The sequence below is a fragment of the Hyperolius riggenbachi genome, chromosome 2 (assembly GCF_040937935.1).
Source record: "Hyperolius riggenbachi isolate aHypRig1 chromosome 2, aHypRig1.pri, whole genome shotgun sequence".
In the NCBI taxonomy this organism is placed as follows: domain Eukaryota; kingdom Metazoa; phylum Chordata; class Amphibia; order Anura; family Hyperoliidae; genus Hyperolius; species Hyperolius riggenbachi.
Genome location: NC_090647.1, coordinates 133,282,578 through 133,426,756, shown reverse-complemented (window position 1 = coordinate 133,426,756; position 144,179 = coordinate 133,282,578). Strand labels below are relative to the sequence as shown.

The window sequence follows — 144,179 nt, the reverse complement described above, 5'->3', positions numbered from 1 at the left end:
CTTTGGTTTTTTTTCCCCTCCTTGTGCTTCTCGCTAAGCGGAAGCACAAGGGGGATGCGGAAATTTTTACGTGTAGAAAGACTGAAGCCTCTTGTAAAAGCGCTTCGGTTTTTCTGCTGGGGACACGGATCAGTGATTGGGAACCATGTTCCCGTTCACTGATCCCAGGGCTACCGAGGGACACCACGGGGGCGCGCCCGCGATCACGCGCGGGAGCGCGCCGAAGCACGGCACCGCAGCAGAGCAGCCACCCGGACGTGAGCTTCACGTCCGGGCGGCAGAAATGGTTAACTTAGCAGTCCTTGTGAGATATTGAATGAAATAAAGTCCAGTTCAAACGCAGGTATTGATATCAAAAAGTCCTTTAAACAAAGCATGCGTTCGGTCCTCCTGGAGTTTCATGGAGTTTCTGGTCGGTGGAATTTGGAGAACTGGGAGGGGTCGGTTCTGCCCGAACTTTTATACCATCTGAGTTTTGGGTCTGGCTTTAATAAAACCTGTGCGGTTTTTACCTCCTGCTTAGCAGGAAAGGCAGGAGTTTGTACAGGCACAGAATGACACGATTTACCAATAACCTGCGCCATTTCTGTCTTGATTGGCGCACAGCTAATCCGAGGGCAGATTTGTAACCTGCGGCCGATGCTTGATCAAATGACACCAAATAGCAGTAACGTAACATGTGGGCTCAGCAAGTGATAAATAGCTCTGTTTCCCTAGCAGCAGGACTGCTATAACTTGGATGAGCTATTAGGCTGATTTTTAGGAACCAGAAAATATATTTGTCATTTGTTTGCAATAACCACATCTTGAATTATTAATACATGAAGTTTGTCTATTGTCTGATCCAGCATTTTGCAGGGAATCAAAAGGACTGATCTTTATCTGCTGATCCTGCTACAAGGCCAGCATTTGGTCGTAGCACCTATGCGTGAATAGCTAGGAGGAAGTAAAAGGGTGAGGGGCCTGCTTTAATTCAGAGTGAGTGATGGGGAAGCCAAAGAACAAGAGAGGGGAAAAAATGAACTTCTTGTACATTTAAAACAGAAAGTGACATTCTGCTCTGCTTTGTGGAACGATACAGAATCGCTAATCGTCTCGACTTCCGTATCTTTCATGACAACTTGTACTAGTAAGTGTCACATTTTCTGACATGACACCAGCCAGGGTGCATAGCTCAGCTCTGACAGGAAGGTGAAGGAATTGTAATGTAAATACAGACATGTTCTGAGTAGAGATGTCGCGAACATAGAATTTTCCATCCGTGAGCACGCTTCCGCATATGTTCGCAAACAGGCGAATCGCCATAGACTTCAATGGGTAGGTGAATTTTAAAACCTACAAACCTACCTTTTGGCCACAAAAGTGATGAAAAAGTTGTTTCAAGGGGTCTAACACCTGGACAGGGGCATGCAGGAGGGGATCCATGCCAAATGTCCCACCAAAAATTACGGAGTTGATGCAAAGTCGGGTTTTAATCCTTAAAGGGCAGGAATCACATTATGTACAGCTCTGGGTTTCAGTGGGCTGTGGAGTGTCTCACACAGAGAAATGCAATAGTACTATCAGAATACAGTGAAATAATAATGCACTGGAGTGGTTCTGTGCCTGCAACTTAATGAGGCAACAGCAGTAGTGTGCACATAGCTCTGGGTGTCAGTGGGCTGTGGAGTGTCACACACAAAAAAACACAGGAGACCAATGTGCTAGCCCTCAAAAGGGCTGTTTGGGATGCTTTCACAGCAAGTGAGGAACAAGAACACAGGCCTAGCTAATATTTTCCCTACCTATCTGCAGCAAGTCTGATCCTGCTCTCGCTAACAGTCAGCAGAGAATTAATCCAATATGGCCACCGCAACTGCTTTTTAATAGGGTGAAGGGGAGTCCAGGAGTAGGTGCTATCTGATTGGCTGCCATGTGTCTGCTGACTGTGAGGTAAGGGGTAAAAGTTTAGCTCAATAATAAAGTTTAAGGGGTGAATCGAACATGCCAAATGTTCGCTGTTCACTGTGAATGTGACTTACGTTTTGATTGTATGGGAAACTATGCATGATACAGAAATTAACAAATCGCGTTTAGGGGTGGTTTCCACTAGCTGCATTGCAATTGCCGCACCGCATACACCCGCAAGCACTTCCGGTCGCGCCACGATGCTTACCAGTGCAGCTTAATACAATCCCTATAGGACCCGCATGCGAACTGCGAAAAGCAGCAGCATGCTATCCATAAATTTAGCTGCACCTCTACACATTGCATCACGGCCGAAAATTTGCGTCAATGGAAATGGTTCCATTGACTTACTTGCGTTGCGGAGCGACGATCACACCGCGTGTAGTGGAAACGGGCCCTTAGTGGAAACAGGCCCATTGGCATCAATTGGAGAAATTGTAACCCGAGAATTTAACTTCATCCCAATCAGTAGCGGATACCCCCTTTCCCATGTGAAATCGTTTCCTTTTCTCAAAAGGATCGGGGGGGAGTCTGTATGGCTAATATTGTGGTGAAAGCCCTCCCACAGTGTGATGTCAGGGCCATGGTCCTGACAGTTTCCTGTCTGTGAACCTCATTGCATTGTGGGAAATAGCTGTTTCCAACTGCCAAAAAAGCAAGCAGCATCTCCATCCAGCAGTAAAAATGTCACCATGTGATAAATGTCAGAATGTAAATCAGGGAGAGGAAAGATTTTACAATTGGAAAGCTCTGACTAAATCATTTATACATAATTATTGTAAAAATTAAACACTTTTTTATTACATTATTTTCACTGGAGTTCCTCTTTAACGGCCTACTTTTTCGCAATAGTGGTCCTTTAAGGACCTTAGACTGCAGGTACCCAAAAAAATGGGGCCTACCAATGTCTCGCCCCTCACCCGTCACTGCAGGCTACTCGCTCTGTTGTCACTATGTCAGGGGCTGATTTCATTCGCTCCTGACCCTGTAATCCAATGATTGGCTCACAGTGATCATGGGGTCAAGAGGCAATAAAATCGGCTCCTGGCAGGAATAAGCAGCCATATACAGGGCGTAGATTTAAATTACCGCTAGTCTGGAAGCAGTTACATTAATTTTGTAAATGTAAAAAGATTCTATAAACCTTTTTTATAGATATGAAAGAAAAGATAAATATATTTATTTAAAAATCTCTCTTTTCTCATCTCTCTATATACTTTGCGTAGTGTGCGTGCCCAAAATAAATATGGCCGCAGCAGCCCCTGAGGTAAGGAAAGTTATTCCATATAATCATCCTTCTTGATCTGTCGTTAGCGTTTGATACTGTTGTCTACATGTTACTCCTACAGACAGTGGAGTAGCTATGGAGCTATGGGCCCCCGGTGCGAGTTTTGCATGGGGCCCCCCAAGCACTCTATATGTAACACTTGATACGGCGCAACAAAACCTGCCAAGGTCATCCACAGTGTCAGAGGTGCAAGAAGGGGATGGGGAACAGTTTGCTAATGATTACTTCTATTCAAAGCATCTATAGAAGTGTGAGAGATCGCGGTAAGGCAGCCGCCTCCACTCAGCGTGAGGCGGCTGGTTCCGTGGAGCACATGGCGCAGCACGGAAAAGCAGCCGCCTCTACTCTGCGTGAGGCGGCTGTGAAGGGCATGGCGGAGCGCGGAGAAACCGCCGCGTCTGACGCGGCGGTTAGCACGCATGGCCCCGTTGCACCGCAGAGCGGTGCTGGTGTAGCTGGGACTCATAGTCCCTCCAAGTTCAGAATGACGCGCGTGCGCGCGGAGAGGCAGGGCTTATGTGGTGGCCAGAAAGGGGTCAGCTGACCAGGCTGGTCAGCTGACAACTCTGCCTTTCCTCCTTTGTCCAGCACTTAGGGAGGTGTGGAGAGATCTCTGTGTATATATACTGCCGGCTGTTCAGTTGCTGGTTGTCTGGCGTTGCGAACACAAAGTGGGAGCACTCAGACCCTTAGTCAGATCCTTAAGTGTGCCGGGACCAGCTGGAGCTGTAATCCTACACTTAGCTAGATTCTGTTGATAGCTTAAAGTACTAGTTTGATTGTGATTATCTGTTATGACCCCTTGCCTGCCTGACTATCCTCCTGTACTCTGATCTTGTACCTTGCCATTCTGATACTCTGTTGCCGAATCCCGGCTCGTCCTTAGACTCTGCTTCTGCCTCCTGATCTTGTACCTTGATATTTCTGATACCCTGTTGCCGAACCCTGCCTGTACCTAGACTCCGCCTCTGCCTTCTGAATCTGTACTTTAACTGTCCATGTGTTTACGACCTGGCTTGTCCGACTTCGAGAACCGACCTTACTATTGGAGGCGGTTCCCCGTCCTGTTAGTGACACTTCCTCCTGAGTGTCACTTTCAGACAATCCTTCCTACTCTCGACCTGACTCCTCCCGCCTTGGAGAGTTCAGGTCTTCGGAAGGAATCCGTGCAGTACTCCTTACTGCGCTGAGGCCTAGTCCTCTAAGTGTTACTGTTGCACCTAACACTACACTCTACTCAGGTGAACAGAGGTTAGCTGGTATATCGGATTATCGGTGATACTGCAGATCACGTATAATCTGGTATATATCTGTATTCCCAGTGATACTGCAGATCACCGGTAATCAGATCCTCTCTGTGCTTCACCAATCGTTACAGAACGCCAGACCAAAAGACCGATGGACGCACGTGCTGACCCTCTGGGTGTGCTTGCCACTTCGGTGGATAACATCCATCAAGCACTGGGCCATCACAAAGCTTTAATTGATGCCCTATCAGGGTCTGTACAAACCCTCCAGATGTCAGTTGATGAGGTGCGATAGCCTCTCAGTGGTGATATCCGTATGCCCGTACCTGAAAAATTTTCTGGCCACAAATCTGACTTCCGGAATCTTAAGAGTAGAGTGTTATCTTATTTCGAGTTGAGACCCCGATCCTCGGGGACTGAGACCCAACGGGTCATCTTCATTAAAACTTTGTTAACTGGTGACTCCCAGACCTGGGCGTACAATTTGCCCGCCCGTGACTTAGCCCTTACCTCGGTAGAGGAATTCTTTAAAGCCATGGCAGTAATCTACGACGACCCAGACCTTGCTGCGACCTCTGAGCGGAAGCTTAAGCTCTTATGGCAAAGCAAGGGTCCAGTCGAAGATTATGCGGCCGAATTTCGTAGGTGGTCAGTTACGGCCAGATATGACACCTATGCCCTGTTGGATTACTTCTTGTCTGGGTTGTCGGATGAGGTCTCCGACTTAATGTTAAGTCAACCCGAGCTCAAAACAGTCGATGAGGCCATCTCATCGGCCATTCGAATCGACCGTAGGCTACGTCATCAGAGACAGACTAGGGGCAGTCATCGTGTCAGGTTGACTTCTTACGCAGCGCCTCCCGCTGAACCGCTAATAACTCCATCTCCTTCTGTCTCATCGTCTCCGGTCTTGCCTCCACCTGAGCCGATGCAGATCGGTCGGTCTAAACTGACACAAGTGGAGAGAAGACGGAGAATGTCGGAACAGTTATGTTTGTACTGTGGTGGAGGGGGGCATAGGCTACGAGACTGTCCCATTAAGCCGAATAAGAATAAGTCGGGAAACGCTACCGCCTAGGAGTTGTAAGGGGTGACACCCTAGGCGCCCAACTCACACCCCTAGAAGAACAACGTTTGCTCCTTCCTTGTACGATTACGTGGGGGGACAAATCTGAAGCCACAGAGGCCTTTGTTGATTCAGGCTCCGCGGCTAATTTTATGAGTTCAGAGTTTGCAGAGAAGTTGGGCATTCCACTCACCCCAGTAAAACCACCTATCCAGGTTACTGCCGTGGACGACTCCCCGCTACAAAGGGACCGTCCGCTGTCTCAGACACCAGAGGTGGAAGTCATTATTGGGGTACTGCATAAAGAAGGTTTAAGTTTCTTTGTTTTACACATGACTACCTCCACAATTGTCCTAGGCATGCCTTGGTTGCAGCTCCATTCGCCACTGATTAATTGGGCTGCAGGATAATTAACCAGTTGGTCAGACTTCTGTTCCCAACAGTGTCTAGGGAGAGTGACATTAGGTCAGACCAAGATTCATGTGGAGGGTGTTCCCGAGCAATATTCTGAATTCTCGGATGTATTCTGTCCCAAGGCTGCTGATAAGTTACCTCCTCATCGCCCTTTCGATTGCCCCATTGATCTCCGTGCCGGTTGTATGCCCCCGAGGGGTCACCTGTATAATTTGTCTGGTCCAGAAAAAGTGGCTATGCAGGAGTACATCCGTGACAACCTAGCCAAAGGGTTCATTCGCCCCTCCCGGTCGCCTGCGGGGGCCGATTTCTTTTTTGTTAAGAAAAAAGACGGAGGTCTCCGACCATGCATCAATTACCGTGGCCTGAATAAAATCACAGTGAAGAATCGTTATCCGTTACCAGTGATAGACGATTTATTCACGCAGGTCACAGACGCTAAGATCTTCTCAAAATTAGATCTAAGGGGTGCATACAACCTGATCCGCATTAGAAGGGGCGATGAATGGAAGACGGCCTTCAACACACCCGACGGGCATTACGAGTACTTAGTGATGCCCTTCGGGTTGTATAATGCACCAGCCGTCTTCCAGGAGTTAATCAACGAGGTATTCAGGGAGGTGTTGGGTAGATTTGTGCTGGTATACCTTAATGATATACTAATCTACTCCAACAACCTCTCCGAGCACAGGGTCCACGTTAAATTTGTATTGGAAAAATTGAGACGAAATATGCTTTATGCCAAGGTGGAGAAGTGTATTTTTGAGGTGACCACTGTCACGTTCCTAGGGTATGTGATTTCCACCTCGGGCCTGTCAATGGATCCTGCCAAGGTCACAGCTGTCTTAGAATGGCCACAGCCAGTGGGGTTGAAAGCCCTGGAGAGATTTTTGGGTTTTGCGAACTACTATAGGAGGTTCATAAAGGGGTACTCCACGATAATTGCTCCCCTTACCAGCCTCACAAAAAAGGAGGTACCAACCACTGGTCCCCTGAGGCTGTGGCAGCCTTTTCTCACCTGAAAAAATTGTTTTGCTCAGCGCCTATTTTGAGGCATGTAGACACGTCCTTTCCCTTTAATGTGGAGGTCGATGCTTCGGAGGTTGGGGTGGGGGCGGTGCTGTCTCAACGGTCAGGGTTGCAGGGCAGATTACATCCATGCGCCTATTTTTCCCGTAGGTTTTCACCAGCAGAAAGAAACTACGATATAGGCAACTGGGAACTTCTGGCCATTAAATTGGCATTTGAAGAATGGCGCCATTGGTTAGAGGGGGCAGAACATACGATCACGGTTTACACTGATCATAAGAATTTGGAATACATCGAGGGGGCTAAAAGACTAACCCCCCTGTCAGGCCCGTTGGTCTTTATTTTTTACGAGGTTCAGATTTATAATCACGTACACTCCAGGCAGCAAAAACATCAAGGCAGATGCCCTGTCCAGATGTCCATCATTCCGCAGAGGTTGGTGTTAGCAGCCACAGAGACCTGGGAAGATTGGGCAAAGGTTCTGGGTCCCTTTCAGCAGGATGTCCCTGAGGGAAAACCTGAGGGGGGTTTGTTTATCCCACTGCCATTTCGCCTACAGGTTCTACAAATGTTCCACGCCCATAAGAATGCTGGTCACCCTGGAGCTTCCAGAACGCAGGATCTGATTGCCAGGTGTGCTTGGTGGCCTTCTATGGCAACAGACTGCAAGGAATATGTCAGGGAATGTGCGGTATGTGCTAAGAGTAAGCCCTCCCGGCTGGCACCTGTGGGAAGGTTACAGCCTTTGCCCACCCCGAGTGAGCCATGGACCCACCTGTCCATGGATTTTGTGGGGGAATTGCCCAGGTCTGAAGACATGTCGGTCATTTAAGTGGTAGTCGACCGCTTTAGCAAAATGGCCCATTTTGTGCCCCTGAAAGGACTCCCCTCGGCTCAGGAATTGGCCGAATTGTTCATCATTCATGTCTTCCGGCTGCATGGCATTCCGGAAAACATCGTGTCAGATAGGGGAGTCCAATTTGTGTCTGGATTTTGGAGGGCATTTTGTCACCAAATGGGCATGGAGCTGTCATTCTCGTCAGGCTACCACCCACAGACCAATGGGCAAACGAAGAGGGTCAACCAGTCTTTGGAGCAATTTTTGAGGTGTTATGTTGCGGAGGCGCAGAACGATTGGGTCAAGTTTTTGCCTTTCGCGGAGTTCGCACACAATAACTTGAAAAGTTCCTCCGCGGGGTACTCTCCGTTTCAGATAGTAACCGGGAGGTTGCCTAAATTCTCCCCATTACCAGTGGCCTCCACTCCGTTTCCAGCACTGGAGGATTGGCAGAGGTCACTCAGGGACAATTGGGGAATTGTTAAAGAGAATTTGCAGAAAGCGTTTCAAAGTCAGAAGGGTCAAGCGGACAAGAAACGTTCCTTGGAATGGAAGTTTCAGCCAGGAGATTTAGTCTGGGTGTCCACACGTCACTTGACCCTGAAGCAGCCATCTGCCAAACTGGGCCCCAGGTTTGTGGGTCCATTTTCTGTGACTAAGAAAATCAACAACGTAACTTATGCCATTGATCTTCCTGCCAGCATGCGGGGTGTAAGAACTTTTCACGTATCCCTGCTGAAACCTGCAGTCCATGTGGGTTCCACTCCCCCTCCTCCGGTGTTGGTGGATGACCAACTCGAGTATGAAGTGGAGAAAATATTAGACTCACGCATTGTACAGAATTCAGTGCAATATCCGGTACATTGGAGAGGGTACGGCATTGAGGAGAGACAATGGGTTCCGGGGAGTCGCATGCATGCGGACAAGTTAAGGAAGGAGTTTCATGCTTTACATGGGGGGGGGGGGGGGGTACTGTGAGAGATCGCGGTAAGGCAGCCGCCTCCACTCAGCGTGGGGCGGCTGGTTCCGTGGAGCACATGGCGCAGCACGGAAAAGCAGCCGCCTCTACTCTGCGTGAGGCGGCTGTGAAGGGCATGGCGGAGCGCGGAGAAATAGCGCGCATGGCCCCGTTGCACCGCAGAGCGGTGCTGGTGTAGCTGGGACTCATAGTCCCTCCAAGTTCAGAATGACGCGCGTGCGCGCGGAGAGGCAGGGCTTATGTGGTGGCCAGAAAGGGGTCAGCTGACCAGGCTGGTCAGCTGACAACTCTGCCTTCCCTCATTGGTCCAGCACTTAGGGAGGTGTGGAGAGATCTCTGTGTATATATACTGCCGGCTGTTCAGTTGCTGGTTGTCTGGCGTTGCGAACACAACGTGGGAGCACTCAGACCCTTAGTCAGATCCTTAAGTGTGTGATTATCTGTTATGACCCCTTGCCTGCCTGACTATCCTCCTGTTCTCTGATCTTGTACCTTGCCATTCTGATACTCTGTTGCCGAACCCCGGCTCGTCCTTAGACTGCTTCTGCCTCCTGATCTTGTACCTTGATATTTCTGATACCCTGTTGCCGAACCCTGCCTGTACCTAGACTCCGCCTCTGCCTTCTGAATCTGTACTTTATCTGTCCGTGTGTTTACGACCTGGCTTGTCCGACTTCGAGAACCGACCTTACTATTGGAGGCGGTTCCCCGTCCTGTTAGTGACACTTCCTCCTGAGTGTCACTTTCAGACAATCCTTCCTACTCTCGATCTGACTCCTCCCGCCTTGGAGAGTTCAGGTCTTCGGAAGGAATCCGTGCAGTACTCCTTACTGCGCTGAGGCCTAGTCCTCTAAGTGTTACTGTTGCACCTAACACTACACTCTACTCAGGTGAACAGAGGTTAGCTGGTATATCGGATTATCGGTGATACTGCAGATCACTTATAATCTGGTATATATCTGTATTCCCAGTGATACTGCAGATCACCGGTAATCAGATCCTCTCTGTGCTTCACCGATCGTTACAAGAAGTGATTATTACCAGCACAGGACAAATAAACAGCTAATACTTTGGTTGAGCAAGGGGCCCTGATGCGGTCGCTACCTCTGCAACCCCTATTGCTCCGCCACTGCATACAGATATTTTTATCTATAAAATAAAGGGCCTTGCTTTTTCCTAGATATCTTCATATCTTTCTGGAAGGTCTTTCACAGTCTCTTTCTTAGATCAGACCTCTTCTTCACATCTTTTGTATGTGGGGGTATCTCAAGGCTCCATCCTTAGTCTCCTCCTCTGTTCCATTTACATGCATAGCCTTGGCAACTTAACCACTTGAGGACTGTGGGCTTACACCCCCCTAGTGACCAGACTATTTTTTACTATTTAGGCCACTGCAGATTTAAGGCCTCGCTGCAGGGCCGTACAAGTCAGCACACAAGTGATCCCCCCCTTCCTTTTCTGCCCAGCAACAGAGCTTTCTGTTTCTGTTGGTTGGCTGTTATCGCTCCAAGGATGTTTTTTTATTTTTATAAATATTTTTTTTAAATAAATATTGCTATTTATTTTATATTTTTGTATAGTTCCCTCCCAGCGCCAGCAAATCAACGCGATCAGTTCTCATAGACCTCAGCCTACGAGAGCTGATCACTCTCCTGTCTCCCAGGGGGACAGCCGTGTCACACGGCTGTCCACAGTACACCGCTGCTGTAGATCGCAGCGCTGTACAATGTAAATAGACGGCGGTTTCGCTGCTTAACAGTCTCCTAGCGGCGATCGCTGCTGGGAGACTGATGATGGAGCGGAGCGTGCGATCTCCTTCAAATCCCCGCCCCAGGACTTGAGGCCAAATGCTGTTAGACGGTCCTGGGGCTGCCGCCACGATCACGCCCATCGGTGTGATGTGGCTGTAAGGCAGTTAATCAATTCATTGGGGTTTCAATACCACCTGTATGCAGACAATACGCAACTGTACCCCTTGGCCCCAGACCTTAACTACCTCCTCACACATGTTCCTGACTGCTTGTCTGCTATATCCTCTTTATGAACTCTCGCTTCTTAAAACGTAATATTAGTAAAATAGAACTAATCATCTTTCTACCCTCTCTGTCCATCTCTCTGCCTGAAATAACAATAAATGTTAATAACACCCCTATAACTTCAGTTCCCAAAGCATGTTGCTCAGGGATAATATCTGATTCCTCTCTCTCTCATTTATTCCTCACCTTCACTTCCTTACCAGCTTCTGTCATCTCCAACTAAGAAACATATCTTGCATCTGACATTTTCTCACTCAGGACTTGTGGACTCCCAACTAACCGACTGGCTCCGCTCCTATCTTTACTGAACTCGGCTGCTCGTCTTACTCTCTCTCAAAGCATAAACCACACAGGATTGTGCTGGATCTAGCTAAAAACAGAAGAATTGTGGTGGGAAGGTTAGAGTTTAGAGGAAGGGTGAGCTTCTCCCATGCTAGCGTGCCACCGCCATTTAGGTCACTGGGTAAATATAGAGGAAATTGATGTGAGGAAGTGATTTTAGAGGAGGATAATAGAAGGTCATGTGCAGATCTGAGATTGCAGTTGGGTTGGTATCTGGAAACTAGTGAGATGTATACAGGAGAGAGATTGTGGAGAGCTTTATAAGTTAGAATTAAGAGTTTGAACTGGATCCTCTGATTAATTGGCAGCCAATGAAAAGCTTGACAGAGAGGAGCAACAGAGGAAGAGCGAGAAGAAAGATGAATGAGACGAGCAGCTGAGTTCATTACAGATTGAAGCCGTGCCAGTCTGTTAGTTGGTACTCCTCAAAGTAGTATGTTAATAGTCCAGACGAGATATTATAAGAACATTTATTAACATTTTAGTAGTGTCCTGAGTGTTATGTATAATTGTTATGTATATGTATAATTATGTTATACAAAATGTTACTGTAAAATTAATCAAAAATTTGATTGTAATTCTTTATTTGTATGGTGTGTGGCCACCTTTACTACTGTGACTATATACACTATGTAAAGCAGTGCAGAAGGTGTCAGTGCTATATTAGAAGCAGTAGAGTTTTGTACCGTGTTAGCCATCAGTAAAAGCAAGATGTTTTGAATCAGGATGATACAATTTATTGGCTAACTTAAAAAAATAAATAAAATAAATAAAAAGTAAGCTTTTGGCTAAAAATAAGCCATCAGACATGGTTCCTGCATATACTGACAAGATGTAAAAAACACAGCTTATATACACTCTTTAGCTTAGAACTAAGGGTGTATGTAGTCTGCCCAGTCACGTTTGAACTTGGATTTACAATGTCTCCCCATCACCCAGAGTCTGTTGTATGTCATGTTTTAGGAAACTGGTGATCATATCTATTTAGTTAGCATTTACATTTATTTATGTTTGCAAAAGAATGTTTCTCCTCCTATGTCCAGTGTATATAAGCTGTGTTTTTTTTTTTTACATCTTATTAGTATATGCAGGAACCAAGTCCAATGAAGGCTTATTATTAGCCGAAAGCTTACTTTTTATTTAACTCTACGTTAGCCAATAAACGGTATCATCCTGATTCAAAACTCAGTGCTATATTAATACACAATAATAATAAAAATGTACCTCCACTGAATATCTAAAAGGAACTTGTACCTTACCTGTGGAAGATTAGCCAAAACAGGTTTGTACCATGTCAAAGGAACTGAGTCTACATCAGTCAACAAAAAAAGGTTGCATTTCCACAAGTCATCTAAGCGGAACCTATGGAAAAGATACAGGGGCCAAAAGTAAAATTCTAACTTAGAGAACAGTACATTAGTGCTGTTCAACAGAGACACATGTGAATGGAACTAGCTGATGGTTTCTGGGCTACATGGAGACAATTCTTGTCAGATTCTGTTATGATCGCTTCTGCAGCGTTTACTGCTGACTGCAGTGGTATTGCAAACCAAGCAGTTCTAATGTCATTACATGCATTTGCTTGCATAGTTTGGTTTGCACTTAAACTAGTTGCTGATTCCATCTGCAGTCGCTCTGAAGTTAATGACAGTTTAATATGCTTTTGTGTAAACAAACATTGTCTGCTGCAGTGGAGGGGCGGTCCCTTTCCTGCAGGCTGCATATCATTGTCTGCCTTTTCCTGCTATCAGCCTGTGATTAATTACCATTCACTTGTGTGGGAATCTGCAGGTCTGCTCCCATTGGATGACCTCAGTATAAAGAACTGCTTCCTGCAATGCCTCATGGGCTATCATAGTCTCAGACTCTATCTGTTACTCTGCTCGTGCCCCACCTCGTTCCTGGTCCGTGTGGACTGCGCTGACTCCTGCGAAGGGGTCAGCGAGTCCTCCTAGTTCTGCTCTTGTTCTAGAAGTTGTTACTTGCTTGTCTTGTGTCATATATTGGTTCATCGCCAATATATACGCATACTTGCGCATTTTGTTATTTTCCTTGTATCCGTGTTACGTTGATATATCAGTGTTGCTGATATATACGTACACGAACTGTTTATTTCCTGTGTTCAGTTAGTCAGTTTTCCAGCACGTTTTGGTAGTTTGCGCGTATCGTGAACACCCGTGCTGAGCTAGTTATCCTGTTCCTGGTCCTGTTTGTGGATTGCGTTCATCTCTGCGAAGAGATAACGAATCCTTCTGAATCCTGTTCTGTTACTGTTTGTGGATTGCGTTCATCTCTGCGAAGAGATAGCGAATCCTTCTGAGTCCTGTTCCCTGTATTACTCCAGTCCTAGTCAGCGTTCCTGCTTATGTCATATATCGGTTCATTGCCGATATATACATATGTTAGTCAGACCTTACAAATAGTTTCATTGATAGCTGTAATTGTAATACGCTAGGAAAACATACTTATTGTATATTTATCTGTGTTACGTTCATCTATCTCGATCCTGCTATTTCCTGTCTCTCCTGTCCTGTCTTTGTGAGGCACGCCATCGCCGCAACGCATTGGCTGCCTCATTCCAGTCTGTCTGGTTTTGGACGCTTGCTGTCGCTAAGTAATCGCTAGCTAGCAAGCGTTCATTCTGTCTACCTGTCCTGATCTCCTCAGTCCTGGTTTATGCGCTCAGCGCTACTTTGCGCTGAGACGTTATTACGAAAGTGTTTGTGGCTGTTCAGATCTGCACCGGCTCTGTGCACCACAATCTCCTATTGGAGTCAGTCCTCTCCTCCACTAAACTGGGGATATCCTGATCCCTTGTGCTGGTGTGTGTACCTCCTTCACGTCAGCTTATGTGTTGTATGCTGACTGTGGAGATTACACCTCCAAGCGTGACATTATGATAGCCCCATTACCAATCCCTATTGTGGGGGGAATTTCCAGAAATTATGACACTGTTTGTCAGGGGTCCTGCTCCTTTAAAAAATTTGAAAAGCTTGGTCCTGAAGTTACAGACAAATTTATATCAGAATTGGTTAAAGTTCTGGCCAATCCCGACTTTCGGGCTTCTGCAATTTCTACCTGGTCTGATTGGATCGTTTGTGCTCTTTTTAAGGGCAAACTTTTTGATTGGGCAATCGATGTCTTAGATCACACTCAGTTTAGACAAAGTCCTTTGCAATTTATAGCTTTTGTAATTCACAATTGGTTGCGCATAGATCCATTGCCTTTTCCTCTTAATGAACTCCTGGCAGCAGGCCAATCAGCTGCTCCTTCAATTGCTTGCAAGAATGAGCAGCAAGCAGAAAGTGTTACTGATAACTTTTCTTCTGCTAAGGCAGCAGGGTCTAAAGCCAAACGTAAACGCTCCAAAAGAAAAGCGTTACAATCAGCGGAGTCGTTGCCCTTAGCGACTGCGCATCAGATCTGTAACGAGACTCCACCATTAGCAGATAATGAAATTCAGTCACCATTCAGGGGAGTCAAATGGACCTATGAAACTACTAATGAACTTTCATTGCTAGCCAGGGAAAATAAAGGTTCTTGTTTAAATGAATTATCTGAATATGATTATGAAGATATATTACAGAGTATTGAACAGATCAATTTATTCGTGCAGCAAGGGAAATTTGCATACACTACAGTTCAACACTTGCTACAGGTACTGGAGATCCTTAGGAATAAGAAATCGGCCAATCACCTGCTAAATAACCCAATGTATGTTTCTGCCACTAACACATTTGCAAACTATGATCAGCCGGAATGCTCAGCTGTTAAATATGCATGGGATCCTCCATTTGAGAAAGGAGAGATGGAAGCCCTGGTCTATGAATGGAAGAAAGATGCAAGTTCATTTTGTCAGTTTTACAGTGCAAAAAGTGAATTAGTATTGAATGCATGCATTAAGTCTGCCTATAACCTAATAAAAACTGGTGTGTGTGGGTATGACTTTGTGGCTCCATTGATCGATGTGTGGAGAATGATTCTGGACGATTTTTATGCGATTCAATCAGTTGATACCAGGGAAGACACACTGTCAAGTGGAGATTGTTCCACTTCCTCAGTTCCTGAGGACTCGCCTGCTTCAGCACCTTTGGCTGATTCAGCGAGTGATTCAGAGCTCCTTTTGTGTGAAATTGAAGTTCCTGTAATTCCACCCTGTACCATGGATAACTCAGTGTTACTTCCCAGTAAGACAGAAATTACTGATACTTCCTTAATCTTGCCCTGCACAAATTTCTTAGCAGAGGACCCAGAGGTCCTGCTGACTTCTGAGTCCAGCCTAGCCAGTACTCATGAGTCTTTGTTCAGTGAAACAGACACCAGAAAAATCTTGCCTGTCTCTGCAAACACTTCTGCAGAAATTACCTGTGTTAATAAAGTTCAACTCCTGTCTGATCCAGCAGATGCCAATAAATGCACTACATCAGTTTCTGAGTCCCAGCAATCCTGTCCAGAAATCTCAGAACCCCAGCATCTGAATTTTCCAATTTCACAATTGAATGGTGATTTAGATGCGCAAACATTGTGTTTTGATCTTCCTGTTTCTACACCTCACTCTAGTTTCAGGAATAACCCAGAGCGTCTGCTATGTGAGTCCGAAGTCGCAGAATTATTACCGTGTTCAGAAAAAGTTCCAGTGAACTTGCCCTGTACCATGAATTGTGCAGTAGATCTCTCCAATGAAACTCAGGTCACAGAATCATTATGCTGTCCAGCAGGTGCTTCCATGGTTTTGCCCTGCAGTGTGGACTGTTCGGTGATCCTGTCCAGTGAAGCTGTGGTCACAGAGTCTTATGCTTCACCCAGTACTTTGGATACTTCAAACCCTCTAGCAGAACAGTCTGAGGCACTGCTTACCTCAGTTGGTGTTGCAGTAATATTCACTTGTCTAGCAGCTGTTTTGGAATTACAGTCTGCTCTAATAAAACTTGATGAATTTCTGCCCAGCGAAGCAGAAGCCATTGAAATATTGTCCTCGTCAGCAAGTGTGTTGGATACCTTGCCCTGTACACAGTCTGATTTAACCAATGTTGTTGAGTCCCTCTCCGGTGTTGTAACAGCCGAGGAACTCCAGCCCTGTCCTCTGAATGTTTCAAAAGGCTTGCCCTGTAACATGGATAATTCTGACTCGCTGGAAAAAATAATAGAAATCTCAGAATTTCAGTCCAGGTTAATGAGTGTTTCTGAAACCCAGCCCTGTATCCTGGAAAATTCTGGTTCTCTGGCCGGTGTGGCAGAAGTTCCAGAGCCCCCTTCCTGTCCAGTGAGTTACTCAGTCTTGCCTAGTTCAGTGGGGATTGCTGCAATATTGACTTGTTTTGCAGCCCTTCATGAGCTCCAGTCCAGTGTATTTGATGAGTCTCTGTCTAGTCCAGAAGAAGCTATGGGAACCCTGTCTAGTTCAGTGCATACATCAGAAGATTTGCCCTGTCTTGTAAATGCCCCTGAACATGATTTGTTAATAACCCTGCTGGAATCAGCGACATCTAAGTCTGATCCTGCAGTTTTTAGTGAGAATCCAGTAACTATGAAGTCTAGTCATGATGAATTTTTTTTGCCCAGTTCTGGTTTCGGTCCTGTCTTGACTGACTTTGAGGTTCGCAGTTCCTTGACATGCCCAGAGGTTTCTCTTGTGCCGGTGTGCCCAGATGTGCTTCGTATGCCAGACTGCCCAGATGTGTCTGTGTTAGCGTGCTCACGTGCTTCCCTAGTGGAGACATGTTCTGATGTTGCCGGTTGGCCTGCATGCCCGGAGATGGTTCTGGTCCCTAAAAGCCCTGATCTTGATGTTTGTCCTTGTGACCCTGACTCTGGAGTTGCCCTGGGTTCCATAGGGGTTCTTGATAGTTCTCCATGTGAGCCTAAGGGGCGTTCTGACCTGTGGGGATCTCTTTGGAGCTTCCAAGTGTTCTGGGAGATCTCTGAGGAAACTTGTCCTGGTACCTTGGACTGGTTCAACAGTGGGTTTTGTGTTGGTAAGGACAGTTCCGGTGGGCATTGCAAAGGCTTTGGCGTTTTTGGACGGTCCTTGGAAGGCGGTGGGTATCGCGCAGAGAGTTTCTTGGGGTTGTTTTCTGGAAGTCGTGGTTCTGATGGGTGTCACACTGAGGCTTGTAGTGCTGACGGGCATGGTTCGGTAGGTTCTGGTTCCAATTGGTCTAGTTTTGGTGAGACTGATTCGGGAATTTGGTTTTGTCGGACGGATCCGACCTTCATGAATTTTCAGTCAGATCAGTTTGCTGGATTTCCCACTTCTGATTTTTTGGTTTGGGTGGTTCAGGAGAAATATGTCAGTTTTCATAGGCGTCCAGAGGCCGCGTTTAAGGGAGGGGGTACTGTTATGATCGCTTCTGCAGCGTTTACTGCTGACTGCAGTGGTATTGCAAACCAAGCAGTTCTAATGTCATTACATGCATTTGCTTGCATAGTTTGGTTTGCACTTAAACTAGTTGCTGATTCCATCTGCAGTCGCTCTGAAGTTAATGACAGTTTAATATGCTTTTGTGTAAACAAACATTGTCTGCTGCAGTGGAGGGGCGGTCCCTTTCCTGCAGGCTGCATATCATTGTCTGCCTTTTCCTGCTATCAGCCTGTGATTAATTACCATTCACTTGTGTGGGAATCTGCAGGTCTGCTCCCATTGGATGACCTCAGTATAAAGAACTGCTTCCTGCAATGCCTCATGGGCTATCATAGTCTCAGACTCTATCTGTTACTCTGCTCGTGCCCCACCTCGTTCCTGGTCCGTGTGGACTGCGCTGACTCCTGCGAAGGGGTCAGCGAGTCCTCCTAGTTCTGCTCTTGTTCTAGAAGTTGTTACTTGCTTGTCTTGTGTCATATATTGGTTCATCGCCAATATATACACATACTTGCGCATTTTGTTATTTTCCTTGTATCCGTGTTACGTTGATATATCAGTGTTGCTGATATATACGTACACGAACTGTTTATTTCCTGTGTTCAGTTAGTCAGTTTTCCAGCACGTTTTGGTAGTTTGCGCGTATCGTGAACACCCGTGCTGAGCTAGTTATCCTGTTCCTGGTCCTGTTTGTGGATTGCGTTCATCTCTGCGAAGAGATAACGAATCCTTCTGAATCCTGTTCTGTTACTGTTTGTGGATTGCGTTCATCTCTGCGAAGAGATAGCGAATCCTTCTGAGTCCTGTTCCCTGTATTACTCCAGTCCTAGTCAGCGTTCCTGCTTATGTCATATATCGGTTCATTGCCGATATATACATATGTTAGTCAGACCTTACAAATAGTTTCATTGATAGCTGTAATTGTAATACGCTAGGAAAACATACTTATTGTATATTTATCTGTGTTACGTTCATCTATCTCGATCCTGCTATTTCCTGTCTCTCCTGTCCTGTCTTTGTGAGGCACGCCATCGCCGCAACGCATTGGCTGCCTCATTCCAGTCTGTCTGGTTTTGGACGCTTGCTGTCGCTAAGTAATCGCTAGCTAGCAAGCGTTCATTCTGTCTACCTGTCCTGATCTCCTCAGTCCTGGTTTATGCGCTCAGCGCTACTTTGCGCTGAGACGTTATTACGAAAGTGTTTGTGGCTGTTCAGATCTGCACCGGCTCTGTGCACCACAATCTCCTATTGGAGTCAGTCCTCTCCTCCACTAAACTGGGGATATCCTGATCCCTTGTGCTGGTGTGTGTACCTCCTTCACGTCAGCTTATGTGTTGTATGCTGACTGTGGAGATTACACCTCCAAGCGTGACAGATTCCAGTATGTTACAGCAATACATTTGGTACATCAAATACACCTTGGGTTAATTTAGGAGTAGGGATGCAATAGTGTTAGTTTTCATTACCAGCTAATTTGTCATGCTGTGGAGAATTCATGTGAAGGTGAGCTTCAGGATGCTTAAATTCAGAAAGAGCACCTCGGTAATCTGGGCACAGGGTAAGGACCCTAGTGGAATATTGGTAAAAAATTCTACTACTCAATTATCATAGCAATATTTCAGTAATTTTACTAACACCTAACCCAACCCTGTTGTCACAGAAACCCTCCTTCTACCAATGCCTAACCAATCCCCCCCGCCACCAAAGTTGCCAATATTCACACCTAGCCCCAACCTACTTTTACACAAGTCTTCCTCTCTACTGATGTTACCAACTAACCGATCCCTTCACCACACAATTTGTCTACATTTATGTTATGCCTAACCCTAACCAATCTCCCTGCCACAAAATACCTTATTCTAATTGCCCCCCCCCCCCCCCAAGTGATGCCCATACCTAACCACCCAACCCCCCTACCCCAAGCTCCGCAGATTTTCATGCCGATTTGCAGCTAAATAGCTGTTTGGGACGTTTGGCATGTTAGCAGCTGCAATAAGGTTCAAACTTCCCTGGCACCTCTGGCATCCAAATTACCAGCTTTGTTCCAGAACAGCCTTTTGTATGTTGGCATGGATCAGAAACCCCAACTCTCAAACCAACATGCCAGATTTGCTGCAAGGGAAGTTATGTTGTTGCAACAAAATGAGTTATGTTGTTGCACTCCCTATTAAAACTGAAATTACAATATTTTAATGGCAGCAGCTCAAGTAAACATATATAGTAAGGGAGGTTAGCAAGGTACAGTAAATCAGTAAGTCAGCACTTAGTAATAAAGAAAAAAGTCTTTTAGCCAACTTGTTTGCTTTTGGAGGAGGGGGGGGGGGGGGATTTAGCACAGAAAAAATAACACTGAAAATTATTTGTACAGTCATTAGAAATGCATAATATTGCGAACATTTTTTCAATGTTGCAATGCTCCACCTGCTGGCTTCGACTGGTGAATTTTTGTGAGCAGAAGAGAGTGTCAGCCTACTGTTGCAGTGAAGAAGCTTCTGACATTTCTGGTGTGGTGCTGCTACTACTGACAAACCACATGACCCATTTTTATTTCATAGCTTTGGTACACCCTCCAGTGGTCACATGTGTACAATTGATACATGCATGACAAAACAAACTGCAGCATTGCAGAAAAAACATCAGCTCAAGGTGGTCAAAATGAACCTGCCTCAAATTTGTTTTCAAAAACATATTTGAAACCTGCCTAAAAGGGAAGTCTAATTTAATTTAAAACTGCTATAAACATAGACTAGTGCTGCCAAAATCTTTTTTTTTTTTTTTTTTTTGCAACAATACAGCTGAAACTCAAAAAATTAGAATATTGTACAAAAGTCCATTTATTTCAGTAATTTAACTTAAAAGGTCAAACTAATATATATATATAGGAACCCTTTGCAGGTGTTTTAAATTAATTAGCTGATTAGAGTCTGACACTTTGAGCTGAGAATATTGAACATTTTCACAATATTTTAATGGTCTTAGATTTAGATTTTTGGGTTCTCATAAGCTGTAAGACGTAATCATCAACATTATAACAAATAAAGACTTGAAATATCTCACTTTGCATGTAATGAGTTCATTTCATATATTAGTTTCACCTTTTAAAGTACCCAACCTGCTCTTTAATACGTTTAAAATTGTTTGTTGTCACAGCACACAGCACCATCATCATTCCTCCTCTGGCAACAATTATGAGCGAGGAGGAAGTGACAGTTCTTTCTCCCCTTTACGCATCCTTAACTCCGCCCCCTCCTCTAGCCACTATAGTTTGGTATTTGTTTCACTGCACACAGTGCGCAGGGGAGCTGCGCTGTGTGCGGGCTTGTGTTAATTGAGGTCGGAAGGATTTCCTACCTCAATTATCACAAGCCCGCACACAGTGCAGCTCCCCTGCATGATGTGTTCAATTAATGACATACGGAACTAAAGCGGCAGGTGAAGGGGGCGGAATTATGAATGCGCACAGGGGAGGAAGAACTGCCTTTTCCTCCCCGCTCATATTCAATGTACTGCCTCAGTTGAAGACTAAGACTAAGCAGAACGGGGTCCACAGGGGGTACTGGAGGGGGGAGGAAATAGTAAAACATTATTAAAAGTTTAAGGGGAGGGGGGAACCGGGTCAGGGGTCCTTTAAGTTGAATCACTGAAATAAATGGACGTTTGCACAATATTCTAATGTTTCAAATTTCACTTGTATCATTAAAACAGTATTTCCATTTCATTTTACAAGCAGCTAAGACGTTATAAACCTCCACATCTTTGCAGCTATGGGGCCTGATGCACTAAACTCCAGCAAAGTTGCCATGTGCATGGAGCGCACAGCAATTTTAATGTTACTAGCACAGGTGGAGCACCAGTCATCAACCCACTGGCACCATGTGCGTTAACATGCGCGATAAAGTGTGTAACGCATATGGTGCTAATGGTATAATGGCCAGTGTTCCCCCTCTGCTAGTAACGGTAACAATGTTGTGCGCTCCCTGTGCATGGCAACCTACCAGAGTTTAATGCATCAGGCCCCAGGTGTCAAATCCATACTGGTGGCACCTATTGATGGTGGTGTGGAGTGCCCACATACATGTAAACCAGATTGTGTAAGCAAGTGAATGGTTTTGGCTTGGACAAAATGTGTATGCCCTCATGCACACAGTGGCATCACCAAAGGTTACCAAACTATTTATCACATGGTCGGTAATTTACCTCATGTGATAACTCAAAATAGCAATTCTCCTGAAATATAGGCTGAAATACAGACAGGTCGAAATTTGTGCGAAATTCCTGCGATGAAGGTGCGATAAATAGGCGGTAGTTATTTATTTTTTCTCAAAATCAGAATTCACCAGTGAAAAAAAGGGGGCGTGACTATTCGTTATTTTAGATCTATTTATCGCCTAAATGTACCTAGAGATATGTGGTTTTTCGCACAGCTGCTGCAGCTAGTTTACTAGCAGCACACAGTAACACTTTATACTGTACATATTTCAGGCAGCAGAGAGCCGTCCATTTACAATATTAAGCATATTAAGCAATATTAAGCATTCACAATATTAAGTGGATGGGTGAAACAAAGTAGGAATTTGGAAACATTTTTCATTGGGAGAGAGTGCAAAAATGTATCAAAATACCTCCTCCATTTCACCCATCCACTTAATATTGTAAATGCTTAATATGCTTAATATGCAGAACGGAGGGAGGTATTTGTAATGGAAGGAGGGGGTCAAAAAACAGGGAGGGAAACCCTCTGTGGTCACGTGCTGGTAATAACCTCCTCCTCCTGCCCACAATCCTTTACTTCCAGCATCCAGAGCGGCAAAGTATTGCATGCAAATCATTAACACCGCATAACCAGGGATGCTCTCAAATTCGAATTCGGATAAAATTTGAATAGGGTTATTCGAATTTCATCCTGCTAATTACTGCAGCTGTGCGGGTGGCCGAGGGGGGGTTAATCTTACCCATCAGGCTTCTTCTTGCTTCCAATCCGGCGTCACGTGACTATACACTTCCTCCTTCAACCCGGAAGGAGGAAGTGTATGTAATCACGTGACCGCCGGATTGGAACGCAGCGTGGGAGGCGCCGAGGGACGGAGCAAGAAGCCTGATGGGTAAGATTAACACCCCCCCCCCCCCCACGGCCACCCGCACAGCTGCAGTAATCAGCAGGATGAAATTCGAATAACCCTATTCGAATTTCATCCGAATTCGAAAGCATCCCTGCGCATAACTAGTTTTCCACTCAGTTTCCACTCAGTTTCCGCATCCCATATCGCTCCATTCCTACCGATTACCGAACACTCCTCTAACTATCCTCGCACAGTGGTGAATTGCAAAAATAATGTTAAAATACCGCATTGGGTAAAATACCGACCTTCTATCACTTACTAACTCTCCTCTGGTGAATTGACGCCTCTGTGAGCCTGCCAGCGGGAATGGAGAGAAGACCGGAGCTGTGGCGAGGGACAGAGTGACCACTAGAGAAACGCCAGGTAAGTAAAGCTACTTTATTTAAGGTCACCTCATATGTCCTTTAAATGCCACCAGTATTTTTTTCTTTTTTCTATGATTTGCCTGCCTGCTTGACCTGTGATCTCCTGTTCATCTTGTAAAAAGTTCTGGGGTAGTGAGCCCCTCAAGGTGCGATCTGGCCACCCGACAATCACTCGGCTGCTCCCATGTTAATCACTAGAGGAATATGTAAAAAAGAGAGGAGCGCTCTGAGATTTCCAGCAATGATAGATCAATTAACACTAGGAAAGGTCTCACCTAGTATTAGTGTGGCCGGTACAGCGTACTCAGCCGCGATTCGCATGCGTCCCTCTTAGGCAGCCGGGGACCGGGCTCTCCGTGGCAGCAAGGCAGAGACAGGGCGGAGGCGACGTCACCAGCTCCAGACCTCCTTGCGATGGTAGTGAGGATGTCTGTTCAAACACACGCTGAAAGGCGTGGTGAGCAGCGTCCAATTGTCCGTGAATGGTAAAAATAGAGGCAGGGGAATAGACTGGCCACAGTGTTACAATATGGCACAAAATACATATGGGACTATAAAATAAAGGTTTATTAAAATGACAACGCGTTTCCCGGAGGAACATCCTCCGCTTTCTCAAGTCTCCTTGACAATGTATTTTGTGCCTCGCTACCATCGCAAGGAGGTCTGGAGCTGGTGACGTCGCCTCCGCCCTGTCTCTGCCTTGCTGCCACGGAGAGCCCGGTCCCCGGCTGCCTAAGAGGGACGCATGCGAATCGCGGCTGAGTACGCTGTACCGGCCACACTAATACTAGGTGAGACCTTTCCTAGTGTTAATTGATCTATCATTGCTGGAAATCTCAGAGCGCTCCTCTCTTTTTTACATACTCCTGTTCATCTTGGCCTGCCCTGACCTCAGCTATGACACTGACCATGTTTGCCTTACAGTCCCCTTCCCTAACATCTGCTACAAATGGTAAGCTTCATAGCATCTAGTCCTGACCTCAACTGTGAACCACAACCAAGCCTTCTGTTCCCTACCAGCTGCCTGGTTGCTAAGACTGCTTGTTAGTTGTCTGCACAAACCTTGGCCTGCTTTAAAGACTTTTTCACTCACTTCTAGCCTCTCTCCAACACCTATCTCCAGCACTCATCCACCTCTAGCTTAAAGAGAACCTGTACTGAGTAAAAATATTTAAAATAAACACATGAGGTAACTTCAAATGAACATTACATAGTTACCTTGCCATCAGTTCCTCTCAGAAGCTCACCATTTTCTTCTGACAATAATCCCTTCCAGTTCTGACAATATTTTGTCAGATCTGAAATATATCAGTTGCTGTCAGTAAAATATCAGTTGCTATCAGTTATAGCTGAGAGGAAAACTGATGTACCAGGTAATGTCCATGTATCCCTATGGCTCAAGTGGGCGATGTTACAGTTTAACTGTGTGCTGAGCAGGAAGCTGTTATGGGGTAATGGCCATTTTCAAAATGTAGGACGGAAAATTCCCTTGATCACAGTGAACAAACAGGACGCGGGACAGGAGAAAGACACCGAGGAGTAGACTACATGGAAGGTAAGTATGACTTGTGTATGCTTATTTTCACTTTTAAATTTCAGTTCAGGTTTTCTTTAATTCTAGACTCCACTCCTTCTGCTTACAAGGGACTTAAGTGTATGGCTGTGATCTTTAGGCCCTCAAGTCGTATTCAAATCTGACCCAATTCTGTAGTAGTAACCATTGCAAAAGCTCAGAAACACCTCTGAAATCTATCAATGATCACAGTTTCTCACTGCATGAACAAATGCAAAGTTAGAACCATAAAAGACAAAACTATATTATCAACATAATAAATACACAATGCCACCTTCTATTGGCCCATGCTCATTTAAAATGGATACAATGGGGGGAAGATGTGCCCAGAATAGAATAAAGGTACAGGTGCCTCTTCCTCCATTGTGTTTGTTCTCCATCATAGGTGGTGTTGGTGGGGGGAAACAGTAAAAAAGGGCACAGGTGGCTAGTGGACAAATCGGGCGCCACCATTCACTCCCATAATAATTATCGTTTACTGGGCGCCGAACAGGAAAAAAGGGCGCCCGAGAATAATAACGTTTACCAACGGCGCCCGAAGATTTTTTATGTTTTATAACTGCTTGTGATGATTTACGTTTCCTATTTCAATAAAACATTATTTTAAAAGTTATCCCTTAGTGTTTGTAAAACATTATTATTCACGAAACAAAGCGATCAGTACGTAACGTAAATTGTACTATATTTTATCCCTTACTGTTTTTAAAACATTATTCTACACACAATACAGTGATCTCTAAGGAGGGTCTTAGGTTTAGGCACCATCAGGGGGGTCTTAGGTTTAGGCACCAACAGGGGGTCTTAGGTTTAGGCACCAACAGGGGGGTCTTAGGTTTAGGCACCAACAGGGGGGGTCTTAGGTTTAGGCACCAACAGGGGGGTCTTAGGTTTAGGCACCAACAGGGGGGTCTTAGGTTTAGGCACCAACAGGGGGGTCTTAGGTTTAGGCACCAACAGGGGGGTCTAGGGGTTAGGGGTAGCTACAGGGAGGGTTACTTAGTAATTTTTTTTTTAAACGTTATTATACCTTTCACTATTTAAACGTAAGATTAACGTTTTTACAATTGCCGATTTCATGCACATTATATAATGATTTATAACTTTATAAAACATTAATTTTAAACGAAATACAGTACAATTCATTTTTAAACGTTATCCATGCTTATCGTTTAAAACCCCGCGCCCTTTTTTCCCAGCGCCCCTTTTTAACGTACGCGTGGTGGGGGGCTTTCTTCCAGCTGACAGATCCCAGCATGTTTTTCTTGAGAGAGCAACTGAAGTACAGTGGTGGTCCCCGTATTTGAGTGGAGACAGTTATTCTCCAAAAGGCTTTAATGGTAGGTTGCCCCTCATTGCAACTCCATCTTTAGAGTACCCCCATACACTACTTTATCCTTATTTTTACATAAAAAAATGCACCATCTTGGCTCCCATTATTTTCTCTGTGTTTTATTTTTTTAAAGGTATCCATCCTTTAAAGAGACTCAGCCTTAGTTCTTCTATCCTATAAGTTCCTATGCCTGTTCTAATCTGCTCCGGCTTACTGCAGTCTTTCCTAACTGCACTGTCTCTGTAATAAATCAATGTATCTTTCCTCTGTCCTGTTTGTCGGGCTAAAGCTTGATTGTGTGGAATGTGCAGGGCTGCTTGTGATTGGTAGAAGCGATACACACCCTCTGCAGGCCCCCTGCACACTCTGAGATGACTCACACACTATGCTTAGCTGAGCCTATTAGAAGCTGGTTAGTTTGTTTGTAAACACTGCCTAAAACTGTTAATTACAAGCCAGGATTGCAGCAGAGAGTGGCAGAAACAGCACAGAGGGGCACAGGAGAAAATAATGAATAGAATGGTATGCTTTTTATTGTAAGAATATTAGAGTACAGATTCTCTTTAAAGTGGATCCGAGGTGAACTTTTACTCATTGCATAATTGTGTTCCTTTCCTATTGTTTATAGGGCATTCCTCAAGCCAAACACTTTTTTGTTTTGATATTTTAATTCCCTATAGACTAAAACCACGCCCACAGGTTTTCAGAGAGCCTTGGCAGTAGCAAGGGCTCATGGGAGCTCAGTCTGGGCAGGAGGAGGAGGAGATGTTACTAGCCATTGATTTCAGAGGCAGAGGGGAGGAGGGAAGATAAGGTGTTTTTTTTTGCTCAAGATACAGATAAGCCTGCCTTTGTGCAATGTTTCCAAACAACATGGCTGCTGTCGTATCACAGGAAGAAATAATCTTTTTCTATTAAAGCTGTTTGCAGCTAGATTTGCTGTGTAAACTATGTAAACTTTAGATAAGATATATAGACAAGTTACTTGTTATAGTTAGTTTTTCATCTCGGATCCACTTTAAGTCATTCAAAATGGACTGAGATAAGGTGGATGTCTGTCCTATGGTCTGAGAAATCATAAATTAATAATCAACATGCCCCGCCCTCTAGCTAGTATATAGCGCTAGTTAGGTAGTGGGGAGGTGAGTGTTAGGTGTAGGTAGAGGGGAGATTAGTGTTAGGCATATGTGTGTGTATGTATGGTGGGGATTAGTGTTAGCCATGGGTTAGGGAGGGTTAATGTGAGGTTTAGGTTAGAGATAGTAGAATATTGATAACATTACCGGTGGCAATATCACACGCCCAAATTAACAGGTGCTCCTTTTGAATGTACACAGACTGGACACCAGGGAGGGATACGATAGTTAGTCCTTGTAATAAAGTGGGGCAACCAAGATTGAAAAGGTAATACTGCATATACTTAGGAATGACTCAAAGTATAATAAAGTATAAAAGTAAAGTGTAGGGGTCCCCTATTACTTGAGTCAGTCCAAAATTTCCTCAATTTTAGCTGGGAAAAGGGGGGGGGGGGGCATCTCTTTCTTTCCCCTTCCCCGCAGTTCTAATGCAGGCAGCGGGCTGCAATCCATAGCCAGAGCTATAGAATAGCTGAAATCCGGCACACAAATGACCCTGTAGGTGCTGCCACACATAGGCATTAGGGTTTATGGTGAGGCCCGATCTACCAGGCATTCACCGAGCCTAAATGACCTGCTTCGATCTCTGACTCCATGTTCATGTTTGTTAAACTGATCACTCCAAGTAGAACCAAGCTTACTACATACTTGCTACAAGGACAATACCTAGACAATAAACTCATTTTACATTACATCATAGTATCAAAGAACCTTATTTTACTGTCTATTTGGTAAACCTAAACATAGGATCTATCTACACAGGAGACATCAAAGCATAATTTGGTAGAATAGAGTCAAGAATGCCAAACATATGCTACTAATCCATCATTATCACAGGACTTACCTGACTACAAAGCTTTTAGTATAAAGACCTTTTCCAATATGTAGTATTTATGAAGAATATCTCCATATGTTTTCCACCATATAATCCATAATCAACAATGATTGAGAATTATCTCAAGACCTTGCTTGCATCCAATCTGGAGAATCATACACACATCAGATTTATTTTTATCCCTTGTTATTAAATTTGTCCCAAAAGTATTTCCTGTGGTGGTGGGCACAGTCCCCACTGTTCTCATCTACACTGCAGACTCATATTTATGTCCTTTTGCACACTGACATCTCTTTTCCTCCTACCTATATCTACTTTCAGAGCTAACCAAGGTATTCTCAGATATTATTATCCCCTTTACTACTGTTTTCAGTTAAAAGTTTAAGACAAAATAATGAGCGTCATAAGCAATTCAAAGAGAATTGGTAATGTTAGAGGGCAGGGTGCAACACTTAAACTGTAGGCCAGCAACTATTCAAAACAGTGCCACAGCTCTATGAGTCTTGCACATTGCAGCCCATACAGCTACAGACAATATTGGGCTGGGTATCCTAGTCCATCTGCCAGTCTTCATTGACCTCAGCAGTGGAATTCAGTCAGCATAGTGCACATTCACCACCTCCTCTGTCCAACCACAGACATCTAGCGAGGCCAGTGTAGAAAGAAGTCAAAATCGACAATTTAAGGGCCCTTTTCCACAGGTGGCTGAACTGGGCGCTCAGTGAGCGGTTAGCAGCGAGAAGTTGCCAGGCAGCAGTGAGCAGTTGTGAGAGTTTGACTGTCTTTTCACTGCCTATCAACTGCTTGTGGAAAGGTGCCCTTGAAGAGAAACCGTAACAAAGAATTGAACTTCATCCCAATCAGTAGCTGATACCCCCTTTCCCATGAGAAATATTTTCCTTTTCTCAAACAGATCATCAGGGGGCTCTATATGGCTGATATTGTGGTGAATCCCTTCCCAGTGTGACGCCAGGACCATGGTCATGACAGTTTCCTGTCTGTGAACCTCATTGCATTGTGGGAAATAGCTGTTTACAGCTGTTTCCAACTGCCAAAAAAGCGAGCAGCATCTCCTTCCACTGACATCACCTGCCAGCAGTAAAAATGTTACCATGTGATAAATGTCAGAATGTAAATCAGGGAGAGGAAAGATTTTACAATGTGAAAACACTGACTAAATCATTAATACATAATTATTGTAAAAATTAAGCACTTTTTTTTATTACATTCTTTTCACTGGGGTTCCTCTTTAATGTACACTGCACAAACCATGAGGACAGTAAATCCCTATATGACTCCCAGTTGTCAATGATAATCCCTCTTGCGCTTGGAAAACAATTTTGATTGCCTATGGTTGAAAAGAGCGGTTATTGTATGAATTCTCCTTATGCCCCAGAAAGGTTGGTGATCTGACAGATTAGAAGGAGACTATTTTACAGAGAATGAGACTGTAGTGGATTCCAAGACCACCGCAACAGAGGTGAGTGTGGAGTTCAGAAAAAATATGGTTGATCAACAGCAAAAGCATGAGGGGAGTTTTGAGCCTGAGGCAGAAAATGTTCGGGAAAGTTCTTCCAGTGGTGGCTGGATATTGTACTGGTTAAGGGCACCACCACCTTTGACATGGGAGACCAGGGTATGAATCCTGGCTAGGGTCAGTACCTATTCAGTAAGGAGTTCAAGGCAATACTCCCTAACACTGCAGGGTGGCCCCTTGAGCGTGCCTTTAGTGGCTGCAGCTCTTGAGCGCTTTGAGTCTGACAGGAGAAAAGCGCTATACAAATGTTCGGATTATTATTTACCAGGGCATGAGGAAAGCAGCTCTATTATAAAAGATAGAGCAGAAGCAAAGTACAGTAGGTCAAGGAAGAAAGGTTCAGGCAGCCAAAGCAGAGAAGGTCATGCTGGCAGTGGCCATAGGCTGCAGGCAGAAAGGACCCATATTTAAGAGGGTTCATATGTATTTTCCCAGATACTCAAGCTGGTGGTGCACTCCTCCCAAGTTTGGGGGTCTATATTGAATCTCTGGCTCTGTCTATTCTGCAACCAGAGGATAAGAAGTATTTTCCAGCGCTCACATATCAACTGCCCACCAAAACTTGCAATGGTAACAATATCAGGTAGCATGGGAGTAGAAGCCTTTTGAGTGTACTTGTCCACCTTCTCAAGTATGTTCAACCTATTGCCATTGCTAGTAACCACCATCTCTCCAACAGTTAGTATCTTCCTCCTAGAAGTAATTCCTCTTGCAACCAAAAGTTTGGACAACCTCAAAGTAGAAGACAGTTGCCCAATCTTCTATATTCTTCGCCCTCCTATAGCCAGCTTTTATGTCTTCTCTCTGTCACAACTCCAAACAAGTCAAGGAAAACAAGCCCTTGCTCCCAACCACCCTTGTGTTGACAAACCATCTAATTTGTTGGTTTAGCAAGAGCTTTTCACATCACAAGTGTCTAGAAAAGTGCTGCTAGTGGGTCTCAGGCCTTAGGTTTGCACATATTTTTCTGTTGTCCTGGAGGACTTTGGAGCTTATTTATAAAGTGCCAAAAGATCATTGCTTTATAGCACTTTCCGCAATGCTGCAAATTGCATTGTGATTGACTTATATAATTCTGATTAAACATAGTACGTGAAGCCCTGAGTTGGCATAATACATGTTAATTGTCCCGTTGATTGTAAGCCTATTTGGCAGGGCCCTCCTCCATGTGTGCTCTTTTCCACAACCATTAGTACTGACTCGTCTGATATACGTATCCCTACATTGTTATATCACTACTAATAATTTAGCCCGTTACATAATGGGCGCTTGAAAGCAGTGCCTCTTAGCCCACACCTGTGTGTGTCCCCGCCCTGCCCTCTTTGCTGACACGGCCTCAGAATCCAAGGTTTTCATTAGGTAGGGTTTTGTGTGCCATACACTGCAATGTCCCTGTGTAACATTGTTTAACTGCTTTACGACTGCGTCACACGGCGGCTCCCCCAGGACCGCGTAACGCCAATTGGCGTCAAGTCCCAGGGGTGTGTTTTGCTGGGGATCGCGCGTGCCCGCTTAGTCTCCCAGCGGGGATCGCCGCTAGGAGAATGTTAGATGGCGAAACCGCCATCTGTTTACACTGTATAGCGCTGTGATCTACAGCAGCGCTGTACTGGGGACAGCCGTGTCACTCGGCTGTCACCTGGGGAGGCACAAGAGCGATCAGCTTTCATAGGCTGATGCCTATGACAGCCGATCGCGGTGATTGGTTGGCAGGGGGAGGGAGGGAAAAGACAATTAAAAAATAGTACATTTCGTTAAAAAAAAGAGAAAAATTTGTAAAAAAAAAAATATTAACTTGCAGCAGCGATCAGAGCCCACCATCAGAAGACACTTTTGGTGGGCAGAAAAAAAAAGGGGGGGGGGGGGGATTCATTAATGTGTGCAAGGATGTGTGGCTCTGCAGCAAGCAATTAAAGCTGCAGAGCCCTAATTTGAAAAAAATAGCCTGGTCAACAGGGGGGTAAAGCCTGTGGTCCTTAAAGGATACCCCGAAGTCACATGATGAGATAGACATGTGTATGTACAGTGCCAAGCACACAAATGGCTATGCTGTGTTCCTTTTTTTCTTTCTCTGTCTGAAATAGTTAAATATCAGGTATGTAAGCGGCTGACTTAGTCCTGACTCAGACAAGAAGTGACTACAGTGTGAACCTCACTGATAAAAACTCAACTATAAAACACTTTCCTAGCAGAAAATGGCTTCTGAGAGCAAGAAAGAGATAAAAAGGGGAATTTCTTATCAGTGAGGGTCACACTGTAGTCACTTCCTGTCTGAGTCAGCCACTTACATACCTGATTTTTAACTCTTTCAGGCAGAGAAAGTAAAAAAGGAACACAGCAGTTATTTGTGTGCTAGGCACTGTACATACACATGTCTATCTCATCATGTCACGTCACTTCGGGTATCCTTTAAGTAGTTAAAGGACTTCCGAGACCAAATATCAAATCTAATTTTTGCTCACCTGGGGCTTCTACCAGCCCCTCACAGCCATCTCAGTCCCTCGCCGCAGCCCCGGTCCTCCCTGGTTCCCCCCGCTGGCTGCCCATAATGATGACGACCCACCGACTGGGTCAGCTTTTCTGCGCCATGCGTCGTCATCTGCTGCGCACTGTGCCTGCGCACAACTACTGTGCGGGCGCAATACGCTCCAAATGACGTGGACGCAGAAAAGCCAACCCCGCTGGAGAGTTGCGATAATTACGGCCGGCCAGCGGGAACACCGTGAAGGACTAGGGCTGCGGCAAGGGACTGAGATGGCTCCGAGGGGCTGGAAGAAGACCCAGGTGAGCAAAAAATAGATTAGATATTTCGTCTCGGAAGTACTTTAAAGAGGAACTTTAACCAAGGATTAAACTTCATCCCAATCAATAGCGGACACCCCATTTCCCATGAGAGATCTTTACCTTTTCTCGAATGGATCTTCAGGGGGGTCTGTATGGCTGATGTTGTGGTAGAACCTCTCCCACAGTGTGATGTCATGACCATGTTCCTGACAGTTTACTGCCTGTGAACCTTGTTGCATTGTTGGAAACAGCTTTTTCCAACAATAGCTCCCTCTGTGCATAGAACTCTCAGTAACAAACATTCTGTACAGATCACCTGGTAGAACTAAAGATGTCACCACCAGTGATACATTTCAGAATGTAAATCAGGGAGAGGAAAGATTTTACAATGGACAAACACTGACTAAACAACTTATAAGTGAATCTTGTAAAAAATAGGCAATTTTATTAAAGAGAAGCTGTAACAAAAAAAATCTCAGTCTGGGAGATACCTACCTCGGTAAGGTCCCAATGAGGCTTCCTTGTCCTCTGTAGCCTGGGGGAATCCAGAGCTGCCTCCCCCAAAACTTACTTGACAAAGCCTGACAAACGGTGCACAGGTGTGGCAATATTTACCTACCGCGATCCTGCGCAGGCGCAGTAGTGGCTCACCATTCAGGCTAAGGCGGAAATAGCCGAGCCTGATCGATTTGCTCTACTGCGCAGGCGCAAAGAACTCACGCCTGCGCAGTAAAGCGGGTATGATCGGCCCGGCTATTTCCACTTTAGTCCAAATGAAGAGCCGATACTGCACCTGCGCTGGATCGCTGTAGGTAAATATTTACCTTGCTACTGTTCAGGGGGTTACAGCGAGGTAAGTATCCTCCAGAGGGTTTTTTTTGTTATACATTTACCTTAAACTTTCACTACAGTTCTACAATGCTATGTCTTCCATACGTAGTATAGTGCTGTGTAATATGTTAGTGCTTTATAAATAAAGTTTAATAATAAAATGAATTTAGAAGAAAATCATTTTTATTTCTGGTCAAAATTAATCCCCCCCCCCCCCCCCTTCCAAAAAAAAAATCAAAGCTCACATTTCCAGAACATAAAAACATATATTGTTTTCAGACTATAAAGTGTTGAATTATAGGCTTCAACCGATAATAAGGTGTGGATGAAATTAAAAAGTCCTCGTCTGAAATCCTGGCTCAGCTTCTGGACATTTGCTGTACGTCGCAGTGACAGGTATGAGGGAATGACCCTGCAATGTCGCCTTACGTCTGACAGGAAAACGAGTTCAGGCTGGATTGGTGAAGCAGTGCCGCCTGCAGAGGAGGCTGAGCTGCTGCATGTATAGCGCTGCTCTCCCGCCTGTCACTCCCACAATGGATCATACATGTTATTCGTGCCACGAAACGCACACTTGTAAAACATGCCTATGTCACCAGCCATCTTGTGCAGTAGCAGCAGCGCGCCCTATCTATAAGCGTCACCGACATTCACAAGCAGCCCCGAACAGCTCATTCTCGCCGGGAAAAGCAGGCAGGAGCAGCCGCCTATTGAATAGCTCTGACTCACCGTATGCCAAAAGAATGACAAAAAACGGCTGCGTATTTGTTTGCCCACAACCAAGATGGCGTCAAACGCCGTCATCTCGGCTCCCGTAGCGCAGGCTTGTGCATTGTGGGCATGGAATCCCCAGGGCTGGCTGACGGCGCATGCGCAACAGGAAACTCCATGATCTGGCTCTGGAGCCCAGGGAAGGAAAACAGCCACTGAGAAGAGAGAGGCAGGGGTAGCTGGGAAATCCACTAGCAAGCATAGGCCTGAGCCAGCTAACTGCATAACCTCACCTCCTATCCTCCAACCAAGGGACCCCTACGGGGCAAAACAGCTTTCCTGGGCACTCTGGGCTCAAGCGCTGTCTTTATGCATCCAGGCACAGAGCAGAATACAACAGCAACCCCCCACTGCCTGCCCAGAAGAGCCTAAGGAGGGGCTGCTACTGCAAGAACAACAACAACATCCAGCAAACACAACAATAACAAGAATGAAAGGGAAGCAATAAAACTGGAGCAGGCTTTATTGCTCTTTGTCTTTTCATTTATTTACCCCGCTGCTACAAAGGCCTGCGAGGAAGGGGCAGCTGCTGGAAGGGACATCCCTGCCCTGTGAAGCCCTGCTTGTCATCCCCCCTTCTTTCTACTTATTACCCCAAACAAAGTTCATCTGCTGGAGGTAAGCATGGAACATGCAAAAGTATGATGTGATCTGCAGCCACATGGCATTGCATGTGTGTGAGAGATAGCAGCTGGTGTCTGTCTGTAACCCAAATGACAAGAGCATGTCACATCTCCAGGTATGGGGGGAAGGGAGGTCTTGAGCATGCATAGGAAATGGCCTGTCTACATAATGTCTGATCAGTGGCAGTCAATAGGATACACTAGAGAGGAGTAGCCTAAAACGTCTTGGAAAATGTTCTGAAAGTGCTTCTTGTCCTGATGTAGAATGTATGCAGAATCTGTTATTTACTACCTGTTCTTTTATTGGTGTGTGCGATATTACCAATTATAACTGATATTTGTCTGTCAGGAGGCCACAAGAAATGTTAAATGACCTTTCTGGGATAATTTATTGTATTTTTTTTTTTTTTTGCCTTATTGATATTATTGTTTATGTTTTGCATGCTCTCATGGCTTGTGATGGGAAAATTGTATTGATTATTTTGCCTACATAAATTGGGCATAGACTGTATGGTAAATTAGACTAAACTGTTTTTCTTCTTTTGCATTTGTGGTAAAATATTTCTTGTTTTTAAAATTTATACTAAGTTTTGTGGATTACATGCTCTTGAGTTTAAAAAGTGTCATGTATTCTGTACAGTTATGTTTTTATTTTTTATCCCTTTGTATATAATTTTCTAGTGTAATGTACCTGCTATAGTCTGATCGTACTCCATCCTTATGCATTGTATTAAATAAATCTTATCTATTTGACAGCATTCTTTATATTCAATAGCCCATTAGTTGTATATTGTTTTCCAGCTGTTTAGGCATACTTTACATTTGAACTATTCTTATATTTACTGGTAGCCTGTGGAATAAAACTCTTGTTATGTAGAAGTTATTGTTGGAACTTGGAAGTGCTTGAATTCGCTTTCTGCTGATTCAAAGTTAAAAAGAATAACAGAAAACAGTTTGAAACTGCTGATCTCTGATTTCCTATCCCTATACAAATTTCATGGCTATGAAAATTAACAACTTCTCTGCTAGTGACTCTAGAAACAATTATGCAGAACAGTAATCAGATAATGACAGCTTTTATCAAAGGTTTATCAGAAAGTAGAGATAATCAAGTCTCTTTGGAGTCTGTCTCCCACAAGAATAATTCATGGAAGAATGGGATTGATATTATGACTATGAAGTGATGGATTTGTAAGTCTCTTATGGGCTTGTCACAGTCAGCCTACACAGGAAGCAAATATGAGATATGATGAAGATATGATCTTGGCCAGCCAGATAAGTAAAAATGATCTCTTGATAAATTGTGTGTGTCTTAAAGGACAAAATGTGTAGCAGAAATGGTCATCCCTTCAAGTGACAGAGCCACATCTGGTCCATGTGGTTTTCCAAAGCAATGGTGATTTTACATCTAAGTCGTCTGTGTGTTGTATACATTTTAAAACATCCCATACACATCAGAGAGTGGTCAGATATACTGGTATGATGCAGTTTTCTCAGTCCTTAATAAAACCATAAAAATCAGCAATGGTTCTGAATATTTATATTAAATCCTATTAAGAGAGAAGAAACAAGTGGTAGTAAGCTGTGTAGGCCTGTAGGGTAACTTACTTGTGTTGGGGAACAGTAGAGACTGGAGCAACATTTTAACAGTCGGCTCATTTGTTTGTTCCCCTTAGGCTACTTACACACTAAGATGTTGCGTTTTAGGGGACGTTATGGTCGCATAACGTGCCCCTAACGCAACGCATGGTGGTGCGGGACAGGACGTTAGAGTGAGCTGCGTTAGGCGGCTCTATCCGCATAAGGTCTCCCAGAGTGGCGCTGATTGGCCGGCGGGACCACGTGATGCGGAGCCAGTGCAGTGCATATTAAGTAGCCATGTGCGCGGCTACTGTAGCGGCATCTCCCCGCCTCCCCTCCGCCCCCCACTGAGCATGTGCAAACAGTCTAACGCGGCTAATCCGCGTAGAACGCACAGCATGCTGCACTTTAACTATAACGTGCAGCGTTACATGTAACACAACGTGGGCACTGTGAACAGCCCACTTGTGTTACATTGCTGTGCGTTGGGGGAGCGTTACAGGCTGCACTAACGTGCACCTGTAACGTCCCTGTGTGTAAGCAGGCTTAAAGTGTCAGTAATACAGATCCGACATTTGTGATTAAATGCCTGTGTATCTGTTGTATTTGTATTTCAGCTTATTATTACATTTCACTTTCATTAGTTTTATCTACTTACAGGATAGATAGAAACTACTTTTTTTTTTTTTTTTTAAATCATCCATGATTGTTTTGTGTGATCATGCATTTAATAATCCTGTAGAGTGGCATATATTGTACTTTGGAGGGGGAACAAGAGACCGTCAATTTTCGGCAAATACAGTACTATTCAACTGAGATATTCCATCTCTGCCCACTGCTATTTATCTAAGTTATGGTGGGCAGTTAAGCAGTTCAGTGTCCTGGTCGCTGCCCACGACTGCCATTCAGTTGCAATTAAAATGCCGCCGAATGGCAGCGGTAGTAACACCACAGGTGTCGGGCACTAACATGCGGCAACATTACCTGGCGATGAAAAACTGTCTCATGTCATGTCTGAGCATGATGCAACTCCGTGAGGGTGCTGCCTGTCCTGAGCACTAGCAAGCACCTGGCAAGGGGATGGAATCAGCTGACAGGCGGTGAATTCACCACCTGTCAGCTGCTCTTGGAAAAGAGGCCTTAGTTGCAGAGTATGGGGGATGCCTCTACAAACATTACACTTTCATTTAAAATAATCACAAGCTATATTGTTCTGGGTGACAAGAGTGTGTTAATTTTTAATAACATGTCTTCCCTACACACGTCACTTTGTAACTGAATGTTGCCAAATATTTGGTGTGCTGCCTCTATCACGTTTAGGACCGGTGTAAAAAAAAAAAAAAAAAAAAAAAAAAAAAAAAAAGCTGGAATCCATGACCACCGTATACAGCCACACAAGTCCTCCCAGAATTCCCGTCTGTTTGCAACATTGGTTCACAGCTTATTCTGATGTCATCACAAAGCAGGAAGTAAAATTTCATGCAAGCCCTCCACTTCCTGCTATATTTCTTAGTTGTACTGCAATAACCCATTCATTAGGCAGGGCAAGAGAATACTTCCACTAGGATGTGTGTTTTACAGTTGAACTACTCACTTCACTCATCACTTCCTGCCAGGAAAGAGTTGTATTGCAGTATATGCTGCTACAGGAATGTCAGTGTTGTACAGCTCGTGAAAATACCTGCAATATGAAGAAATTTGGCAAGGCTTGTTCATTCAGGAAAGCAGAGCTAAGCCTTGTGCACACGTATGAGGTTTGTTGCCTGCAAGTAACCGGATCTAATCCCTTGAGCAAGAGTATGGGACTGACTGCTGTACAGACACATTGCTGGCCTATAGGCTAGCAATGGGTTCTTCTGTTATGAAGAGGGGTAAGACAGTGGCGAAAAACAGAGCTGCGTGGAACAGGAGGGCTAAGGAGAAGAGCAATAGACTTCACCTGCACTTGGATGAGATGATGTGGCTGGTCAGATCTTTCACCAATGCATTAGTGCTGTCGTACAAATGCTAGATTCTCATGAGTGATGGCCGCCATGGACAAGAGTCATCTAGCATGTGTATGAAGCTTCACACTTTAAAGGAAACCAGAAACGAGTATATGCCCAAGTTTTATACATACCTGTGGCTTCCTCCAGCCCCATCGGCACAGATCGCTCCCATACCGCCATCCTCAGCCTTCTGCCTCTTCAGTAATGGGTCCCGTCATTTCGGCCAGTGGACGCATGCGTAGTGCGCTCCTCCATCTCTCTCCGTCAGCTGGGAAGGTTTTGCGCCTGCACAGTACGCTTCCAGCCGCCGGAGAGAGACGGAGGAGCACACTGCGCATGCGTCGACTCGCCAAAATGACGGGGCCTGTTACCGAAGAGGCAGAAGGCTGAGGACGGCGGCGTGGGAGCGATCTGTGCGGATGGGGCTGGAGGAAGCCCCAGGTATGTATAAAACTTGGGCATATACTCGTCTCTGGCACACTTTAAGCCGCTATATATCTCATCTGCAATCTAAACTGGGCCCACTCATTTACGTCTTAAAGGGAACCTAAAGACTGGGAAATAAGGAAGATGGTGCCGCTCTCGGCTTTCTTTCTTTTTTATTTTAATGCTGCTGGTTGTTGTACTGACTGATCCTCTGGCTGCACTCTGAGTCACTGATTCAGAAAGCATTTACAGATCAGGTTTGCTCACTCAGCTCCAGGATTATTGCTGGCGTGTGACTAGTGCTGGGAATGCGCAATGAGTTTTTTTTTGGCAGATCTACTTTCTGATCGATTTTCCTTTCACTTCTATGAGAAAAAAAACTCATGGCGTGTTCCCAGCATAACACTACGTTCACAGTGGTGCGTTGCAGTGCGGCATAACGGACGCTTTGTAATGTGGCTTGCCGCAATGCAATGCACCACCAATGCAAAAGTGCAGTGGTTGCATTGCGGTATAACATTGTGTAGCATTGTAACACACTGCGTGGAGTGCAGTGCGTTACAATGCCACATGATAATATACTGCAAAAAGTTAACAGCGGTAGTGAAGCACACTTTACATTTGACTATGCTTCACTGTACTTCGCTGTATGCAACACAACACGCGGATAACGTGCAGCACCGCTTTTCTGCTGACACAGGGAATGCAACGCAATGGCCACTGTGACGTGGCGTCAGACAAGACTGAAGCCAAAAGCAAGACACTACAGCCTGGCAAATAACATTTTAATAGGAATATGGTTGCCACTATACTTTTCTCATTTCAGATGCCATTTAAAAAGTAAGCTATTTACACCACAATAGATTTTCATTGCCTGTGGTGATCAGTCATGATCTCCTTGGGTGACAGTCTAGTACAGGTGGCCCAAAACTTCAGTGATGAGGGTGTTGGTAATCCCACTATTCTAATTTTAATAAACATCCCTACATAGAACAGAACAGGCTACATGGCTAGTATCCAAGAACTGTGTCCGACAATGATTATTTGGCTACTTTTACACTGACACCTTGGGTTGCATTGGACAGTACGTTCCTGTCTGTACCCGTGAACCTGAGGTGAGTGATATGGAGGCTGCCATATTTATTTGCTTTTAAACCATACTAGTTGTCTAGCAGCCCTGCTGATCTATTTGGTTGGCAGTAGTGACTGAATTGCACTAGAAACAAGCATACTGCTAATCTTGTCAGATCTGAAAAACCAAAGGTATTTGCGACAATTCAGCTTTAAATGGTACCTGAGATGATTGGAAACAAGAACTTTATACATACCTGGGGTTTCCAGCCCCCTTTAGGCTGATTGGTCTGTCGTCATCCTCTTCCGCCTCCTGGACCCTTTGCTACGGCTCCCGGTTATTCAGCCAATTGGGGCAGGCGCAGTTCGTCCCTGTAGCGGGACCACTCTGCACCTGCGCAGTAGTACTGTGACACCGAATGCTCCCGGCAACAGGCCGCGCATGCGCACTATGCCCTGACTGGCCGGATTACCAGGAGCCGTAGCAAAGGATCCAGAAGGCGGAAGAGGACAGCGAGGGACCGATCAGCCTGAAGGGGGCAGGAGGAAGCCTCAGGCATGTGTAAATTTTTTTCACTTTAACCACTTCAGGACCGCAGGCTTACACCCCTTTAGTGACCAGGTGATTATCTGCAATTCAGTGTTCTGCAGCTTTAACTGCTCGTTGCAGAGCCATATAACTTTTTTTAAAAAAATTACTATACTTAACCCCCCCCCCCCCCCCCCTAAATTGACTCTAGGTGGCGATTGCATAGCTTATCCTTTTCTCATAGGCATAAGCCTATGAGAGGCATTTCAGTGGAAACCGCTCGGCAGGGCAGCTAAGTTTCCCCATGTACAGCGCTGCGCTAGATCGCAGCACTGTACAAATGTAAACAAACTGTGTTTTAATTTTTAATTTTTTTTTACTGTTACCAGCCAGCGAGCTGCGATCGTAGCCTGGCAGGCTGATCACAGAGCTCCGCTCTGTCACTCAGCGGAGATTCTCGTGTGCAATCCCCTTCGGCATTAAGCGGTCCTGGGGCTGCCTCCTTCCCGACGCCAATCGGTCTTAGGCGGTAAGCAACAGTAGTTTCCCATGATGCAGCACTCACATCTAGGGCTGCTGGTGTATGGTGTCCCTTCAGCTTTTACATTTGACAAAGCCACACCAATCCAACATGCATACAGTCCGTTTTTGGACTTTCTGGTCTTCATCAATGCATGGCAGGGATTGATGTGGCTCTATGGGATAGGTCTTAGACCCGAAATACAGAATACACGGATAGCTCATGGTGACCCAGAACCTGTAGGAAAGTATAAGGGACTAAAAGAGACTGAGAAGCCTTCTTACTAAAAAGCAACACTAAATATAATTTTGGCCTCTAAAAACAGAAATATTTGCAATCATTCACCTCCAAGTGAGCAACTTGTGGTTTCCCATAATGCATCACTCCAGAATCTGCTAACCATCTATTTATGCCCCTGAAAGCCAGACACACAGAACCGCTGGAGTATAGTGAGCCAATAGTTTATTCATTTTATAGCCATATTAAAGCAACATGCATACAGCGTGTTTCAGACTTTATGGTCTTCGTCAGTGCATGCCATGAAATGGCTCTATGAAATAGGGCTTGGACCAGTACTACAGAATATCCAGATTGCTCATGGTGACCCAGAAGAACTTGGAAAGTACGAGGAGCAAGATTTTTTTTTTTCTCTTAAGTTTGTGATCCATATGGGGTGTGGACAGCAGGTCCTGCATTTCTCTTCAACAGTGTGCGCTATTAAGCCAATGTTATGTAGTTGTGTAAAACATGGCAGGGATGGGATCAAGTGGACAAGAGTTTTGCTCAGATTTGCTATAAGCTACCTTTTCAAGGTGAAAAAAGTCATAAAATTGTGGCTTGCTATTGAATTTGCCACACAGAACTTTAATGTTCCTTTTCTTGACACACATTGTTATTGTTAGTTTATACTAAAAGCAGAAGTAAAGTCAGGCAAAGAATGCAGCTCCGCTTATAGCAAACAAATGGCAGTGTTTTGGGCTTACTGGGCCAGACTTAGTTTGTATAAAATAAGGGATCCTGTAAACCTAGGTTTATTAACCACCCTGGTGGTATGATTATTTCCAGATTTTAGGGTTTAAAAGCGGTGCATTTTTTTCACACTTTTAGACCTCCAAACTGTGAAATAATCATGCTGTTAGTGTCTGCAGCAGCACCTGCACTTACTCACTTCCTTGGGATTCAGCGCTGCTATTCTCCCTTTGTCCTCCGTGAGGCACTGTAACCCTATAGTGCGATCGCCGTCTGTCGTCATGATGACGATGATCTTGCCAGGGGGATGCAGACCCTTGGAGGACAGGAAGAAGAATGGCGGTCGACGTCTGGATCCCCCGGAGGTGAGTTAAAACGCCCGCTGCGCGCTATACTCTACATAGACCTTGTGGCAGTCACTACAAGTCAGCTTCGGTGTTACCACTCTGAGCTTTGGATTTTCAACTCCGAGTCTGACTCAGGGGTTACCTCCAGGGAGGTTAAATATTATGTATTATTAGGTGGCAAACACTTAAAACTCTACTCCACTATCACAGAAAATTGTAAAACTTAATATACATATGAACACTTGCAAATAAGAATTTCTTCCAGGGACAAAAATTAGCTATACATTACTTTTCCCCTATGTTACTGTCACTTACGTAGTTAGTAGAAATCTGACTGAACTGGCAGGTTCTTGACTAGTCCATCTCTTCATAGGGAATTCTCAGTATTTCATTTATTCTTTATAAAAGCGCTCACTGGAAAGGATCTGTACAAAGGATGCACCCTTTCCAGTACATTATTCTGGCAGTTGAACTGAATCCCACATGAGGAGATGGGCTAGTCCAAAACCTGTCAGTTCTGTCAGCTGTCTACTACCTACTGTAGGTGACAGCAACATAGGAAAAAAATAATTTTATAGCACGTTTTACTCTGGCAGAAATGTTCTTTTTATTTATGATATGTGTTTTCATGTATTTCAAATTTTGGAATGTTTTGCAATAGTAGTCCTTAGTGTAAGAAGCTGGGTAAGATGTGTATTAAATGTTATGCGTTTACAATTGCATGCATGCACCCTAGGTGAGACCTTTTTTTGTAATAAAGCTTTATAGTAGCAAGTGTGGACCTAGAACAGCACAGACACTGATTCACTGATCTCCCATTAACTCTCGCTATTATCCAGCATCACCCAACCTAATGCTGGATAAGGCTCCTGGTGGAGATTAGATTCTCCACTGTCCTTTAGCTCAGGAGAAACTTCAAAAAACGTAGTTCAAATCCCAGCCAGGTCAACATCTGCAATGAGTTTGTCTGTTCTTTCTGTGTCTGCGTGGGTTTCCTCCGGGGACTCTGATTTCCTCCCACATCCCAAAAACATACAGATAAGTTAATTGGTTTCCCCCTTAATTGCCCCTAGACTACAATATATGCACTACTCAATACATACATAGACATATGACCAGGGTTGTGGAGTCGAGGAGTCGGAGTCGGGGCAATTTTGGGCACCCGGAGTTGGAGTCGGAGTCGTGGTTTCCGAAACTCAGGAGTCGGAGTCGCATGATTTTTGTACAAAATCCACAGCCCTGTTAAGTATTAGACTAAGGAGTCGAAGTCGAGGAGTCGGAGTCTGAGCAATTTTGGGTACTCGGAGTTGGAGTCAAAGTCGTGGTTTCAGAAACTGAGGAGTTGGTCGGAGTTGGAGTCGGAAGATTTTTGTACCGACTCCACAGCCCTGCATATGACTATGGTGGGGATTAGACTGCGAGTCCCTCTGAAGGACAGTTAGTGACAAGACAATATACTCTGTACAGTGTTGCGTAATATGTCGGCGCTATATAAATACTTAAATAACAATAAAATAAGTGTTTGGTAACCAGCCTCTGGCAGTAAAGCTGGACATACACCGGCAGATTCTATCACAGTGATTGAATCTGCTAGTTATCTTTTCATCTATTGTAATTTTGTTCAATGCATGGGAAAAAAGATTGAAATTACGATCGGATAATATCGTAATTTTTGTCTTTTTTTCCCCGCTAATCGATTGAAAAAAATTACGAGCGGGCCAAATGGTAAATTTTAATCAGACGTGGATTGGCACTAGATCGGCAGCCCATAGCGTTGTAATATATTGAACAGTTGAAGGCTTCAGTTTGACGGTTTCAATATATTTCATGGTGAAATCTATTGAAAATCTGTGTGTGTGTATGGGGGGATTCAATATCTTGGATTGATCTTTTTGCCACATTGGGTAAGTTAGATACAATTAGGCCCCGTTCACACTTGCGGTTTTGCGAAAACCGCACCGGATGTCCGGACCGCACCGGAGCCGGATCGGACCTGAACCGTACGGTTCCTGTCCGGATCCGGTCCGGATCCGGTCCGGTTGCATACGGTTTCCGTGCGGTATGAACACGGTTGCGGTCCGGATCCGGATTCTTAAAGAGATAACAACCTGTATAAATACCCGGGGTTCTGGGAGGTCAGCAGAAGCTCTGGGGTCATTGTTGGAGACAGCTGGACGTGTGGAGACCATCCTTGGATACAGAGACAGCAGTTGGGACCATGGATCCAGTCATTTTTTACGCTTATTACCTGGGAATTCTCTCCTTCCTGTTGTTTACCTACTACTATGTGGGGAGAAGGCGTGCTCCTCGCAGGAGATGGTGGGTGCACCCTCTACTAGCCAGGAGGCAGAGGAAGGGAGAGTTCCAGGCCCTCTACCGGGACCTCAGACGACACCCACAGAAGTTCTACAGCTACACTCGGATGTCTATTCCCCTGTAAGTATATAGGCCTAAATACACCAACCCCCACCATTCCTAAACACCACACCCTCACCCCCACAACACCTCATCCCTGTATACCTAGCTAAACACACCACCCTGACCCCCACACCCCTGTATACCTAGCTATACACTACACCCCCACCCTCCACAACACTCCCAAACCTCTGTAAACACACCTCCCCCATCCTCCACCCAACACCTTGTCCCACAACATACTTTACAGCTTCTTCCTTTACATCTCCTGACAGGTTTGATACCCTTTTGGAGATGGTGAAGGATGACCTTAGGAAGAAGGATACCACGTTCAGGAGAGCAGTCACACCACAAGAACAACTACTCATCACACTGAGGTATGTAAAAACAAATTTTTTTATTGCAAAAACAACCACTTTCCAACATGGAAACATTCTTCCAACATGGAAGACAAAAAAATAACATATCTATGGTATAGCCCGGTCAGTTTTAAGGAACACCAACCACCAACTTTGTGCTGGAAGAGTTGCAGGGCATAGCTGCCCAAGTGTCTTTCGGGGACACCAGGCCCTAATAAATTGAAGTGCTTCAAAAACCTAACCACTGGCACAGGACCCTCTGAGCCATGGATGAAGGACACAGGTCAGTGAAAAGGCTAGGCCTCTCACCGACCAGTGTAGGTGTCCTTCATCCATGGTTTCAAGGGTCTTGTGCAAGTGGTTAGGAACAAGAACAAAGTGAGGAGCAAGAGGAACCGATGGCAGAGGTGCATGACTACAGGTGCAGTGCAACAGGCACAAGGTTGTGACCCAGGTAGTGTCTTTCGGGGACACCAGGCCCTAAAATTGAAGTGCTTTAAAAACCTAACCACTGGCACAGGACCCTCTGAGCCATGGATGAAGGACACAGGTCAGTGAAAAGGCTAGGCCTCTCACCGACCAGTCAAGGTGTCCTTCATCCATGGTTCAAAGGGTCTTGTGCAAGTGGTTAGGAACAAGAACAAAGTGAGGAGCAAGAGGAACCGATGGCAGAGGTGCATGACTACAGGTAGTGTCTTTTGGGGACAAAAGGCCATAAATTATTAGTGCTTCAAAAACCTAACCACTGGCACATGACCCTCTGAGCCATGGATGAAGGACACAGGTCAGTGAAAAGGCTAGGCCTCTCACCGACCAGTCAAGGTGTCCTTCATCCATGGCTCCAAGGGTCTTGTGCAAGTGATTAGGAACAAGAACAAAGTGAGGAGCAAGAGGAACCGATGGCAGAGGAGCAGGACTACAGGTAGTGTCTTTTGGGGACAAAAGGCCATAAATTATTAGTGCTTCAAAAACCTAACCACTGGCACATGACCCTCTGAGCCATGGATGAAGGACACAGGTCAGTGAAAAGGCTAGGCCTCTCACCGACCAGTCAAGGTGTCCTTCATCCATGGTTCAAAGGGTCTTGTGCAAGTGGTTAGGAACAAGAACAAAGTGAGGAGCAAGAGGAACCGATGGCAGAGGTGCATGACTACAGGTAGTGTCTTTTGGGGACAAAAGGCCATAAATTATTAGTGCTTCAAAAACCTAACCACTGGCACATGACCCTCTGAGCCATGGATGAAGGACACAGGTCAGTGAAAAGGCTAGGCCTCTCACCGACCAGTCAAGGTGTCCTTCATCCATGGCTCCAAGGGTCTTGTGCAAGTGATTAGGAACAAGAACAAAGTGAGGAGCAAGAGGAACCGATGGCAGAGGAGCAGGACTACAGGTAGTGTCTTTTGGGGACAAAAGGCCATAAATTATTAGTGCTTCAAAAACCTAACCACTGGCACATGACCCTCTGAGCCATGGATGAAGGACACAGGTCAGTGAAAAGGCTAGGCCTCTCACCGACCAGCCAAGGTGTCCTTCATCCATGGCTCCAAGGGTCTTGTGCAAGTGATTAGGAACAAGAACAAAGTGAGGAGCAAGAGGAACCGATGGCAGAGGAGCAGGACTACAGGTAGTGTCTTTTGGGGACAAAAGGCCATAAATTATTAGTGCTTCAAAAACCTAACCACTGGCACAGGACCCTCTGAGCCATGGATGAAGGACACAGGTCAGTGAAAAGGCTAGGCCTCTCACCGACCAGTCAAGGTGTCCTTCATCCATGGTTCAAAGGGTCTTGTGCAAGTGGTTAGGAACAAGAACAAAGTGAGGAGCAAGAGGAACCGATGGCAGAGGAGCAGGACTACAGGTAGTGTCTTTCGGGGACACCAGGCCCTAAATTATTAGTGCTTCTAAAACCTAACCACTGGCACAGGACCCTCTGAGCCATGGATGAAGGACACAGGTCAGTGAAAAGGCTAGGCCTCTCACCGACCAGTGAAGGTATCCTTCACCCATGGCTCCAAGGGTCTTGTGCAAGTGATTAGGAACAACAAAGTAAGGAACAAGAGGAATCAAAGGCACAGGTGCAGGACTACAGGTGCAGTGCAACAGGCACAAGGTTGTGACCCAGGTAGTGTCTTTCGGGGACACCAGGCCCTAAATTATTAGTGCTTCTAAAACCTAACCACTGGCACAGGACCCTCTGAGCCATGGATGAAGGACACAGGTCAGTGAAAAGGCTAGGCCTCTCACCGACCAGTGAAGGTGTCCTTCACCCATGGCTCCAAGGGTCTTGTGCAAGTGATTAGGAACAACAAAGTAAGGAACAAGAGGAATCAAAGGCACAGGTGCAGGACTACAGGTGCAGTGCAACAGGCACAAGGTTGTGACCCAGGTAGTGTCTTTCGGGGACACCAGGCCCTAAAGTTCAAGTCCAGCAAAACCAAAAGTTCCCTGACATGGTCATCTGAACACCTCTGAACCTTGGTTGAAGGAGATGGGGCAGGGAAAAGGTTGGGCTAAAAAGCCCTGTGATGGTATCCTTCCTCCGAGGATCGGAGGTATTCAGAGGAGCATGTCCAGGAACAATTTGACTTTTTTTTTCAAATTGTATCGGCACCACTACTAGAAAAGGTGGGAGTTGCTGCCTGGAAATCTGGACTCTCTTGGGTGCTGGTCGTGGATGAGCTGGACCCTGACAGCGGTGGCCCATATTGACTGCCTCTGTAGCCGGTGTACATCTGTGATGATTGCCAGGTGGGCACCGCTGTTGGTTGTGGGGGTCTAAAAATTGGTGGTTGCAATAATGGCGTGTCCATGTGCTGTTTGATCACCTCCAGCAAAGTGGAATGGCACGCCATCAAGTTTTGGGAAGGCACCTTTTCCAAATATGGTATTAGAGACATCACAGTGTGAAAACACGGGTGTGCCTGCAATTTCAGTAGTTCCTTGCTTTGTTGATGCATTTGCTGCATCATGTTCTGCAGCTGGCCCACCGACTGATGATGCTGCGCACGCAGTTGGTCGATTTCTCCTCTGTGCATCTCATGCATCATTTTAAGCTCGTCCCTGTAGTGCCCATGTACAGCGTCGAGCTCACATTGCAGTGAAGTGATGTGGGACTTGTACTGCTCCATGATATGGCCCCTGTCCTCATCTTGCAACTGCCGGGTTATGAGAGTTTGGTGGCTCTGAAGAATCCCGAGAAGTCCGGAGACAGCCCCGGACATCTCGGACTCTGTCTCTCTCCTTGTTGGGGGGAGGGTACCTCGACGCCTCACTGGTGTGGTGGTCCTCACTGGTGGTGTGGCAGCATCTTCCCGTCCTCTGGCCTGTGTCGGGGTTGCCCTGCGCGCTGGTTGTGCTGCAGTCTCTCGGTGCTCCTCACTTTGTTCTTGTTCCCCGGGAGCTTCCATAGCGGTCGATTGTGGAGGTGCAGCTTCATCCACACTCGGTCCTGCAACCTCAACATCCAAGCTCTCTTCTCCCAAGTCATCATCAAAGGAGAGAGCTGGGATAGCTAAGGACTCCCTCCTCCTACTCCTCTCCTCGGGGACATAGGTTACATCGGCGACGTCATCATCCACCAAGCTCTCCTCACTGCTGAACCGTGCCTCCTGGGTCGGTTCCTCTTGCTCCAAATTGTCTTCAGTCCTGTAGATAAAAACAATATTTATTGGTGTGCCAAACAGCATGTGGCGTCAATTCACAGAGCTAGCAAACACTAGCAAACACTTTATCAACCGTTTCTACCAAACATTTGATAAAGCTTGTGAGAAAAGTTCGCTAGCCATGGGAATTGAGGCCAGTTTATAGCAATACATGGCCGAAGTCATGGTAGTTGTCTGCTAAAATGAGCTCTCAGTTCCTGCCCACAGTAGTGGTACTTACAGTCTAGGTTCCAGGCTTGCATTGATGAAAGACAATTGCTTGGCAAATTGGTAGTCTTTTTGTCGCTTTCCCCCGCCACTGCCACTTCGTTCGGCAAGTTTTTTCTTCCGTAGCCATTTCACGTATGCATCACGTATATTGCGCCACCTTGTCTTGAACCTTTCTCCTGTAACGACATGAAAAATTGATTTCGATTATTTCTCTTGTAGGTACATCGCAACTAGACAAACATATACATCGCTACATGTCACATTTCGTATTGGGAAGAGCACGGTGGCAGGCATCGTCGTGAGGACTTCGAGGATCCTTTGGACGCGACTGAGGGCCAGATACATGCCTGTGCCGGACACCACGAAATGGACCGAGTGCAAGTTTCCTAATTGTGTTGGCGCACTGGATGGGAAACACATCCGGATTCAGAAACCCGTGGGGAGTGGCAGCCATTATTTCAACTATAAAAAATACTTCAGCATTGTTCTAATGGCAGTGGCAGATGCGGACTACAAGTTTGTGTACGTGGACGTGGGGTCGTACGGTAGTTCCAATGACTCTGGAATTTTCCAGCGTACGACCCTTTGCCGGCTGATGGAGGAAGGCAGACTGCGTCTCCCCCGTGACAGACCCTGGCCTGGGACAAGGGCACCGGCCTACCCCTATGTGTTTGTGGGGGACGAGGCCTTCGCCCTGTCCGACCATGTAATGCGTCCGTACCCAGACAGGGGACTTGATGCCAGCCAGCTACACTTCAATGCTCGGTTGAGCCGTGCAAGGAGAATGGTGGAGTGCACATTTGGGATCCTGGTGTCAAAGTGGAGGGTGTTCCACACGCCCATGCTGCTGAAACCGGGCAACGCAGTTGTCGTGGTGAAGGCAGCATGCATCCTCCACAACTTTGTGCGGCAGGAGGAAAGAGAGACTCCGGAACCCCCGAATGTGCTTCCACTAATGCCCCTGCGGAGGTATGCAACCAGGCCAAGGGTAGTGTCACTGCGGAACAGGGACCAACTGAGACTTTATTTTACCACACCACCAGGACGAGGGTGAATGTTTGGTTTTTAATATGTTTTGTTGAAATGTGTTTATTTTGGAGTTTCAAGTTTTTAAGTGATTTTAAATGTCTTAATTTTTTGCAATAAATTGATGTTTAATAATTGGTCATTGTGTATGTTTTATGTGCACAGGTGGGGTACATCGCAGGTGGGTGGGAGACATCACAGGTGGGTGGGATACATCAAAGGTGGGTGGGATACAGCACAGGTGGGGTACATCACAGGTGGGGTACAGGTGGGTGGGATACAGCACAGGTGGGGTACAGGTGGGTGGGATACATCACAGGTGGGGTACAGGTGGGTGGGATACATCACAGGTGGGGTTCAGGTGGGTGGGATACATCACAGGTGGGGTACAGGTGGGTGGGATACATCACAGGTGGGTGGGAGACATCACAGGTGGGTGGGATACATCACAGGTGGGTGGGATACATCACAGGTGGGGTACAGGTGGGTGGGATACATCACAGGTGGGGTACAGGTGGGTGGGATACATCACAGGTGGGTGGGAGACATCACAGGTGGGTGGGATACATCACAGGTGGGTGGGATACATCACAGGTGGGGTACAGGTGGGTGGGATACATCACAGGTGGGGTACAGGTGGGTGGGATACATCACAGGTGGGGTACAGGTGGGTGGGATACATCACAGGTGGGGTACAGGTGGGTGGGATACATCACAGGTGGGTGGGAGACATCACAGGTGGGTGGGAGACATCACAGGTGGGTGGGATACATCACAGGTGGGTGGGATACATCACAGGTGGGGTACAGGTGGGTGGGATACATCACAGGTGGGGTACAGGTGGGTGGGATACATCACAGGTGGGTGGGAGACATCACAGGTGGGGTACAGGTGGGTGGGATACATCACAGGTGGGTGGGATACATCACAGGTGGGGTACAGGTGGGTGGGATACATCACAGGTGGGTGGGATACATCACAGGTGGGTGGGATACATCACAGGTGGGGTACAGGTGGGTGGGATACATCACAGGTGGGGTACAGGTGGGTGGGATACATCACAGGTGGGTGGGATACATCACAGGTGGGGAACAGGTGGGTGGGCCACGGGTGGGTGGGCAACACGTGGGTGACACAAATCCATAGCAAAAGTGGAATACATCACAAGCTAACCACAAGCCCCCAGAAAAACTTCTAGTCAACATACCCTCTGTGCCTTGCTGTCTCTTGCTCAAGTGCTCAAAGTCCTCCACATACAGCTTGGCAATTTTTTTCCACAGGCCTCTGCATTTTTTGATGTTGCTGTGGTCCGCATCCCCCTTGTCCCACAGGGCTGGTACCTGCTGCACCTGTAGGATGAGGTCTTCTGATGTGTAGGGCCTCACCCCCTCGTTATCAGACATATCGTCAGACATGTTGCTGCCAAACAGCTCCAGCATGAAGTCACTGCTGCTCCACTCTGTGAACGCTGGTGCCATGTGGTCCCCATCCAAAATGGCCACCATACCATAGAGTCAGCATAGGAAGTGTGGTATAACATCCGGTTTTTATAGCCAGTGTGTTGTGCGCTCTCCGGTTCTCATTGGTTTCCATTGGCCGGATGCAACATTCCGGATCCGGTCCGGATACGTCAGCCGGACCAGCCGGACCAAAAAATAGCGCATGTTGGAACGGACGCCGGATCCGGTCCGGCTCCGGTCCGGACGAAACGGACGCATGTGAACGGTCGCATAGACTTTCATTGCTATGCCGTGCGTCTGTTTCGTCCGGTCCGCATGCGGTCCGGCTCCGGCACGGTGATTCCGGATAGCAACCGCTAATGTGAACCGGGCCTTACTTGTAACTTAGCGGGTCCGAGATGAAAAACTAACTATAACAAGTAACTTGTCTATATATCTTATCTAAAGTTTTGATGGTTTACACAGCAAATCTAGCTGCAAACAGTTTTAATAGAATATGATTATTTATTCCTGTGATACAATGACAGCAGCCATGTTGTTTGTAAACATTACACAGAGGCAGGCTTATCTGTATCTTGAGCCATCAGCCTAATCCCCTCTCCTCCTCCCCTCTGCCTCTGAAATCAATAGCTAGTAATACCTCCCCCTCCTCCTGCCCAGATTGAGCTCCCATAAGCCCTTGCTACTGCCAAGGCTCTCTGAAAACCTGTGGGCGTGGCTTTTTTAGTTTATAGGGAATTAGAGTATTAAAACAAAAACAAAAAAGTATTTGGCTTGAGGAATACCCTATAAACAATAGGAAAGGAACACAATTATGCGATGTGTAAAAGTTTACCTCGGATCCACTTGAACTTGTGTGCACAGAAAAATCGCTTACAAATGGGCATAGAAAACATAAAAACACACTTGAAAATTCATGGAAAAAATACTCAGTAAATCACAAACAAATGTAATAAATTTGTGAATGCTGGAAATTGCTTGCAGATTTTGCTCTGACAAGTATCGGTGTTCTCCCCAGGCTCTTTTAGCCACCCAACTAATGTTGGTGAACACCCGGCTGTCATCGGCTTGCCTCCTCATCCTCCTCCTATACTGAAAGCACAGTTGCACTGGCCCTGCATTTGCGCCCCACCCGGCTACTTTTTCATGCCACCCAGCTGGCGAAAGTTTCTGGGGAGAATACCGAGTGTGAATGGCCACTAATAGTGCCGTGTGCCTCACTCAAAGACAGGGCTGTGGAGACGGAGTCAAGGATTTGGCACAGTTTTTGGGCACCTTGAGTTTCGAAGTCAGTGGTTTCATAAACTGAGGAGTTGGGAGTCGGTTGATTTTTGTACCCACTCCATTGTGCTGCTCAAAGACACCAAAGAATTCTTGCAGAGCTGCAAAAGATAAAACTGCAGTCCAGGCAAGTAAAGGGGCCCATACACTCAGCCGATTTTCTGGCCGATCGATTGATCCAATCAATTGATCGATTTGCAAATCGGTTGCCCAATCGACCGATCAACGGCCGATTTCGATCGATTTCGATGGATTTCCATCGAACTGGCAGGGTGGAAAATCTAGGTCGATCTGTTGAGATTGCTTATCATTTTGCATTGGCCCTAATGGAAATCTGATGGCAAAAAAATGCCATCAGATCGTTTTTCAATAGATTTCAAACTGAAATCTACTGGAATTCTATTCTAGTAAAAAATGTTCCTTTTACACATCAGATAGATAAGAATTCCATCTGATGATCTATCTGCTGCTAATCTGATGAGTGTATGGGTACCTTTAGGCCCGGTTCACACTTGCGGTTGTTTGCCAAACGGACCGGATGACCTGACCGGATCCGGACCGGATCTGGATCGGAACCGTACGGTTCTGATCCGGATCCGATCCGGATCCGGTCAGGTTGCATCAGGTGTCCATCAGGATGCGATCCGAATCCGTTTGGCAAAAAAACGTTAAAAAAAAAAAAAAAGTTGGGGGTCTGGGAGGTCAGCAGAAGGGGGACCTGTGGAATCAGGCCCTCTGCTGTTTAGCACTCACCTCCACCTGCGACATGCTGCCAACATCTCCGGATCCGGATCCAGCTGTGCTGCTCCACTCCAAAATGCTTGCCCATGTGTCCCCATCCAATATCGCCGCAACAATCCCCATAGGAAGTGGGGTAGAACATCCGGATTTCTCAGCCTGTGTGTTGTGCGCTCTCCGGTTCCCATTGGTTTGTATTGGCCGGATGGTGCAGTCCGGCTCCGCCCCGGATACGGCTGCCGGAGGAGCCGGATGAAAAAATAGCGCATGTTGGAACGGAGGCCGGAGTCCGGATCCGGTCCGGCTCCGGTTCGGCAGAACGGACGCATGTGAACGGACGCATAGGCTTTCATTGCTATGCCGTGCGTCCGTTCCGTCCGTTCTGCAAGCGGTGCGGCTCCGGCACGGCGATTCCGGAGGGCCACCGCAAGTGTGAACCGGGAAGGTCTTTTATCAAACAACTTTTGTTGTGAAGCAAGTTGAAACAACCAACAAAAAGTTGCTTTCTATTGTTCAAACAACTGATAAGATGTCAATCCAACAGTTGGATTGATGTCTTATCAGTCTAATCAGTTGCGTGAACAATAGCAAGCAACTTTTTTTTTTTTGGTTGTTTCAAATTGCTTCACAACAAAATTTGTTTGATAATTGTGCCGCATAAAAGACCGCTGTTGATCGTGTGTATGGGGCTTAAGACCCGTTCTGAATCTTTTGCAGCTTATTTCAGTTGTAGTAAATTTATTTATATAGCGCTGACTTTTTGCATGTATTGATCAATTATTAGTCTGACCACATAACATTTTCTTTTTCCCAATGTCTGGTATATATATAATGTAATTTTCCTGCAGCAGGCTTACGTTGAAAGAAATCTTTCACTTTGGGATTTATAGATGTTTACATGATTAGCCCATTACAGCACATGCAAGGTCACTGGGACTGATTCGTCAAGGCAGCTGCAGAGAAAATTATAGCAAAAGTCGCAGAGTTCTCTAGAGCAACCATTGTGATTGGTTGCTTTAGACAACTGCTCCAATTTTGCCCCAGTTTTCTTTGCACCTGTCTAGTTAAAACAGCTGCAGTGTTCCTCCAAGATGCTTGCTTAGATCAAAGTTCTCCAGTGTGTACTGACTGTGAATGTCAGGTTTAGGTTAGTGTGGTAGCTATGCCTTCATACAACTGACAACCTTTTCTGTACATGTATGTATATCCATAAGTAATTAGCTTACCTGTTGGTGAGATATTCAAATGCTGACGTTGTTAAACATGGCATTTTTTCTTTTTACAGTATTTTCGTTCCATTGTATTTTTCAGTTCAGAAGGGCTTGTGTCTATCTTTGTTTTTTTTTTTTTTTTTTTTTTTTTTTTTTTAGTGATCAGAACAAGCAGATTTATTTTTGATGGAGAAAATTTCCATTAAAGTAAGTGCCTTCTCTTTTTTGTGAGGTAAAAAATTACATTGAAATATAAAGCAAGATGACATTGAATTATACACCAGGGGTGTTTTTAGTTTTCTGGTGTTCTAGTCTTTACTTTTGCAAGATCTTAAAGAGGAACCGTAACTGAGGATTGAACCTCATCCCAATCAGTAGCCGATACCCCTTTTCCCATGAGAAATCTTTACCTTTTCTCAAACAAATCATCAGGGGGCTCTCTATGGCTGATATTGTGGTGAAACCCCTCCCACAGGGTTTACAACTGCTAAAATGCAGCATCTCCTTCCACAGACATCACCTGTCAGCAGTAAAGATGTCACCATGTGATACATTTCAGAATGTAAATCAGGGATAGGGAAGATTTTAAAATTGACAAACACTGACTAAATCATTTACCGTATTAATGATTATTGTAAAAATAATGCACTTTTTTTCATTCCGTTATTTTCACTGCAGTTCCTCTTTAAGCCGAGCCTGGGTAACATATGTAAAACTTCAGGCTCTCATCCACAGTATTACATTTATGATATATGATAGTAGGTATACCTCCTCCAGCTGATATGCAAATTCTCCTTGACATTATGCCTTTTCTCGCTCACTGTACACCTGGCAAGATACTTCTATGCAGAGATTTCAGAAACCGGCAGAATGTGTGTGCAACATAGGGAGGGTGGTGATTTATGTAGTTGTACACGAGCTCATGGTATTGTGCAGGGGTGCCCATTAGGTAGAATGGTAGAAGGACTTCATGGTAGGTCCCGACCCCACTACATTTTCCATTCTGTATATACAGTATAAGTGTGCTCCTAAAATTGTAAATAGGTAGATCATTTGGACTTGCTAATTTTTTAAAGTAGCTCACAAGCCGAGAAAGTGTGGGCATCTCTGGTACTATATTTGATCTTTAGAAATGGAAACATTCAGACCCTCAGCAGTTTATCTGCTGTTCAGCTTCCTACCAATCCTTATCCAGGCTTGTTCTAATTTTTGCCACTCAAGATGTGCCGCTGACTGATATACACACCTTCTACCAAGAGGACTATCACATTATGCCCCTTTACTGTTACCTCTCTCATTAGATGTCTGGGCTGGAGAAAGACTATGGCAAATAATCCAGATGTTGGATTGAGAAACCCACAGTCAAGGAAAGTATTTATGTAAAAGTCAGTCATTTCTGGAAGATCAATGAAGGGACGGCACCAAGAGAGGTAGTTTGTGATGCATTTAGGGCTTTGGGGGGGGGGGGGGGGGGGGCTACTATAGCTGTGCAGTTTTTACATAAATTTTTTTTTTTTAGCAGTAGATTATTGTACCATGTTAGCCATCATTAAAAAGCAAGAAGTTTTGAACCAGGATGATACAATTTATTGGCTATTAATTTGAGACTGAAGAAGGCTGGGTTATTCTTTTAAGGTAGCCAATAAATAGTAATATCCAGGTTTAAAACTTCTTGCTAAACATTTTTGGGGATATACTACTGAGCTGCAGCTGCAGAGAAAAGGTATGTAGCCACCAAATCTTAGAATGACTATGAGGAATGGCTGTGTGAACGTGTACATGTAATTAAAGTGTGCCAGAGACGAAGCACCCTCATGTATTTACCATATATAACAGTGGGAACATAAGAGAAAACACCTACCCTGCTTTGTTTCATCTTTCACTGCTTAGTCTGCTTGTTATCAGCCATGATAAAATCCTCGACTGAGCATTCAGTCTGGCTTTGCTCAGGAATCATTATAGCTGAGTCTGTCTTCTCTGATGTCTTTTCAAGCCCAAGCCTGGCCTTTTCTGGCTCTGCTTTCCTGTTTAGTATACTGCAGCATCACAGAGAGTTGTTATGAGTTGGGAGGAGCTGCTGGTGCAGAGGAAGGAGCTATGAAAAATGTTTTGTTAGTCATAAGAGGTTTTTAGAAATAGTGATTTCATTTTGCACACAGCCCACTAAATAATATGCTTTTCTGTTGAACTGTGATTTCCATGGAGTTTTAGTAAAAAGAAAATAAAAACCCCACAAAAAATAGCACACCAGAGTGGCAAAAATACCAGGTATAATATTTCTTTTGTAAAATCTATCGGGGGATATGTTTGTTTTGTGCCAAAGCATCCATCTCTAGTTTCCTTTCAGGCACTGGGAAATTTGGGAGCAGGGTGTAGACGAAAAAGTGTCACCCTGCTCTCCTGCAAAAGTCCTGGTGGCCTTAAAGTGGTCTAACACCCAGCATTTCAACTTTGCTTTAAAAGATTGCTTACAGCTTAGAAACTATTGTGCCAGATTTTTTTTTTTTTTTTTTTAACAGAAATTCACTGAATGGATTAACCACTTCCCGACCGCCTAACGCACAGAGGCGGCCGGAAAGTGGACCCCGCAAGGACCAGCTCATGCCCAAAGGCGGCGGTCCTTGTAGGGGCATGGGCGGCGCGATCGCGTCATTCGTGACGCGATCGGCCGCCGGCACCTGGCTCCGCCCCCTTGCGCTGTAACCCGCCGGCCGTTCGGAAGCGCCGGCGGGTTACTAGCACCCGGATCGCCGCATACAAAGTGTATAATACACTTTGTAATGTTTACAAAGTGTATTATACAGGCTGCCTCCTGCCCTGGTGGTCCCAGTGTCCGAGGGACCACCAGGGCAGGCTGCAGCCACCCTAGTCTGCACCCAAGCACACTGATTTCCCCTCCCCCCCCCCCCCCGCCCCCTGATCGCCCACAGCACCCCTCAGACCCCCCCTGCCCACACCCCAGACCCCTGTTTGCACCCAGTCACCCCCCCTAATCACCCATCAATCACTCCCTGTCACTATCTGTCAACGCTATTTTTTTTGTTTAGGTCCTAACTACCCCCTGGGGACTCCTGATCACCCCCCACCCCTCAGATTCTCCCCAGACACCCCCCCCCCCCTGTGTACTGTATACCTCTATCCCCCTGATCACTTGTCAATCACTCATCAATCACCCCCTGGCACTGCCACCCATCAATCAGCCCCTAACCTGCCCCTTGCGGGCAATCTGATCACCCACCCACACCAATAGATCGCCCGCAGATCCGACGTCAGATCACCTCCCAAGTGCAGTGTTTACATCTGTTCTCTACCCTAAACACCCACTAATTACCCATCAATCACCCCCTATCACCACCTGTCACTGTTACCTATCAGATCAGACCCTAATCTGCCCCTTGCGGGCACCCAATCACCCGCATACACGCTCAGATTGCCCTCAACCCCCCCTTATCAATTCGCCAGTGCAATATTTACATCTGTTCTTCCCTGTAATAACCCACTGATCACCTGTCACTGCCACCCATCAATCACCCCCTGTCACTGCCACCCATCAATCACCCCCTAGCACTGCCACCCATCAATCAGCCCCTAACCTGCCCCTTGCGGGCAATTTGATCACCCACCCACACCAATAGATCGCCCGCAGATCCGATGTCAGATCACCTTCCAAGTGCAGTGTTTACATCTGTTCTCTACCCTAAACACCCACTAATTACCCATCAATCACCCCCTATCACCACCTGTCACTGTTACCCATCAGATCAGCCCCTAACCTGCCCCTTGCGGGCAATCTGATCACCCACCCACACCAATAGATCGCCCGCAGATCAGACGTCAGATCACCTCCCAAGTGCAGTGTTTACATCTGTTCTCTCCCCCAAACACCCACTAATTAACCATCAATCACCCCCTGTCACTGCTATCCATCATATTAGACCCCTATCTGCCCCTAGGGCACTCAATCACCAGCCCACACCCTCAGAACGCCCTCAGACCCCAGCCCTGATCACCTCGCCAGTGCATTGCTTGCATCTATTCCCCCCTCTAATCACACCTTTAGGCACCCATCAATCACCTCCTGTCACCCCCTAGCACACCTACCCATCAGATCAGGCCCTAATTTGCCCAGTGTGGGCTCCTGATCACTCGGCCAAACCCTCAGATCCCCCTCACACCCCCTTCCGATCACCTCCCCAGTGCATTGATTGCATCTATTTTGCCCTCTAACCACCCCCTGAGACACCCATCAATCACCTCCTGTCACCCCCTAGCACTCCTATCCATCAGATCAGGCCCAATACAACCTGTCATCTAAAAGGCCACCCTGCTTATGACCGGTTCCACAAGATTCGCCACCTCATACACCACCTGTCATCAAAATTTGCAGATGCTTATACCGCTGAACAGTCATATTGAGACATTTGGTTTCCAGACTACTCACGGTTTTGGGCCCATAAAATGCCAGGGCGGGATAGGAACCCCACAAGTGACCCCATTTTAGAAAAAAGACACCCCAATGTATTCTGTTAGGTGTATGACGAGTTCATAGAAGATTTTATTTTCTGTCAAAAGTTAGCGGAAATTGTTTTTTTTTTTTTTTTTTTCACAAAGCGTCATTTTTCACTAACTTGTGACAAAAAATAAAATATCTATGAACTCGCCATACACCTAACGGAATACCTTGGGGTGTCTTCTTTCTACCTTTAGAATTTCACAGGTCATTTTGCGACATTTGGTTTCAAGACTACTCCTCACGGTTTAGGGCCCCTAAAATGCCAGGGCAGTATAGGAACCCCACAAATGACCCCATTCTAGAAAGAAGACACCCAAAGGTATTCCGTTAGGTTTATGGTGAGATTATAGAAGATTTTATTTTTTGTCACAAGTTAGCGGAAAATGACACTTTGTGAAAAAAAACTATTGAAATCAATTTCCTCTAACTTGTGACAAAAAATAAAATCTTCTATGAACTCACCATACTCCTAACGGAATACCTTGGGGTGTCTTCTTTCTAAAATGGGGTCATTTGTGGGGTTCCTATACTGCCCTGGCATTTTAGGGGCCCTAAACCGCGAGGAGTAGTCTTGAAACCAAATGTCGCAAAATGACCTGTGAAATCCTAAAGGTACTCATTGGACTTTGGGCCCCTTAGCACACTTAGGGTGCAAAAAAGTGCCACACATGTGGTATCGCCGTACTCAGGAGAAGTAGTATAATGTGTTTTGGGGTGTATTTTTACACATACCCATGCTGAGTGTGTTTTGGGGTGTATTTTTACACATACCCATGCTGAGTGGGAGAAAGCTCTCTGTAAATGGACAATTGTGTGTAAAAATAAAAAAAAAATAAAAAATTGTCATTTACAGAGATTTTACTCCCACCCAGCATGGGTATGTGTAAAAATACACCCCAAAACACATTGTACTACTTCTCCCGAGTACGGCGATACCACATACATGGCACTTTTTTGCAGCCTAACTGCGCTAAGGGGCCCAAAGTCCAATGAGCACCTTTAGGCTTTACAGGGGTGCTTACAATTTAGCACCCCCAAAATGCCAGGACAGTAAACACACCCCACAAATGACCCCATTTTGGAAAGTAGACACTTCAAGGTATTCAGAGAGGGGCATGGTGAGTCCGTTGCAGAATTAAAAAAATTTTGTCGCAAGTTAGAAGAAATGGAATTTTTTTTTTTTTTTTTTTGTCACAAAGTGTCATTTTCCGCTAACTTGTGACAAAAAAATAATATCTTCTATGAACTCACTATGCCTCTCAGTGAATACTTTGGGATGTCTTATTTCCAAAATGGGGTCATTTGGGGGGCATTTATACTATCCTGGAATTTTAGCCCCTCATGAAACATGACAGGGGGTCAGAAAAGTCAGAGATGCTTTAAAATGGGAAAATTCACTTTTTGCACCATAGTTTGTAAACGCTATAACTTTTACCCAAACCACTAAATATAGGCTGAATGGTTTTTTTTTTTTTTTTTAATCAAAAACATGTTTGTCCACATTTTTCGCGCTGCATGTATACAGAAATTTTACTTTATTTAAAAAATGTCAGCACAGAAAGTTAAAAAAATAATTTTTTTGCCAAAATTCATGTATTTTTTGATGAATATAATAAAAAGTAAAAATCGCAGCAGCAATCAAATAGCACCAAAAGAAAGCTTTATTAGTGACAAGAAAAGGAGCCAAAATTCATTTAGGTGGTAGGTTGTATGAGTGAGCAATAAACCGTGAAAGCTGCAGTGGTCTGAATGGAAAAAAAGTGCCTGGTCCTTAAGGGGGGTAAAGCCCACGGTCCTCAATTGGTTAAACATGACATTTTAGTGTTGCATTTAGCTAGAAATCCTCCTCCGTGCTGAGGTTTAGCTACAAATGTATCTATTTACAATGTAAATAAACAAACACCTCTCTGAGAGAGCACAGAGGGCTTCCCAGACAGGCTTTTTTCAGAGGTCTATTTGCATTCCAAACAAATATACATTTGTAACTAAACCTCAGCACGGATGCGGATTTCTAGCTAAATGCAAAACTAAAATGTCATGTTTAACCCATTCAGTGAATTTCTGCTTAAAAAAAAAACTGGCATAATAGTTTCTAAGCTGTAAGCAATCTTTTAAAGCAAAGTTGTAATGCTGGGTGTTAGACCGCTTTAATTACTATCCCCCCTCCAGACCATCATGGACTATGGTGTAAGATGTAATTACAAATTACACTGTTTTTATTGTAATTTGGGCTCCATCTCTTGACGGCGCCCAAATTACTGCCTGAGCGCCTCTATAGCTGTAATTCCTATAATGGCCTATGGCGGCGCCTGTTGCGCCCACATCTCGTGCACCGTTTTTGGCTGACTCATTGTGAACTTTGTAGCCAGGGAACCAACTACTAAACTTATTTTTGTGACTCGCAGTCCTCCTACACCTTACCTCCAGTTTAAACCAGTAAACCTTGAGAGGTCATCATGCCACCCTGTGTCAAAACCTGGTTCCCAAGGACTGAACACCATAAACAAGGTACCTGTTGGTGCTGGACCTCGTAGCGGATAAAGTCCAGAAATCCAAAGCAGAGTTTGCACACAGACAGGTTAAAGAAACCAACGATTTATTGTTCCATGCAAAAATCACTGAAGGGATCCCCTTTGTCAGCACAGGATAACAGACAGGATTACTGTCTCTTATTCTGCCTTGACAAAGGTGACCCTGTCTGTGGCCCCGAAATGATTTTAGGTGTGACGATCATATGCCTATGTGATTTTTGCATGGAACTATAAACCGTTGGTTTATTTAACCTGTCTGTGTGCTTTGGATTTCTGTGTGAAAGCCTGTCTGCTTGTTTTAATGTAACCTGCATTTTCTGTAGTCTAGTTTAAATCTGAATAATTTTGTCCCCTGAATTGAATTGACAAAGGGGACCACAAGACCCATTTCTAATTCACTACCTTGGCATCAGACAGTAGCTCTAAAGCTACCCATACACTTATAGACTTCAAACCAATACTGCAAAATGATTGACTCAATTCTGAAAGTAAAAAACAAAAATCGATTCAAGAAGGAATCAATTCCTACCATACACTGCATATCAAATACCAATAACTTCCAACAAATTCCAGCAGGGAATCTAGTGAAAATCAATTGAACTGTAGAGTTGCACTGTTCAATGCAGTTCAAAGCTATTGATCTGCCAATGCTCTTGCCCCGCCCCTGATTGTTTTACATTTTTCATCCTGTCCAATCAATAATTTTGATCACTTTTTAGTCAAAACTGATCAAAGATTGATGTGATATTTTGGGGAATAGATTCCAAGCTGATGAATTGAATCTGCAAGAAATAGAATGAGAAAATCGATGTGTATGGCTTTTAATATTTGAAAGCTTGGGATGAAGCGGAAAGTAAGAATCATAGCAACAGGTGTGTTTCAGCTTTTTACATATAGTTTAGTCTGTCAATATTCCTCTGTCACTGAAAGCAGAAACGTAACAGCTGATTTTGAGACACATAGTCAGATCTGTTAGAAAATACATCTGTTTATTGCTTTGTGGCAGTGTCTGCCATATCTGGATAAATACCAGGTGAAGCAGGGCCTTTGGGCAAGTTGGCTGAAGCTTGGCACGGCTAGAGTAATGATATAGCCCGCGCACGGGTAATTCGATGATCTGGCGATTTGCTGGACCCCGAATTACTTCTCCCGCTGGGTTGCTACGGTTCGGAGGGGGAATAGTAATTAACGCCACCTGGAATTTGTGCGGCAGCAGGGCAAGCCGTCATTCGGCTCACCCTGCGCCAAAATGACGGGCGCCAGTCTGCCATGTACGCATTCCAGGACCCATTTATACACCTTAAAGCGGATCCGAGATGAAAAACGAACTACAACAAGTAACTTGTCTATATCTTATTTAAAGTTTAGATAGTTTACACAGCAAATATGGCTGCATACAGCTTCAATAGTTTATGATGATTTCATTCCTGTGATACAATGAGAGTGGCCATGTTCTGTTTGTCATCAGTACACAGGTAATCTGCAACTGCAACTCCACCCCTAAGCCTGTGAAACATTCACTCCCCCCTCCCCTCTGCCTCTGAAATCTCTGGCTAATAACCTCCTCCTCCTACTGCCCAGACTGAGCTCCCATAAGCCCTTGCTACATGGGTCTGAGTGCCTTGGCATTTTGGAGAATCTGTGGGTGAGGCTTGTTTAGTTTATAGGGAATTAGAGTATTAAAACAAAAAACAAAACAAAAAAAAAGTATTTGGCTCGAGGAATGCCTTATAAACTATATGTAAGGAACACAATTATGCAATGAATAAAAATTCATCTCGGATCCACTTTAAGCTGACATCTAACGTTAGAGTTTTTCTGTTTGTTGCCAATGGGAGTGGCTCCTGGATGGGGCATACTAAATTCCATTTTAACCTGCTGGGCGTTTTGATTATGCGCAGCCGCACGGCTGTGCATAGTTTTTAATATCTATTTTTTTTTTAAAATCATGTAGCTAGCCTAGCACTAGCTACATGATACCCCCCTCCCTGCCGTAATCCCTCCCACCCCTCTGATCGCCGCCAGCGCCTATGCCCGTCAGGAAATCCCGTTCTGAACGGGATTTCCTTGAGGGCTTCCCCCGTTGCCATGGCGATGAGCGGAGTGACGTCGTCGACGTCGTGACATCACAGGGACTCCCGATCCACCCCAAAGCGCAGCCAGGCGGCGATTGGCCAGGCGGCGATTGGCCAGGCTGCGCACAGGGTCTGAGGGGGGGCCCTCTTTCGCGGCGGATCAGCGGCGGCGATCGGGTAGGACACGCAGCAAGCAAAGTGCTTGCTGTGTGTTAAAAAAATAAATAAATTAAAATCTGTCCAGCAGGGCCTGAGCGGTGGCCTCCGGCGTCTCTGGACGAGCCTAGCTCGTCCAGAACGCTAGGGAGGTTAATTGGCCCACTTGTGAAGTTTTGTATGGTTGTTTTCTCATGATCGTTCATAGAACATACTCTACATTTGCCTTTTTCCTTACAAAAGCTGTGCTGACCTCGGCACACTCCTTCATTAATAATGTGTTCTTTATTCCGATGGCATATTGGCTGCAAAAACAATAATTTCCTTAGTGTGTAACAGCAAACTTGAGGAAGAGTACCTGCGTGTCCTCGACATGATTGTTTTTACAGGAAAAATGCCATTGGATAAAGATCACTTAATACTTGAAGAGAGTGTGTTCCCTCTTGTCAGTACAGCTGTCAGATGGAGGTTGTACCAGAACTCCAGGGTGATTGCACCTCATGCCAGTGGACATCTATTGCACTCTTTTTCTGCTCTGTCCCTGGGACCTCCAGTTTTCTTATTAAAGCCACCAAACTTCTTTGAGAGTCCAAAGACAGGAAGTGGGGATTCTGATAGCAATATTAACCCCCAAATGTTTATACCCTCTTTCCTTGCTAGGCAGTACTGAAATGTTAAAATGATGCTTAAACTTTGCAGCTCAGCTGATTCACCTTTAGGTTCTTGCCTCTGTTCTGTCATACTCACCATGGGCTTTCCATCACACAGAGGATATATCCAATTCAGGCTTCTAACTCTATGCTATAAAGTTCTATAATGTGGCTTCTCTGTACACTGCTCCAGTCCCTTGATATTTGTCAGTTTTGGAAACATTACAGCAAGTCTTTCTTTTCCTCTGGAACTCCATCTGCAATCCATTTGGTACTCAATATACCTCAGCCAAGCATGTAAACTTACCTGGAACATGTTGGGTCCTGTTCTCACTGAGTATCACAACGCGATTTTTGCATTGCAATGTTCCACAATTTTGCCGCTATTGCACTTTGCAATTCTCATTTCAGTGAATGAGAATCACATTGTCACCAGGAGAATGCTGCATGCAGCGCATTTGCAATTGGCGGAATTCGCAATTGTGCCGCAGTTTCAGTAATCCCGTAGGATTTCATGTGTTACAGCACTTATCTATCTTTAGTCTTGAATCCGCTAGGAGAAAAGCACAATATAAATGTTCTGTGTTTGTCTGTGTTTGTTTAAATCTACAAAAATAGTAATAGGTGTCCTTTAATGGTGCATCCCAACAAAACTGATAGCCACAGGGTCAATGGGGCAGGGAATAGCCCTTCAAACATTGGTAGGACAAATTGGGAGCCAGGGCAAGCATGTGGGTGAGAACTCATTTGGGGATGGTAGGGACTCCTTTGTTGTGGAATTTGTATTCCTTTACACAATCGTGTGCATCTGCCTCTGCTCACCTGCAAGCCATTTCATTATTTTTTTTTTGTGTAGAGAGAAGGGTGAATGTTTTTCAGTTTGGAGTTTGAAGGATTGAGCTGGGCAAAATATTTCACCTTTTGAGCACCTCTCTGGCTCTTATTCAATTCACCTTTTTTACCTACATTTCTCCTTGGAGATAATTTTTCATCTTCTGATTAAAATAACTCTTCAGCACTCTGCTATTGAAATATTTTCCACCATATAAGACGCACCTGTGTAGAGGGTGAAAACCAGAGGAAAAAAAAATGCTAAACCAGGTACGTCTATATTCCACGGCCGTCTTGAACATGTTATCCCTCAAATGGTATCCTCTTGTGTCCTCCTGTATCCCCTATGTGTCCTCCATGTCTGTCCCGTGTCCTCCCATGTCACCTCCATGTGTCCTCCAGTCTCCGCCATGCGTCCTACTGTCTCCCTCCTGTCTCCCCCATGCGCCCTCCTGTCTCCCCCATGCTTTCTTCCTGTCTCCCCATGCTTCCTCCTGTCTACCCCATGCATCCTCCTGTCTCCCCCATGTATCCTCCAGACACCCTCATGCAACCTCCTGTCACCCCCCCATGTCAGCTTCAGTCCCCCTTATGCCTCCCCCATGCGTCGTGCTGTCTCCCCCACCATGTCTCCTCCACCACGTCTGCTGGGCTTCTAAGTACGCATCATAATGAGAAACCTGGCACTAGAGGAAGCCGCCCACGAAAGACAGGTCTTTAGTCCCCGCCAGCATGCCGGATGAGATAAGCAGCTGCCGTTAAACATTCGGGGGGGGGGGGCAGACAACACACGTGGGGAGCCGTGCACACAGTGGACATGAGCAGACAAACATATGATAGAGGGGACCGACTTGGCCCTGAAACAATCGTCGGCTTGGACGATTTGATGTTGTATATGTGTGCATTGGAACAATAAAAAGCCCATTGTTTCTGAAGAGTCTGTGTGTGGATCCCTTTTTCAATTTACTGGATTATTGCTGCAATGGGTTCCCAGCACCAGCAGTGCTCTATTCCAGGTATGCGGTTCTTTTGATTGAAAGGTGAAATTTACTGTCAAAATGTATTATCTTGCTTGCTGGTTGCTTAAAAGTTATTTTATTGATGACGCAAGAAAATATCACCTAGGAGAAAACTTGGGAGAAAAAGTGAATTGCATATTGGCCCTCTTTTTGGTGCCGGTGGATTGAGCTCTTGAAATTTTCCGCCTGATAAAAAAGATGATTTACAGTCCTGTACCTGCCCTTTCAGGATGAAAATAAATAAATAAATAAAAATTAGTACTGGAGGGGATATTTTTTTTTTTTTTTTGCACTAATAAATGCAAGCTCGTGCAATAACGGAAAATTGTATACTTACCTACCGGTAATTTTCCTTTCCTGCTGTAGTCATGGCAGCATACGAATGGGTAGTCCCGCCCCCAACATACAGGTCTGTTAGCTATAAATTAAAGACTCTCCCCTTCCTCCTCGCTTTTTGTTTCTAGTCAAGCGAAGTAGAAGTATCCTAATGAATCCAATAACTGTAACATACACAATATACAAACTCCAGTATGCAACCTCCAATTTAAGTCATAAGCATGTTCTCCAAATTTTACATTTCCAACACTCTTCAGAATTTGCACTCTAGCGGTGGGAAATCTCTATGCTGCCATGACTACAGCAGGAAAGGAAAATTACCGGTAGGTAAGTATACAATTTTCCGTTTTCCTGCAGTATTCATGGCAGCATACGAATTGGATTTAACTAGCATAACCAATAATAAGGGTGGGAGAGCAAATTTGCAGTGCAAAACCAAAAAGTTTGTCTTTATCTGACACCAAGAAAATTCTCAAAGACCAAAGAAAAAAACTTGAGGATCCACTTGGACACTTAAAGAGACACTGAAGCGAAAAAAAAAATATGATATAGTGAATTGGTTGTGTACTATGAATAATTACTAGAAGATTAGCAGCAAAGAAAATATTCTCATATTTTTATTTTCAGGTATATAGTGTTTTTTCTAACATTGCATCATTCTATAATATGTGCAGATTACACAACATTCAGCATTCAAAATGAGTCTTTCAGAGCAGTCTGTGCACTAATGACCTCTCCTCTAGCAGAGGAAAAGAAAACAGTTGAGATAATAAAAGTCAGATAACAGCCCTCTCCACAACTAAACTTAGTCAGAGAGTTAATGGCTTCTTTGCATAGAGATAACAACTGGAGTTTCTTAACTCTTCCTGTACTGGAAACAATTAGACTGATGTATCTGATCTTAATGTCTTATTTCTTAGCTGTACTACACATACAAATCATAATATCATAATTTTTTTTTTCGCTTCAGTTTCTCTTTAAAGATACTCTTAGTTTTCCTCTTAATTAACAAAAATATGACATTACACTCAATTAATAACTATGAATTCAATACCGAACTTAAAACAGCATTTCCAAAGTCTCTTGTTGTTCGGATCACCGGATCCACTTTGTAATGTTGAATGAAAGTATTGACAGTAGACCAATTGGCCGCCTTACAAATTACTTCTGGTGTTACTTTGGCAAAGGCCGCCCACGATGATGAAATGGCTCTGGTAGAGTGCGCGGTTATTTCTCTTGGTGGTTCTTGACCCTCTGCCTTGTATGCTCAAGTAATCGTCTTTATGAACCACGATGCAATCGTCCACACAAAGACAGCTTCCCCTTTCCTTAATCCAGAAGGACATTTGAAAATTCTGTCAGATTTCCTTATCTCCTCTGTTCTACAAATACAGAACCTCAAAAGAGTTGGAATATCAAGAGTGTGAGCAACTAACAGCTGCAGAGAAACCATGGAGCATAAATGTGTGCAGGCAAAAGTAACTCACCTCCAGGCAAAACCAACATCTGCAAAACAAACTGACCTTCCAGCCAATACAAGCAAGTTTCCACAGACAGCAGCATTGCAAAATAATGATAGAAACATGCCTGAGAGAAAGCAGGCAAAAAAACAAGCTAAACATCCCCAAAGCATTATGCATGTCATTTTACCTGTTTCCAGTAGCAGCAGAGAGCAAGCGACAGCAGCAGAACATCCTCCCAACTAGAATCCAGCTTGGAAGAGAAAATCTCCATCATGTTGCACTTTCTGGAGGGCAGCTCTCGCTCACTTCCTGCCTGTAGAACTCAGGAAGAACGCTGAAACTGCAAGTCACAGTGCAGAGAGACACAGCTCCCTGCCTGCACAGCCATCAGAGCCCAGGTAAAACAAATGTTTGGAAGCAAATAAAGGGACAGACCCGTAGTGTGGGCAGGAAATAAAAAAGCGAGGAGGAAGGGGAGAGTCTTTAATTTATAGCTAACAGACCTGTATGTTGGGGGCGGGACTACCCATTCGTATGCTGCCATGAATACTGCAGGAAATTGGTTTATCCACTACTAGGTTAACCACTTCAGGATTCGGCGTACGCTTAACTACGCCCCTGAATCCTGAAGTGGATTGCATGGGGCCGTTCCATGTCAGTTCACGAAGCGTGTCTCCGTGAACACCCTGCGAGCCGCCGATCGTGGCTCGCAGGGTAAATGTAAACACACGGGGAAGATCGGCGCCGTGGCAGAGATCGGCGATCCCCGGCCTCTGATTGGCCTGGGACCGCCGCCACCATTCCGTCCTGCGCCGCTCACAGGGGGAGGGAGAGGGAGGGAAGGGGAAGGAGGCCAGGAAGCGCTGCGGAGGGGGGCTTTGAAGAGAGCCTCCCGTGCAAGCAGCCGGCGGCGATCAGACCCCCCCAGCAGGACATCCCCCTAGTGGGGAAAAAAGGGGGGAAGTCTGATCGCCCTGGCTGCCAGCTGATCGGTGCTGCGGGCTGGAGAGCCCACGCAGCACCGATCAGCAAAATACCCCCCTGGCACAGAAGTGGTTAAAGGATTTTCAGCGTGTAACTATAAGAGTTGACTGTTTTTCTAAAATGGCTAAAAGACAGTTCCAGGATTAAGTACCATATTTTTCGGACTATAAGGTGCTCCGGACCATAAGATGCACCTAGGTTTAGAGGACAAAATTCAGGGGGAAAAAATACTAAACCTGGTAGTCTGTGGTGCAGGGGTGTCTTATGGACCTTTTCCCCCAAACTTTATCTACCCAGAATGACCCCCCCACTTCCACTGCCCTCCCAGCATCCGATGCCTTGGCCCCCCTAGAACTAGTGGCGGGTGGAAGATCAGCGGGGTCCAGAATGTGCAGGAGCCAGGCAGCCATCCATACAGAAACCATGTTACTGTTCATTAAATTACAGTAGGCCACTCACAACAAATGATTGTTAACCTATTATTGATTTTTTTCAGAGAGCTCTGCCATATAATGAATGCCATAACACATGGCATTTTGATTGTTGCCTTTTGATATTTATTCCTCTAAAATAATTATTTGAATCAGAAAATAATAATCAATTGCAATGTGAAGGCCAAACTTTCGTGTCAGTCTGATCACCCAAACAATTTTATTTGATGGTGTACAGATCAATTTGCACTCACCAGCCAGCATTCTCCTCTCCCTCCATCTGCAGGCACCCCTAGAACTAGCTGCGGGTGAGAGATCAGCATGTGGCGGTATGACCAGGAGCGAGGCAGCCATCAGCGGGAATAACACATACTGCAAAGCAGCCAGCAGCCCGCGCACTGCTCTTCTCTGCCTTCATCTGTCTCACTATGCATCCCCTTTCAAAAACATGCAGCGCTACCGCTCCCGGCTCCTCCGTACTTCGTAGTTAATGGTGTCCTGTCACCGCATGACTTCAGCGGCGCACATGCGCTTTCAGGTCACGCGGTGACCGGACACCACTAACCAGATAGTACAGGGGAGCCGGAAGCCGTAGCGCTGCATGATTTTTGAAAGGGGATGCATATTGAGACAGATGAAGGCAGAGGAGAGGAGCGCTTGGGCTGCTGGCTGGCCTGCAGCATGTGTCATGCCCACTGATGGATCGCTGCCTCGCTCCTGGTCATACCACCGCTTGCTGATCTCACACCCGCTGCCAATTCTAGGGGGGCCTGCAGATGGAGGGAGAGGAGAATGCCGGCTGGTGAGTGCTACGCTACAACCGTATATTTGCACTATAAGACAGTTTTGGGGATGAAAAATAAAACAAATAAAAAGTGTGTCTTACAGTCCGAAAAATACGGTGTTTTCTAACTAACCCCAACTCCCGAATTCACCTACAAGGGAACTATACTTTAGAGTCGTGATCCCACTGACCAGTGGACAGCCACAATCCATGCAAAGACTTTGGCGTCAATTCATCAAGCATTACTGCATTCTATAATGCTGAAAACAGCTGATTTAACCAAGCACTTAGGAAAGAGTCAATTTATCAAGGCTGTTACCGCATGAAGAGCTGAAATTATTGAGCAGTGAGGTAAATTACTGACTTGTGCGGTAAATACCTCAACAAATAATAGTAAATGTCAATTCATCAAGATTACAGCATGCAGTAAACCACAGTTCTATTACCGGCAGTTCTCTTCTGTCTGTATCAGTGCGGGACTCGCAGAACTCACAGAAGCAGAGAAGACTACCTATGACTGACAGGAGCAGAAGCCGATAGAAACAGCCCCTGTCTCCAGCAAGTCCCTTGATAGGACCCGCAGGCTTCTCCAGCGGGTTTAGCTTTCCTACCCCCCAGGCTGTGAGCAGAGAGATCACTGAACAAAACAGGCTTCACCTGCCTCTCTTCGGCAGTTTAACCTCTTAGGTTCCTGTTTGAAGATGCAGAGGAGCTGGTGGGGAAATCACCTAAGCAGGGCATGTGTATAGTCTCCTGGAAAAAAGAAAGAGAATCGAGAGCCCCCAATAGTGTATTACTAATGGACAAATTGCATAGATAGTAGATGAAATTATACTCACAAGTCTGGGTTGCTGGCCTCAGCAGATATAGAGAAATAAGAATTTCGTTGATGGTCTGTTCACCAAAACGTACAGGACTACTTCAGTTGTAGTGTAATGAATCTAAAATATATGAAAGTCTAATGTTTATCAGTACATTACAGAAAATAATGAACTTTATCACAATATGCTAATTTTTTGAGAAGATCCTGTACACTGTTGCCATAGTTGCATGAAAGCATTATTTAAATAATTTCTCTTGTGTAAAAAAACATAGCTTGCTAGTTTCTAATGTGTAAAGCTAACTTTAAATGAAATTAAATGAAGTTGCTTGTATATCATTTATATTTGACATCAGTTTTGGATGTGAAGATAGAGATATACTGTCAGGTGGAAGTTGTGTGGTTTGCCTTTGTGTTGGTGGATTAACTGTACACAAATCATTTTTATACAGCATAGTTTTATTTTGAAATAAAAGCCCTGCAAGCTATTCTGTGTAGCTTAGGGCCTGTTCTATGTCTGTGTGCATGGAACACAAATTATGGGTATTTGATGAAGGAAATGAATACACACCTATTTTAATTAACTTTATTTCCTGCATTTCATTCCCTAATTTCTTTCCCTAGGCAATCAGCATATGCTAAGCACTTTTTGCTTTGGTTACTTTTCTTAAAATTTGCTGATTTCTGGCTGTATTTGGATCAGTAATACATGTAAGTTTTTACACGGCTTCCCTGCAGCTGCACATACTTTTTCCTAAAGTGATTTATGGTGGGCATTTATTAGTAACACTATTTTCTACGTACAGGCTTAAATAACTTTCATTTTGGGTGGTAGATTTTGTGTGAGCACTAAAGATATACTGTTTGGCCAAGTAGCATGTTATGTTTCCTGGAGAGGTGAGCAAGTGGCACCCTGCTGCTAGAATTTCTAAGGAAGTTAGCAAAATGTTTCACTCAATCACTAGAGGAGATACCAGTGGGGAATAGCTGGTAAGCTGGTACACAATGGGAGCTACAAAACAATAGGAGCTAAACAACTAGTTCCCTATAAAAACACCGGAATAAAATAAGTCACACTGTACATTATGCAATTGTCGCATCTCATACAGTGAAGTGCACTAGGCTACTTTAGGGGACCCAACATTGTTTAAAGAGGAGCTGGCAGCCATACTATCTAAGAACATATATCACACACATATATAAGTAGATACATACTTTCTCTACATACATAACTGTATTGTACTGTCCACATTTTGATTCTAGTGATTTTTCTACAGTTAAAAAAAGAGAAAATCCTTCCTTCTTAGCATTTCCCATTTTAACTGTGGCTAATAGTGTATGCATTGCCCGCCCTCCACTATAGAAAGTGCATTGTGTCAGCATGAGAAATATTGGCCAATCAGAGAGGAACAGAGGTGTGGGAGGGGAAAACTGGAGGGAAAGAGGCTTCAGCCAATCAGGCTGCATTAGTTAAGTCTGAGGGGAAAGTAGAGAAGCAAAAAAGGACAACCCAGCATGACCTACAACTTCCGTTGTGCTGCAGTGTACCAAATAAGAGTGAACTGGGGAATGATCATTTATCAACAAGAAAAGTAATAGTGATTTTAATTTTTTGATTGCCTGGTTAGCATCCTTATAACTTGTTTACCAGATAAAAATAAAGAATTGATTTTTGATTTTATGCCCGACAGTTATACTCTAAAAGTAAATAATTATGGCAGGCTCCATATCCCTCTCAGTTCAGGTGTACTTTAAAGCGGATCCGAGGTGAAAAACTAACTATAACAAGTAACTTGTCTATATATCTTATCTAAAGTTTAAAGAGACTCCGTAACAAAAATTGCATCCTGTTTTTTATCATCCTACAAGTTCCAAAAGCTATTCTAATGTGTTCTGGCTTACTGCAGCACTTTGTACTATCACAGTCTCTGTAATAAATCAATGTATCTTTCCCTTGTCAGACTTGTCAGCCTGTGTCTGGAAGGCTGCCAAGTTCTTCAGTGTTGTGGTTCTGCTATGCACTCCCCCCTCAGGGGGGAAAGAAACACACAAATGATCTCTTGAGATTCAAAAGGAAGGCTGTATACAGCCTGCTTGTGTATGGATGTATTTTCTATGTGTGGACATGCTGTACATCAACCTACTTCCTGTTTTGGTGGCCATTTTGTTTGTTTATAAACAAACTTTTTAAAACAGTTTTTAACCACTTTTAATGCGGCGGGGAGCGGTGAAATTGTGATAGAGGGGAATGGGAGATGTCCCCTAACACACTGGTATGTTTACTTTTGTGCGATTTTAACAATACAGATTCTCTTTAAGATAGTTTACACAGCATATCTAGCTGCAAACAGCTTCAAAAGTTTATGATTATTTATTCCTGTGATACAATTAGGGCAGCCATGTTCTGTTTGTCACATTGTCACAGGCTGAGGGCTGGAGATGCTATCAGCTTGCCTGTGTGTAAATTCAGTCCCCTCTCCTCCTCCCTCCTTCCCTCTGCCTCTGAAATCAATGGCTAGTAACCTCCTCCTGCCCAGACTGAGCTCCCATAAGCCCTTACTACAGTGCCAAGGCACAAAAGGAGCTGTGGGCGAGACTTGTTTAGTTTATAGGAAATTAGAGCATTAAAACAAAACAAAAGTATTTGGCTTGAGGAATGCCCTATAAACTATATGAAAGGAACACAATTATGCAATGAGTAAAAGTTTATCTCTGATCCACTTTAAAGAGAACCCGAGGTGTGTTTAAAGAATGTTATCAGCATACAAAGGCTGGATCTGCCTATACAGCCCAGCCTCTGTTGCTATCCCAAACCCCACTAAGGTCCCCCTGGAATCTGCAATCCCTCATAAATCACAGCCATGCTGTGAGGCTGTGCTTACATCTGTAGTGTCAGTCTCAGCTGCTCCCCCGCCTCCTGCATAGCTCCGGTCCCTGCCCCTGTCCCTTCCCTCCAATCAGCAGGGAGGGAAGATATGCAGGCGGGGACTGGAGTTCTGCAGGAGGCAGGGAAAGAGCAGCAGACTGACTCTATAGAGATAAACACAGCCAGCTCTGACAAGCTGTTTGTCAGCAGCGTGGCTGTGATTTATGAGGGATTGCAGAGTGCAGGGGGACCTTAGGGGGGTTTGGGATAGCAACAGAGGCTGGGCTGTATAGGCAGATCCAGCCTCTGTATGCAGATAATATTCTTCAAACCCACCTCGGGTTCTCTTTAAGGTAATTACTGCAGGCAATGAAAGTACAGAACACTGTATGAAAAAAAAAAATTCCCAATAAAAATCTGGCAGTCTTAAAGGAGTGGTCTGATATGTATGTTCAGGTGGCAGATCATATCAGATGGCCTCTTCTCTAAACTAGGCCCCAGAATTACAGAATGACTTGTGCAGCTTTATTGCTGTTTCATACCAAAAGTGGAATTTCTGTTTAGCACATCCTGGAGTTTTCCTTCACTTAAAAGCTGAAGATGTGTGAGGGGGAAAGTGATTCTTCATTTCTTACGTGATTTCTAAATGAGTCAGATTGTGTAGAATCTGATTAATCCTTATATTCAGCATTTCCCAGAATCTTTATTTGCTCATTGCTTGGCTGTATAGCAGAACTATGCACAGATCTTGGGGTCAGATGACATACTATACTATACTGGTATGATATTCTATGGCATCTTTACGTGTGAACTGATGTCCTAGTGCAGTAACCTCTCTCTACTAAGAGAGAGATGCAGAGTCATCACAGCACATCTGAATGGAGTATTTCATATCTGACAGAGCTTGTGTTTTTCACAAGCTGAAGTGTAAGTGGATATAATGAAAGACGGAGGATAAATAGGTTTTTCTGTAGAATTATGTTATACATTTATGGTGCAGTAGTGCATTTTTCTCAAACTGTTGTAATTGGCATACCATACATGTTTAACAAATTCACCTAAATGCTGTAATTTTGGTGATTTTTTAAAAAATAAATATTGCAGTACATGCTAGCTTTACACTATACGTTCATAGTTGTAAAAACAGGAACATGCAACGGAGGGAAAAAATCACATTGCATGTTATTCCTGTGGAGCGATGCTTCACTGGCACTGGTAACACTGCACACATCGTGTTATGCCCACTGGTTCCATTGCACCACCCACCGATGTGAATTTGCCATTACAATATAATTTCATTGTGTCAGCAGCAATGCGACTATATTGTCCAACGCATCACACTGCTGTGAACATAGCCTTACTCATATATTGTCTTTCAGCATCTTTGGCAATCAACCAGATACCCGTCTGATCTGTAGCAGTGAATGGACCAAGACTTCAGCTCTGAAAGAAGGCCTAGTAGACATGGCAGCAGCGATATTGATTTACTGGGGAGTGGTATGAAGAAAGTGGCCCATGTGCAATTAACTTTTTCTCCTATCTTCTATTTAAAATAACTTTTCAGCACTCTGCAATTGAAATGGTACCAAAAAGTTGATGTAAAAAGTAGTATCAAAATTATTATTTTCTTGTTTGCTGGTGGCCTAAAAGGCATTTTATTGATTAGGTTTGAAGATGTCACCTTAGAGAAAACTCAAGAGAAAAAGTGAATTGCATGTGGGCCAGTGAATCTTATTTTCAGAGTGCAGATGTTGTCAAGTGGCGCACATTGCTTGGCAACCATCTCAAACCACTGCTGGCTAGGCTTTAGTATCGTGCCTGGTTATTCCAGTGGTGCAACATACTAAAAGGAAAGTCTGTCTAGCAGCATTTCCACGTACTTGGACAGTTAGCCCCCATTCAGTAATGTTGAATACGTATGCACCACACCAGGGTCAGATATATCAAAGCCAGGACAAGTAAAACTTGGCACTAAGGTGGAGCAAATGCCAAGATCATGGCTTCCAATTAATCACATTGAGCTACTTGACTAATTTTGCACCAGTTTTTCTCAATATGAACTGAGTCTTAAATGAACGTAAAAGGAGGTTTTGGGTGCCCTCTTTGGGTACAGACAAGTAATGGGCTGTCAGATGTTCCAGTGAGCACCTGCAATTCAATGCCAGTGACCTTGCTTAGATTGTGCCCCTCAGGGCTTGTGGAGTTGGAGCAAATGTTGTGTACCTGGAGTTGAAGTCTGTGGTTTCATAAACTAGGGAGTCTGAGTTGCATGATTTTTTATACCCACTCCATAGCCCTGCCAGTGCCATGGAGTCGAAAAATTTTTGGGTACCTGGAGTTGGTGGTTTCATAAATTGAGGAGTCTAATGATTTTTGTACCATCTCCACAGCCCTGGCGCCCCTAGTGGCTGCTGCTGTGGTGCTTTGAGTCTGCCCGGAGAAAAGCGTGATATAAATGTTCTGTGTCTTGTCTTAGCTTGATTATGCATACCTATTATTATCAATGATGAGCATGAGCTTTCACAAAAGTCATTTTTGCATCAAAATGTGCACGTTTACGAAAATATAAGGAATTTTTTTAAAAAAATACATCGACATTTTGCAAAAATTTGAACTTTTTGAAAATGTGATTCCTCGTGCCCCCTGACTACAATACATTTGGTGAAAATTAGGTTACACTCTGTGTGAGATGAGGATGAGTCTGAGGAATCTCTCAAAGGGCACAGTCGGGCAGAGCTTTGGGGCTAACTACATAAAATATTGCCCAAAGTAACCATAGCTGATCAACTTGAGTGACTGTTAGATGATCCATGTACCCAGTGTAATGATGTACATAAAAATTAAAGCGGACCCGGGGGGCGCATGCGCGGCGCGAAGGAAGATGGCTGCTTAGGCTAAGTGCTCCGTGGCGTGGCCGCTCTATAAAGCCTGTGCTCAGCTTCAGAACCCGCGCAACAGGATTGAATCCTCCGGATTCGGGCTTGTGATAACCCGCTGATCCCGCATGAGACGTTCTAAACGGCTGGCCGCCCCTGAAAGTCGCAAACTAGACTCATACTTCCTGAGGCCTGTACAACCTACTGCGCAATCAAAGATGGCGTCCAAAGCACAGAAGGGAGAATCCGTGGACTACGTCACTAAACCAGTCCTTGAAGCCTGCCTGGCGGATTTTCAAAAAATGATCTCCTCGACCGTGAAGGAAGCAGTGGCTGCGGCACTTGCTGACCTCCGGTCCGAAGTCTCCCTGGTAGCGAACCGCACCTCAAAAGTTGAGCTGGATGTAGAGGACCTTCAGAAACGCTGCACCAAGCTCGAGGAGGAGAACGGTAAGCTGACTGACACAGTTGCAGACATGCAAAGGGCCCAGGAAGACCACGAGAATCGTGACCGTAGGTCCAACCTACGATTCAGGGGGGTCCCGGACACAGTCAAACCTGCGGACATTAAGACATACTTAACAGAGCTTTGCAGCACAATCTGCCCGGATATGGACCGATCTATGTGGCGCTTTGATCGGGCGCATAGAGCGATAGGCCCGAGACCCGAGGGAGCTCCCTTATTAAGAGACATAGTGGCCCGCTTCCACTATTTTGAGGCAAAAGATGCTATATCCTTTGCGATAAGGAACATGTCTTCTTACATTTTTAAAGGCCACGATCTACAGATCTTTAGTGACATTTCCCCAATCACGCTGGCTAAACGCCGCAAGCTAAAACCAGTAACCACTTTACTGCGTGACAAAGGAATTCAATACCGTTGGGGATACCCCTTCAAGCTAATAGCAGTTAAAGACGGCACCTACCATGCTATAGCTGACCCTTCAGACGCACCGGATCTCTTAAAAGGACTGGGTCTAAAAATGCCGAAGACAGCAAAAGCAACATCTCCTACACCGAAAGGAAATGTGTCTCCGATTCTTCCTTCAAATAGATCTCCAAACCACACATTTGACTGAGCTATACTGCTGGATCCGATCATTAATAACGACGCTCCTTAATCATAAATGTGATGGGAACTCCTCTCTTTCCTATTGTAGTTGCGGCCCCGCCGCGGTGGGCCTGAAAGGCCTGACTCTGACGTAGTCCTCATGCTACCCCCTATGTGGCGCGAAGTGGGTCGTGCCCAAGCAGGGAGTGCTGGCACCCTTGCAATACTTAATATTATAGCTGTTTTCACTGCATTATTTGCTCTTTCTTGTTGCAATTAATCTTTTTTCACTTTACAGGTTTAAATGCAGTTAGCAAATGTATTAGACTAAGCATGTTAATCCAGGGGGTAATTTACCCCCAGGGTATTCTTTTCTCTTTATCTTCTTCTCTTATCTTCATTCCTCTCTCTTCTATCTCCTTTGTCAACCATGGGGCCTGCCATACATATAATACCTATACTGCCTTAAAGGGACACTTAAGTAAAAAAAAACAAAAAGAGTTTTACTCACCTGGGGCTTCCAATAGCCCCCTGCAGCTGTCCGGTGCCCTCGCCGTCTCCCTCCGATCCTCCTGGCCCCGGCGGCAGCCACTTCCTGTTTCGGTGACAGGAGCTGACAGGCTGGGGACGCGAGTGATTCTTCGCGTTCCTGGCCACAATAGCGCCATCTATGCTACTATAGCATATATCATATACCATATAGCAGCATAGAGGGTGCTAATGTGTCTGGGAACGCGAAGAATCACTTGCGTCCCCAGCCTGTCAGCTCCTGTCACCGAAACAGGAAGTGGCTGCCGGCGGGGCCAGGAGGATTGGAGAGAGACGGCGAGGGCACCGGACAGCTGCAAGGGGGCTATTGGAAGCCCCAGGTGAGTAAAACTCATTTTTTTTGTTTGACTTAAGTGTCCGTTTAAGCCTCCCTTGGGATCCAGGCATTCATTCAGCTATACTCCACCATAATACAAAATGGTAAAAGTACTAACCTTAAATACCAAAGGGTTAAATTCTGTGCGTAAAAGATATCTAGCCTTAAAGGATCTGGAACGCTCCAAAGCAGATTTTATATTCCTACAGGAAACTAGATTTTCCTCCCAGAAACCTGGTTACCTAAAAAGCAAAACATACCCTACCGCCTATTTAGCTAGTGCCAATGTTAAAAAAGCGGGGGTAGCCCTTTTAGTACATCACAAATGTCCATTCATACTTTCTAAAGTGCACAGCGATCCCAAGGGACGCTATCTGATAGTGGAAGGTTCACTGCACGGCATTCAGATAGCTTTAGCCTCCATCTATGCCCCCAACGACCATCAATTGCAATTTGTAGAAAAGGTCTTTTTGAAAATAGAAAAACTGAGGTGCCCTAACATCATTTTGGGTGGTGATTTTAATCTAATAATTTCACCTACTAAAGATAGGAAATCTGATCTTCAACCGCTCTCATTCCCCTCAATCTGTAAAGTAGATCGCCAATTTAGGACCCTGTTAAAACTATTTGGATATATAGATGCCTGGAGAGCTCTGCATGCTACGGAATTAGATTACACCTTTTTTTCACACACTTCGTCCTCATACTCCAGACTTGATTATTTTTTTATTTCTCCAAACTTACTCTCGACTTTAACTTCTTCTAAGATTGGTCCAATAACTTGGTCAGATCACGCCCCGGTGGAGCTGATCTTAAATTTAGCACGTAACCCTCAGATTCCCTCAGTCTGGAGATTGAATGATAGTTTACTAACGGATGAGGAAACAGTTCTTAGTGTTGAAGAAAGCCTTAAAAATTATTTCGACATTAATGAAGGTTCGGTCCCCCAATTTTCCACAGTTTGGGAAGCCCATAAATCCTGTATTAGAGGGAAATTAATTGGTATAGCTAGCGCAAAAAACAGGGAATATCACCAGAAAATTAAAGTTTGACTGGATAATATTATGGAACTAGAAGAAAGCCATAAAAAATCCCCGAAAAAAACCACCCTGGCCCAATTGGAATTAAAACGCAAAGAATTGGCTGAACTGCAATATGTCAGGGTAGAAAAAGCACTTTTATTCACTAGACAGCTTTTCTATGAAAGGGGTAACAAGGCACATACAATCCTTGCAAAGAAACTGAGGGACATAAAATCTAGAAATGCAGTCTTTGCACTCAAGGATAAAAGAGGCACTACTCACTACGATCTACGGGTCATATCAACTTTATTTAAAAACTATTTTAAATCTATATACAATCTAATTGATTCCACCGGTCAACATTCTCCAGCGTTAACCGACATCTCTAATTATTTAGAATCCTGTAAGCTCTCACGCATCTCACAGGCCCAATTAGAAGCTCTCAATCAAGAAATAGACAGTGAAGAGGCTTTTGAGGTTCTCAAAAACCTACAACCACATAAAGCGCCAGGACCCGATGGCTTCTCAGTGGCCTATTATAAAAAATTTAAGTCAATCCTCACACCCAAACTGACTACCCTTTTTAATGGCTTCATGGGGGCAGAAAATATCCCAGAGACCATGACACAATCTCACATGGTACTTATTCCCAAGCCTGATAGGGACCCGTTAGAGATGACTAATTATAGGCCAATCTCTCTCCTGAACGCAGATTTGAAAATATTCTCAAAAATCCTTGCCAACAGGCTCTCCCCCATGATGCCATCCTTAATTAATGCCGACCAAGTCGGATTTATAACTGGGAGATATGCAGGAGATAACATCCGCAGAATAGTTAACCTAATTGATCAAATCAATTTCTATAAACTTCCAACTGTCCTCCTTGGTTTGGACGCAGAAAAAGCCTTTGATAGGCTAAGTTGGGATTTCCTGTTCCAAACCATGGATAAAATGGGTATAGGAGGTATTTATCTAAACGCTATCCATAAATTATACTCAAATCCTAAAGTAGCTATAAAGATTCCGTATACCAATCCTAATGATTATTTCCATATCTCCAATGGAACCAGGCAGGGCTGTCCCCTGTCCCCATTGCTTTTTGCCCTATCCATAGAGCCACTGGCTGCAAGGATAAGGGACAACCCTGACATAATGGGCATCACAATAGGTAGGTCCACCTTTAAAATTTCACTATACGCGGACGATGTCCTTCTGTCCCTTGTAAATCCCATAATCTCCGTCCCTGTATTACATGCAGAGCTCTCCAGGTACGGCCAGCTATCAAACTACAAAATAAATGCCACTAAATCGGAAATACTTCCTTTTTACTTAACGCCACAAACCATGAATACCCTAAAATCTAGCTTCTCATATAAATGGCAAGAGTCTACTATAAAATATCTTGGCATCCAGGTTACCTCACTTACTTCAAATCTTATAAAGCACAATGTTACTCCAATTATAAACAGAGTAATCTCGGATCTCCATAGATGGGAAGATTATCCTATTTCTTGGTTTGGCCGTATGGCATCATTCAAAATGAATTCTCTCCCCAAGCTGTTATATGTATTCTCAGCAATTCCTTTTTGGATCCCCAAATCATTTCTGATTCCACTACAGAGAGCATTGTTTAGATTTATTTGGCACTGCAGACCCCCCCGCATTGCCAGGCCTATACTTACACTCCAAAGACATGCCGGTGGACTCTCAGTGCCAAACTTATACAATTATTATGTTGCTGGGCAATTTAGACAGATGGTGGCCTGGTGGGAACGTGGCCCACACGCTAGATGGGCTCAGATAGAGTTTCAGGTCCTCAAACCATATCATCCAAGTGCCTTACTCTGGAATCAGATAGGAAACAGCTATTTACCATACAAAATTTACTCTTCTGTGTCTTCTAACATCCGCTTATGGTTTTCTTTAGGGAAACGAATCACTTTGTTTACTAGGAACTCCAGCTACATCCCTATATTCGGCAATCCTGCATTTACCCCAGGTTTAAAAATAGCAACAACCTCAATATGGAAGACCAAGAACATTCTGTGCATAAGGGACCGTCTAGACCCCTTCACCGGAAAACTGTACTCATACGACACACTAAAAGAAAAATTAAATCTATCTGACTCTTACTATTTACAGTACTTACAAATCCGCCACTTTATATGCACTGTGTCCTCCTCCGTGGAATTCCCACAAAAATCGGAACTGGAATCAATTTGGGAAGGAGGCCCCAAACAAAAAGGCCTTATCTCCATGCTCTACACGTGGCTAAATGACCCCAAGAGACACCACCCGGATCTCCAACATAAATATATGCAATATTGGGACCAAGCGTTTCACACAACAACTACACCAGAATCCTGGCTAAAGATCTGGCAGAACGCAGCAAAAACATCCATTTGCGTCCAAACTAAGGAAAATATCTACAAAATTATGATGTTGTGGTATAAAACTCCGGTGCGTCTTAACAAATGGCTACCCTCAATATCCCCGGCATGCTGGAGAAACTGTGGAGACACTGGTTCGTTACACCATATCATGTGGGACTGCCCGATAATCCAACCCTTTTGGACACAAGTTCTGGCCTTCATCAAAAGATTTACTGAAATTGAGGTCCCTTTGGATCCATGGATCTGTTTGCTTGCCAAACCCATGCTCAAAATTAAAAATAATTCATCCAGATTGATAAATCATTTCTTATCAGCAGCACGCTGTTTGATCTCTAAGCATTGGAAGGATGCACAGCCTCCCACTATGTCAGAATTTCAAGCAAGAATTAAATATGTATATAATCTGGAATATTTGACTGCTAGAATACAGGATAAAATGCATGTGTTCAATAAGGTGTGGGGTGATATATCCTTTTGAATGTTATGCTTTTAGGTTTACCTGGAATAGGTAATGGTCTCAAGGTTGACTCCTCTCTTAACTTTTCTTCTCTATCTTCTTCTCTTTTCTGATCTACGGGGATAGGCGGGGAGTGTCTGGGTAGACACCCTCTCCTAACTTTTGAATACCACTAGGGCCTCACGAGGCTCAAACTTTATAATTTTTCGGTTCCACTACCACAATAGTATACGCTGAAGGGAAACGTGGAACTCTGCTGAGAATGTTATATAATAGTTTACAGAAAATGCCTATTATTAGATAGTTACCCAAACAGATAAGAGTCTTGGTATGTTCTGTGTTTTATTGCACTGTAACTTCTTGTACAAGTGTAAATTGGAAACAATTTTGTTATGAGCCTTTATTATCTTATCTAATAAAAAAATTTTAAATATAAAAAAAAAAAAAAATTAAAGCGGACCCAAACCAAACTTTTTTTTTTTTTTTTTATTCAAAATATTTAGCTGCACCATTCTGACACATACAAAGATAAAAAAACACTCCTTCAAGCCTATGAGCATTTCAGAGCATGCTTTTCACCCTTCTCTTTTCATAACTAGGGTTATACAGGTGGCGGCCATTAGCAATTCCTCCTTTGCCGGACACCTCCTACTCCACCAGTCTGCCGGATTCTGTCCCAGCAATATGAAAGGAAGGGAGGGGATCCTCCAATATATGTAAAATATTTTATATTTGTCATCATGCAGCTGAAAAAAGTCTGCTATTTATTATTATAATTTAGAAAATAGATTTTATTTCTGGAATCTTGTATTATTAATTTGGGTCCACTTTAATGGTGGTAAGTATGCACAGGGAAGGAGAAAAGCAGTATTGTCAACATACGGATGACTTTCTAGTTTCTAGTAATATTTTTTTTTTCTTTGAAAAAATGGAAGTTTACAGAAAGGTCTAAATCAAGTGTACATTAACCACTTCACAACTGAGGGGTTTTACCCCTTGAGCACCAGAGCAATTCTCACCTTTCAGCGCTTCTTCCATTCATTCGTCTATAACTTTATCATTACTTATCACAATGAAATGAACTATATCTTGTTCTTTTCGCCACCAATTAGGCTTTCTTTAGGTGGGACATTATGCCAAGAATTATTTTATTCTAAATGTGTTTTAATGGGAAAATAGGAAAAAATGTAGGAACATTTTTTATTATTTTTCAGTTTTCGGCCTTTATAGTTTTTAAATAATGCATGCTACTGTAATTAAAACCCATGAAATGTATTTGCCCTTTTGTCCCGGTTATAAAACCGTTTAAATTATGTCCCTATCACAATGTTTGGCGCCAATATTTTATTTGGAAATAAAGGTGCATTTTTTTCAGTTTTGCGTCCATCCCTAATTACAAGCCCATAGTTTATAAAGTAACAGTGTTACACCCTCTTGACATAAATATTTAAAAAGTTCAGTCCCTAAGGTAACTATTTACGGTATGTATATTTTTTAATTGTAATTTTTTTTTTAATTACAAAAAAAAATAAAATTGGAGAGTGTAGGAGGTAATGAGTTAATTTTTAGTGTAAAAGTAATGTATTTGTATCTGAAAAATGCTTTAGGGTGTAGTTTTACTATTTTTACAATATATCAGTAACTTTTTGTTTATGCGACCTGCAAGCGTACAGGAAGTACGCTTGCAGGAAGGGTTAGGAGGCTGGGACACTGTTTTTTTTTCTCACAATGATCGCTGCTTCTCGTAGAAAGCACTGGCATGAGCACGGGGGCGCGCGGACGGGCGAGCGGGAGCATGGACAGCGGCGGGAGCAGCGTCAGGTACGGATTTCTTCGTCCCTTGGTGGTAACAGGGTGGAAAAAGGGACAGAGAAATCCGTACCGCTGGGGGTAAAATGGTTAAAATCGCTCTGCTCTTATAAAATAAAAACGTCATGGTGCTATTTGAGGCATAGAGGAAGGTGACTGGATTGGCAAACTATGCATGTAACGTGGCATGTATGTGACAACTAGTATTAAGACTGCAGTCTTGTGATCCTCCTGAACTGTCATTTATCAGTGGTGTAACCATTACTAGCTTTCTTTACATACAACAAACCACCTACTCTTGACATTGAACATAAGTGCCTTTTGATGACATTTAATGCTTGTACTGGTCAGATTTAGCTGTGTGATTACAGCTATTTTCAGGATGCAAACTTGTTTCTTGAGTCGCATAAGGCCTAGCCTTTTATGATTGCCAATATAGAAAGACGTGCAAAATTGTGCCAAGTCTTGAACCCAACAATAAAGTGTATTTTGCAACCATAGTATAACAGATTATGGACGTAGCAATTAACTCAATAGAACACTGAACATAATTAAAATTTGCACGAGTCACAATACTAACAGGTAATACAGAACTTTATTGTACAAAAAGGTATAGACATTCATCCACAAACTGCCTCAAATTTGCCAGTAAGCCAGGCCAGGACCTCGTACACTAAAAGCGATAAAAAATTGGCGAATTACGTGTGCCACCAGCTTTAAATTCAATTATCTCCAAGCAAACACATAATAATGATCTATAATTGGCATGTTTTACCCATAGGGTTATATTAGCAGCATTAGCACGCATTTACACTGCCTTATAATATAACACAGCGTTGGAGAACCCCTTTAAACGATGTTATGTGGAGTAAATCCAGGGAGTTGTCACATTATTATGCCTTTATACCATGAGGGAAAGTCAGATACATGGATCCAGGGCTGTGGAGTCTGTACAGAAATCATTCGACTCCCACTTGTCAGTTTATGAAACCACCAACTCCCGCTCCAGGCACTCAAATTTTCTCCGACTCTAACTTCGACTGCATGGATCACAGTTCCTTGACCAGACATTACCTCATGGATCACAGTCCATATAAGGCTAGACAGATCAGTGCACTGATAGTGAGAGGGGCTGACTTGCTCGCAGGCAGATTCACTGCTCCTCTGCGGCTTTAGCTCCTTCAACTCACCGTTATTCACAGTAAATAATCCCCAGCTGACATATGTACTTTACTCCTGCGTCTGTGCACACAGCATCCTCCGTCCGGGGCTTACAGCACCCTCCTGGATCAACCACACTGTCGGCAGTGCAAAATTAAGTTATTTCATGACTCCAGTATCCACCACACAGTCAGATGGGCTTTGGATCAGAAGAATGATCAATGATTTATCTGTAAACCATTGTGCACTATTCTGTCAGATGTCAGGATGGAATGTTGATCTTAAAGAGGAACTGTAGTGAAAATAACAGTGAATAAAATTGGTTATTTTTTTTAAAATATTAATTTACAGATTATATAGTCATTGTTGGCTCATTGTAAAAACTTTCCTCTCCCTGATCTACATTTGAAATGTATCACTGGTGGTGACCTCCTTAGTTTTGCCAGGTGATCTGTGCGAAATTTTCATTAGTTCTATGCACAGAGGGATATATTGCTTGCTTGGCTGTTGGAAAAAGCCATTATTTCCCACAATGCAATCAGGTTCCTTGGATAAAGTTTATCTATCTCTGTGCCTTGCTCAGTTTGGAGGGAAGCATGAACTCTCAGTAGCCGATGAGTACCCGAACTGATGATTACTGTTCTATTGCTAGAATCTTATGTAGTATGTAAGTGTAATGTAAAGGTGGACATATGTCACTCAATCTGCCTCCAGATCAACTATTAGTTAGATCCCTTAAATCTGCACAACAATTTCCAATAGATTTCAGCATGAAAATCGTCCTTGTGTCGCCGCTGCCATCCCCCTAGTGTATATGTGTCCCACCCATGAGCAGCGTTTGAAGGCTCACCTGTCTATTGGTGTGAATCCTGGCCTCCTCCAGTTTGCTGGGTCACATCGATAACCTGTACCACATGACAGTGGTGCACGTAGTTACTCCGCTACACACGACCATTTCACATGGTACAGGTGCTGGCAGTGACACCGGAGGAGACTGGCATGACAGGTGAATTTTCCACACTGCACACAGGTCCCGGGTGGGGTGGGGGGGTCTCCAGATGGGGGTCAGTCAGTCTTCGGGGAATTGGATGCCATTACCCCTTGCAACCGAGATCTTACAGCATTCCCATTTGATGCTTTTGATTGATTTCTGGCTGAAATTGGTCAAAAGATTAATGGGGTGGCCATGTTGTGGTATCGGTTGTCCGATAAAATTATTAGATGGAATGGTCGATCAGCCCACAATATTGGGTGATGCATGGACAGCCTTAGCGTTAACTGGCTGCATCTCTTGACTTCTTAGGTACATTTTACAATTTATTGTTCCTTATTAGCACATTTCATGCTTCTGAGTAATGGCTATGCTGGTGTAGCAATTGTGCTTCTTCTGACGAGCTGGGAAAAGCCACTAACAAAGTGCCTGGTTCGTTGTACTCTACGGAACACAACTCCCTTAAGGTGCATGGCTGTCCAAAAGCTTTCCTGACAGCGGCTTAAAAGGAACGTTTTCTACATAATTGTTTACTTCTTTATTGGGTAAAACTGCTGGGAAAATGCATACATTCCATATGGCTCAGTGTTCCATAAGGACAGTGCATGGGAGTCTTCTACAGTAGAGGTACCACAGTGTTCTCCCCAGCCTCTTTCAGCCGGGTGCTCCACCCGGCTAGATTTGGTGACCACCCGGCTGTCCTCTTCACCTCCTCCTATGCTGTAAGCAGAGTTGCCCTGCATTTTCATCTCGCCCCACCCGGCTACTTTTCCATGCCACCCGGCTACTATTTCATGCCACCCGGCTGGAAAAAAATTCTGCGGAGAACACTGTACCAGCACTGTGTTAGCTTCCATTCATAGCATCTGTAGTATTAGGGTTCTGTGACCGAAACATACCTGATATTTTGCTGTATATAACAGTGTTCTCTTTTAGATGAAGTCAGTTAATTAGATGTGTGATTTGGCATACAGATGCGATTCAGGTAGAAGGATTCACAGCCAACAAATTACCATAATTATAAAGGAGGTATGCCCATTGCATTACCAGAGGAAAAAAATTATCTCCAACCTCTCATTCCCTGAGCTGATAATAAGGAATGCGTCCCCAGAAAAAAGCCAGAATGATTTAACAAGGATATTAAGCCTTTCAGACTTTCTATAGCAGCCTATGTCAGCTATACAAGTCCATGACTCAAGGTTTCACTGTCTATTTTTACCATTGTTGCAGAAAAGCATTTCCATAGCATTTTAAAAGAAATGGAGATGCAGCGGCAGAGCGTCTAGGCATTGCTAAGCCTACTAATATGTGTGGACCAGGGCACGAAGAAGTGTAGTAAATTCAATTTGGACGTTTAAGGGTTGATTCAGGCTGACCCCCTCCTTCCCGACTCCTCCTATAGATGCCTTTTCTGTCTTGTGGGAATGACTGCTATTCTTCCTAAGGGTAATAAATATCAATTTACTGTCTGGCAGGCTCTTTGTCCTATTTATTTCATCTGGTTGGAGGCGCAAGAGTGTGGAGGATGATCTTTTCCTCCCCCCATGCTCTGCCTGCCCTGCCTGTCTATACTGACACAGAACACACACTGACACAGACACCTTACACTTTTTACACAACCACTACCAATATGGCAGCTGGAGTCTATAATAGAGTCTTCAGCTAAGGCTGTGCTGTGTGGAAATGTAATGGGGACCTGTTACTAATCGGCTTGGGGGGTGAAGGGAAAGGTTCTTCTATGTCTGCTTATCTGAAGAAGCAATACATGTTGATATATATGTGTAGCCATGGTAATACTCATTTACTCTTCTTGGTGTATCATTACTGGGCTTGGAACCACTGATTGTATCAAGTACATCATGTGTAGACCAACACCAGACAGCTTCTTTCATATAACTATAGTGGCACAATATTCCTGGCAGACTGTGAGGAGATGAATGGAGGGCTTCTGGTTGGGAGCATAGTTGCCATTAAATGTAAATAATATTGGGTTGTAAACACAGCAGTACAATGCACTGCAGGGTGCAAGTCACTTCCTAGAAACACTTCATTAGTAGTTATGTCCAAATAAGGCAATAAGCAACTAGCGAAAAAGTGACTGTGATCATTTTTCACTGCAATAATGTAATTTGTGTAAAGAGATGGGACATTGCTGGACACAGACACCACTAGTATGTAACAGATACATATCTGGTCAATTTATATATTATAATAACTTAATTTGTGTTCGATCTGTTAAAGAGGGCTTATTTACTTCCTCTGAGAGGGATACGTTTCACTGGCCATACGAAGTACTATAGAGCCTAGGATCTCATGGTGCACGTACCCCTGGGGGAACTCGCAATGGGTTCAGGGGGTCCTTGAACTTGTCATAGTCAGTCTATTAGCCTTCTCCCTGCTGTATTCTTTCTTTTTAAATTATGTGCACTGCAGCGTCACATTCTTTTGTGCCCCCCCCAGCGTAATTCAGAGCGACAGGGAGCGCTTCCTGTTTACCTGATTCAACCGCAGCATTGCCCTCCCCTTGCAGGATCGACTCTCCTATTGGGAGGTGCTGTAATGCCTACATTCTCCTCTGGGTCCCGATCATGTGATACGATATGATCGTGACCTGATGGGAAGATGTCAGCAATACAGAGCCGATCTCCTTTTCCTCCACCAAATGGAGCTACACCACTGTCATCCTCCTTCGGATCCCGATCACATAAAATGACATGACGCGTGATCGGGACTCAGAAGTGGATGTTGGCATTACAGCGCCGCTCAGTGATAGAAAAGGAGAGACAATCCTGCAAGGGGAGAGCGAAGCCTGCGTCCAGATCAGGTAACTATCAAGCGCTCCCTGCCGCTCTGCGTTAGGCTGCGCTAGGCAGCATGAGTTAAGCCAGCTGTGGCAGCCCTGCCCAAAGTTATCTAAAGCGAGCTAACTCGGGCAGGGTAGCTAGAAGGTTAAAATAAGTTTGGGGTTTCAAAAATTAAGTCATTAGATAAGTCTGAATAAGTATTTTTCTCATTTAAAACCTAAAGGAATGTTTAAAAATCATTGATGCACAACTATAAAGTACACCTAACAAATATGTGTGTCAAGAGGTACTTGAAATGACGTTATTCACAATAAGGAGTACTCGGCAAACATCAACTATTACAGAGGGACACATGCTATAATAATGTTGTGAAACACTGCTATAAGAGTACACTTCTCTTGGCCATACATGGCCAGATCAAATCCATTATTTCCTCATTCCTGTTCTTCAACAATCAACCGAATCTCCATTATGCCGATGTAAAGTAGTACCGCTTCTATCAGTTCTCTGTTTTGTAAAATCATTTTAATTTTTCTTTCTTCTTGTTAGTAGGAGATAAGCTTATCTTTGTCAACTAGAACGATTAGTTGACTGCATCTGTATGGATGGGATTTTTTTCTTAGACAAGTGGGTCTCTCAAAGGCCAGATGACTGTACTTGTTTGATTGAAACAATTTCTTTGCTGTGGCATTAATTTTACAATGTTTCTAATCTTTGCAGACAAGATGGATTCCTAGCAATTTCCACGCCATCTTTCTCCAAGCTCCAAAGGAACTTTCAAGGAGCCAGTGATTAACATCAGATCTGCCTCCTGCCACCACGGGAACCTGACTAGCTGCGACTGCACCATGCTGGGCCGTGAGGATCGCACAGAGACCTAACGCCTGTACTGTGCCGCAATGACCAGGTACAGCAGCAAATGCATGCTTTTCTGTGAGGATGTCCCTTCCAGTCACCAGCCAGGCAGATGTGATACTAGCGCTTCTTCAGTGCTTGCAGTGGCCAAGTCTCCACATATAACTGAACAGCATAGGCAAGATGAGTTCCAGTTTTAGTTAAAGGGTAATACACACACAAAGAAATTGCGCAGTAGTTGTAAACACAAATCCAATGAAGTATTCCTAAAACATAACATTTGATACATATTTAAGAGCCCATGTATAAACGTACAAATATTGCTATATAAAACCAGGGGTTTTCGAATATGGTACAAATGGCAGTAAAGACCACTACTTAGTGAGTATGAAATGTAAAGTGAATCTGCAAAACCGCCATCAAGAAAAGTTAGCCCAGGCCTTGCTTGTCACTTATCAAAAATGTCTTTATCAAAAATCACTGTAATTAAAACCCATTAAAAACACTACAAGAACCACAGGAATGGCACGGTACACCCCCACTTTCACACCTGCTCCATACATACATGACATTATTTCAATAGGAAAACTGCATGCAATTGTGATATACCACAGAGCTCTGGGTGTTGCAGTAGCTATTCCATTAACTTGGCTTACTAAAGGTCCGCAATTTAGGCTGAACCTATATTGGCAGTTCCAATGAATGCAAACATATAAGCAGAATGGATCATACAGCTTCACGTGATTGTCAATCATCTGTATCAAATGTCTAGATGCATGTCCTCCGCAATACAGATAGCAACTCAGTCCAGCAGTAGCAATCCATTTCCACCTTGATGTACACAGCACAACATCACCAGCTAGATCAGCCTTTCTCAACCTTTTTACCCTGGAGGAACCCTACAAATAATTTTGTGATCTCAAGGAACCCCTGCACTTATTTTGCAGGACGCATGGTCTTTAAAAATAGGTGTGGCTGTTTATAGCACTACCCCCTAATACAGTGTCTCCTTATTCTGGTGCTTTTTATTATTGTGCTCATTATTCTGACACCCAATCTAGTGTTCTTTTTTTACAGTACCCATTATTCCAATATGCTCTATTATGTATCACCCACGATGGGGGAAAATGCCAAGGAACCCCTGGAGAGTAATCAAGGAACCCTGGGGTTCCAGGGAACCCTGGTTGAGAAAGCCTGGACTAGATAAAAGCCCTTAATATAAGTTGTGGTTAGCAGGTTTTGCATAGCATTGGTAAGTCTTGCATAGCACAAGCGGAGCATAGAGTCATTAGCAGCACAGTCATGACCTTGCTTGGGGGATCGCCAGGCCCCTGTGTTTGTAAAACAATTGCATGCAGTTTGTTTCCTGTTGAATGAATGGCATTCATGTATGTATGGAGCAGGTGTTAAAGCGGGGACGTACCGTGCCATTCCTGGGATTCTTGTAGTGTTTTTTATTGGTTTTTAATTGCAGTGATTCTTGATACATTTCTCAGATTGATTGTTCACAATAAAGACATTTGTGACAAGCGAGGCTTGGGCTAACTTTTCTTGATGGTGGTTTTGCAGATTCAAAGTATCTGAGTTTAAGGCCCGCAGACAATTGGTATATCTGCTCTTGTAGAGCAGTTGGCATTCTGTGCAGTTAGATTTCCAATTGACTTGCCACTAAAAGACCAGTGTATTTTTTTTGTGTATGAAATGTAAAGTGGTCAGGCTGTCCACCTGGAATACCCCCACAACACTACAAAAGACACAGCATCTCTACACCAATCCCTACATGTTTCAGCCCAGAGGGGCTTCGTCAGGTGATACAATGCAAAGTGTCTAGTTACATCAGTTTAAGTGAACATAAATCAAAATGTAGTGCCTGTCACATTTATTTATTATTTATTGTATTTATAAAGCGCCAACATATTACGCAGCGCACAAAGTAGTTCAAGCTTATATGTGAGCTCACCAGCCACTGACACCACAATGCTTATATACCATCCATATCTGCATTACTGTCTTTCACCATCATTTCCTTTCAGTAGTCTCCCCAGAAAGTAGTCCCCCCCCCCCCCCCAAACGGCTGCATCAGGGTTCCATATTGAACATTTGTTTGTCAGTGTTCTAAGGACAGACACTCCAATAATAAATGCCATGATGTTTCCTTGGATTGAGCATTGGGTTGACAAAATATTTTGTGATTTTATAATGTTTTAGAGATGCTTCTGTTCCTTCATATGTAATTAAAACCCATTAAAAACACTACAAGAACCACAGGAATGGCACGGTACACCCCCACTTTCACACCTGCTCCATACATACATGACATTATTTCAATAGGAAAACTGCATGCAATTGTGATATACCACAGAGCTCTGGGTGTTGCAGTAGCTATTCCATTAACTTGGCTTACTAAAGGTCCGCAATTTAGGCTGAACCTATATTGGCAGTTCCAATGAATGCAAACATATAAGCAGAATGGATCATACAGCTTCACGTGATTGTCAATCATCTGTATCAAATGTCTAGATGCATGTCCTCCGCAATACAGATAGCAACTCAGTCCAGCAGTAGCAATCCATTTCCACCTTGATGTACACAGCACAACATCACCAGCTAGATCAGCCTTTCTCAACCTTTTTACCCTGGAGGAACCCTACAAATAATTTTGTGATCTCAAGGAACCCCTGCACTTATTTTGCAGGACGCATGGTCTTTAAAAATAGGTGTGGCTGTTTATAGCACTACCCCCTAATACAGTGTCTCCTTATTCTGGTGCTTTTTATTATTGTGCTCATTATTCTGACACCCAATCTAGTGTTCTTTTTTTACAGTACCCATTATTCCAATATGCTCTATTATGTATCACCCACGATGGGGGAAAATGCCAAGGAACCCCTGGAGAGTAATCAAGGAACCCTGGGGTTCCAGGGAACCCTGGTTGAGAAAGCCTGGACTAGATAAAAGCCCTTAATATAAGTTGTGGTTAGCAGGTTTTGCATAGCATTGGTAAGTCTTGCATAGCACAAGCGGAGCATAGAGTCATTAGCAGCACAGTCATGACCTTGCTTGGGGGATCGCCAGGCCCCTGTGTTTGTAAAACAATTGCATGCAGTTTGTTTCCTGTTGAATGAATGGCATTCATGTATGTATGGAGCAGGTGTTAAAGCGGGGACGTACCGTGCCATTCCTGGGATTCTTGTAGTGTTTTTTATTGGTTTTTAATTGCAGTGATTCTTGATACATTTCTCAGATTGATTGTTCACAATAAAGACATTTGTGACAAGCGAGGCTTGGGCTAACTTTTCTTGATGGTGGTTTTGCAGATTCAAAGTATCTGAGTTTAAGGCCCGCAGACAATTGGTATATCTGCTCTTGTAGAGCAGTTGGCATTCTGTGCAGTTAGATTTCCAATTGACTTGCCACTAAAAGACCAGTGTATTTTTTTTGTGTATGAAATGTAAAGTGGTCAGGCTGTCCACCTGGAATACCCCCACAACACTACAAAAGACACAGCATCTCTACACCAATCCCTACATGTTTCAGCCCAGAGGGGCTTCGTCAGGTGATACAATGCAAAGTGTCTAGTTACATCAGTTTAAGTGAACATAAATCAAAATGTAGTGCCTGTCACATTTATTTATTATTTATTGTATTTATAAAGCGCCAACATATTACGCAGCGCACAAAGTAGTTCAAGCTTATATGTGAGCTCACCAGCCACTGACACCACAATGCTTATATACCATCCATATCTGCATTACTGTCTTTCACCATCATTTCCTTTCAGTAGTCTCCCCAGAAAGTAGTCCCCCCCCCCCCCCCCCAAACGGCTGCATCAGGGTTCCATATTGAACATTTGTTTGTCAGTGTTCTAAGGACAGACACTCCAATAATAAATGCCATGATGTTTCCTTGGATTGAGCATTGGGTTGACAAAATATTTTGTGATTTTATAATGTTTTAGAGATGCTTCTGTTCCTTCATATGCCGTCAGCTGAGAAAGTTTTAGCATTCCTCACACTACCTCTGTCTCTTTTTATCTAAAGCTTTGTGCACATGCTAGATGGTTCTCAAGTTGAGTTTCCGGTCTGGGTCACCTCTGTTGAGAATATAGCATGTGTATAACTGCTTAAAGGGAAGGTTCAGGGAGGGTGGGTAAAAAATAAAAATCAATTTCCACTTACCTGGGGCTTCCTCCAGCCCGTGGCAGGCAGGAGGTGCCCTCGCCGCCGCTCCCGGTGGTCTCCGGTGGCCGACCCGACCTGGCCAGGCCGGCCGCCAGGTCGGGCTCTTCTGCGCTCCAAGGCCCGGAACTTCTGCGTCCCACGCCGGCGCTCTGACGTCATCGGACGTCCTCCGGGCTCTACTGCGTAGGCGCAGAACTACTGCGCATGCGCAGTAGAGCCCGGAGGACGTCCGATGACGTCAGCGCGCCGGCGTGGGACGCAAAAGTTCCGGGCCTTGGAGCGCAGAAGAGCCCGACCTGGCAGCTGGCCTGGCCAGGTCGGGTCGGCCACCGGAGACCACCGGGAGCCTGCGGAGCGGCGGCGAGGGCACCTCCTGCCTGCCACGGGCTGGAGGAAGCCCCAGGTAAGTGGAAATTGATTTTTATTTTTTACCCACCCTCCCTGAACCTTCCCTTTAAATGCATTACCAAAAGATTTGGAGTGCCAGATCATCTCTCCCCTGCTTACCCCGTCCACTCAAAGCCACTCCATTGTGCACTGCAGTTCCATCTCTCTGTACAGCACTTGGGCCCAAATTGTCACTCGAGGGATCCAGTCCCGGTCCCTGTGGACGAAGTGACTGCATGTGTACACACCTTAACTCTGTAAACAGTTGTCTAAAGCCTCATTCAGATGAAAGACTGCTTTTAGCCAAGGCAGCTGGTCGTCAGTCTTACGTTTGTACAGCGGCCTCCAATCACCTTGATACATTAGCAGTCAGTTCACCAGGCGAATCGATTCGGCCGAGCACTGACTGAGGGCATTGTTCTCATCCTTACTCCATCCACTCAGTCATGTGTGGCACCTTCAGCCTCCTTCCTTCCTGCAGGCTAGCGACGTATCTCTACAGCCTCGGTCCCCAAACGGTCATCCAAGAGATCAAATCCTTATCCCTCCCTATTGGCAGTCCACGTGAGTATGAGGCTCAACTTATGCTGCTTGGATGAGGCAAATATATAATAGGATAGATGTCTTGATTAACATCTCTAAATATAATGGAGCAGTTTCTTCTTTAAAAACAACTTTATCGTCATTTCTGTAAGGCCCGGTTCACTTTGGATAAAAAAATGGTCTGTGTAGTGGACTGCAACAGAATACACCTTAATGGAAGTGAATGAATCCCATGTTAATCAATAGGATCTGTTCACATTGCTCTGTGGGAACAGATCCGTTTGGGTATGCAGTGATTTTTCCTTTATTGACGGATGCGTCACATTGACTGCGTGCTAACGGAACAGAGGGATTTACCCAGATCAGTTTTCCATTAATTCCAGGGCAAACCGGGCCTTAGTCGAGCTGTTTATTTTGTTATCTTTCTGACTCAAAAAGCATGAGTCAGAGAGCAGGCTAGATGAAGGATTTGAGAAATGCTTTTGCAACTAATAATTTTTCTAATTCAATACCTAGTCCAATTAAATTTCATAGAGTTCTTCTTTATATTGCATCGGTAAACAAAATGAACCTGGACCAATGATGCTTTAATACATCTGAAGAGTTCTGACACCATTAGGGGGTATATTTCTGATTCAGATATTATTAGCCAGTGATGCACAATGCCTGTGATCATATAATTCTAGTATACACAATATAAGTATTATTTTTTTTAAACATCTTTTATTGTAAGTTTTGTATTTTAATAACAAGCAGGACATTAGTACCTGCAACAGAAGGACAAGGTATACTATGCAAATATAAACATTAACCTATTTTGGTTCCTGGACGTAGAAACTACGTCCAGGAACCATGCGCGCTACCACGCGCTCCCTCGCCCGATCGCGCGCGTGCACGCGAGCTCCCAGCCCGCGGTTCATTAGCCAGGCAATCAGTGAATCGGGCTATGGTGCCCGATCACTGATTCCTCTCCCCCGCTGAAAAAGCGACAGCTTCTCTCGGAAGCTGCGCCTTTTCTGGCTGTTACCTCCCCCATACATCGCTCTAAGTGTGTGTTACGCTTAGAGTGACGTCATGTAAACAAACTCATGGCCGCCATCTTGTGGCCAAAAAGTAATACAACAACTAAAAGTAAAAAAAAAAATGAAAATCAACACACATTTACATTATAAACCTATTGTTTACCTCCCACCCTCCCAAAACTACCCAAATAAAATGTTTAATATAAAAAAAAAAAAAAAAAAAAAAAAAAAAAAAATTACAATAAAAAAAACAAAACATGTAAATATTTACCTAAGTGTCTAAACTTTTTAAATATCAATGTAAAGATGAAATATTTCTATATTTTTTTTTTATTTTAAACTTGTAAATAGTGATAGATGCAAAACGGAAAAAATGCACCTTTATTTCCAAATAAAATATTGTCGCCATACATTGTGATAGGGACATAATTTTAACTGTGTAATAACCGGGACATATGGACAAATACGATACATGAGTTTTTTTTCTTATTCTTCCTGTTAAAATGCATTTACAGTAAAGTGGCTCTTAGCAAAATGTACCCCCCAAAGAAAGCCTAATTGGTGGCGGAAAAAAAAAAATATAGATCAGTTCATTGTGATAAGTAGTGATAAAGTTATAGGCTAATGAATGGGAGGTGAACATTTCTCAAGTGAAAACGACGGAACGCGAATGGGTTAAGGAGCAATGAAGAAACCCCCTACTAATTTCCCCATAAGAAAAAAAAAATCTCCCACTACCCCTTTCCCCTCCCTTCCCCTCCCCTCAGCCAACCTTGGCTGCATAACCCCAACCAGTAGGTCCAAGCGAAAGCTCAGTCCGTCAGGAGTAAAGATTCTCAGATCAATTTGAGATTTCCAATCTGCCTAAGGAGCCCTGGAGCCGGTATATTTAAAGTGTTCCATCAGATTGTCCTTTTCACTAGTAGTCAAGGAAGCTAGTATAAATAGTTTCCAAATGTTGAAAAAGTGTTTAGTACGCTTCTCTTCATGCACTACTAGAGCTTCCAATCTGTCCAAATTAAATAGATGAGTCAATTCTTCTTTAACGTCCCATATTGTTGGCATCGATTGGTAGATCCATTTGTTAAAGATGACCTTTCTAGAGGCAATAAGGATAATGTGAGTCAAGGGGCCCAACCCTCAAGGCTTGTTACAAGTTCCCCCGTTAGTGGTCTGTGTTGTATCATAAAAGTTAAACAGGAGCATAGCTGGGTCAAGATCCAATTTTACCTTGCACAATTGGTAAATCTAATCTAATATCTTTAGCCAGAATGTTCTAATATGCGGACATGTCCACACACAATTAAATAAGTCCGTATTGAGTACACCATATAATTCTTAAAGCAATGCAAGCGTATTACTCCTGTTGTGTTTGACAGGTACAAGAAAGAAGAGCGAACAAAATGAATGGCGGCAGTGAAAGTGGAGGAGGAGATAATTATGGAGCGGTCCCAGTGGTCCAGGTGCCCATTGGCTGGCAAAGGCGGGTGGAGCCAGGCACGGTGGTTTACATCAGGTAATGTGAAAAAAGGGTAATGATACAGTAAGGATGCATTCACACTAGAGAAAATAGGTGGCCAGTTGGAAAGCCAGCTGCACTAGGGCGAGCATCAGACATTGCTTTCTATGCACACGTCCCTGTGATTTCACCACCAGGAGACTTGGGCACAGGATACAGCCGGCATATAGCTTATCCTGCTGCTGCACAACTTCCCGGCAGCGTTAAATACTATTCCCTCTCTAGGGCCACGCGGATAGTGGGGAATGATGAAATTTGGCTTCCAGCTATTGCTGGAGGCCGAATTACAGTGTTTTAAAAGTAACTTCAGCTCCGTCTTCTGACGGCGCTGCAGTTACTCACTGTGCGCCGCTATAGCCGTAATTCTTATTACGGTCTATGGTGGCGTCGGCTGTTTGTAAGCTCTGCACAAACGTTGAGGCTCCCTGCACACTGCGTGCGATTCCGATTCCGCTTTTTAATCGGTTTTTACATCCAATTCCGATTTTTATTCTTTACTGCATGCTGCATTTTTTTATCTGTTTTTCTGTTGAATGTATTCAGGGAAAATCGGAATTGAAAATCGGAAACGGAATCTGTATCGCAAAACGGATTTGCAGTGTGCAGGGAGCCTCAAAGATTCTTCTTGTTTATGTTTGTCCAGCATAGCCTGTATCACTCAGAAACATTCGCAGGGGTCCCCGACCCTGCTGGAACAGCTCATCATTGATTAGAGCAGGTTGTTGGTTTAAAATTTCAGTAAACAACTAAACCCACAGGAGTCTTGCCAAAGAATTGTAATTCTGTTGTTTTTATATGGCAATGAATTGTCATTATCACACTGCTTTTCTGTGAGACAAAAACATAAACAGGTGATACAGGAAATTAAAAAACTGATACAGGAATTGGTGGTGTCACCTGTCTTGGCCACACACAGTAGTAGAGATGTGAGAATAGAATGACTCTGGAATACTGAGGCTTCAGAGAGTGCAATTTTTATTCTTGTTAAACTTGATGGACATTATGTGTTATATTTTCAGTCTTTGCAACTTATGGAACAGCATTATATTTGTATTTGAATGGCTACCTGAAGTGACACGATTAGAGAAACATGTACAGATAGACAGGGCTGTGGAGTCGGAGTCGTGGAGTCGGGCAATTTTGGGTGCCTGGAGTCGGAGTCGGGAAAAAATGCACCGACTCCGACTCCTAATGATTTTGTAACTGTAATTAAAATAGAAAATATGATAAAATGTTCTATTTCTCAGATAATAGTCATTAAAAATAATGTATATACAGTAATAGCTATGCTTAGTCCACAAAAATGAAATAAACCAATCAAAATGAGTTACTTGTGCTGCTTCAATAAAGCAGTCCCCGTATTTTTAAGGTCAGATATACATATCTGATTGTGACTGTATATATGATGTGTACACAGGAATCTCTTATATATACTAAATAACATCTATGCTGTAAGAATAAAGCCTGATGTGTAGCTGTGTCACTAATAGAGATGGTCAACGAGATGGAAATAATTCTGCATTGATGCTGATTTATGCAAATGTATGCACTCCCTTTGCTGATGAAATCAAATAATTTGATGTGTTATTAAAATTTGGTTTGGTGACTACAAATTAAAGGGTAACAGACGGATGAAAAGTAAAGTTTTATACATACCTGGGGCTTCCTCCAGCCCCCTTCAGGCTAATCAGTGCCTCGCTGTCCTCCACCACCCGGATCTTCTGCTATGAGTCCTGGTAATTCAGCCAGTCAGCGCTGTCCGGCCGCATGCCGCTCCCACAGCCAGGAGCATTCTGCACCTGCGCAATAGTGCTGCACAGGTGTAGTATGCTCCTGGCGGCGGAGTGTGTGCATGCGCACTACGCCTGACTGGCTCAAGTACCTGGACTCATAGCAGAAGATCCAGGTGGTGGAGGAGGACAACGAGGGACTGATTATCCTGAAGGCAGCTGGAGGAAGCCCCAGGTATGTATAAAACTTTAATTTCATCTGTCTCAGGTTTACTTTGTTACACAGTAGTACTATACTCTACATATGCACTCCCCACAGAGCTGCAGGGAATCCACTGAGAATGCTGTGCACATTGAACACAGAGGTGTTGTCTGTTTACAATCTCCTCATTCCCCTGCAGAGTACCTGCACATCATTCTTACATGTACCCACACTTACATTGCCTAGGGCCTGATAGATGTTCTTTGTTCCGGTCTGTACCTTTTACAAGTACTCTTACCAAGGACTAGTTTTAGTCTAAAGGGAATAAATATAGTAGTCTACATATCCTTCTCACTTCAGTTGTCTTGTAAAATTCCTAAGCGTTGGCAGTTAAGAGACGAATTTCATGTTACATACTTTTAATCAACAAAATTGTAATATGCAAATTAGAGGAGTCGGAGTCGTGGAGTCGGAGTCGGAGTCGGTGGAATCCTAAACTGAGGAGTCGGAGTCGGTGGATTTTTGGACCGACTCCACAGCCCTGCAGATAGAAGACATTTTATGAAGTACCTTTCTGTTTGTCAGTACAGCAAGATTAAAAATAAAATCCATACAGTAAGATTAAAAATAAAATAATTTGTTATCTATGCAAATGAACTTGTCGAACAACTTGTCAAATTCTGTCTAGTTTTCTAAAAAGTAAATAGTAGCTAAAAGCCTGTTATCTGTTGGGAAGGGGTTTAACTGTAGGCAAGTTCAAATGGTCCTTACTTCTGTTTCTTTTTCAGCTTAAAGGAAACACGAGGTGAAAATAAGGAGGAGATAACCAATTGTATCTATCCTCCTCCAAAAAATAGCTTTTTTAAAATTTCTATTTTGTTTTTGATATCCCACAGTTTTATTTTATATGTAGATCTACTTTTTAAGTTTTGTGCTATTTCATTGTCCCTGTTCAATGACACATTCAGTGAAATATGCCAGGGCTAAAATCTATGAACTATTGACCTTTTTTATCTCTTACCTGACATTTATTGCCAGGAAAGTGTTGTGTGACTGTAACTCCTTATCTGTGAGTGAAAAACTTGCATACGTGATGTTAACTCTTTCAGGCTGAGAAACAAAAAAATGTAATACAGCATAGTTATTTGTGTGCTTGGCACAGTACATACACGTCTACCTCCCCAGGTGACGTGTCACCTTGTGTATACTTTAAAAGGCAGAGTGTGGATTCTAAAAAGTAGCTATGACAGTCTGATGCAATCTTAAAAATAAAGCTATAAAACTGAAAATAAAAATGAGTGCCTTTTCTATACAATTGATGTTCCAATACAATTCATTATCTCATAAATTTGTTTTCACTTCAGGTTCACTTTAAATATGTAGTGCGTCATTTTACAGTGATTTCAGCTGTGCTATGCTGAGAATAAAGGGTGTCTTCTGGACCAATTACTGTACTGCAGTTACCAGACCAAAGTGAACCTTCAAGCTGTTCAAGCCACATCATACAACTAAAATCAGTTATATGCACAGTTTTAAATGTTAACAAAACATAAGAATAGTAAAATGTAATATTCTGTCTATTACTTTCATACATTTTCACATATCTGATTGACATATACTTGACTATAAAATGACTTTTCATGTGTTAATAATCTCTGTTTGACTGTCTTACAGTCCAAGTGGTACAATTTTAACCTCTATGGATCAGTTGAAGACCTACCTAGTGACTGATGGAACTTGTAAATGTGGGCTGGAGTGTCCGCTTAACATCTACAAGGTGAGTGGGACCTCTTGTTCCTAGCTGTACTGTGCGAATACTTGTAATAATTCTGGCAGGGTGCCTGGAAAATGACTGGCAATTGTTCTAACTTTGGACATCTACCTCTGCTTTTCTCTAAACTGTTTTTTACAGCTGTACCGACATCATGCAAATCAAATACTTCCTGTGCTTCTGTGGTATTTTGCTGGGGTCCTGAAATTGTAAGGGTAGTGCATATAAAACCTGCCAGGGCTGCCTGCCACAAGCATATGTGAGTACTCCATCCGTGCGGTGTAGTAAACCGAGGCAGAAGTATAAAATAGACTAAAAAGGTTAAAAATACTTGAAAGGCAGTGGTGGACTTACCTCCTATAAGCAGACACAAAAACTCAATTTCAATAAACATAAATTTATTGGTATACTCCACAAAGTGTTGCAACGCATTTTACAGGTATAGTCTTGCTTCTTCAGGCAATAAAAAAGGGGAGCACACAACAGCTGCAGGTCAGGGATGCACAAGGTGCCTCTGTAACACACCATTTTGTTCTCTGTTCTTTCTTGTACCTGTCTAACACAACAGGGGTAATACGATTGCATTACTTTAAGAATTATATAATACAATATAAGAATTATATATACAATTATATTGTACTCAATGCAGACTTATTTCATTGTGTGTGGACATGTCCGCATATTAGAACATTCTGGATAAAGATGTAGGTCAGGGATGCACCATGCCCCTCTGTGACACACACAGGGGTGCCTGGTGCTTCCCTGACCTACAGCTGTTGTGTGCTCCCCTTTTTTATTGCCTGAAGAAGCAGGACTATACCTGTGAAACGTGCTGCAACATTTTGTGGCGTATACAAATACATTTATGTCTATTGACATTGACAGTTTTTGTGTCTGTTTATAGGAGGTAAGTCCACCACTGCCTTCCAAGCATCTTTAACCTTTATAGTCTATTTTATACTTCTGGCGCCTCTGTTTACTACGCAGTACTTGTATCCACCCCTGGTGGAGGGGAATACCCCCTTTTCTCCTATCTACAGAGAGCGACTTTTTAATCCTGAGTGGGGACAGGTTAACCTCCTCACCTGCCTTGCAGGTAACCCTGATTTGTGAGTATAATATTTTTCATCATCCAATTACCGCTACATGCTACACTATATTGGGCTGCCGGTGTCATTTCTTTTGTATCAATCCGTGCTGTTTGTGTGTTGTCTGGCTTCTATTAAAGCCTGTGTCACCAGTATTTTCTGCCGTATGGGGTCTTTAATATGCTGATTCAGGGACTTGCTAATAATTATGACCTCCAGAAAAAAAACTTTTAATGCAATGATTTTCTGCAATGATGAGTTGAACATCTATTTATTAAGTCCCTTGTCTTATGTAAAAAGTTTTGATCTGGTGAAGTGTACTTTTACACTTTGGTATGTATGAAGGTATGTATGAAGAATCAGAATCACAATCAGATTTTTTTCGCCAAATACAGCACGTGCTATATTCGGAATTTTTTGTGGTACACATGGCATAGACCTAGTACAGGAGGACAAGAAGCACAAACACAGACAATTTACAACTGCAGTAATGATATACATGACAAACTGGGTCGTCGGTAAGGGTTTGTTCCTGCCGTGCAGGAGCAGTCCAACAATAATAATAATAATTGTAATCATAATAATAAAGATGATGGTGATGGTGGCCCCAGTACAGTCTCTGGGCATTAAGAACGAGGGCGTGCAGGGGCGTGAGCTGACAGAGAGACCCCGCTAGGGCATGCCGGTAGGTGGGCCCCGTGGGGGCCGGTTGGAGTTGAGCAGCCGAACCGCTTGGGGGAAGAAGGTGTTCATCCGTCTGGTGGTTTTGCATAGTATAGACCTGTAGCGGCGACCCAGTGGGAGGAGCTTGAAGTAGCGACTGCCTGGGTGGGAGGGGTCACGGGAGATCACATTGGCCCTCATCCTAGCAGAGTGGAGGAGGTCAAGAGGTGGAAGAGGGGACCCGATGATTTTCTGGCCGTTGCGCCTGCATACCAGACAATGACTGAGGAGCAGAGGATGGATTCTATAGTGGCAGTATAGAAGCTGGTCAGCAGTTCCCTGGGCATGCTGAATCTCTTCAGTTGGCGCAGGAAGAACAACCTCTGCTGTGAATACTTCTGTATTATGGAGGTGTTCTGCCCCCACTTCAGGTTGTTAGTGAGAGTCGTGCCGAGGAACCGCACCGATGTCACCCTAGAGAATTCGGTGCCCCCAATGAGGATAGGTAGGAGGAGGGGGGAGGGTTCCTCCTGAAATCTACGACTAGTTCAACAGTCTTTGCGGCGTTGAGAACTAGGTTATTTGCTCTGCACCAGTTGCAAATTCGCTCAATTTCGCTGCGGTACTCATGCTCGCCATTGCTGCCACTTAGGCCAATGATGGTGGTGTCGCCTGCACATTTGATGACTTTCACAGAGTCAGTGGATGATATGCAATTGTTGGTATAGAGGGAGAACAATAGCGATGACAATACACAGCCTTGTGGAGCCCCAGTGTTGGTGGTTCTGACGCTGGAGTAGCAGTTGCCGAGCTTCACTTGTTGCGTTCTGTTAGTCAGGAAGTCCTTGATCCATGCTCGAAGCGTGGGATCTACTCTGAGCTGCGCCAGATTGGTGAGCAGGATGTCTGGGCAGATCGTGTTGCACGCCGAGCTAAAATCCAGAAACAAGATCCTAGCATAGGAGACAGGGTTGTATAGGTGCTCCATGATGTATGCCAGTTTGGCATTGATGGCGTCCTCCACGGATCTGTTTGCCCTATAAGCAAATTGGAGCTGGTCGAGGTGAGCGTCCGTGTGTCTCTTCAGGTGGGCAAGGACCAGCCGCTCAAGGAGCTTCATAATGTTGGAAGTTAGGGCCACTGGTCGGAAGTTGTGCTCAGTGCCAGGCACGTGCACCCTTTTTAAAATCTTCTCTAGCTGCGCAAAATAAGCTCTGCCCCCGATCACGATAAGCCCCACCCACGGGAAACTCCGCCCCCGCCTTGGACACTTTCAAGTGAAGAGGCCCAGCCGCCCAGACAGGAATCCTAGTGTGGCATACTGACCTCTCCCTCAACCTAGGACCCATACTGACCTCTCCCTACCCAGTACCCACAGTGACCTCTCCCTCCCCCAGCACCCACAGTGACCTCTCCCTCCACCTAGCACCCACAGAGCCCTCTCCCTCCACCTAGCACCCACAGTGACCTCTCTGTTACCCAGCACCCACAGTGACCTCTCCGTCCATCTATCACCCACAGTGACCTCTCCCTCCACCTAGCACCCACAGTGACCTCTCCCTTCACCTGGGACCCATAGTGACCTCTCCCTCCCCAGTACCCACAGTGACCTCTCCCTCCACCTAGGACCCATAGTGGCCTCTCCCTCCACCTAGCACCCACAGTGACCTCTCCCTCCGCAACTTGAACTGTGATCCTGCCTACCCCAGCACCCACAGTGATTTTTCCCTCCCCCAGTGGCTACCCTCCTGTCCCCTGCAGCACCCACAGGGACCTCCCATCCCAAAAGCAGCACCTACAGTGACCTCTCCCAGTGCCAGCGCCCACAGTGGCTTCTCCCAACACCCAGCATCCACTCCCTCCTCCAGTAACCACACTGACTTCTCCCAGCACCCACAGTGGCCTACCCTTCCCCCAGCACCCACACTGACCTCTACCTCCCTTAGCAGCAACTATGCCATTCATAGCAGCACCCATAGTGACCTCCCACCCCCTGCACCCACAATGACCTCTACCTCCCGAGACCCACAGTGATCTCCCCCAAAGGACCCACAGTGACCTCCCTTTCCTCCAGGACCCATACTGACCTCTACTTTCCACAGCACCCACAGTTACTTCTCCCCCCAGCACCCACAGAGACCTAACCTTCCCCCATCAACCACACTGACCTCGACCTTCCCTAGCAGCAACTATGCCATTCATAGCAGTTCCCACAGTGACTACCCACCCCCTGCACCCACAGCAATCCCACCAATATTCAGCACCCACATTACACTCAACCAGTAACCCCCACTATAGCAAGCACCCAGTACTTGCACCAAGCACCCTGCACCCAATACTCACATCTGGCCTCAATATTGCACTTAATACTTGCATCAAACAGCCACATGACACCCAATACCTGCACCCCTTCACCCTATAGCTGGCACCCAGTACTCACACCTACATGACACAGTACTTGCACCCAGCTCTGACATGTCACTCACTACTCACACCTGCACACAGCCTCCACATGGCACCCACTCACATAACCAGTACTAGCACCCGATGTACCTGCACTCAGAACCCACGTGACACACAACACCCACCCAGAGCTAGAACCCAGTGCAGGCATGGCACCAAGTATTTGCACCTATGTGATACCCAGTACCTGCACCCAACACCCACATGTTTCATCTGCAGTAGTTCCAGTTGCACTAAGCCTCCACTTGGTGCCCAGCACCCACACCAAGCACTCACATATGACATCCAGTACTTGCACCCAGAACTCAAAAGGGACTGAGTACCTGCAATCAACACCTACATGATGGTTTATACACACCCATACAGCCAGAATCCACATGACACCCTGTGCCAGCACCCAGAACCCACATGGCACCCAGCATCTGCCTTTAGCACTCACATGACAACAAATACCCCACTAGCCAGCACCCATCACCCATATGTCACCATGTACTCACTCCCAGTAACCACTTGGCACTCAGTATTTGCACCTAAGACCCACATACCCCCATAATCAACACCCACATGGCACAGTACTCACACGTCACCAAGTTCCAAAGTCATTATATGCACCTAGTACCCGTCCATGGCCAGCACCCAAATAGCACCCAGTACCCATCCTTGGTCCGAACCCATATGAGACACAGTACTCTCCCATGGCACACATCCAGACCACACATGGCACTCCCTACTCACTCATGTCCAACACTCACATGGCTCCCTGTACCAATTAGCACTCACATGGCACCCACTATTGTTTATCACCATCTGCTACTCATTCAGCACCCAATACTGCATAGCACCCACTGCAAATAAACACCCAATACAAACTGGACCTTGATACCCAAAGCAGTTTGACACAGACTAGACTGTACTTTGGCATCTCAGCACCCACTGCAACTTACCACAAAGTGAACCTTTGCGTCTTACCATCCACTGCATCTGGGCACCCACTGCACCTTGGCACTTACTGCAGTTTTGCATCTACTAATGCTTAGCAACCACTGCATATTGGTAACCACTTATTTGACTGAAAAGAGGCTTGGGTGCTGATCAAGAGGGACAGAGGTCCCAGTAATGAAAGATGAGTCTGTGCCTCTACAGTGGGCTCCACTGTGCCCACTCTAACCCACTAACAGTGGGCACCTATCACTGCTGATTTGAGGGTGGTAGCACCAAAAGAGTTGGAAGGAGACACACAGTCTGCCTGATACTGCTATAAGTGTGTGTGTGGGGGGGGGGGGGGGGGGGGGATAAGACTGCCTTATGCTTTATGGAGAGGGGGTATTACATACATAATTTAGCCCGATTTATCGATGTCAAATTTGAGCACCACACCCTTGAGGATCCTCTGCATGGCCCTGCCCCTTCCTGCAGCACCCACACTGACCTCTTCTTTTCCCATAAGCCACCCCTTCCCCTCATAGCTGGCACCCACTACTCACACTCACATGACACCAAGTATCTGCACCCAGGCCTAAAATTGCACCCAGTACTCACACCTGCACACAGCTTCCACATGGCACCCACTATCTGCACCAAGTATCCACTTAACCCGTAACCGCACCCAGAGTACCTGCATTCAAAACCCATGTGGTGCCCAAAGCCCACCCATAGCCAGCACCCAGTACAGGCATGGCGCCAAGTATTCGCACCCATGTCACACCACCACCGGGTGGCCCTTTTTGCTGATCGCAGTTCTCTTTTCAGTGCGTACCTGGCCTCTCTGTATTTCTCAGGGGAGCCGGACCTGTGCGCTTCCTCTTTGCATTTCCGAAGTCGGCGGAGCTTGTGGTTAAACCAAGGCTTGTTGTTGGGGAAAATCCTAAAGGTCTTGGATGGGATACACGCCTTTTCGCAGAAGCTAATGTAGGAGGTGACATTCTCGGCCCATTCGTCAAGGGAGTATGCCTCCAGCGTCGACCAGTCGGTGGTGTCAAAACAGGCTTGGAGTTCCAGTTTTGCTTCTGCTGTCCATTTTTTGATGGTTTTGACAGTGGGCTTTGAGGTCTCCAGGAGAGCCTGTAAGTAGGGATCGGGTGGATTGTGTTGTGGTCAGAATTTCCCAGAAGGGCTCCTAGGCTGGCCTTGTATGCGTTCTTCTGGACCGTGTAGCAGTGGTCCAGGGTGTTACAGTTTCTGGTAGGGCAGGTTATGTGCTGCTTGTAGCGGGGCAGCTCACGTCTTCGGTTCGCCTTGTTTAAGCCGCCCAGGATGATGATTAGAGCCTCAGGGAAGGATGTTTCCCACCGCGAGATATAGTCACTGAGGGCTTGCAGTGCAGTCTTGGAGCATGCATCGGGAGGTATATAGACCCCAACAAGGACTAGGGAAGAGAACTCCCTGGGGGAGTATTGAGGCCTGCAGTTTATGGCCAGAAACTCAACGTCTGGGGTACAGGTCTTGTTGAGAGTGGTGATGTTGGAGCACCAGGAGCCAGGTGTTGATATCAAAGCAGATGCCCCCACCTCTCGTTTTCCCAGAGAGGGCCACGTCACGGTCTGCTCTTAGGAGATTGTAGCCTGGTACAAGTAGAGAGTTGTCAGGGATGCTGTCACTCAGCCAGGTCTCCGTGAAACAGAGAACAGGGGTGTTCTTACTGATCTGGGGTTTGCTACCAAGTAGGAGGAGCAGCTCATCCAGTTAGTCGGGAAGTGAGCAGACATTTGCAGGTAGGATGGCAGGGACGGGAGAGCGTAGACCTTTCCTTTTGAGTCGGACCATGGCCCCAGCCCTCCTACCTCTGTGGCGACGTTTGTTCGGTGCTCGCTTGGAGACGAGGTATTTGATATGGGCGGTGACAGCATCCCGCAGGGGGGAGCCCCATGGGGGCTTGGGGCTGTCCGGGGGTTCCCATTTAAGGAGGGCCTCTCTGGATAGGGTGGCAGTATTTTGTGACCGTTCTGAGCCCATGGCACAGATGGGAGGGGTGTTTGAATTCAGGGCAGAGGGAGGCATGGGCTGATCGCGTGGAGCAGGGCAGCGGAGTCGAAAAGCTGGTGGAGGGTCTCGACGGGCAGTGAGCACCCCTGGGATGGGTAGTGGGTCTCAAGGAACGGTGCAGAGTCAGACTGTGACCTGCTTGCACCGGGCAGACGCAGCACAGTATATGATCCCGGTAGGTGATGTGGAGCAGACAGCACAGTGCAGTGTGTAGGGCACAGGTAGGTAGTATTGGGCAGGCAGCACCGCACAAAAGGATGGTGTGGAGCGGGCAGCACAGTATGTTGCACACAAGATGGTGTGGACGGGCAGCACGGCACAGTGTGTGGACCAGGTAGGTGGTGTGGAATGGAGCCAGCGCACAGCGCAGTACAAGGCACCCGTAGGTGGTATGGAGCGGGCCCCGTAGATGGTATGGGGCGGGCAGCACGGCACAGAAATTGGCCCCGATAGGTGTTGTGGAGCGGTCAGTCCAGCGCAAGATGTGACCCAAGTAGATGGTTTGGAGCAGGTAGCACTGCACAGTATAAGGCCAGGGTCGATGGAGCAGGCAGCACAGCTCAGTGTAAGGCCCAAGTAGATTATGAGGAGCAGGCAGCACAGCACAGAGGGGATGGTATGGCAGGTAGCACAGCTGAAGATACTGTATGCCGACGATGCCATTCTGATGGATGAAGCTGAGGAAGAATGAAAGAGCCTATTCATGAATGTCACACAAGAAAGTGCCAAAGCTGGTCTGCTGCTTAATATTAGGAAAACTAAAGTCATGTCATCTGCTCCAATGAACCATGTGCAAATAGATGCAGAAAAATTTGAAGTTGTAACAGATTTAATCTTCCTGGAATCAAAGATCTCTGCAGATGGTGACTGCAGCCATGAGCTTAAGAGATACTTGTTGTTTGGAGGGAAAGCTATGGCAAGTTTGGACATGATACTAAAGGATAGAGATGTTGCATTACTAACAAAGATCAAGATAGTTAAAGGACTACTGTAGAGGGGAAGGGGGAACTTATCTTGGGCTTCTGGTCCCCCGCAGATGTCCTGTACCCATGCAACCACTCACCGATGCTCCAGTCTCCGCCTCCGTTTCACTTCTTAAATTTCCGACTTTACAGTCGGAAAACCACTGCACCTGCACGCCCGTGTCCTCGCTCTCGCTGATGTCACCAGGGACCGTACTAGGCCTGCGCAATACTCTCCTGGTGACGTCAGCGGGAGCGAGGGCGTGGCCGCACTGGCGGAGTGGTTTTCCAACTTTAACGTTGGAAATTCCAGAAGTGAACTGGAGGCAGAGACCGGAGCATCGGTGAGTGGCTGCACGGGCACAGGACATCTGCGGGGGATGTGGGATCTGAGAGTTCCCTGGACTACTAGAAGATCTAACCAGTCGACACTTAAAGAAATAAGGCCAGAGTTTTCGCTAGAAGGGCTGATACTACGGTTGTATTCAAATTATAATACTTTGGTCACATTATGAGAAGACCGGATTCTTGGGAGAAATCCTTCATGCTTGGGAAAATTGGTGGCCAAAGAAAAAGAGGGCGACAGAGGCTAAGATGGATTGACAGTATATGTGCAGCTATGAACATGCTTGTGCAGAAGTACATATCGACACGGAGATCCAAGGTCGACTGAACGAATGAGGAGGAGGATGCATGAAGATCATAACATCACTTTTAAAGGGCAATTGAAGTGAGAAGGATATGGAGGCTGCCATATTTCCTTTTAAACAATACCTGTTGCCTGGCAGTCCTGCTGATCTATTTGGCTGCAGCAGTGTCTGAATCAGACCAGGAACAAGCATGTAGCTAATCTTGTCAGATTTGACAATAATGTCAGAAACACCTGATCTGCTGCATGCTTGTTAGGGTCTATGGCTAAATGTATTGGAGGCAGAGGTTCAGTAGGCTAGTCAGGCAACTGGTATTGCTTAAAAGGAAGGAAATATGGCAGCCTCCGTGTCCTTATGTCAGTTGTCCTTTAAATGTCAGATCCTGAAAGTTAAAAAAAGCCTGATTTCGGTACAACTTGGCAAAAACAGTTATTCTGTGGTATGCCTGATAAATTAGAAATGTAAGAGAGTCAAGGAGGCAGTAATGTGAAATTTTAGGGAATCCTTCTCACATGTAGCTTGGTAACTCAACATATCCTTCATGAATAATCTCCATTTGGCAATGTACTTGTACTGATGTATAATTATGTTTATTATAGTGGCCTTCACAGAGCTAACTAGCTTCTTTTTTCAATAGGTTTTTAACTTTGATCCGAGAGCGGTGGTGAAGAGGCGTAGCGCAGAAGACGTAAAGGCTGAAGAGGACATGACCAAACTCTGCAACCATCGTAGGAAAATTGTGGCCCTTGCAACCTTGTACAAGAGCATTGAGAGTACTCCCCTTGCACTACAAAATCAAGCTGCTGGTGCGTAGTTATTTTCTTATCTTTCTTCTTTCTTACATCTTATCTCCTGCTGCAAAGGGGGAAAACTATACCAACTGTTAAGATGCCTACTTCATAAAGGGCCCTGCCCTCTTCCGACAGGCTGCTCCATTGCTGGCACCCTGTTTGGGCTTCTGCAGAAAAGGCTGAGCTTGATCGGGTCTGTGCTACTGCAAATTGCTTGCACATGTGCAGTAGCATGGACCCGATTGGACTCGACTTTTTCTGCCAAAGCCTAAGCGGGTCTTTGTTACTGCACATGTGCGATGCTTGTTGGCGATTTTCTGCTGCACCCAGATGAGGAACGAGAGGGGGAAGCCTCTCGATTATCCCGAGGTTTCCTTATACCTAGGTAAGTACCCATATTGTGCCCTTTTTTTCCCTACAGGTTTCCTTTTAAAGGAGAAAACAACAATGCTGTATCTAGTCAGTTTATTGTATTTCATCTTAAAACTGCTTTGAAATATTGTAGGACGTAGTTTATTTAATTGCTGTGAAAACTTGATTTTAAAGGAACACTTATGCTGGGTACACACACACGTTACGGTGTTTCGGTCGATTCTGCCGTTCAATTGATTTTCGTTTTGTTTTTTTGTTCGATTTCCTGCTCAATTCTGTTATCTTGTCTTATCAATTTCTATTCACTTCTATGAGAAATCGAGCGGTAAAACGATCCAAAGTAATATCGGACATGGCGGAAATTATCAATCGAACGCATCTATTGAACAAAAAAACGTACAGTGTGTACCTAACATAAGTAGGTCTCTCTGCATCTTCTACTTTACAATTATAATTTCTTCTAGACAGGGCCTATGTACCTGTCTTTAAAGTTTATCTCTCACATACTGACCTCTCAAATTTGCACTTGATGGTCCCCAGTACTTTCCCTTTTTTACTCTGCTGGTCTCTTCTTCCCCAGTATCCAGTGTATCTTTACTGTTTCCATCATGGGAAAGATAAGAGGTTAGTGCTTCTGCCAATCAGAGCCAGTCTGATAGCATGTGGCAGCTGCTACGCTTTCGCTGCTGTCACAGTGGCACAAGGAGATAAAGTACCTGTAGAATAAAAAGGACAAGCAGGTGCTTTCACTGGAAAATGAGTATCTAAGCTCTACTCGCACACCACTTTGCCCCTTTCAACCTTACTGCCCTGCTAGCTGTAACGTGTAAAGGTCATGTGGTTTTACCCAAGGTTGCAAGGGCTGTGCTTTGAGGGTGCATTAGCACTGGCCCTTAAAGATGCTTATGAAGCCTTGCTGGGATTTATTTGTGGAGATGATAGCAGTGGTAGCCACCCTGATTCTCTCATTTTAGAGTTACTTTAATAGATTTGTAATTTTACAGAATTTAAGACACCAGAAGTTAAATCCATTGTTATATTTTTATGCTCCATAAGAATGTCAACATTTCTGGGAAGATTTTATAGTTTTGCAGCCACAACAGCTGAAGCCCAAATTAAACTTAAAGGGAAGATCCGCGCATGATATAAAAAACAAACTGCACTTACCTGGGGCTTCTTCCAGCTCCTGGCAGTCGATCGGTGCCCTCGCCGCAGCTCCTCTCCCTCCCGGCGTCCAGCGTTGAAGAAGCCGACAGGTCGGCTTCCGGGTCGGCTTCATGCGTGCTCCACGGCGCGGGTCACGTAGTGTAAGTGACGTCATCTGGTCTCTACTGCGCAGGCACAGTAGTTCTGCGCCTGCGCAGAAGAGACTCGATGACGTCACTTATACCACGTGACACGCGCCGTGGAGCGCACAGAAGCCGACCTGGCGAGGTCGCCTTCTTCACCGCTGGACGCCGGGAGGGAGAGGAGCTGCGGCGAGGGCACCGATCGACTGCCAGGAGCTGGAAGAAGCCCCAGGTGAGTGCAGTTTAAAGGGGGTTGTAACATCCAAAAATAAAAAAAGGTGATGCCCCAATTATATATGAAAACCCCTTTTTTCTAATGCTGGGAATACACAGGTCGATTCTGGTGCTCGATTCTGCGCCCGATCGTTTTTCCCACTCTATTCTCTTAACTTCCGCTCCTTTTTCTTTTTTCAATTTACTTCAATGACAAATCGAGTGGCAAAATGATCGAAAGGTGATCGGACATGTCGGAAATTATTTATCCAACCACCTTATCAGCTCAGAATTGAGCCGTGTATTCCCAGCATAAAACAAATCCTTGTATGTCCTCTATTTTTATTTATTTATTTTGCTTTGTCTGTGTGCCTTTGCTGAACTGTGCTGTTTCAACAGGATTGTTGGAAGATTTGTTTTGATTTTTTACTTTTATTTTTTTTAAGCTACAGTAAAGCTGGCCATACACTGGCCCGATTTGCCGCCGTTTCGACAGCAGATGCGATCACTAGGATCGAATCTGCTGCCAATCGTTCGCGCTAGACGCCGAATTTCGATCCATTTCGTCCGATCCCGTCGATCGCTCCGTGCGGAAAATTACCGTCGATCGCCCGCGGGTAGGGAGCGCGTCGCTAGCGACGTTCGATTGCCCGACGACCGACGCAATAGAGCGGCAATACATTACCTGCTCCGCCAACGCGACTACCCCCGGTCACCGCTGCTCCGTGTCCGCGCTGGTCTCCGGCATGCTTCAGTTCCTCCTGCCCGGCAAGAAGTTTAAACAGTAGAGTGCGCTCTACTGTTTAAACTTCCTGCCGGGCAGGAAGAAGCAAAGCATGCCGGACCTGGAGACCAGAGCGCAGACAGAGCAGCGGTGACCGGGAGGACTCGCGCCGGCGGAGCAGGTAATGTATGCGGGGGGGGGGGATTAGCGGCAGCAGCACCACCACCACAACAGATTGTGAACGGTTTCAGGCTGAAATTGGTTCACAATCTGTTTGCAGTAAAGGTAGCCATACGATCCCTCTCTGATCAGATTCGATCAGAGAGGGATCTATCTGTTGGTCGAATCTGATGGCAAATCGACCAGTGTATGGCTACCTTTACAAGTTTATCTCAAACAAACAGACAGATATCTCCCATTTTAGATAAGATAAGACACTGATCAGTACCTAACTGAATCCCTCTTTCTTTCAAGCGGACCTGAACTCAGAACGTCCTCTCTGCTCTAATGCTGGGGATACACGGTTCGTTACCCCCCTTATCAATCGAGCCGCTGATGGCTCGATTGATAATTTCCGACAGGTCTGATGACCTGCCGGATCGATACCCCGCTCGATCCCCGCGGGTGGACAATAGCGAGGAGTCGAGCGGAAGATAAGGAAGCGTCCGCGGGGACGAGCGGGAATCGATACGGACGGCGGCAGGAGTCGATCCAGCGGCTAATCGAGCCGCCAGATTGGACCGTGTATGCCCAGCATAAAAGATACACAACAGCATAATAACCTTTAAACAAAAAAATGTCTTTGTTACAGCTGATACAAATCCCAAGATAAATCCCAAGATAAATCTGCACTGTTTCTACTTCTTGATTCACGGAAGCAGACGTATTGTTAACCTCTAGTGCTTTCAATTGAGCTTATCTGCCATCTACGCCATGGCAGTCATGTGACAACTTGTGATTAGACACAAATGAGGGGGAATTTAAACAGGCTAAACTCTGTCCTGTGCAAGAGTTCTGGTCCACTTTAAAGAGTTCACGCAGTGATGTAAGCTTGTTAGCTAGGTGATGTTTGGTGTGGGAGGGACAATCATTTGTAAAATAAGCAGTAAATTAAAGGTGGCCATACATCAGGCGACTTGGCGACCTATCGACCATCCGATTCAATCATTATAATCGGAATCAGATGAAAGTCAGCGATGCCAAGTGCATGCCATCTGCTGCTGTCCAGGGGTTCTAGCGATGGTTCGGTGCTGCACATGAGGATGGGGGAAGCCTCATTAGGATCCAGAGGCTTCTCCCTCCCGCGGTAAGTACCACCAGGGGCTCTTGTCTTTTCAAGATGAGAAATAAGAGTTATATTATTTCACACTTTTTTTTATTTTTGTCTTATACTGGATTAAAATTTCACTGCAAGTACAAGCATAGAGTATAGATTGTTATGGGCAACACAAATGCTTTGCATTTATAAATAGGCTGTGTTCCGCTAGACGCCAGAGTAACTGAATGTTTACAGCTCATACTTAGATCCTGTGTGGATGGAGTAGATTATTCTTAATGGGATTTAGGGTTGTAACCTTCAGGTTGTAGAGCTGACTCACTCTCAAATCCTCCCCTGCCTTGATACACAGCACATGGTTTGCCATGTTGTTATTTTGTGTTGTGTTAATAAACATATTATCACTAGTTAAAAGAGACTTCTTATTGAGAGAAATGTGGAGGCTGTCATTTTGAATCTCCTAAAGATATAATTTTTCGTCTTTCTCACCTACAAAGAGCGTGCAGATCTGTTCCTACTTTATTCTGCAGTCATAGTTACATAGTTACATAGTTACATAGTTACTTTGGTTGAAAAAAGACATACGTCCATCGAGTTCAACCAGTACAAAGTACAACACCAGCCTGCTCCCTCACATATCCCTGTTGATCCAGAGGAAGGCGAAAAAACCCTTACAAGGTAAAAATTCCTTCCCGACTCCAGATGGCAATCAGATAAAATCCCTGGATCAACATCATTGGCATTACCTAGTAATTGTAGCCATGGATGTCATTCAACGCAAGGAAAGCATCTAAGCCCCCTTTAAATGCAGGTATAGAGTTTGCCATAACGACTTCCTGTGGCAATGCATTCCACATCTTAATCACTCTTACTGTAAAGAACCCTTTCCTAAATAAATGGCTAAAACGTTTTTCCTCCATGCGCAGATCATGTCCTCTAGTCCTTTGAGAAGGCCTAGGGACAAAAAGCTCATCCGCCAAGCTATTATATTGCCCTCTGATGTATTTATACATGTTAATTAGATCTCCTCTAAGGCGTCTTTTCTCTAGACTAAATAAACCCAGTTTATCTAACCTTTCTTGGTAAGTGAGACCTTCCATCCCACGTATCAATTTTGTTGCTCGTCTCTGCACCTGCTCTAGAACTGCAATATCTTTTTTGTAATGTGGTGCCCAGAACTGAATTCCATATTCCAGATGTGGCCTTACTAGAGAGTTAAACAGGGGCAATATTATGCTAGCATCTCGAGTTTTTATTTCCCTTTTAATGCATCCCAAAATTTTGTTAGCTTTAGCTGCAGCGGCTTGGCATTGAGTACGATTATTTAACTTGTTGTCGATGAGTACTCCTAAGTCCTTCTCCAAGTTTGATGTCCCCAACTGTATCCCATTTATTTTGTATGGTGTTAGACCATTGGTACGACCAAAATGCATGACTTTACATTTGTCAACATTGAATTTCATCTGCCATGTATGTGCCCATATAGCCATCCTATCCAGATCCTGTTGCAATATAACACTATCTTCCTTAGAGTTGATGATTCTGCACAATTTTGTATCATCTGCAAAAATAGCAACATTGCTCACTACTGTATCCACTAGGTCATTAATAAACATGAAGCCAGTCACTGGCTTCATGTTTGTACAAGGCTAGTGACTCAGAAGCTAATGTAGTCACTGTATCGACATTACATGACGACGTGGCTAGCATTACATGATGGGCTTTTGCCAGGTATTACAGGGAAACATAATTCATTTGGCATGTCTGTAACTCTTATCTGCCTGCATTCTGCATTGTAATGGTTAATCTTAAAGCAGAACTCTGAGTAAAAAGCTACAATATTATGGGGCCACTATATGTTATGTTTGGGAGAAGGGTTAAACCCTAGGGCTGGGATTAATACTACTTTCAGGAGAAGGAATAATTGATTGCATTAGAACTTGGTAAAACTATGTTTGTCTTCTGCATGTATTCATTGCCACAGCTTTAGCACCAAAATCAACTGGACTGTGTTGTCAGTGCCAAGACAATATATATGTCACTCTAACCACTCACCCTCTATGCTCCTGAGGTCAGGTTTTTGCTTAGGCAATGTTCCTAATAGAAAGTCTGGGAAAACCTTTTACTAACAAAAGATTGCAAATCCCGAGACATGCTTATAAACCAGATAGCGTGGCAGAAAATAACGGGGGCTGCCAGATCATACCTAAAATGGAAGCCAGTCCTTCCACAGCTTGCTGCAGAATCCAAATGAATACTACAAATATTGCTGATTCTTGCATGTCCCTCCTATTGAAGACACTAGTTGTGGGGCCACTGTTTTGTCTCCCTAAGAGTTTTCCTGTGTTTTTAGTATTTTTTGTCATCAAGCAGATATGATTAATGCATTGTTTCTCTTCAACAGGATGTGGCCCAAGTCAGAACTTTCATGCAGCATCCACCAGCCCAAAGATGGGACAGCACCCTTGCTCTCTTGACCCTGACATCTTCACCAAACTAATGATGGAAAAGGCCCATAGCATACCTGCTCACCACTCGGAGAATCCCCTGGATCACAAATCAGATACTTTCACACCCAGTCCTGGAGAAAGGTACTCAGGCTTAAGATCCAGCCAGCGGCCTCTCTTGCCCAGGCAGCAAGGAGCACCTCTTGGTGAGTCTTATGCCTTAAGGAACTGTCCACCAGTGCCATCAAATGGTAACTACGAGGTGTTTTCAAGGACTCCACAAGCCATATCTAATGAGCTGTGTTCCAGTTCTTTACCACAAGTAAAGTCTTCCCAACACCGGCCTTCCTACCCCACATGTAGTCAAGAACTTTCAGGCCTCTCCCCCAAACCATTAGCTCTTAATGTTTGCAGCTTTGTGCCAGGTGGCACATTCCCCAGGACGCTGGACGAGTCTCCTCAGGTCTCTCGAAGGTCTTTTGCCTTTCCTGAGAAAGATCCATTGGGCATTTTGGACTACAACAGTTGTAGGCCACCTAGTCCTAAGCACCATGTATTAAACTCTCCCCCTTTAATTCAGTCTCAGGTTCCCTTAATGAACCCTCACCCTACTCCTGAGCACAACCCAAGCAACATGACCTCCCTTGGACTGCCTCCTCCTTTCTCTCCTTTTACCCGTAGTGGAGTACTGACTTCTCCTTCTACAACTAGGTCTTCAATATCCTCCATCTCTTCCCCAGCTGGCAGTGTGGAGCCATCCCCTCAACGTTCACGCCACTCCTCTGCCTCCTCTGAGCACTTTCCTGCCCCTACAAGGTCAAGCTCTAGATCTCCCAGACCTGTTAGCCCTCCCAAGCGCTCAGTGCCCCACAGTCCAAAAGCAATACTTGAAGGCCTACCTCCTTTTGGGCAGGCCCAACTGGGATCTTCTTCAAATGCCAGCCATGCCTTAACCCACCAAAGCAATAAATCAATGCCACCGGTGTCTTTGGGAGCAGCGCAAGGCTTACTGGGCTTTCCCCTCGGGTGCATATTGGGCCAGCAAAGCAATGCTTCCTTTCCGGCCAGCAGCCTCCTCACAGCAGCTGCTAAGGCCCAGATGGCAAATCAAACCAAACCTGAAGCCACAGCCCCTAGCACTTTACCCAGCCGATTGCTGAATCCCAATACGATGATTTCTGCATCTGTCACACAGGAAGGTCGGCCTCTTTCCAGCAGGACTCATTCTCAGAGAAGAGATGTAATGGTGAAACGAAAAAGGCAAAAGAATTCTCCAGGCCCTGATACAAGTCCACAGAATACTAGTAAAGTCCTTCAGATTCCCACTAGTCCTAGCGGACATACCCGAGTAAATTCTTGTGTATCAAGGTTAGCAGGAGTTGGGGGACAGCTTGAAGAAGACATGGGAAAATCCAAACACCTTTATGCACAGTCAGTCTCTGGTCATATGCCCTTTTCTCTTCAAATGCCTCGTACATCACTAGAGGAGCCCCTAAGCCAAAGTAAAAATACAAGCCTGCCTCCACCTTCGCAAGATATCAGCAATCATCTTCTTGGCCTTGTAGGGCAACTAGTCCAGACTGCAGCAGAGCAGAACTCAGGGACTCCTTTACCACTAAAGTTGCCCACCACACCTACTTCGGCTAATCCATGTAAGTATTATACAATTATTATTATGCATTTTTTAATTGTTTGAAATGTTACTCAACTTATTTTTATTTTGTGATGTTAACAAGGATTAAAAGACGTATTGATTATTTAGCCCATTTAGAAAACCTGCTTATGCTGATTTCTCTTTTCATTTTAGCTGCATCCTCTGGCCGACCCAACCAGTCTCCAGTACCAAAATCTTCTCCAGCTCCCAACTTGACACAAACCGAAGGCAACAATGACCTGCCCTGTTCTTTGCCCTCCACTGGGGACAGCTTTCCTTTTCTGGGTCAGGAACACGTCTTGCCTTTCGCTGCCTCACCTGCGCTTTTACACCTAGCCTTGCTGGGTTCCTTGCCACTCTCCTTCGGTTTAAACCAGCAGCAACATCTGCTTAACCAAGGCTTACTCAGTTTACTTTCCTCCTCTTTGCTGGGAAGTGCAGATATGGGCCTCATGGGACTCCAGAATCCACCTCTGCCATTACCCTCTGTGGGTGACCCAGAAACCAGTGCTCTGCAGGCTCTACTGATGGCATCTCTTCTACATAGTCCTCTTTTACCACTGGGAGGTCTTGGACTACCACAACTCGATAATTTTACACCACAGAACCAACAGCAGAACAGTCTTTTGTCATCCCTTGCACCTTTACTAGACGCTCTGCCCTCTACAAATACTGACACAACTGAGAAACCCGAGGCACCCCTAACTTTACCTGAGACTTTTCCTGAACATCCCCTTCAACCACTGCTTTTCCCTCCTGCCTCTCCTGCACTTATGGCCCTAAACTCCGCACTACTGGCTGCCAGTTTAGGAGCTGTTGACTCCTCAACCTGCCCTGGACAGGTAATAATGATCGTTACATTTATTATTGAGAAAAATGTATTACCTGTTAAATGAACTTTTTTTTTTTGCAGCATGAATATCTTAAAACTCGTTATCCTCTGTAGTTGGTGCAAAGTAAGGTTAAAATCTCCTTTGGGTGTTTATTGTGGTACATGTACCTCCATGGAAAGTTCCCCATTTTCCTGCCCTAGTAGGAAGTGGATAAATCCCTCCAACAGGCCTAGAAACAGCTGAGTGTAAGTGATTTTAAGCCCTCAACAAGTACATAGTTTTCTGTCCCAGGACCATCAATGCCTATATGAAAGGAGGTCCCAGGGTTAGAAAGTGCAGGAAAATCTTTCTTATGAGGTTATAAACACTAGTTACAAATATATAAAAACAGAAAAAATTGTTATAACCACGTGCAATCATATGGATGTGCTGTCATTACAAAATAGTGTATTAAAATATATGTATGATTTTCCTTCACTTTGTGGCTTTAATATAGGAGCTGGTAGTCCTGGGGACAGCAAATCATAATAATAATAGAAAAATTCCAACTCTTACTCTACAAAAGAAAACCTTTTCTATGTTCCTGTCCCTGTTGTTGAAAAGACAACAGGCGTGGCAGGTTCTAACTGCATACCATACTGTCTAAAACTATTACAAAATATTTTCTAGTATTGGGGTTTGAATAAAGCTGTATAACAAATAATGGTAAGGGGAATAAAGGCCTATGAGTTCGGAAAAGATCACCTGTACAAGATGGTTATATTTACATATGATTAAAGATGTACTGTACCAGAAAAAAAAACATTTTAGGGGTGCATCTTTGGGTAGGATTTTAAAACTGAACCCACCGATCCATCCTCGTCCAGCCAAAGATCTGGCTCACCTTCCACGAGTCAGGAGCGGCAGAATTCCTGTACACAGAACCTGGGGTTCTTTACTCCAGTCGGCTGCTTTTGGATATCATGGCATATTTTGGAATCAGGGCTTACCCTGTTTCTGTAAACCTGCAATTTATATTTAAAGGAACTTTTAAGTGAAATTTAAAGTGGCCAGTTACTTACTTAGGGCTTCTTCCAACCCCATGAAGTCATCCTCGTCATCAATGCACGTTGCTACGTTCCTCTGCTGTCCCCCTCAACAAGCTGCATGCGCGGCCCCATGCTGTGTGCCTCTTCCATCACACTCCCATAGACAGGAGTGTTTTGCATCTGCATAGTAAGTGAAAATCACTTCTGCGCATGCATAAAATGCTCCCGGCCACAGGAGCACTATTGAGGTGCACTGCCAGCGCTGCGCATGCACAGTGGCTAGCGACTCGCAGAGTTGCCCAATTCACAAAAGGGGACACACCGGGGGAACGGTGCAGTGGGGAATGAGGGGGAGGGGCAGAAGGACTTTATAGGGGTTGGAAGAAGACCCGGGTAAGTAACTAGCCAGTTTAAATTTCAGTTAAAGAGAAACCGTAACCAAGAATTGAGCTTCATCCCAATTGGTAGCCGATACCCACTTTTCCACGAGAAATGCTTTCCTTTTCTCAAACGGATCATCAGGGGGCTCTGTATGGCTGATTTTGTGGTGAAACCCCTCCCACAGTGCGATGTCAGTGCCTCACAGCTCTGAGGTCCTGACATCACACTGTGGGAGCCTTGTTGCATTGTGGGAAATGATAGCTGTTTCCCACTGCCAAAAAAGCAAGCAGCATCTCCTTCCAGTGACATCACCTGCCAGCAGTAAAAATGTCACCATGTGATAAATGTCAGAATGTAAATCGGGGAGAGGAAAGATTTTACAATGAGCAAACCCTGACTAAATCATTTATACATAATTATTGTAAAAATTAAGCACTTTTTTATTACATTATTTTCACTGGAGTTCCTCTTTAATATTTCCTTTAAAAGCCACACAGATCTTTGGTCATTAATTGCGGTTGCAATAAAGATGTTTGTTTGCATAAGAATTTTAAAGTAAAATAAAGAACTCCATCAGGGCTCAGACACACTATAAGCGCTTTTCTGAGCGTTTGCAATTGATCAGCGCTTTTTAAAAATCGCTCCCATTCATTTGCATTAAAATTGAGGTAAAATTGCCGCGTCCATTTTTACGGGGCTGTGGAGTCGGAGTCGAGGAGTCGGAGCAATTTTTGGGTACATGGAGTCGGGGAAAAAATGCACCGACTCCAACTCCTAATGAATTTAAACTGTAATTTAATATAGAAAATATAATAAAATGTTCTATTTCTCAGATAATAGTCATCATAAATAATTTATATATACAATAATAGCTCTGCTTAGTCCACAAAAATGAAGTAAATCAAGCAAAAAATAGTTACTTGTGCTGCTTCAATAAAGCAGGCCCCGTATTTTTAAAGTGAGATATACATATCTGATTGTGACTACAGTATATATATGATGTGTACACAGGAATCTCTTATATATACTACATAACATCTATGCTGTAAGAATAAAGCCTGATGTGTAGCTGTGTCACTAACAGAGATGGTCAATGAGCTGGAAATAATTCTGCACCGATGCTGGTTTATGCAAATGTATGCACTCCCTTTGCTCATGAAATCCAGTAATTTAATAAGTTAAAATTTGGTTTGATGACTCCGAATTAAAGGGTACCTGAGACGGATGAAAAGAAACTTTTTTTTTTATATACATACCTGGGACTTCCTTGAGCCCCCTTCAGGCTAATCAGTCCCTCACTGTCCTCCTCCGCCACCAGGAACTTCTGCTATGAGTCCCGGTAATTCAGCCAGTGAGAGCAGTCCGGCCGTGTGCCACTTCCACAGCCAGAAGCATTCTGCACCTGCGCAATATTGCTGTGCAGGTGTAGTACGCTCCCGGCGGCGGAGTGTGTACATGCGCACTACGCCCAACCGGTTCAAGTACCTGGACCCATAGCAGAAGATCCAGGTGGGGGAGGAGGACAGCAAGGGACTGATTAGCCTGAAGGGGGCTGGCGGAAGTCCCAAGTATGTATAAAACTTTAATTTGATCTGTCTCAGGTTTACTTTGTTACACAGTAGTACTATATTGTACATATGCACTCCCCACAGAGCTACAGGGAATCCACTGAGAATGTTGTGCACATTGAACACAGAGGTGTTGTCCATCACCCATAAACCTGGTTCAGATTGTGCATAAAGATTGTGTAATAGAGGAATAATTGCATCATTCTCCTGCAGAGTACCTGCACATCATTCTTACGTGTACCCACAGTTACATTGCCTAGGGCCTGATAGATGTTCTAGCCAGGCGGCATTAAATAGTAGCCGGGTGGCATGAAAAAGCAGCCGGGTGGGGCGAGATGAAAATGCAGGGCAACTCTGCTTACAGCATAGGAGGAGGTGAGCCGATGACAGCCGGTGGTCACTGAATCTAGCCGGGTGGAGCACCCGGCTAAAAGAGGCTGGGGAGAACACAGCTGTCTGTACCTTCTACCAAGTTCTCTTACCAAGGACTAGTTTTAGTCTATGACTAAAAGGATTAGAGGCAGAAGATCTGCCGGATATCCAGGTAACTGGTATTGCTTAAAAGGGAATAAATATGGCAGCCTCCATATCCCTCTCACTTCAGTTGTCTTTTAAAATTCTTAAGTGTTGGCAGTTAAAGAGACAATGAAGCGGAAAAAAAAATATGATATAATGAATTGGTTGTGTAATACGGATAATTACTAGAATTTTAGTAGCAAAGAAAATATTCTAATTTTATTTTCAGTTATATAGTGTTTTTTTATAACATCACATCATTCTCTAATATTTGCACTTTAGACACTACTCAGCTTTCTAAATGGGTTCAAAAGTTCACTAGCCTGCTCTGGAAAATCTTCCCTGCAGAGGGAAAAAAAGATAATTGTCTTTTAAAGCTTATTATCTCAAGTGTCTGGCAGAGTTCTCTGCGGAGCTCAATGGCTAATTTGCATAGATAACTGGAGTTTCTTAGCTCTTCCTTTACTGGAAACAATATTAGACTTGTGTCTCTGCTGCTAATGCTTTTTTTCTTAGCTGTACTACACATACAAATCATTAGATCATAATTTTTTTTTTTTTTAAAGGAACTCAGAGCTCAAACTAGAATAGAAAATGGTACTCACCTGGGGCTTTCTGCAGCCCAGTGTAGGTCTGGAGGTCCCACGCCGGCGTCCTGGCTCCTCTCCCAAGGGCTGTCCAAAAATGGCTGGCCGGCGGCTCCCGGCGACACTGGCCCGGAGTGTCGGGCTCCTTCTTCCGCATACATCACTGATGTCATCACCATGTCAGCCGCCTCGCCTCATCACGTCGGCCGGCGTGGCAGTACGGCGCATGCGCGATTAAACCGGTGAGGCGGCCGGCGTGTGACGACATCAGTGATGTATGCGGAAGAAGGAGCCCGACACTCCGGGCCAGTGTCGCCGGGAGCCACCGGCCAGCCATTTTTGGACAGCCCTTGGGAGAGGAGCCAGGATGCCGGCGTGGGACCTCCAGACCTACACTGGGCTGCAGAAAGCCCCAGGTGTGTACCATTTTCTATTCTAGTATGAGCTCGGAGTCCCTTTAAGAGATGCATTTCATGTTACATACTTTCAATCAACAAGATTGTAATATGCAAATTAGAGGAGTCGGAGTCAGTGGATTTTTGTACCGACTCCACAGCCCTGCATTTGTACACGTCCACGATTTTACGCGATCGCTGCGATTTTAATGCACGTGAATGGAAGATATTTTTTTTTAAAAAAAAAGCTCAGTAAGCGCTGATCAATCACAGACGCTCAGAAAAGCGCTCATAGTGTGTCTGAGCCCTTAGATTAATAAGAGTAACAGTTAATAACAGATATGTATAACCATGGGTTCTGCTGAGTTATATTTTCTACCTCCTGAAATGTTCCATAAGTATAATGTTCAGTAGTGATCAGCAGTTGCACATTACCTGCCCATGCTGTCATCCAAGCTGAGCTCTTGTGGCTTGGCCTTTATACACTGCCTCTGGCTCTACTATAGTGATAACTTATTCTGGTCAGCAATGTGGTCACACTCTCCCAGCTGCCTCTCTGTTCACGTGAGGAATCCAGCAGGGAGACATAACCATATTGCATTATATGAAGATGATGCTGCAGCAGAAATATCCATTCTGGCCAGATACTTAAGAAGTATAGAATATTTCTGGATCTTTCCAAAGTAGCACAAATGTTAGAACCTGGAGCATACCCACAACAATGAAAGAGAAATGTAATGCATTAGACCAAAGCCGACCAAGGTGTCCTAGTGAGCATATAAAAGGAAGGTACTAGTTAATTGCTTTTATGACCTGTTTACAAGTGTGTAAGCCATAGGCTTGATTTACATGAACCCAGAAACTGGTGTTTGCAGCAATGGTGTGTCACCATTGCTATTGTTGGGTTTTGTTGTTATTGCTGCTGGTATGTTTATGGTGTGTTTATATTCCTATTTCAGAGCTGCATCAATACCTCCTGCACCGGGTCTGCCTCCATTACTACAACCACTAGTTCACATGCCTTATCAGAGGGCAAACTCCCTCCGTCCGAGCCACACAGCCCTTTCCAGCTCCAACCATCACAACCGCCTGCGTCTGGAAGGCTTAATACGCTTATGCCCCCTTTACTCAACCCTTTGCTGACTGCTGGTTTGTTAGGTAAGCCGAAATAAGTGTGCAAAGTTTTGAGGGTTTTTTTGTTATCAGCAGTTGAGTATTAGCATGGGTTACAGTAGTAGCTTCTTCATAATGATCTGCTAAGCAGTATAAAATCATATAGAATTTTTTTTAAGAGCGAAATGGGAACCATTCAAAAATGAGTTAAATTTCCGTTTTGGTGCAGTTAGTGAGATTTTATGTTGCCTGTACACATTCTATTCAGTGTTTGCGGCCTGTCACAGCAGGACTATCGGGGCAGTAAACAGTAACTATCTGTAACCCATCCGCATGCTATTAAACCAATTGTTTTGTTTTCTGTGCCCGTTTGTTGTGTTCTTTCATTCATTGTTGAAGTCCCTGCTGACCAGGGCTGAGGAGTCCTAGCAATGTTTGAGTACCAGAGTCAGTGATATTATAAACTGAGGTGTCGGGAGTTATAGCCGGAGTTTGTACGGATTCCACAGCCCTGGTGCTGACTGGATTTCTACATAAACGCTGAATTAATTTCCTCATAAACACTATTTTTTACAGAACTTCATTCAAAAGAACAGTCTGATTTTCCACACAAACTTTTGTGTAGAAACTGCAGAAATGTATTAAGTACTAGCTGCAGCTATACCATTTTGTCTGTAGCCTGTTTTGCAGTGACCAGTACCTGACACTTGCTATTCAGGTTCAAATGAGTTAGAAACGGAACCCAACTATCAACAGTATTGAAAAGCTTCTTAAACAGAGACCTACCGTAAATAACGATACAAATCTGAAAAGCATTTACCCTTCCCTGCTCTATCGAATCCTTTAAAATTTACTGGAATTAGTCTGAAGCAAACTTGAACTGAAAATAAACTTATAAGATAATTATTTGTATCTGTGGTACTAATGATAAATTGAAAATAAAAATATGAGACTCTAAGAAAGTTCTAAGGGCTAAATAATGAAGGCTGAATTCTAAACTGCAGCCATAACAGTGTGGTACAAAATCTGCTTCATTCATGTACAAAACGAAAGAAATAGCTGCCCTGTCTGGTTATCATGATTGTTTCTTCAGCCAAATTGAAGTGTATTTGCTTATGTTTACTTTTCAGGAGAGCACAGACATTATGCTGTTCCACTGTCGAATTTACATAAAAAGCACTGGGTTTTTTTGTTTTGTTTTTTACCCTTGTAATGTAAAAAATAAAACGGGAAACCAAACAGGTTTTTCGTAGGACTAGTATGATTTGTATACCATTTTTATCTCATCATATCAGTTCAGGTACAAACTATAATTTTTGATGCACTGACTTTTTATAGTATTACAGTACGAAAACTAAATGACATCAAAAATTATTAGCGCCCCCTGGCGAGTAATATTTGGGTATCCTTTCTGAGCCACAACTGACAACAGTCTCTTAAAGAGGACCCAAGATGGGTTATTAGGTCTAAAAAAGGGACACAGAGACACAGTGTGCCCTAATCGCTGCTCTCTGTGCCTGCTGCGCCCCCTGCTAGCCGCCCCCCCGCAACCTGTCGACATCTCTACATTAGGATGTCAACAAACAACGGGGAAAGGGCATCCCACTGCAGGCTAAGGAACGCCTGCAAAACACCCCTTCCCCGCCTATCAGAGCCTTCTAATAGGCTCTCAGCTGCCTGCTCCCCTCCTCTCCCCTGCCCCTCCACGTTAAGTCAGTGCTGTGCTCTCAAATGGAAGACAGACTCTTCTATATGCAGCGTTGTGACCCAAAAGATCACAGAAGTAAAAATGATGGATGGCTGCAGCTAGGAGCGATGGGGAGAGTAGGTAATGAGCGCTGCCTTGTGTAGCAGCTCCCACAGACCAGACAGCATGTTTTTTTTTTTTTACTTGCAAACCCGCCTCTGGTTCTCTTTATTTAAGGCCTGTCTCTCGTCAGGTTTTCTGTGCATTTTATGCACATGAAAACTACAACCAATGTTAATCAATCGGCTAGTTTACACTTGAATGCATTTTTCACATACAGAAACACAATTGCCAACACTGCAAAACTGTCAGGGTAGGAACACACTAGGCAGAATCGCATATGCGTTTTTTCACTATGTGCTATGGGGAAAACTCATGTGATTCTGCCTAGTGTGTTCCTTCCCTCAGACAGGCCCTTAGAGAAGTTTTTTTTTCTAGGTTGGCACAGGTCTCCTGAAGATTTTGGCTCATTCTTCCATGGCAAACTATTCTTGCTGATCCAAATTGCATGTTTTCTGAGCATGGACGTTCACTACACCTGCCACATATTCTCAATAGGATTGAGGTCTGGGCTCTGTGCGGGTCACTCCAGGATCTTGGTTTTGGCATTCTTACAGAAACTTAGACTAATTTTGATGTGTCCTTTTGGCCATTGTCTCGTTGGAAGACCCAGTGAACAAATAACCATTGTAATTTTTTTTTTTTTAAGATTTCCATTGCATGCAGTTCAGTCTTTCATGTTTTGAAGCAATAATGGCAGTTTTGCCTCAATTGACATTGTACAAAGTTGTTGTTTTTTTTCGGGGGGGGGGGGGGGGGGGGTTGCATTACATGTCTGTGCTTTTTAATAAATATATTTATAATACCAGTCTGGTTGGAACCTGTTGCTCCTTTCTGCCAGTAGAGTGGTAGCTACTTCCACAGCACAGATCAGTTTACCTTACCCGACCTTCTGCTAAATGAGATTATCTTGATGTGTCCAGCTCTGCAGCTCCAGATCCCCTCCCCACTGTGTAGTAAGGCATTTATCCCTTCCTATACCTTCCCCAGAGTGTTTGAAACTATGTGTACCTCGTATTGCTCTGTCTGCAATAAGGAACATTTTCTCACTGTTATACCCCAATTGTTTTTATTTTTAATCAATTTTTCAAAACCTAGTAAACTTTTTTCACGTTATTATGGGGTGTTGTGTGTAGAATTCTGAGGGGGGAAAAAAAATAAATAAATATATATATATATATATATATATATATATATATATATATATATATATATATATATATCTTAATCCATTTTGGAATAAGGCTGTTACAGAACAATGTGGAAAAAGTAAATACTTTCCGGGCACACTATATTTTTTTGTAAAAACAAACCCTAAAAAACACAGATGTACATTGCAGCATGCTGGGAGATGTAATCTGTGGATGCGAGTACAGACCATGTATCCACGGATTACATCTCCGTGATGGATGCTCGTGGCCACGGTAAGTAACTGTGTGGTGTTAAGGGGGGGGGGGGGGGGTGCTGTGTGAGAGTAGGAAGAGGTGATAGTAAAATATTGGTCAGTATTATTGATATTTTACCACATGAAATGTAGTAGAATATCAATATATTTACTGATGTTCTACTACTGCTATCCTGCGATTTTTGGAGGCACATTTTTTAAATTTTTAAATGTACGCCCTAAGGCCACGTTCACATCATCAAATGCGGATGGCCGTGCGATTGGAATGCAACGCGTACGAACGCACGCCCTCTGCGTTTCTATGCGTTGCGTGGCTGATCCCAGTCACTGAAAGCGACCGGATCAGCCGCGCGTTTTGTTAAAAAGTGTGTTCAGCATTCATTTGCGGACCGCACTGGTCTGGAACGCATGCAGTGTGAACATCAGACAGTGCAGTCTATGCACTTCTGAAGTCATGCGTTTCTGCCTCCTGCATGCGGTGGCGAAATCCAGACGGCAAAACGTACAATGTGAACGGGGCCTTAGTGGTGCCCATTTACATGTAGGTGTAGCGAGCACTGAAATCTTTGTTTTTCTGTGCAGTTGGTATTGGTATATAGTGAACTGGCTGCATTAGTTCACGCTTTTATATACAAACACTGTCCTTCGCTGCTTTACAGATCTTCAGCTGCTTGTACAGAGTATTTGGTAACCATTGTTTGTTGCTACAACTTTACAGGTGATCTGGCAGCACTGAACTCAAGTCCTAGTGCTCAGCTGGGAAGCCTCCAGTCTCTTTTGGGCGCTCAGGCTCTGCTCCAAAACCAGCAGGCATTTTTACCATCTCTTCCTGGAGCTCTGGGAATGCAGCTCTTCCAGGGACAGTCACTTCTGCAAGGACAGCGCAGCAACACTCAGGTAATCTATTTTCCCTTATTTTTCCTTTCAGTGTGTAGTGTTTTCACTTGGTTCACATTGTACTGTATGTATTGTTACTGTGGTGCCCTGAAAATCCAGTCTCTCTTAACCGTTTAGCAGCAAATTCATTTAGAAGCTTGCAAATGCTCCAGACCAATTTATTTTAGCACATTTTTTTATTTCTTATTTGTAACATTTCCTTGCTTCTAATTAGTACTGCTGTAATGTGTATTTATGGCCACTTGTCACTAGGGGGCATTGTGAGACAATAACTCAGAACTTCTGCTTTCAGTTTCTATATTTTCTGCTAGTATAGAGTTATATCAAAGCATTCCAAGAATTTACAGCACAACTAGTTCTGCCGACTGAAGTCAAAAGCAGTGCACTTATCTCTATTTAAGTTGCTAATGTATGGAATACATACAATAAATAAATAATGGGTTAAAAGCAAGCAAAGCAAAACCAAAGCCCACCATGGCTTTTAGTGTAGTGGCCGTTTAGCTTGGTAATATTTCATTGAACATATTCTGACAGGAATTATCTGATGGTAGAATCTATTGACAATCTATAAAGTCACATCCAGCTTTGGTTGACCAATCACAGACCAATTTTACCACCTCCTTGTATTGTGAGGGCAAATTATTTTTAAATACTATGCACAGATTGTGTAGGTAAGCTCTCATACTGCATGATAGAGGTAAAATTAGCCAATCAAAATTGGATGTGTGTACACACCCTTAGTGCATGGCCACCTTAAAGTGAACCAGAGACGAAGCTACCCTGCTCTCTGCTTCATCCTTTAGGGTCCATTCACACTTGAGTGGGACTCGCGCGATTCCCGCTCAAGCCAAAACGCTAGCAGTTTTTAAAAACCACTAGCACATGTAACACTATGGCAGTGTTCTCACTGCCACGTTTGCGGTTAGCGTTAACCGCACAAGTGTTACATGCAGCAGTTTGCCGGCCGATTAGCACAGCTAATAGCTCCCAAAACGCTGCAGTGACCAGTGATTTTTCTGCGTTAATCGTGGCAAAATCTCTCCCGCAAAACGCTAGTGGTAATCGCCAGCGTTTTGCGACTTTAGGTGTGAACGGAGTCTTTCTGCTCAGCCTGCTTGTTATCAGCCCTGATAAAATCCCAGACTGAGCATTCCGTCTGGCTTTGCTCAGGAATCATTATAGCTGAGTATGTCTTTTCAAGCCCAAGCCTGCCCCCTGCTGGCTCTGCTTTCCCCTCTCTGTATACTTGTAGCATCACAGAGAGCACTGATGAGATGGGAGGAGCTGCTAATGTAAGGACATATTGAAAAATGTTTTTATCTATATTTGTTAGTCATAAGAGGTTTTTAGAAATGGTGATTTCATTTTGCACAAAGCCCACTAAATAATATGCTTTTCTGATGAACTGTGTTTTGCATGGAGTTATAGTAAAAAGCACAAACGGCACACCAGAGCAGCGAAAAAAGCAGGTATAGTATTTATTTTGTAGGGATATGTTTATTTTGTGCCAAAGCGTTCATCTCTGGTTTCCAGAGTAATCCAGTTAGGGAATCCTTTGCATTATTAGATTATCACCAGAATATTAGTTACATTTGTAAGCTATTGTTTTGTTTCCATACAGAGTCACTCATCTTCAACATCGGAAAAAGAAGTCAGCTCTTCGTCTCAGCCAGAGCCTTGCAACACACCCACCTCTCAGACTCCTTCTATCCTTCAGCAGCCATCTGAATCCAACTTTTCTTCCCAGAGAGTTGATATGACTAGCAGATCTCAGACTTTGCTGCTGTCCTCAATGCGGCCTGGTTGTTTTGTCTCCAACACCTCAAGTGCCTTTGAAACCGGACCCATCCCCAAAGGCTCCTCTTTTCAGGGACCAGTCCGCACTGACCTTCCTCCAGATACACCTTCTGACCCCCCAAGAACAGACACATTATCCCAGTCATTAGACCCTTCTTCCTCTGAAACAGAGCCAGAAGCATCTCCTTTAAAAAGGTGTAGGATGCTTACGGATTCTGTCATTCCCCTTGAAGTACCTAATGGAGCTTCCTCAAACCTCTCATGGATGGTTTCTCCTCATCCACCGAATGCGTTAAACCTTTCTGAACTGGAGCTGTCCAAGGGCAGTGAGCGAGGCTACAGGTTCAATGGTCGCTCCCGAGGAGAAAGGTCTTATGGTCGCCGGCCACGTGGTGATAGACTCTCTAGCTCACGGCACTCTTACTGGAGATATAATGGGGAGGAAGCCACACAGAATGATGGAGAAGAAGCAGGGCATAGTCTGGATCTGACCCAACCAGTACTGGGAATCCCTCCATTTTCTCATCATTGGCATGAAGACGGTGGACAGCCCAGGGAGCAGGAGGTGGATGTATGTAATGTTAATGTTAAAAATGTAGATTTAAGTGTCATCTCTCTTTATGTTCCACATGAGAAATTAGTTATTTTATTCTTATTATACCAGGTGCTTGAAAGGTAACTTTACCTTAAATGAGGCTTGCAATTGTTTCTTGGTTTCCAAAGCTTTACTGAATACCTCCATGAGAAAATGCCCTAAAGAGATCTATGTAAGTTGAATTAAAGAGGCACTGTGGAGACCCATAGTAGAAGGCAGTAAATTATTCAGGATAATCAGTTTTATGGCACCAGAAACACTTCTTATATCTATATATTTCTGTATATTTAATGTAGCCCAGTCCTCCCAGTGGTTTAGCCTAGGCGGATTAGCTATGTAGATCCCCCTGCATGCAAATTTGAAAAAACACATCCAAATTTGCGTGCAGGGAAATCGGATGGTAATTACATAAGTGGAAACATAGCCTCAATCAGTATGTATCCCTGGCTCACGTGGGAACATAGGAATGACTGGCATGGCTCCACCCACTGTCCTGATGATAATGCATCATGGGCATTGTATTTTGGACAAGGGGAAATTATCACATGTAGTTGGTGTCTCTATTCCACATAAAAGTTACTCTCTTCCACATAGTTACACTTTTTTTTTTTTTTTTTTTTTTTTTTTCTTAAAGAGTTGTTTTATTACCTGGATGGCAATTAGCCTCAGCAGTTTTTTATTGTGTAAATATAAGGACTTGATAAGCTTTTCGCTTTCCTCTGCAGACACTTCACATGTGCAATTTTTAATGGATAACCATCCTTCCTGCTTTATCTGATCAGGTAAAGCAGAGAAAAGTAGTGTTGGTTTTGAGTTCTGCATAGGTGATGCAAAACACCCGAATCCTCCCGACCACTGCTGTTTAGCTCTAAACAAGTGGACAGGGTCAGGAGGAGTTCACTGCTATGCGGGTCATGTTATCGTTTGCATGTGAAAATTCGCGTTTGCGAGCAAAACGTTATCGTTTTGCGTGAAAATTCGTGATCGTGCGGAAATTAGCGTGAAAATGGCCGTGCTATCGATTAGCACTCTTTTGTGAATCAAGCCCTATGTCCTTTGGGTTTCTGGCAATATGTAACCTAGCAATGGATGCCACATGCTGAGTTGAATTATGCGTGGTCTATTTCACAAAAGTAAGAATGTAGGATCTGCTCTTTCAGGGACCTTACAGAATTTACTTAGGGCTGACAGTTAGGCTCTCCAGAAGAAACGAGCTGTACGACAGGACCTTCAGATATGTATCATACCGCCAACCTCAAGGCACCCTCTAAAGCAGTTGTCCTCAAACTTAGGCCCGCTGGCAAAATGCAGCCCCCTGAGGCTTTTTTACCGGCCCTTCACACACAAAATGTATTACATATATATGTGGCCTGCTGCATCTTTAAATATTGACGGCTGCATATAGAATAGCAGAGTTGGCACTACCCTTCCACATGGAAGCCAGAAAGCAGTCATTCGCTGGCTTCCAATCCTAGGTATGCTTCAATGTCTGGCGCACAAACACTTCTTCAGGAACCACATGAATGTGTGTGCCCATGTGTAGGGGTGGATAATTTGCATTTCATGCAATTACTGGAGACGGGGTAGTTTTGGGGGAGGGGGGATGACATTAGGGCTCACATATGACTTGCTATGCTAGGGTCACAGTATCTGCACTTGCTGTCATGTTGCTGCACTTGTTAATAGGCACTGTCTGCAGTACCTAGGTTCAATCTAATGCACATTCTCCCCCTCTGTGGACTCATTGCTATGATCTCTACACTAAAACCTGTCAATTGGTGACGAGTGAAAAACTCTCCTATCATGCAAATCTCCAGTGACTCAAGAAGGGAATTAATGTAGCTATTGAAAGCCTCAGTCAACGGTAATCTTAACCACTTGATGACCCAGCCTTTACCCCCCCCCCCTCCCCCTTAAGGACCAGCACTATTTTTTGTGATCTGTGCTGGGTGGGCTCTGCAGCCCCCAGCACAGATCAGCTGGCACACAGAGCGATCAGATCGCCCCCCTTTTCCCCCCCCTATGGGGATGATGTACAGGGGGGGTCTGATCGCTCCTTCTGGCTGGCATGTTGCGGGGGGGGGGCACCTCAAAGCCCCCCTCCGCAGCGAAATTCCCCCCCTTCCTCTCACCCCTGGTGATCCGGGCTGCACAGGACACTGTCCGTCCTGTGCAGCCAGTGACAGGCTGTCCCCTGTCACATGGCGGCGATCCCCGGCCGCTGATTGGCCGGGGATCGCCGATCTGCCTTACGGCACTGCTGCGCAGCAGCACCGTACAATGTAAACAAAGGAGACAAATGTCTCCTACGTTTACATTTAGTTTGCGAGGATCAGCGGCTCGCAGGCTATTCACGGAGACCCGCTCCGTGATCTTACAGGAAACGGCCGCTCGCGCGAGCGGCCTCTCCTGATTAATTAGGGAGGCACCTGGCGACGCAGATCTGCGTTGCTGGTCCTCCAGCTACCACTTTGCCGCCGCACGGTATGAGTGTGCGGTCGGCAAGTGGTTAAAGTACAACTGAAGTGAGAGTTATATGGGGGCTGCCATTTTTTTTCCTTTTAAGAAATACCAGTTGCCTGGCTAGCCTGCTGATCCTTTGCCTCTAATACTTTTAGCCATAGATCCTGAACAAGCATGCAGTAGATCAGGAGTTTCTAACATTATTGTCAGAACTGACCTGATTAGCTGCATGCTTGTTTCTGGTGTTACTCAGGCACTACTGCAGCCAAACACAGCAGGGCTGCCAGGCAACTAGTATTGTTTAAAAGGAAATAAATATGGCAGTCTCTGGATCCCTCTCACTTCAGTTGTCCTTTAATGTCCGGAAAGTGTTTTTCTTAGAGAGACACTACCCCCCCCCCCCCCCACCCCAAAAAAAAAGCCCCTAGGGGTACTCACCTCGTGAGGGGAAGCCTCTTGATCTCAATGAGGCTTTACTGTTCCTCTTCATGCACTGGGATCCAGCGCTTTCATATCTTTGGACGTATCTTTCCAGAATTGTAATTCCACTGATTGGTTATGACAGCTCTCCAGCAGGCCCTGCTGTTTTTTTATATGTATTATTAAACTATTCTGTTTTTACCAGGTGCCACCCCAGCTGCTGAAACGCTCCCGACGAGGCAGAAGAAGAGGCCATAAGTAAGTTATAGTGTATAATGTATAAGGGGGGGGGGGGGCAGCGCAATACATATTACCCTGTTGTGCATTCTGCTGTGGGGTAACATGAATGGGCGAGTGCGATCTTCCTGCCCTGGGCTATCCTGCCCCAGGACAATCACATTGCATAATATGTGTAACTAGCCTTAAATGGAATGAATGCTGTCATATACTGACCAATGGCTTCCTGTTTCCAGTTCACAGAGGATGAACTCTCGCCTGGAAGATGTTTCTGCAAAATGGTCAAGTGTGGATCCTGCAAATGGCTTAAATGTAAGATTTCTTCATGTTTTGTCAGTAAGAGGTCACTTCCTATCATTCCTCATAAGGGCATCGTTGCCCTTATGCTGTTTACAGAAGGACCAGAATTCAGCTCTAGTATCCAATGTTGTTTTTGACTCATGTGTGCTACATCTCCAGAGAGCAGTGCTAGTTCTAAGAATACTGGAATTTTCTATTTCTCTGGCTCTCCAATATAGGGCAGCCAGTTTATTTGCTGAGAACAAGAACCACAAGGATTTTTTTGTAGCAGCTGAACATAACCTAAAAGTCTCCCATTGTCTTAAAGCGGAACTGTAGATACATTTTAAATACATTGTTTCACTTACCTGGGGCTTCTGCAAGCCCCCAGCAGCCGTCCTGTCCCGCGCCGGTCCTCCACTAACCTCCATTCTCCTGCCACCGCTCCGTTCCGTTCTTCGACTTGTAAGTTGAGGCCAGCGCAGCCCTGCCACGCATCTCTTTTCTTCGCGTTCTCCGCTGCAATAGCGCTATTGTAGACTGGAACGTGAAGAAAGGAGACGCGTGGCCAGAGCCGTGCAGGCGGAAAGTAACTGGCGGCAGAAGAATGAAGGCTCGTGGAGGACCGGCGCGGGACAGGACGGTTACTGGGGGCTTGCAGAAGCTCCAGGTAAGTGAAAAAGTGTGTTTAAAATGTATCTACAGTTCCGCTTTAACTATAAATTACAGTATTTAAACAAGTTAATTTGGGTCATCACTTCTATATGTCCAAAAAACAAATGCCGTAATGTATCGTTTAGGGATATTACAGTGAGCAGAGACATAACCAGTTCATACCATGAACAGTTGTATGTTGGATGCAGCAAAAGAGAAACTAGAGGTCACAGGTATGTTAGTGATTCTGGATACTTGGCCTACAAGAGCAAAACAAAAGGAAAATGGTTCCAGTCACTGTCCGAAGCAGTGCATTATGGTCTTTCTTTTATGTACGTGTAGAAATGATGAATTACAATTCTGTTCCAAGAAAGTTTCTGAAGTGTCATTCTCCAAAAATATCTGGTGTCAGAGAATTTTATACATTTCATTATTACTTGGAAAAGTGTGACTCAGGAGGGATTGTAAGTCGAATGCCTCTGCCCACACAACAAACGTTATCTGCTGTCTTTCTGTGCCACTTTGTGAGGCTTTTCCCTAGATGATACTTCATTAATATATTTATTTGTAATAATCTTAAGCCTTGTACACAGGCTTAAAAGTCATTTGAACCATTTGACAAATGTCAGATTTCATCATATAGGATGACATTTGTGTAAAAAAAAAAAAAAAATGTAGCCCAATGATAAGTGACCGATATCGGGCATTTTGCATGATCCATCTGCTGGATCAATTAATAATAATAATAATCTGAACATTTGTATAGCGCTTTTCTCCTGTCGGACTCAAAGCGCTCAAGAGCTGCAGCCACTGGGACGCGCTCAAGAGGCCACCCTGCAGTGTTAGGGAGTCTTGCCTTGAACTCCTTACTGAATAGGTACTTGACCTAGCCAGGATTCGAACCCTGGTCTCCCATGTCAAAGGCAGAGCCCTTAACCAGTACACTATCCAGCCACTACAATTCAGACAATTGTTGGGCAGGTATCGTGTGGTCAGCCACGTGTGTACAATGTCATTCAAAGGACATTGTTCTGCAGAATGCGAGCATGCCGTGCATACTGTAGTTTCCGCTTGTGCGAGCAGTATTTACGTAAGTTGGTTGTTTGTAATATCGGTGTGGTGACAATGCCCTTGGAAAGACTTGTTGTTTGTCACCGGTAGAGTTGTTTCCGCAATGTTTTTTTTTTGTTGAGTGTGTGTGCAGACTGTTAGGTTTTTAGTTCTTATTTGATAAAAATGTAGCGTAAGCTGTCTTGCCCTTACTTCATTCAATACTTATCAGAATAGCAGTGTAGGGCTAATTATGCTTTAGCTGGAGGAGTCGAGCAGGTCTGATGGGAAGAACTGAATTATCAACAACCTATGAGAACAGCAGAATTTCCCCATGTGACCAGTGCAGCCAGGAAAGTCTAGTCAGAAGTCTTCCTTTATTTTAAGCATAAGGATTCTGAAAAAAAAAATAGATGAATTTGCCTTGCTGGAGCCACAGGGATCATTACCAGAACATATAGAGAATATACACAGTTTTACAGTATTTAAAGAGAATCTGTATTGTTAAAATCGCACAAAAGTAAACATACCAGTGCGTTAGGGGACATCTCCTATTCCCTTCTGTCACAATTTCGCCGCTCCCAACGCATTAAAATTAGTCAAAAACAGTTTTAAAAAGTTTGTATATAAACAAACAAAATGGCCACCAAAACTGGAAGTAGGTTGATATACAGTATGTCCACACATAGAAAATACATCCATACACAAGCAGGCTGTATACAGCCTTCCTTTTGAATATCAAGAGATCATTTGTGTGTTTACCTCCCCCCTGCAGCTGTCATCCACTGAAGAGTGACAGGCTGATTGTTTCTTCCTGCAGACAGCTCTGCGATGTCTGTAATTCCTCATGTGACAGCCCAGCTCCTTTCACAGTAAAACAGAGGACAATTTATCCAGCTTGTAAAAGGCAAACCACTCTCTTCTCTCACTGACAAGAGAGCAGAGACAGCTGCCTAATCTAAATAACACACATGGGAGTGTGCATAGAGGGGGCCTGGAGGGGGGCGTGCATAACAGATCATCAACACTGAAAAGTTGGCAGCCTTCCAGACACAGTGCGACAAATCCGAAAGTGGAAAGATAAGTTGCTTTATTACAGAGAGGGTGATGGTAGAAAGTGCTGCAGTAGGCCAGAGCACATTAGAATAGGTTTAGGAACTTGTAGGATAGTAGAAAAAAGGATGACATTTTTGATACAGAGTCTCTTTAAGTGCAAAATGTGCTCCTTTACGAATACATTTATTTACTACAACAGCAATAGCCATAATGGTAATATTAATATATAAAATATGACTTATTACTTCACAATTCCTGATCTGTGTCCTTTCTTGTGTCATAGGCTGAACGTCCCATTGTCCGGCAAAACCGACCTGGCCGTCCTGCCAAAAACAGAAGACGGAGGATGATTTAGCATGTTTTTAGCTATTTTTATTACAATCCCATTCTCTGCAGACTTGGATCTGCTGCTCTTCACCTCAAAGGCACTTCCCATATCCTCAAACAACCTTACATTTTAGTCTGCATACAGCTAGCTAGAGATGAATTTTATATATTTTTTTCTTTAAAAAGAAAAGATGTGTAGCTCACCCTTTCCGACACCCTGCACTGGTTGGAATCCATAATGGCCCTGCTCTTGTCTGGGCTCCATATTGGCGCCGGGCCTGTATAGTTTGGGCCTTCTCAGAGTTTTTTTTATGGATTTCTGATAATCTAAATTAATCCTCAAAAGTATCATGGAACTTCTAAAACGTATTTATCCACCGACATATTATATGTATTTAAAATACCCCCCCTAATGGTTTCTTACATATCACGGTTGTCAGTCCGGTTTCTATTGGTTTGACTCATGCAATTTCATGATGGAAAATGGGTTCTCATTTGTCACTGCAGATAATATGTATGTCGAATGTTTAGGGTTGCAGTTCCCACTATGCTTAAACCTTTCAATAGCCCAGTGGGTTCTGCAGCCCAGCACCGACTGCTCTCTCCACCCATTCTTTACACTAGATTGAGTCCACTGGGCTCAGAAAAGCACAAAATGCACGATCTTTCTCTTCTTTGCTGTTTGTCATCCATGACACTATTTTAATTTATTTATTTTCTGCTGTATGTTTTGCGCTTCTCACTTCTGTGTGTTTTCTGGTACACGAGGGTTTGTCATTGTCCTGGTCTCCCATCCCTTCTCTTGTTACTGTGTGTCTCTGGGTTTTCGGCCGATATGCAGCGCCGCAGTCACAGCTCCTGTCAGTTGTCTGGAATGAGCATTCACATGTGTAGACTTTCAAAGATTGTACTCAATTGTTTTATTTAATTTTCCTATTGAATTGTGAACTTTTTAGCAAGAGTTGTTTTATTATCCTAATATTTTTATGTAAAATGGCCAAAATAATTCTGCAGGGTTTCAACATTTTGTTTGGTTAGAGTATTTAATTGTCATGTTTAATATCATTTTATGATCAGGCAAATTAATAATCCGTTTGATGCCCCTTCTAAATTTTTACATGTATTTGTAACTACTCATCAATTACAAGGCCAATGTGCATCCCTCATGGGTTGGTTGTCCCTGATGTCTGAACTGTAATAATCTTTTCATCATCTTAAAATCTCAACTATACTTGTGCACTAAGTATGGTCACCTGTTTGCCTACAAAGATTATTTAACTTGAATGTCCTATTTATAATGCCTGGATCTAGAGATTTGGCCATTGCACCCTGGTGCTCACTCACTCCACACAGCTGGTTGTAAACAAGTGATGTCATCTTGGAGGAATAAAGGGGAGGAGCTTTTAATGGTAGAGGAAGAAACCATCTTTGTATGTGATTTTTGAAATCCTTACTTAGCAGAAGTCCCCTCCCCGATAGCCCTTCCTGTTGTCTACTTCCTAGCTTCTATGGGTAGACAGGATATGACATCAATATTGTTTACCGCTACCAGCTTGTATTGGACAGGCAATACGCCACACTAAGCGTTTCTTTATCTCGGCTACCTACCTTGGAGGTCCAGTTCAGTTTTGTATGTACTCTGCAGGGCAAACAGATGGCTGAACTTGCATGCCTCTAAGTACAGTTGTTCTTTTTTTTTTCAACTGAATGGAAAGTCCCATTACATTTTGATTATAGTTCTTTCATGTTACGGTTTTAAAAGCACTTTGTAAACTGCAGTAATCCATAAAGGGCTTAATGCAGGCCTTTAATTGCCAGTGGTTTGTTGCTTCACTATAAAACATGCTTTCTGTTTATAATAGTCTACAAGCAGCATTGATCCTTACAGACAAACAAAATGGTGGTACCTTGCTACTGTATTTTATTTCTTTTTAATTATCAGATGACTGAAAAGGAAAAAATGTTTAAGATATGGTTATTAATTATTTTTATAGATACAAATTATTATTATCTTATACTGTAGGATATATATCTATATATATCCGTGCATATTGTAATTTAAGTAACTTTTAAATCTGGTGTTCCAAATTGTAAAACAGAATTACTGGTGTCATTGTTTTTTTTCTTTTTCTTTTGCCACATTATGTAGTAAAGGGGCAAAAGATTGCATCTCTCTTTGTTCTAAACCTACGTACAATATATCACTATTGTAACATTTTGGAAGGTGAACTAAATATGTAAAGTGAACCTGTTGTTTCATAAACTGGAACTAAAGTAACAATTTTGCTCAAGTTGAGTTTCTCTCATGAGGTGTTGTCGGAGAATCAGTTTCTGGCCGGTCAAGGCCAAGGCTAGTTAGAATATCTTGCAGGAATGCTAACTGGTTCCCAAAAGACGCTTTACAGTATCTGTCCTACAAGACACTTTATGCATGCAATCAGAATGCTAAGATTACTTGTGGTAATCCTGACATTAAATCACTGTAAGTGCACTGGGGGGGGGGGGGGGGGTCTTGTCCAGACTTAAGTCTGATACAAACATAAGAGGATTGTGGCTAGAGAAGGAATGGGACTTGATCCCTGGATGACAGTGCAGGACCGAGGCTGTACAGATGTGTCGCTAGCCCCTAGGCTAGGGGAGTAGATTCAGGCTGATTGCTGTCCAATACAACAAGGAAGGACAGGGGGCTGCCATACACATGCTAGGTTCTTAGCAGAGGCAGCCACTTCATCTGCAGGTGGTCAGCCTAAAGCCTTGTGCATATGCGAATGTGATCTTTCAAATAATTGATTTAATTATGATAACCACTAGCTATTTAGCCTGCCCATTAAATAATGGGTGCTAGGGCTTAGACGCAACCCCCGGGGCGCACGGCCGCATTTCATGCCTGGCGCACCGATGGCTGCCTGGCGCCCTCGCCCCGTCCTCCTCCTCCTGTCCCAACAGCTACACAAATGCGCAGTAGCCAAAACACTCAGGGACAGGAGGATGACGCAGAGACACATGGGGTTTTATTATATAGGATGATGAAATGTTCAGCCATGAGCATGTATCTGAGCAGTAAGCTTCCTGTAAACTTAATCATGTCACCACTACCTATGGAAAATCAAAGGGGGGGGGGGGGGGGGATGGACTGGCAGCGAGCAGCATCAGCACACCCTGGAGTAGGTAATCCAGCCCACAAAGGGCTTCAATCAACAGGTTTTTCCCCAGTTCAGGGGTACCTTCATGGAAAAGAAGTAGAGGCACTCACTTTAGACAAAGTATATGTGGTGACTGTAGTTCTGCATTAATTGGCAGAAGACAATGCTGAAAATCCTCCTGTATAGATTGTACCAGGGCTGCCTCCAGTATACAGAGAAACATTTCAGGATTACCCCAAGTGCATGTAAGCAACACAAGGTGTGCGCTCACTCTGCCAGTATTGTTACTCTGCTCCTTTTCTTTAATACTACAGGTTCACTTTATACTACAGGGTCACTAAACCTAATCATGATTTGCCTTACTGAAGTAATTCACAAACTGGAAGATGTTATTTTTATTAAGACAAATCTGAGATGTGTGTGGTTGACTTATACAGTAATTTCAGGCAAATGGTATTGCCTTGCAGGAACAGGGCTGTGCAGAGATCTCTGTTTGGCACTAATTCACATTAGCGTAGCTATAATAAATCAAGTATTCCTCATAGTGCAGGACCATGCATGTCACTGAGGAGGCATGTGTCACCGAGCGCTGTAATAACAGCGCAGGAGATTTGGGCACAGCTGACACCACCATAGACCGTAATAGGAATTACGGCTATAGTGGCGCACAGTGAGTAACTTCGGCGCCGCCAGAAGATGGAGCTGAAGTTACTTTTAAAATGCTGTAATTACATAATTCCCCACTATCCATGTGGACCTAGAGGGGGGATAGTAATTAACGCCGCCGGGACTTGTGCAGCAGCAGGATAAGCCATATACCGGCTGTATCCTGCGCCCAAGTCTCCCGGCGGTGATTTCATATGTGTGCTGTTACATAGTTACATAGTTATTTTGGTTGAAAAAAGACATACGTCCATCGAGTTCAACCAGTACAAAGTACAACTCCAGCCCGTCCCCCACATACCCCTGTTGATCCAAAGGAAGGCGAAAAAAAAACCCACAAGGCATGGTCCAATTAGCCCCAAAAGGGAAAAATTCCTTCCTTACTCCAGATGGCAATCAGATAAAATCCCTGGATCAACATCATTAGGCATAACCTAGTAATTGTAGCCATGGATGTCTTTCAACGCAAGGAAAGCATCTAAGCCCCCTTTAAATGCAGGTATAGAGTTTGCCATAACGACTTCCTGTGGCAATGCATTCCACATCTTAATCACTCTAACTGTAAAGAACCCTTTCCTAAATAAATGGCTAAAACGTTTTTCCTCCATGCGCAGATCATGTCCTCTAGTCCTTTGAGAAGGCCTAGGGACAAAAAGCTCATCCGCCAAGGTATTATATTGCCCTCTGATGTATTTATACATGTTAATTAGATCCCCTCTAAGGCGTCTTTTCTCTAGACTAAATAAACCCAGTTTATCTAACCTTTCTCAATAAGTGAGACCTTCCATCCCACGCATCAATTTTGTTGCTCGTCTCTGCACCTGCTCTAAAACTGCAATATCTTTTTTGTAATGTGGTGCCCAGAACTGAATTCCATATTCCAGATGTGGCCTTACTAGAGAGTTAAACAGGGGCAATATTATGCTAGCATCTCGAGTTTTTATTTCCCTTTTAATGCATCCCAAAATTTTGTTAGCTTTAGCTGCAGCTGCTTGGCATTGAGTACGATTATTTAACTTGTTGTCAATGAGTACTCCTAAGTCCTTCTCCAAGTTTGATGTCCCCAACTGTATCCCATTTATTTTGTATGGTGCTAGACCATTAGTACGTCCAAAATGCATGACCTTACATTTGTCAACATTGAATTTCATCTGCCATGTATGTGCCCATATAGCCATCCTATCCAGATCCTGTTGCAATATGACACTATCTTCCTGAGAGTTGATGATTCTGCACAATTTTGTATCATCTGCAAAAATAGCAACATTGCTCACTACTGCATCTACTAGGTCATTAATAAATAAATTGAAGAGCACTGGACCCAGAACAGACCCCTGTGGGACCCCACTGCTAACAGTCTCCCATTTTGAGTACGATCCATTGACCACAACTCTTTGTTTTCTGTCCATTAGCCAGTTCCCTATCCATGTGTTACAGCACAGTGTCCATGGGTGATAACAGCAGTGCTTGGTTGGTGGTTAATAGAGAGGCATCAAAGTTGTATAATATCTATGCACCCTGTGCTATACAGGTAGAGCTCATTTTGTGATCTAACTAATATTTACTATGTTAAAAAAAATTGGCTCCTGCCCAGTTGCACTTTAACCAGCACCCACACTGATTAATGGAGAGGAGTGGTTACATTTTGTAACTTAACAGGGATTGGACCTTTCCATGGGGCTAATCAAGATTCATTAGCTCCTGAATCTGACTTGCGCTGTTAAGATACCCATTTCCTGCTTACTGAATAAGTAACACTCGTCTCAAACATAACTTTTCTTTTTCAGTCTTTCAAAGCCACCTGTGAACACGCCCAACATCTTTTATATATAGCTTCCTTTGTGTTTTAGGTTTAGTGACTTTTCAAGGTTCAATGTCAATGTTTAAAGCAATACTAAAGCAACTCTATTGATCCAATAGAGCCTCCCAGTCCTCTCTCTGTGCCATCGGTCCACCACTGTTCCCCAATGAAATTCCATACCGTCGGGACTCCATGGAAGGCTTCGGAAACACTATAGTTTCTGAGTGCTTCTGAAGATGGGCACATCCGT

At 44.4% G+C, this 144,179-nt stretch overlaps 1 protein-coding gene across 1 annotated transcript; it reads left to right on the top strand.

Moving 5' to 3' along the window:
- The first annotated feature begins 33,531 nt into the window (after positions 1–33,531).
- MBD6 (methyl-CpG binding domain protein 6) lies at positions 33,532–140,817 on the top strand. The gene is made up of 13 exons (XM_068267438.1): positions 33,532–34,444; positions 89,851–90,037; positions 97,498–97,634; positions 101,244–101,346; positions 110,786–110,954; positions 117,218–118,912; positions 119,068–119,756; positions 125,182–125,380; positions 129,266–129,444; positions 131,066–131,812; positions 134,925–134,977; positions 135,193–135,268; positions 138,279–140,817. Exons 3-13 carry the CDS (start codon positions 97,522–97,524, stop codon positions 138,348–138,350), a joined length of 4,095 nt encoding a protein of 1,364 aa, XP_068123539.1. The 5' UTR covers positions 33,532–34,444; positions 89,851–90,037; positions 97,498–97,521; the 3' UTR covers positions 138,351–140,817.
- Positions 140,818–144,179: the final 3,362 nt, after the last annotated feature.

Bases quoted from the DNA above. Each gene is read 5' to 3' on its own strand.
- MBD6 (XM_068267438.1), top strand. From the start codon at position 97,522: ATGAATGGCGGCAGTGAAAGTGGAGGAGGAGATAATTATGGAGCGGTC. The intron at 118,913-119,067 runs GTAAGTATTATA...TTTTCATTTTAG, and splicing joins ACCTACTTCGGCTAATCCAT to CTGCATCCTCTGGCCGACCC. The intron at 131,813-134,924 runs GTATGTAATGTT...TGTTTTTACCAG, and splicing joins CCAGGGAGCAGGAGGTGGAT to GTGCCACCCCAGCTGCTGAA.